The 139793-nt window shown below is 47.2% G+C and overlaps 6 protein-coding genes and 11 non-coding genes across 30 annotated transcripts in view; 4 read left to right on the forward strand and 13 right to left on the reverse strand.

Moving 5' to 3' along the window:
- Positions 1-12135: 12135 nt before the first annotated feature.
- Positions 12136-12217, forward strand: TRNAL-AAG. The gene has a single exon. It is a non-coding gene; the product is annotated as a tRNA-Leu (tRNA).
- A 428-nt stretch (positions 12218-12645) lies between these two features.
- TRNAV-AAC lies at positions 12646-12718 on the reverse strand. Its single transcript has one exon. It is a non-coding gene; the product is annotated as a tRNA-Val (tRNA).
- Positions 12719-13015: 297 nt separating this feature from the next.
- Positions 13016-13087, reverse strand: TRNAP-UGG. The gene has a single exon. It is a non-coding gene; the product is annotated as a tRNA-Pro (tRNA).
- Positions 13088-15453: 2366 nt separating this feature from the next.
- TRNAT-UGU lies at positions 15454-15526 on the reverse strand. The gene has a single exon. It is a non-coding gene; the product is annotated as a tRNA-Thr (tRNA).
- A 3106-nt stretch (positions 15527-18632) lies between these two features.
- TRIM7 (tripartite motif containing 7) lies at positions 18633-26090 on the reverse strand. Of its 2 annotated transcripts, none has more exons than XM_032848024.1 (8): positions 25539-26090; positions 24521-24616; positions 23184-23414; positions 22379-22401; positions 21967-22082; positions 21417-21452; positions 19439-19977; positions 18633-18982 (listed from the first exon to the last, which is right to left on the reverse strand). In XM_032848024.1, exons 1-7 carry the CDS (start codon positions 26031-26033, stop codon positions 19466-19468), a joined length of 1509 nt encoding a protein of 502 aa, XP_032703915.1. In that variant the 5' UTR covers positions 26034-26090; the 3' UTR covers positions 18633-18982; positions 19439-19465. The 2 variants fall into 2 exon arrangements, with proteins under 2 accessions (XP_032703915.1, XP_032703916.1); XM_032848025.1 differs by lacking the exon at positions 25539-26090 and adding an exon at positions 24902-24922.
- A 2476-nt stretch (positions 26091-28566) lies between these two features.
- Positions 28567-28638, forward strand: TRNAA-UGC. The gene has a single exon. It is a non-coding gene; the product is annotated as a tRNA-Ala (tRNA).
- A 461-nt stretch (positions 28639-29099) lies between these two features.
- On the forward strand, positions 29100-29172 carry TRNAK-CUU. The gene has a single exon. It is a non-coding gene; the product is annotated as a tRNA-Lys (tRNA).
- Positions 29173-35050: 5878 nt separating this feature from the next.
- Positions 35051-35123, reverse strand: TRNAV-AAC. Its single transcript has one exon. It is a non-coding gene; the product is annotated as a tRNA-Val (tRNA).
- A 4245-nt stretch (positions 35124-39368) lies between these two features.
- TRNAK-CUU lies at positions 39369-39441 on the reverse strand. Its single transcript has one exon. It is a non-coding gene; the product is annotated as a tRNA-Lys (tRNA).
- A 371-nt stretch (positions 39442-39812) lies between these two features.
- On the reverse strand, positions 39813-39885 carry TRNAV-CAC. The gene has a single exon. It is a non-coding gene; the product is annotated as a tRNA-Val (tRNA).
- A 291-nt stretch (positions 39886-40176) lies between these two features.
- TRIM41 (tripartite motif containing 41) lies at positions 40177-51279 on the forward strand. Of its 9 annotated transcripts, XM_032848022.1 has the most exons (8): positions 40181-42590; positions 46173-46268; positions 48048-48278; positions 48844-48866; positions 49065-49192; positions 49677-49852; positions 50428-50491; positions 50946-51279. In XM_032848022.1, the coding sequence occupies exons 1-8, from the start codon at positions 41781-41783 to the stop codon at positions 51065-51067; spliced, it is 1650 nt and encodes a 549-aa protein (XP_032703913.1). In that variant the 5' UTR covers positions 40181-41780; the 3' UTR covers positions 51068-51279. The 9 variants fall into 9 exon arrangements, 8 of the variants coding, with proteins under 8 accessions (XP_032703911.1, XP_032703912.1, XP_032703906.1 ...); XM_032848020.1 differs by having other exon boundaries at positions 40177-42590; positions 48015-48278; positions 48844-49192; positions 49677-49858; XM_032848021.1 differs by having other exon boundaries at positions 40177-42590; positions 48015-48278; positions 48844-49192.
- An 875-nt stretch (positions 51280-52154) lies between these two features.
- On the reverse strand, positions 52155-56578 carry RACK1 (receptor for activated C kinase 1). The gene is made up of 8 exons (XM_032848030.1): positions 56363-56578; positions 55238-55409; positions 54569-54716; positions 54239-54334; positions 53717-53827; positions 53164-53304; positions 52659-52769; positions 52155-52267 (listed from the first exon to the last, which is right to left on the reverse strand). The coding sequence occupies exons 1-8, from the start codon at positions 56469-56471 to the stop codon at positions 52202-52204; spliced, it is 954 nt and encodes a 317-aa protein (XP_032703921.1). The 5' UTR covers positions 56472-56578; the 3' UTR covers positions 52155-52201.
- Positions 54854-54930, reverse strand: LOC116861489. Its single transcript, XR_004381500.1, has one exon. It is a non-coding gene; the product is annotated as a small nucleolar RNA SNORD96 family (small nucleolar RNA).
- Positions 56000-56067, reverse strand: LOC116861490. The gene has a single exon (XR_004381501.1). It is a non-coding gene; the product is annotated as a small nucleolar RNA SNORD95 (small nucleolar RNA).
- A 7655-nt stretch (positions 56579-64233) lies between the features above and the next one.
- Positions 64234-70182, reverse strand: TRIM52 (tripartite motif containing 52). 3 transcript variants are annotated; one of them, XM_032848026.1, is made up of 2 exons: positions 69261-70182; positions 64234-64599 (listed from the first exon to the last, which is right to left on the reverse strand). In XM_032848026.1, the coding sequence occupies exons 1-2, from the start codon at positions 70050-70052 to the stop codon at positions 64318-64320; spliced, it is 1074 nt and encodes a 357-aa protein (XP_032703917.1). In that variant the 5' UTR covers positions 70053-70182; the 3' UTR covers positions 64234-64317. The 3 variants fall into 3 exon arrangements, with proteins under 3 accessions (XP_032703917.1, XP_032703919.1, XP_032703920.1); XM_032848028.1 differs by lacking the exon at positions 64234-64599 and adding an exon at positions 64933-66499; XM_032848029.1 differs by lacking the exon at positions 64234-64599 and adding an exon at positions 66514-66534.
- A 17998-nt stretch (positions 70183-88180) lies between these two features.
- On the reverse strand, positions 88181-102505 carry LOC116861442 (H-2 class I histocompatibility antigen, Q7 alpha chain-like). Its single transcript, XM_032848014.1, is given in 10 exon segments — positions 88181-88250; positions 88872-88976; positions 89090-89365; positions 90114-90305; positions 91273-91548; positions 92529-92789; positions 99216-99323; positions 101616-101655; positions 101657-101736; positions 102330-102505. Coding segments are annotated over 10 exon segments (1461 nt in total). The 5' UTR covers positions 102394-102505; the 3' UTR covers positions 88181-88191.
- A 26997-nt stretch (positions 102506-129502) lies between these two features.
- Positions 129503-139793, reverse strand: part of LOC116861448 (immunity-related GTPase family M protein-like) — a 10309-nt gene continuing 18 nt past the window's right edge. Inside the window, exons 1-2 of one of the 3 annotated variants that reach the window (XM_032848035.1) lie at positions 139637-139793; positions 129503-130945 (exon numbers count right to left, since the gene is read on the reverse strand). The exon at positions 139637-139793 is cut by the window's right edge and continues 18 nt beyond it. In XM_032848035.1, coding sequence (XP_032703926.1) covers positions 129730-130920 — 1191 coding nt within the window. In that variant the 5' untranslated portion in view covers positions 130921-130945; positions 139637-139793 and the 3' untranslated portion in view covers positions 129503-129729. The other 2 variants (XM_032848034.1, XM_032848032.1) reach the window with 2 other exon arrangements.

A 139793-nucleotide genomic window follows, 5' to 3' on the forward strand; every position in this document is an offset into this window, starting at 1 on the left:
TACTGGGGTCTGTAGTCTGCATTCATAATAAAAGGAAAGACTCGATTTCAGTTAGTGATTAAGAAAAATATGAGTGCTGATGTGAGAAACAAAGGTAGAAGAAAAACTATTAAACGTCCTTACTACCTACAGTCAGCCCACAAACAAGCCCTTGAAACAGGCAGAGTGACATCCCTCTAGGGACCCAACAGCCTCAATGCTAATATTTTGCTAAGGGAAAAAGGCAAACTTAACCCAATCCCCAGGATCCTGTAAGCCTACTTTAACATATAAAAATTCTTTTGGAAACTCCCTTTATCTCTACCCCTCAAGATACACGTCGGCAATCATCCCCCAAGCATTGGGCCCACCGATGTATAATCTGAAGGGTCTCATGACTCGGGTTTTACGAGACAGTAATAAATGGCCTTTTCCAGGACCCCTCAAGGTACTGGAAACCTTGCTTCCAAATTCCTTAGAGACCTATACTACCCCTAACCCCCTCCCAGCTTGACCGTGTATAATGGACCACTCCTCGGGACTGGGGGGCAGCTCTTTCTGTCCACGGGTTCTGTCCCTATTTAAAACCACACTTTTCACTGAAGACGTCTCAAGAATTCTCTCTTCGCTGTCAGCCTTGAGCCCTAACGTCTTTCCTACATCAGATGTTGTTCCCATCCAGGTTCACAGGCCCTTACTGTTAGTGGCTACCCCCAGAGTCAGCAAACCTCTTTTCTGTGATTTAGGTTGAGTCCCTCACTTCCAAAGTTCCAACTACCGCCTGTCCACAGTAGAGGGCGCCGACAGCAAGGCACTCTGGCCCCGTGTGGGGCTAGAGTCCAGAAGACCTGCAAAATGAGAGGCTGCAAACTGTGTTTGAGCAGCTTGTGTGATTGGGAATGTCATTTATGAGCATGACAAAGAAGGTTTTCTCTGGAAGACTGGTCGTGTTTCACAAAATATGTGCCTTGAGGTAGGAAATGATTCACAAGGTTGGGAGGAATTAAGTCTGTCCATACACCTGCCCCCTGCTCTGTCCAGGCAAGAGGGTGAGCAGTGCCTGGTCTTTGCTCACTTATTACTAGAGGTAATAAGTCTGGTCTCCCCCTCATCGCGAGTGTCTCTTCTGTTTTGTTTCTGGCTGCAAATTCTGGGCTTTGTTCACGTATCCCTTTGAGCTTGGTTAATGCATTGAGCACAGAAGAAATGACTCTTTTCTGATGCTCCGGTGGTAAAGGGGTGTGAAAATCCTAACTCGAGGGTGTACCCATGATCCTGGAGAGAGAGGATGGCAGCAATGGAGTTGTCTGGAGCTGCTTGGTGGGCATATGAGTTGGGCAGCGGGAAGCATTTCCAGAGGGGATGGGGGTGGGGAGGAGGAGCTGATTGGACCATAGAGAGGGCATGCATTTGTTCTGGTGTGGAGCTAGAGCTTATAGGCCTGCAGAGACTTGGAGTAGAAATGAAAGAGGAAGCCAGGTGACAGAGCCGGGCTGGAGGTACAAAATCAGGAGGCCTTGATCCTGCTGGCAACCGTGGCAGTGGGCATGAGAAGAGCAGAGGCCCAGGCCCGTGTCCTGCAGAATCCCAACACTGAGGGCAGATGGAGGAGGAGAGTCAGACCCTGAGTCCCAGGAGGTGGGATGAAACCAGATGTGGTATCATATTACAAGCTCAGTGTGTTGATGCTCCAGAAAACTAAAAACGATGGTGACTGTAGAGTGCTGGTGACTTTTACATGCTTGGAGGTCACCGACCACCATTGTGAAACCTGCATTGGGTCATTCGCTCACCATCCAGCATGGATACTACTGCTTCCACCCTGCCTGAACTTGGGTTTACAAGATGATCCGCAATCCCACTCCTAGATATATATCCAAAGGAAATATAATCAGTATTTTGGTAGATGTCTGCACACCCAAGTTCATTGTAGCATTATTCACAATACCTAATGTGTAAACGACCTAAGTGTCCACTGATAGACGAATGAATAAAGAAAATGTGATCTATTTATAATGGAATATTATTTAGCCTTAAAATGTAAGGAAATCCTGCCATTTGTGACAACATGGGTGAACCAGGAGGACATTGTACTAAGGGAAATAAGCCGGACACCAAAACACAAGGACCACATGAGCTCACATATATGTGGAATCTAAAAATGTCAAACTCAAAGAAACAGTAGAATGGTGATCACCAGGGACTGAGAAGTAGGGAAATGGGAAATATTGTTGAAGGGTACAAACTTTCAGTTATAAGATGAATAAGTTCTTGAGACCTAATGTACAGCATAATGACTATAATTAATAATAATATTTTGTATACCTAAAACTTGTTGAAAGTAGATCTTATGTTTTCTTACCACACACATAAAAAATTAATTATGTGAGATGGTGGAGGTGTTAATTAGCTTGATTATGATGATTATTTCACAATGTATATGTATATCAAACAACACATTGTACACCTTAAATATGTACAATTTTTAGTTGTTAATCCTACCTTGATAAAACTGGGTGAAAATCTAGATTATGGAACAGCAATCTAGTCTAGGGATTCAGGAGCTTACACACAGGGGAGAGCCAGACAATAAAAAAGAAAACCAACAGGGCACCTGGGTGGCTCAGTGGGTTAAAGCCTCTGCCTTCGGCTCAGGTCATGATCCCAGGGTCCTGGGATTGAGCCCCGCATCGGGCTCTCTGCAGCGTCCTGGGATTGAGCCCCGCATCGGGCTCTCTGCTCAGTGGGGAGCCTGCTTCCTCCTCTCTCTCTCTGCCTGCCTCTCTGCCTACTTGTGATCTCTGTCAAATAAATGAATAAAGTCTTTAAAAAAAAAAAAGAAAGAAAAAAAGAAAACCAACAAGTGACCCACATGATTTTAGCTCTTGATCAAGGCTTGGGTCAACGTTTGAAAACTCAATCAATGTAATTCACCATATTAAAAACTAAAAAAAAAAAATCTGATTACCCCAGTAAATGTAGAAGAAGCACTTGATAAAATCCAATATCCTTTTTTTAGGAACATTTAATAACAGGCTTTACTTACTCTCCAATAGAAACTTACATAATGTTTATAGTTATAAAGCGAGATATAAAGATAACGCAAAACATTTTCTGGATTCGTAACTTTTTTATTGAGGCATAATTGACATATAATGTTATATTTCAGGTGCATGACATAGTGATTTGTTATTTGTATATTTGATAATTAGTACCTGTTTACACTAACCGAAAGAAATTCAAAGATTTTGCTTTTAAGGAAAAAGCCATGACCATGCAAATGCAGGTCTTTGCTTATGTTTTGTTTCTTAAATTCTACATATGAGAGATGCCTGGGTGGCTCAGTCACCTGGGCACCTGTCTTCGGCTCAGGGTCCTGGGTTAGGGTCCCACTTTGGGCTACTTTTGTGCACTCGCTCTCTCTTTCTCTCTGACAAATAAATATATAAATAAAATCTTTAAAGAAAGAATTCCACGTATGAGTGAAATCATATGTTATCCATCTCTCTGACTTACCAAAAAAACATATTTAAATGGGCTTCTTTGGTTTAGTTCGTTTTAAGAACTTATTTATTTGTTTGAGAAAGAGAGAGAGCACATGCAGTAGGGAATGGGCGGAGGGAGAGGGAGAGGGAAAAACAGTCTGGAGCAGACTCGGTGCTAAGTATGGAGCCCAGCAGCGGGCTCGATACCACCACCCGGAGAGATCAGGACCTGAGCTGAAACCACGAGTCCATTAAGGTCTGCTCCTGCCCCACCCCCTTGGCCTAGTGCTCTTTGTTTAAATTTCATAAAAGTAGGGGAAAATGATGTAGAAGGCATTTATGGCATGAAAGTACAATAATTATACTTCGCAAGTATCTTTGCAAAGCAAGTTATAAAACAATGAGAAGCATTTTTGTTTAAAAAAAGTGCGTATGTTAAAATATGCATGAAAAGAATCCAAAAAGCTCTAAGGCAAAATATGAAGAATTGGATGGCATGGGTGATTTTCATTTTCTTCATGCTTCTTTATGCTAATTACTCTTCTTATACCTGTCTATTTTTTCTACAGTGTGCATATATTAATGGAATAATTTTTAAGTGTCTAAAAATACAAATGGGAAGTCCTAAGGAACTAGAGGAAGTTGACCACCCACATAACACATGCAGCAGGGAAAGCCCCAAGATGCACCCCAGCACCCAAGGGTGCCTCTGTTTCTGCCCACTCTGGTGTAATGTAACAGCGAGCCCACTTAGTCTCATGTGGCCAAGGGAAAACAGAAAGTTAGAGTCGACACATGGGAAGGAGGGAAAGCCAGAACTCCCTCTCACTTGCTCATGTTTTCAACAAATACTAAAACGAAAAGACTGAAGGAACTTGGAAAGGCTCTTCTGCTGGGTTATGCTCCCATATCTGGTTCTTGTGTCTGTAACTGTGGCAGGCAGAATTCAAAGATTGGCCCCAAGTGTCCCATCCTGTTGTCCACGCCAGTATAATCCTCTTCCCTTGAGTGAGTATGAAGAGATATCATGCCCGTGGTCATGATACATTTTATGGAAGAAGCGATTTTGCAGATGTAATTAAGGCCGCTGGTCAGTTGGCTTTGAATGAATCGAAAGTCATATTATGCTGAGTAGACCTGACTTAATAAGGTGAATTCTCAGACAAAGGTGAAGTGCTGGAGAGAGGCTGCCTTGTTGGTCTCAAGGGAGAAGTAAAATGCCTGTTGTGCAAGGGCCAGTGAACCAGCAAGGGGGCTCTGAGAGCAGCATCCAGCCAACAAACAGCAAACCAATGGGGATTTCAGTCCTACAACTACAAGGAACTTGATTCTGCCAACAGCTAATAAGGTTGGGAGAGAATCCTAAGCCTCAGAGAATATGGCAGCAATGGTTAACACCATGATTTTACCTGGTGAAACATGAGAGAGTACCTTGCTAACCTGTCCCCAGACTCCTGACCCACAAATCTGTATGATAATAAATTTGTGCTGTTAGTACATTAAAAGGATTATTCGCCTCGACCAAGTGGGATTTATTCCTGGGATGCAAGAGTGGTTCAACATTTGCAAATCAATCAACATGATACATTACATTAGTAAAAGAAAAGACAAGAACCACATGATCCTCTCAATTAATGCAGAAAAAGCATTTGCAAAATACAGCATCCCTTCTTGATTAACTCTTCAAAGTATAGGGTAGCGGGAACATACCTCAGTATCATAAAAGCCATCTATGAAAAGTCCACAGCGAATATCAAATGCAATTGGGAAAAACTGAGAGCTTTTCCCCTAAGGTCAGGAACAAGACAAGGTTGTCCACTCTCACCACTGTTGTTCAACATAGTACTAGAAGTCCTAGCAACAGCAATCAGACAACAAAAAGAAATGAAAAGTATTGGAATCAGCAAAGAAGAAGTCAAACCCTCACTCTTTGCAGATAACATGATACTTCATGTGGAGAACCCAAAATATCCCACCCTCAAATTGCTAGACCTCATGCAGCAATTCAGCAACGTGGCAGGATACAAAATCAATGCACAGAAACAGTTGTATTTCTATACACTGTGAAGAAAGAGAAACTAAGGACTCAATTCCACTTACAATTGCACCAAAAACAATAAGATAAATAGGAATAAACCTAACCACATAGGTAAAGGATCTGTATTCTAAAAGCTACGGAACAATTATGAAAGAAATGGAGGAAGACACAAAGAGATGGAAAAATATTCCATGCTCATGGATTGGAAGAACAAACATTTTAAGATTTCTGTGCTTCCCAGGGCAATCTACACTTTCAGTGCAATCCCTATTATTTACATTTTCACAGAGCTGGAACAAACAGTCCTAAAATTTGTATGGAACCAGAAAAGACCCCAAATAGTGAGAGAAATGTTAAAAAAGGAAACCAAAGCTGGGGGCATCATCATTCCAGACTTCAAGCTCCATTACAAAGCTGTCATCATCAAGACAGTATGGTACTGGCACAAAAACAGACACATAGATCAATGGAACAGAATAGAAAAGAAAAAATAAAAAATAGAAAAGAAATAAAAACAGAAAACAAAATAGAAAAGAAAAAAATGGTCAACCAATCTTTGACAGAGCAGGAAAGAATATACATTGGAAATAGGACAGTCTCTTCCATAAATGGTGCTGAGAAAGCTGGACAGCCACATGCAGATGAATGAAGCTGGACCATTCTCTTACACTATACACAAAGATAAACTCAAAAAAGATAAAAGACTTCAGTGTGAGACAGGAACCCATCAAAATCCTAGAGCAAAACACAAGAAGCAACTTCTGTGACCTCAGCTGCAGCAACCTCTTTCAAGACACATCTGAAAAGGCAAAGGAAACAAAAACAAAAATGAACTTTTGGGACTTTATAGAGATAAAAAGCTTCTGCATAGCAAAAGAAATGTGAACAAAACTAAAAGACATGGGAGAAGATATTTGCAAAGGACATATCAATAAAGGACTGATATCGAAGATCTATAAAGAAGTCCTTGAACTCAACACCCAAAAAACAAAGAGTCAAGTCAAAAAATGGGCAGAAGACACAAACAGACATTTCTCCTAAGGAGAAGATACATGGAATGGGAGAAGATATTTGCAAAGGACCTATCAATAAAGGACTGATATCGAAGATCTATAAAGAAGTCCTTGAACTCAACACCCAAAAAACAAAGAGTCAAGTCAAAAAATGGGCAGAAGACACAAACAGACATTTCTCCTAAGGAGAACATACAAATGATCATGAAAAAATGTTCAACATCACTAGTCATTAGGGAAATACAAGTCAAAACCACAATGAGATACCACCTTACACCAGCTAGAATGGCTAAAATTAACAAGACAGAAGACAACAAATGTTGGCGAGGATGTGGAGAAAGGGGAACCCTCTTACACTGTAGGTGGGAATGCAAGCTTGTACAGCCATCTGGAAAACAGAATGGAGGTCCCTAAAAACAGAATGGAGGTCCCTAAAGACATTAAAGACATAGAGCTACCCTATGACTCAGCATTGCACTACCAGGTATTTAACACAAAGATACAGATGTAGTGAAAAGAAGAAGAACCAGTGTTCATAGCAGCAGTGGCCACAAGAGCCAAACTGTAGATGGAGCCAAGGTGTCCTTCAACAGATGAATGGACAAAGAAGATATGGTTCCTATATTCAATGGAATATTACTCAGCCATCAGAAAGGATGAATACCTACCATTTACATTGATGTGGATGGAACTGGAGGGTATTATGCTAAGTGAAAGAAGTCAATCAGAGAAAGACAATTATCATAAGGTTTCACTCATGTGTGAAATATAAGAAATACTGCAGAGAATCGTGGTGAAGGAGGGAAACCTGAATGGAAGAAATCAGAGAGGGAGACAAACCATGAGAGACTATGGACTCTGGGAAACAAACTGAGGGTTACAAAAGGGAGGAAGTAGGGGGATGGGGTAACTGGGTGATGGGTATTAAGGAGGGCACATTATGCGATGAGCACTCGGTATTATATGCAACTGATGAATCATTGAACACAACATCTGAAACTATTGATGTACTATAAGTTGGCTAACTGAATTTAAATTAAAAAACACTAAAACAATTTGTGTTGTTTTAAGCCACTAAATTTGTGTTAATTTGTTATTCGGCAATAAACATCGAATACAATGGCCTTTCCAATTAAGGAATTCATATTTTTTTTAAAAATTGTTGCACAAAGATATCTTTGTTATATAAATAGTTTTATATGTGCAAAGATCTTAAGTCCACAACCAAGTGAATACACACACACACAAACACACACACACACACACACACACACGTGCCCACCACCCAGATCAAGACAGTACATTTCCAGCACCAATATGTTTCCTCCTGTGCTTGTGCAGTCAGTATGTGCACTTTCTTCCCCCAGGTAACAGGGTGTCTAACTTCTATCAGTTTCGCTCATGCTTGAATGTCTTACGTATGCAAATAACAGAATATAGGATGTTTTATCCCTGACTTCTTTTGCTCAGTATTAATGTAAGTGAAATCCATCCATGTTGTTGATTCTTTTTTTTTTTAAGACTTTTTTTTGAGGGGTGCCTGAGTGGTTCAGTGGGTTAAAGCCTCTGCCTTTTGGCTCATGTCCTGAGCCCTGCACCCGGCCCTCTGCTCAGCAGGGAGCCTGCTTCCTCCTCTCCCTCTCACTGCCTGCCTCTCTGCCTACTTGTGATCTCTGGCTGTCAAATAAATAAATAAAATATATATTTTTTTAAGATTATTTATTTATTTATTTATTTAAGAAAGAGAGAGAGAGAGAGAGAGCGCGCGCGCGCGCGCGCGCGCGCATGAATGGGGGAGGGGCAGAAGCAGGCTCCCTGATGAGCAGGGAGCCCGATGTTGGGCTCAATCCCATGACCTGACAGGAAGGGAGACACAACCAACCTAGCCACCCGGGAACCTCCCATGTTGTTGTTTCTAACAGTAAGCTAGTTTGAGTCTGCATGAGCTGCTGTAACAAAATTCCACAGACTGAGAGGCTTATAAACAGCAGAAATTTATTTCTCACAGTTCTGGAGGCTGGAAGTTCGAGATCAACATGATGGAGTTCTGATGAGGGCTCTCTTTCAAGCTGCAGACTGTCGGCTTCTCACTGTGTCTTCATACGGCAGAAGGGACAGGGAGCTGGGCATTAGGATTGCAACACCTGAATCTGGGGGAACACAAACATTCAGACCATTTTGTTATTGTTGTTGTAATTATTCCACATATGACTCTGTAAGATTTTATTGATTCAGTGTAAATATGGTGGACCTTTGGACTTTCTCCAGGTTTGAGTTATAAGTAAAACTGCCGGGAGCATTTTTGCACACAATTCTCATTATTTCTGCACTCATGTCTGTAGAATTGCTCTGTCATCATGCAAGATATACTTGCAGTAATTCTAAGATTTGTCACACACAACCTTTGTCTTGACCTGATATAAACACAAGTGTGCGGGGCACCTGGGTGGCTCAGTTGGTTACATGTTGGACTTTTTTTTTTTTTTTAAGATTTTATTTATTTATTTGACAGAGATTACAAGTAGGCAGAGAGGCAGGCAGAGAGACAGGAGGAAACAGGCTGCCTGTGGAACAGAGAGCCCGATGTGGGGCTCGATTCCAGGACTCTGGAATCATGACCCAAGCCGAAGGCAGAGGCTTTAACCAACCGAGCCACCCAGGTGCCGCCACGTTGGACTCTTGATTCAGGCTCAGGTCATGATCTCAAGATCCTGAGACTGAGCCCTACACTCAGCAAGTAGTCTGCGTGAGATTCTCTCTCTTCCTCTCCCGTTGCCCTTCCGTGGAAGATGGAAATTAGCTGGGGGGAGAGAGGTATTTTGAGGTATTTAGTAGATTCTAACTTCTGACTCATAAATAGAGAGGTGGTTCTGGAAGAAATCTGGACAGGTTGAAGATTGCTGTTTTTGCAAAACGACCCATGATTATGTAGGCCTTTCGTTTTCACTTTAAAATCTTTTTATCGGGGGCGCCTGGGTGGCTCAGTGGGTTAAGCCGCTGCCTTCGGCTCAGGTCATGATCTCGGAGTCCTGGGATCGAGCCCCGCATCGGGCTCTCTGCTCAGCAGGGATCCTGCTTCCTCCTCTCTCTCTCTGCCTGCCTCTCTGCCTGCTTGTGATCTCTCTGTCAAATAAATAAATAAAATCTTTAAAAAAAAAATAAAAATAAGATCTTTTTATCCTCTTAACACAGTTTTTCATAGAGGAAATGTTTTTAATTGTTATGAGGTCCAAATTATACATTTTTCCTCTTTGGTATCAAATTTACGAACTCTTCACCCAGCTCTAAGTCCTAAAGATTTCTATTTTTATTCTAAAAATTTTATAGTTTTACATTTTACATTTAAGACTGTGATCTCTTTTGAATTAATTTTTGTGTAAACTGGGAGGTTTGGGTTGAGATTCATTCTTTTGCTTAGGGACATATATTCTCTTGCCTATGGATCTGAATTGCTTTTACACCTTTGTCAAAAACTGATTGGCGATAAAATATTTGCAAACCACATAAATATGAGAAAGGACTTTTAGCTGAAGTATATAAAGAACTATCAAAACTCAACATTGATAAAGTCTTCAATATTAACAGAATAAAGGGATAAAAAACCCACATGAGTACCTCAATTGATGCAGAAAAGGTGTTTGACAAAACTCAATACCCTTTCATGATAAAAACACCTGACAAACTAGGAATAAAGGGAAACAGTTGAATGGTTAAACAAGGTTTGGTACATTTATACCAGGGAGCATTACTGAACAATAAAAAGAAATGAACTGTTGACACCTGGAATGAATCCCAAAGGAATGATGCTGAGTAAAGAATCCAATCTCTAGAGACTACGTACTCATTCCATTCACATGGAATTCTTGGCATAACAAAATTACAGAGATGGAGAACAGATTAGTGCTTGCCAGATGCTAGGGATGGGGAGCAAGGTAGATTAGAAGGGGTTGTGTGTGGTTATGAAGTGGGTAGCCCAAAGGAGCCTTTTAGTGATGGAAATGTTCCATATTTTGATTGTGGTGACAGGCAGAAGAAGCTACACATGTGATAAAACTACTACATAGAGAAATCTGAATAAACCCTGTGGCCTGTACCAAAGTCAATGTCCAGTTTTGTGACCATACCGTAGTAATGCAAGATGTCAACTTTGGGAAGGGCAGGTGAAGAGGGCATGAGACCTCCCTGCATTTCTTTGCAATTCTATGTGAAATCTATATTTCAAAATTTTGGCCAGGAGGAGGGTTGCTTTTTGTTTGAAGATCTCAGATTCCAAACTGGTTGGCACTCTCTTGTAAGAACTTGATACTCTAACTTGGGGAGATGTTTAGACCATGAGAGCCCTGCTAATGACAGAGGCTGTGGTCAATTCACAGTTCCCTACAGCTGCGTGGACACGTTTTCTAATCTACGCTGAGGATCTCAGTGTGGGATAGAGATGGTTCTCACTGAGTAGAAGGTCCTGTTATTAAAACAGGAGATACTCAGCTGAGACCACCTCTGAATGCCCATAAGCCCTGAAAGATACACACTTTGGCTTGAAAACACACAGCTGTATACAGTTCTAAGAATCTCGTGACAATCTTTACATTAAGAAACTAAGCAAGAGAAAAATAAATCTACTAGGATGGTACAGTAACCCTAGTGTACTCCACTCCAGCACTGGCTACCCACCCCTCCTCAATCTCTCATTAAAAGTCAAAACCCCAGGGACAGAATTCAAACTTCTCTCATCAGCAAGAATTTAGACCCAGCTATTCAAATGAGGTTTGGAAAGATTTAGCGACATAATCTAAAAAGCATATTTCAAATCTGTATCTACAGCAGATAGACATAGTGCAGGGGGTAATTAACGGAAAAAGAAACTGGAGGTTAATTCATCAAATACTGATAGTTATCTCTAATTTGTGGGTTTTCCGGTGAATATTTTTCTATTTTTTTTCCCTGAATGTGCTGTTTCTTATCTTTTTTTTCTTTTCTTCCCTTTCCTTTCTTTTTCTTCTTTTCTTTTTTAATGGATTTTTATAACGGGGAGGGGAGGGAGTATTCCTCATAGGGTATCCATCCAGCGTGTTTTGTGAAGGTTTGATATCTCCAACTGGAACACTTGTTTAAAAGGGTGGACACCTCAGGCAGCAGAACTGTGACCTCTGAGATCACGGCCACTTCTAAAAGCGCTGGTTCTATTGCCAGGGGGAAAAAAAAAAAAGGTTATGGGTTAAAAAAAAAAAAAAAAACTAAGGGGGGGGTGCATGCAGGGTTCCCCTCTCCTTTATTTAATTTCTAAAAATAATGGACACTCACGGAACAAATTGGAAAAACAAAACAAAAAACAAAAAACCCTGCAGGTGCTATAGGCTTCCCTTCCGCGGGGTTCACGCCCATTCTCCAAAGTGAACGGTGGGCGTTAGAGTCCTTCCCCAAACCAGGGCCGAGGGCGTGCGCTCCGCGAGTCCCTCTCCTCTGCGCGCGGGTGGAGCCCGGGGGCTCTGGTCAGACTAACCCCGCCGGTCGGGATAGGGGTCTGCCCTAACCCTAAATTCTTCCCAGCGCTTTCTTTCCTTGAAGACCCTTGCAAAGTTAACAGCGGGGAAAGGCGACACCCCAAGCACGAGTCCCGTGGGGTAGTGTGGCCGAGCGGTCTAAGGCGCTGGATTAAGGCTCCAGTCTCTTCGGGGTCGTGGGTTCGAATCCCACCGCTGCCAGCTGAGGCGCGCAGTGTGCCGTTTTGCTATCGATCCCAAAGAGTGGGACGAAGCGGAATCGGGCACTGTCCGCTTTCAGTGTCACCCAGCGGGCGGCCGGCCGCCGCGCTCTGCGCCTTCTGTGCGCTCAGGTGGGGCTGGGGTCATGTGGTTACAGGCGTGCGGGGCGGCCATCCTTGTCTCCGTCCTGGAAGAGCGCACAGAAGGCGCCCACGTCTCCAAATAGGCGGAGAGGAAGGATGGTGGACGTCCTGAACCGAAGCCAGGTTTGTCCGGTACAGTCTCCGAAATTCACCCCAGGGTAATAAATCCCGAATAGTAGTTGACGGTGGATGTTCTAAGCCGGGGCCGAGTTTGGCTCATGGTCTCCCCAAATTTTACCTAGCAGGAAGAAAAAGAAGGGGGGAAAAAAAAAAGGCCTCACAAGTTGTTTCCGCCCGGTTTCGAACCGGGGACCTTTCGCGTGTTAGGCGAACGTGATAACCACTACACTACGGAAACCCGCCAGTGGCTTTTTCCCTTTTAATATTCTTAATCGTCGCGAAAGCCTTCCGTGGCAGCGGCCGCAGCGCTTTATGGCTGAGGAGAGAAGACGCCACTTCCCGAATTGGCGGAAAACAACCTCGAGCCGCTGTGCGAGCGACCGTCGGTTTCGGGGCGACGCACTCGCTCTTCCACCTGCCCTTCTGCCCGACCCCCCAGCCCCTCGGAACTCTCGGGTCCGCCATCTGCCCGCCCAAGACCCCAACCTTCCGCCCGAGAAAAAATGGTGTTTAAAACCACGTAAAATGAAAAAGCGGGCTCGTCCGGGATTTGAACCCGGGACCTCTCGCACCCAAAGCGAGAATCATACCCCTAGACCAACGAGCCATCCCATGTTTTTGTTTTTGGTTCAGTCCGTAATCTGGGTCTGATTGGAATAGGTTTTGGTCACCAATGGGAACTTTTATTTTTAACGTTTTGGAATTATCCCCTGGACCTTGGGGTCGCAATCCCCGCTTGCACTTGCGGGCAGCTCGCCCGGCGAAAGCTCCCGGATCCCTCGGCCCCTCTCTGTGCGCTGGGAGAGCCTCCCCGCGAGCGCGCCTCGGACAGCAGGCAGGGGCACCCTTCCGCTTTGGAGACGGGGAGCCCCCGCCCAAGGGAGCCCAAGCAAGGCCCAAGTCTGGAGGCCCCGGGCCTAGGCGCCGAGTCCGGGAGCAGCCGGAGGGCTCCGGGAGAGGAAAAGGAGCGAGGTTTGGAGAGGAGGCGGGACAGACGGGGTCTCGCGCCGCGACGGGCGAAATGAAGTCCGAGTGGTCCCTTCAGGTGGGGCGCCTGGTAAAAGGGCTTTCGTTTGTTTTTAATGCAAATGTGAAAAGCAACGCAAAGCTTTGCAAAGCTATTTGCAAATGTAGGGAAGTGTAGGGTAGAAACGAGATGACCCGCGGCAGTGCCTGGGTGCCCAGCTCGGGAGGCTCGCACCAGAGCGCGTGCGCACTCGTCGCGCAGGCTGGGCGTCCCGGCTCTCCGCGTGGAAGCGTTTGCCGGGGAGTAGCGGTCGCTCGCGGCGAACCAGAGTCCAAGGCTGTGAGGGAGCGCTCCTCCTTCGTCTTGGACCTGCTTTCCCCAAAAGGCTTTAACTGCACTGGGTTATCCGGAAGTAAAAAAATTTAAAAAACAAAAAACAAACAAATTAAAAAAAAAAAAAACATTTAAAAAAAACCCAAAAACTGATTTTGGTTCCCTGATGTAAAATTCACGAAACTCCACTCAGAGGTGGCCCAAAAGTTCCCAGAAAAATTCCCTACGAAGATTGTTGCAAAACAGAGTGGGAGACGAATGGGGCTAACCCTCTTCCAGGAAACACAGTGCTCATTCCAGGATTTTGCTCAGGCTTCTGCGCTGACCGCTCCATTCGCTGCTTCTCTCGGCCTCTTCCTCGGAGCACAAGATGCTAACCGGCCTCTTCCTTAACTGGCACCGTCCTCGCCTCCTTTCGTGCGCGCGAAGTGTTGGATGGGCTCTGTCCTGGGCCACCGTAAGTCCTCGCGCTCCTGGTCACGACCGCCTCCGAGTTGCAAGCATTGGCTTCCCTTCTCTATGAGATTATATCAGAAAAGTGCGAGCAGACGTCCAAAACTGGGAACACCTGCCCTAAAGTTTTTCATTGCGACATTTGCTTTTTTTTTTAACCATTTCGGTTTTCTTTTAAACACAGAATTAATATATACTAAACTGACTTTCATTCATTTATGCTGTTCAAGGAAGTCAAGCGTACGAAATGCAAGTATATCCCCAGAGAGCGATGGGGGCGCTGCCGGATAGGGAGGGAGCCAGGCTCACGGGAGGGCTGGGGACCCGCCCGTCACGGCCTTTGCCTGCACACGACCAGGCGGCCTCTGCCCAGCCGCGCCATCCCAGCCCGCAGGAGCCCTCTGTCCGGTCAAAGGGGACCTTCAAAAACTCCAAGCCGCACTCCAGCGCCGTGTGGGTTTCGGGAAACAACCCGGCCCGGTGCCCCAAAGTGGAGAAAACCACTCGCGGAACCCTGGGGAGACGCGGGAGAAGGGATGAGTGGACTGTTGAATGGGCGCGCAGGCCTTCCCATCAGCCCGCTCTCATCCAAAGAGCCAAGACTGCATCGAGGTCCGGACAGATGCGCCCGGGATGAGCCGGGCCGCATCTGCACCTGCCGGCACCTCCGCGTCCGGGACTCCCAGGATTCATCCACCCCTATGCGCCCACCCTCAGGAGCAGGGCACCTCAGGAGCGACCTGGCCTCGGGAGCGACTACCTCACTACAGAGCCTAGATTGTGGGGACCCACGGCAAGCCAAGCGGGGGCTTAAACCTAGCCCCCCTCCCGACTGAAACAGGTTCCCAGGGTGTGTTGCGGGAAGGTGGGCGTAGACAGCTCGCCCCCACTAAACGAAGAAGATAGAGGAGATGAGGACTTGGCCCTGGGCTGAGTGGGGTGAGAGGAGAACGGAAGGATCCGCCGCAGACTTCCCGAGAGCGCGCGAAACGCGCGAGGGACCGCTTTGGAGAGGTTGCGCGGAGCCCGCGGAGCCTGTGACCGCAACGCCACGGGTGCAGCGGGTCTGGATCCTCGAGAAATGCGCCCACTTCTCGTCACGCCGCATCCGAGGAGCCAAGACAAGTCAGTTCACCTAGGGCCTGGCTCCCAGAAGGGCGGAAATTTGTGTTGGTTCACGCATCTTCCGCTTTTGCAAAGGAGTGGAAAAAACGGAATGAAGGCCCCAGCGAGATTTGAACTCGCGACCCCTGGTTTACAAGACCAGTGCTCTAACCCCTGAGCTATGGAGCCAACTGCGATCTACCGTCCTGCGCAAGAGCAGTTGACACGGCCACCGTCCACCGCGCAGCCGCAAAATGCCGCAGGGAGGAGCCAAGTGCTGAGAGGCGGGCCGCCGCCTTTCAGCCAAAGAGAGCCTAATGTCGCCGCCGCAGTCTCAGCAGCGATGTCTGCCAGTATCAAGGGCGGCAGGCCAAGCCGCAGACCCTGAGAGAAATAACCGCAGAGAGAGGGCAGACGCAGCGCCCCGCCGGGCTGTGAGGGATGGGGGAGGGCAAGACGCTACGCGGTCAGGGGCGGGACCTCCAGTGGGCGGGGCTTAGGAGGGCCCGAGGCCTTCCGGGGGCTTAGGGGTCAGGGGCGAAGACTCGTTGACAGGAGAGGGCCAAGGCTGGCTGTGTACGAGCTTGAGGGCCCGAAATCAGGGCTGCGCGGGAGGTGTTACGGGGAGGGTGTCAACAGGCCTGTCCTGAAGGAATCCAGGTGCGGGCTTGGAGGGTGGGATTCAGTGGGCAGCGAGAGATCTGGGGGGAGAGCCCGAGAGAGGGAGTCGGAGAAATCAGAAGGTCGGGGCGTGAAGGATTAGGAAAATTAGACAAATTAGGAAAAGGCAACCCATTGGGCCCGCCTTAACTCTTGCGGAACCAGTTTCCTAAGAGCCCCTAAAGGCCCAAGGGATACGGGGCATGAAGAGTATGAGAGCCCAGGTGAGGGACAGGAGATGAGAAAGTGGCCGGTGTCCAAGATATGGAAGCAGCCCAGTGTCCATCACTGATAAATGGGTAAAGAAGGGGTATATTTACACAATGCAATGCTATTCAGCCAAAAAAAAAAAAAAAAAAAAAGAAAGAAAGAACCCACGAAATCTTGCCATTTGCAAGGACATGGATGGAGCTAGAGAGCCTAATGCTAAAGGACCTAAGTGAGAAAGATAAATACTCTATGATTTCACTCATGTGTGTAATTTAGGAAACAAATGAGCAAAGGGGGGAAAATGAAAGAGAGACAAATCAAGAAATAGACTATTAACTGTAGAGAACAAACTGATGGTTATTCGAGGGGATGGGGTGGGAAGAGGGGTTAAATAGGGGATGGGGATTAAGGAGTACACCTGTCATGAGGAGCACAGGGTGATGTAGGGATGTGTTGAGTCACTATATTGTACACCTGAAGCTAATAAAACACTGTACGCTAACTCACTGGAATTAAAGACTTGAGATAAAACTTAAAAGAACAAAGTGATGGCTACAAGTGATGGACCTTGACCTGGTGGCCCAACCTGCCCCATGGTCCCTGCAAGGCCAGGTGACTTGGGTCTGTGGGTGCCCTCCAGTCTGCAGGTTGAGCCATGTAATGGTCTGCTGTTGTTGTTTGTTTGTTTTCAGGGAAATGGCTCATGCAACTCAAGGATCTGGGATTCATGGGTGGGATCTGAACGAACCAAGTTAAGCCAGTCATTGCTTTCAGAGACCCAAACATCTCCCAGATCTTGGGATGCCCAAAGGATGGGAGAGAAAAATGCACACAATCACACAAACCCTCACACCCGCAGAGTGATATCCGAAGTCACTACACTGCCCTGGTGACCGAAAGAGAGCGTCTCTTATCCCCAATCTGTGATTGTTACTGTAACTGTTGTTATATTTCTTCAGATATATAGATGACCTGTGTAGTTATTCTGCAAACACACATACTCCAGTAGGCACACAATCCCATTCGCAAACACAAAAGCTGGAAATATACACACAGCCAGCCAGCCCTGCAGTCCCCAGACCTGGCCCTACAGGCACCTTCTCCAGACACCCCCCTTCCGTGACCTGTAATATATTCTGCAGCACAGTTGTTATGTGACTTTACTTGTGCTACTCAATCCAAAACCCATACAAGCCCAGATACCATTAGGGCTTGATGATAACATCAGCCAATTTAATTAGCAAGTGAATGTTAAAAATGGGTTTTCCTTGTGGAAACTAGTGGGATTCAAATACAAGTATTGGCTATAGTGTTCTAAAGCTACTCTCCACAGAGGACTCACCCTCTGGAATGAGACAATAATACTATAGCCTGGACTCTTTTTTTTCTTAAGATTTATTTATTTATTGGAGAGAGAGAGCATGAGCTGGTGTGGGGGTGGGGGGAGTTGTGCAGATGGAGTGGGAAAGAGAGTAATCTTAAGCAGGCTCCATGCCCAGCACAGAGCCCCAGAAGGGGCTCGATCTCACCACTGGAGATCATGACCTGAACTGAAGTCAGGAGCCAGGCACTTAACTGACTCAGCCACCGCTGTAGGCTGAACTCTTATATGAACCTGTCCCCAGCCCATAAGTCACTGGATTCTGAATACCTGGTGCTTTGGCCACTGGGTCTACCTCTAGAACAGTATCATGCCTGCCCTGCAAGACTGTTGTATGCAAAGTGTGCTTGAAACCTCTCAGGGACAGAGCACAGGAACTCCATGACACTTGCAGACCAGAATATCCAGTTGTCACTGTCCCTACATGCCCACACACCTGTCTAAACCTGTGCGGGACAGAACAGGCCTGAGACTTTCATCTAGCCAGGTAACCAGGTAGTGGGGGAGGAAACCTAGGCCCCTGACCTAAATATGGGGTGGCTAATATTTAACAACAAATGAAAAATAGGGTCTTACCAAACTGACATATGTCTGTTTGCAACACCTAAACCTTACTCACATGCTGATAAATGCCCTCTTTGTAATCCACACACATACACCCCTGCCCCCTCCATCCAAGATATTAACACATGTGCACACATTCCTCACACACTTAAACACACCTGCTCACCCAGTCTAGCAGAAACCTTTGCTCCTGCCATGCTCTTGCATTCAGACTGGGGGAGTCAAGAATGAGCTCAGCCACCCTAGAAATGAGCTCAATCTGTATTTCCATCTCCTCATCCCTTTTCCCTGGGGAGCATTAAATGGGGAACAGCCCAACACCCCCTCCCCAAAGTCCACCCAAACAGAAGCTAGGGACCAATCAGCCAAGGGATTAATACCCCATCAGGGCACAGGCTGAACAGACCTTGGCACTAGGCTGCTGCTGGCGTACATTTGCCTAGTTCCAGAAAGGGTATGTTAGAGGCATGTCTGTGCTGATGGCAGTTGTGTCTGTAAAATCGTAAGTGCTGTTCTGTGTTTCAAAATTCCATAACCTGTGGTCTCCTTACTCAAGGGAGATTATACCTTGGCATCTGAAAGGGGTTCAGGCATCTGTGAGAACACAGGGCTGTCACTGTGGCTGAGAATATACATATCACTCTTTCTGTATCATCAGCTTGAGGGGTACTGGAAGGTAGCCAGGTCCTGGGCTTTCCTCTCGTGTACAGGTCAAGAATCTCCTTCCAGTTCTGGCCCAGGCTGTTCTCTGAGCTGGGAGGGAGTACAGTACTCCTTTCTGAGTAGAGACCCCAGGCCGGCTGGATCCAGGTGTCTGGAGGCAGAGCTGACTGCAGTCAAGAAGGGAAACCAGAAGGGATGGTGAACTGGGCTATCTGGGCCTGACCCTGCACACTGAGGACAGCACCGGGTTTGGTGCTGCTGGACAGAGGCCATGCCAAGCCCAGGCAGGAAGCACCAGAGATGGGAGGTACCTGTCAGCACGTGGGCTCCCTCCTCACCCGCCTCCACTTCCCCATAGCTCAGGCCAGATCCACCTGCCGCCAGCAGCAGAGGGCAGGCCCCAGGGGCCAAGGACTCTCTTCCCCAGCTCAGGTGCCCCAACCCTTTTCCACATCGCCTGTTCTGCTGGCTCCAGTGTTGTGGGTCTGCAGGAGCCCCTCCAAGGCCGCCCAGGCCGAGTTCGGGGAGCGGCGAGGGGGGCAGGCCCGAAGTCACCAGGAGGCTCCGACACTGCTTCCCCTGGGCAGCCGGGACAAGAAGGAAGGCACCCTTGCCTGACTCACACTCTGGGGCAGGCGGAGGAAGTCCTCTCAAGGCCAGATTCGCAGGTAGGTGCCGGTGGAGCAGACGGAGAAAAGGGGGAACACGCGCTCGTGGAAATTGACGCGGAACGTGTACAGGTGGCGCATGTCCTCCGCGGCGTAGAAGGACACAGCCCCCACCTCCAGATCCAGGGCCACCCGCACGCGGGACAGCTGGCCACAGCTGAGGGGCGTCCGCTCGGGGCTAGTCACCGCCCAGTACTTGCCGCTGTTGAGCTGCAGCGCCCAGACGCCCTCCTCGGGGGTGAAGGGTGTGAGGCCCTTGCGGCGCACGCTCTCCCGCGCCACGCCGAAGGCCCAGCCGTCCTTGGAGCCCACTTCCACCTCCCAGTGGTGCCGCCCGGAGGAGAAGCCGCAGGACGCCAGCACTCGCGTGTTGGTGTCAAAGCGGCGTGGGTGGCAGGGCACGTCCTGGGCCCGCTGTCCGAGGCGCACGCTCTTCAGATCCAGAGAGAGGATGAGGCGGGGGTTGGCCGTGTCCGGGTCCAGGGTCAGCTCCACTGAAGGCAGACACAGGCAGGGACGTCCCGTGCAAGCCCCTCGCTCAGCCCTCCCCGGCTACCTCTCCACCGCCAGACGCCCACAAGCACGCGGGGAAGTCAGACAGGTGAAGGGTAGGAACCTGATTGGGATCCCAGTTCGAAGAGATCCACAAATCCCATTTAAAAGACAATGGGGGGGCGGGGATTTTGAACACTAGATACTGGAAGAACTGTTACCTTTTCTAATGGTGACTATGGTTTTGTGGTTTTCTAATTTTTTTAAGTATATCTTTAGAGATAACATTTATGGAAATATTTATGGAAAGAACTTATTTGTGATTTGCTTCCAGTGGGAAGAAGTGGGTAAGGGTGTTTAAGAAAAATATTAATTGAAGGTGTGTGATGAGAAAGTAATATTCATTGAGATCTCCTACTTTTGTGTATGTTTAAAATTTTCATAATAAAAACTTAAAATGTGCACACTTGTCCTAATTACTATCTTCCAGGACTGCTGTGGCCCCCCGGAATCCCACAATTCAGTATCCCTGCCCTCCTGCAGCTTCCTTTCTGGGGGAAGGGGAGAAGAGACAATAAAACATAAATATGGATGATAAGAAGAATCAGGAGAGAAAGCTGTAATTTCAACCAGAGTGGCGAGGGAAAGCGAAAAAGCCTCACTGTGCAATTCAGCAATGACAGTAAGGAAGTGAGGAAGCCACATATACTGAGGTCTAGAGGAAGCATATACCAGGCTGAGCCCCAGCCAATGCAGTGCAAATGCCCTGAGGTGGGTGTGTGCTTGGTGCACTTCAAGAGCAGCTAGGAGGGCTTGTCATGTCTGCACAGAGGAAACCAGGGGAAGAGTGTGCACTGAGGCCTGATCCCTCAGCCTGGAAGACCACAGTGAGGACTGTGGTGAGGGAGAGGGTCTGTCCCAGGGTTCTGCACAAAGGAGGGGCATGGTCTGACTCAGCTGGTTTAGATTCTTCCAAAGTAAATTCTGACTTAGCTTGTTCAGTCATCAGCATCAGGAGTACGTGCCCTCCCCTCGCCTGCCCTCCTGTGGGTTTGGCTCCCATTCACCCCAGAGCTCTGCAGTAATCAGAACTGCCTCCCTTCCTCTCTTCAGTCTCCTCCTGCTTTCCCTGACCACCCCCACCCACACACACACACATACAACCTGTGTCCCCAGGAGAGGTCTCTATCTGTCTGGGAGTGGGGAGAGGGGAGAGCGCCTGGTCCAGGGGAATGACCCACAATTTATAGGCCTACAGGTCCCACTGCAGCCTGAGGGAGGCAGAATTGGGAGGCAAGGATGAGGAAGCAGACAGCAGAAAGCAGAGGCAGGCAGGCAGAAGGAACAAGCAAGCACAAAGCCCAGAGAAACCTCATGGTCAAGGACTAGATTCTCTGCACGGCCAGATAATGGGAACTCCCTTTCACAACAACCACCATACCTTTCTCCTCTTTCTCCAGCTCTCCCCGAAGATCCTCTGAGGAGGAGAGACAAAGCAGTGTATGTGTAACTGACTGGGGAGATTGTCTATTTGGCAATGATAGCAATACCACCTCCTCTGACATTTATAGCCCTACCTGCTCACCCACTGCCCAGATACCCCAAAGGCTGAGAGTTGATGTGCAGGCACTGGGTCAAGTGTGGGGGATGGTGAAGGGCAGTATCCTAGCTCTACCTCTCCAGCTTCCCCCTCTTTTGCCTGAGCTGGTCTGAGCTGAGCTCTTCTTCCTCATCCCTCTTTTTGCTCCTACTACTCCCCTCTACCCTGACTGTCCCTGGGGGAATCTTTGTGCTAGGAAGATGGGGGGTGGGAACTTCTGCTGAATGGATTTGTTACCACCATTTCCCTGCACCAATCTGGCCTTGACACACCCTAGCTCCTATTTTCTCACATAACTTTTGGAAAGGCACATCCTTGGGACCCTAAACTACCAGAAACACCACATGGCCACCAGCACTGCATGGCCCAGCCCCAAACACAGGCCTCTTACCTTTGAACTTCTTGAGCAACCCCTTTAAGACAAAGGTCTTGAGGGAAACATTCCAGACTTTATTCTTCATCTCAGAAGAGACTGTGGTTGGCTTGGGGCCAGGCACATTGTTGCATCTGCAGGACAAAGACCCTGAGGAAGGCCCCCAAACACTGTCCTATTCCCAATGGGCTAAGACAATTAGGATGGCGAGGTCCTCCTGGTGGGGAGAGGTGAGGAAAGGAGAGGCTGATCTTACACCAAAATATGCACAGTCAGGCAGGTGGACGTTTGCCTTAGGGAGGTACACAGGTAAGACAGTGTAGGAGTTGGGAGGTGAGAGGTCAGGGGTGAGGGAGTGAAGAGAGACAGCTCAGTGGAAAAGGAGAAGAGCCAGCTTGGAGAGGCCTAAGTAACTCATAGGTCCACTCACCTGCTTAGTGTGTTTCGGAATTCCTGGAAAGAAAGATAAAAGAAAACCAACTCGGCATCAGGTAACCTCTAGTCACCCTTGATAAAATAAACTGGCCTCTTGTCCTGCTTCTAGAGGAATAAGCAGTACGGTGTACCAGCCCCCACCATCTGCATGGGTCCAGATGGCAATGGCTTTCTGCTGGTGGCTGATGAGTGGGTGTCTCATCATCTCCCTTCCCACAGCTTTGCAAAGGCTCCCTTCATTACAGATTCATCACTGGAGCCATGTGCTGGGATCCAGTGTTTCCTGCGCTCTCGACACTGCCCCAGATAAGACACAGTCCTTTGGCAATGACTGGTCACTCAGATCAGCATCTTTTAAATGACCATGCTTGACCCATTTGTGACCTGTGATGTTTATTTGTGGATCATGACTATTTACTTTCAAAGAAAGTAGAGTAGAAAATGTCAAAATGTCAAATGCATGTACTAAAGAGAAATATTATTTTCTGAGACTTTTGTCACAAGGCTTCTCTACGCCTTGTATATAGCTCTTTGGATCTCCTTTCTGTCTGTTAGATTGGATACTGCCCAATTCACGAATCGCTGAGTAAAAGCAGAAAGATCTTTATTGTGGCTCAAGGTCAAGAAAGTTTTGTATCTTTTTATACCTTTAACCCCGGGAGAATCAGGGCAGTCTTCTCCAGTCCTCTTCTGCTCAAGTATGTGATTCTACTAAACTCACAGAATCTGACTCTGTTCTCACTTGCCATTTGTGATGCCTTAGGATAAATGATTCATACCTCTGGCCAATCCAGACTCACCTGGAGAAAGTCAAGGTCAGGCTTTCGAGATGTCTCCTGGATCTGGCTGCTGAGTTTGGAGAGCTGGGTGATCTCACCCCCAAGCTGAGCTATGTTCTCATTCTGCTTCTGTGTCACCTCCCGGGACAGCTCCTCCAGACGGCCCAAGAGCCTGCCCTCCTGCTCCACCAGGAAGGCCCGCAGTGCCTGGAACTCTGCACTCACCTTCTCTCTCTCAGCTGCCATCTGCTTCTGTCTCAGGAAAGTAGAAGTTGGAGAGGCAATGGCACATCAAGATCTAGCATTTGGACAGTAGCCTCAGCCATCCCACAGGACAGAATTCCACCCACCTCACTGTTCAAGAGTCAGAGGCTCACCTATACATACCCACCACCCACATCCTCTAGTTTAAATATCCCAACTCTGAGCACACAGCAGCTTCAACACATGCTCTCACGTCCCCGGTCACAAATGTGCTCTCTCACCAACCTAGAGCAACAGCAAACTTGCCACAGAACCACCCCATAGCTGTCTCATTTGGAAAGGAGGAAGAATAAATTAGGGTCTCCCAGAGCCACTGTATGGATTAAACTGAGGTCACCTCCTCCTCATGCCCAAACACATGTATTTTGAGTTAAAAACAAAACAGCGGGCCCAAAATGGAGTCACCCATGCTAAGTCCCATACCAGGAAATAGAAACGTAATTACAGATTCAATTTTCCCAGAAATAGAATTTTTAAAAAGACAAGCAAGAATCCCCTGATCAGCATTAGTTAAGTAACTACCTGATAAACCCCTACCCTCCCCAAGAGGGAAAGTAACTTTGCCATAACCAATCTGCTTTTTGGCGTAGTATAAATTCCTTCTTCCTGCTCCCTTCTGCCTATATATAAAATCTTTTGCCTTGTATAGCTTTTCAGAGTTTTTGGGTTTTTGTTTCATTTTGTTTTTGTTGTTCTTGTTGTTGTTGTTTTTTCTCTGAGAGAGAGAGAAAGAGAGAGCACAAAAAGGGGGAGCAGCAGGCAGAGAGGCAGGCTGCTCGACATGGGCTCAATCACAGGACCTGGGATCACGACCTGAGCCGAAGGCAGACGCTTACCAACCAAGCCACCAGGTGCCCCTTCAGAGTTCTTTCCTATCTGCTAGATGGGCTGCTGCCCCATTCATGTATTGCTGAATAAAGCCAATAATATCTGCAAATTTTACTCAGCTAAATGTTCTCCTTTAACATTTGTCATCCCTCCAATTTTCATTCTTGACTTTACTTCTTTTTAAAGAATGCCCCCACAGGGCCAGGATGGTGGGCAGCCCTCTGTTGTCACTGACAGAGGGCCCACCTGGGGGATGCTCAGCTCACCAGAAGCTCCTTGCTCTCCTTCTCTTCCATGGAACGAAACACATCATAGTCCTCCAGATCCTTCTTCAAGACCTTCAGCCTGGACTCTAGGAGCTCCTGCAGGGGGGTGAGAAGGGAGACATTATCGGGGGGGGGGGAGGACTCTGAAAACCCCAACTTGTGCCTTTCTGGAGCTATCCAGGAGAAAGAGAACCTCTTCATTGAAGAGAGGAGGCAGGGTTGAAGCCATATCTGGACATAGGGATGGCTACCACCTGCATAGGCTCACATAAGGGAAGAGAGCAACTGAAGGGTAACTCCTAAGCTCCAAAGTCTTATTTCCTAAAGACCATCTGTACAAAATCCAAGCTGAAATGCAGGCTATGTACAAGCCCAGCCTACCTAGTCTTCCCCTCTGCTTTCCTCCTCACCATCAGAAAGCCTCCTGTGTGGGAGGGCTGGAGTGGAGTAAGGAGTAAAGAAAGACTGGGGGCTGTGTGTCCGAAGCCTCTGTGGACACCCCAGAAAGGAGGCAGGGAAGAGACTGCCCCAGATCCGTATCTTTGACACAGCCCAAGACAGTCTTTGGTTCTCTACTCAGCCCAGGAGTCCCCCACTGCCTGGCCCCAACCCCTCGGAAGGCGGTCCCACTCGACCCCAGGACGCGAGGGCGCAGCACAGCGCCACGCCCAGGGAAAGGGCTGAGAGAGCAGGCAGGGAAGTGTGGGTGTGGCCGAGATACTGCTGGAAGCCGTGGAGAGAATCGCCAAGTCCGTGGAGGTATCGCGAAGGCGGGCCAGTAGGGAGCCCAGAGGGAAACTCGAGGTGGGTGGGAGGGTGGTGTTGGCGGAGCGGCAGCGACACAAAGAGAGCCGCACTCAGCACCCAGCGCTGGGTAGCTCGGCAGAGGAGGAAAGAGGCAGGGTCTCCCCCAGGCCCCCCGCCTGCCCGCCGGCTGTATGCGCCGCGCGCGCGGGAACGCCACGCGAGCTGGGTCTTGGCGGTCTGCGCGGGGGTGGGGGCGGGGCGCGGCGCTCACCTTAGCTTCCTGCACAGCCTCGTCCAGCGGCAGCACTGCGTGCGCGCGGTGTTCGCGGGCGCGGTCGCACACCACGCATATGGCGCGCCCGTCGTCCTGGCAGTAGAGCTTGAGCGGTTCGCCGTGCTGGACGCACCCGGCCGCCGCCGCCTGCGCGGGCCGGCGCTCCCCCATCGCGGCCGCCGGCAGACTGAAGCGCCGCAGCAGCGTGGCCACCGAGGCCAGCTGCCGGTTGGGCCGCAGCTGACTGGGACGCACGGGCTCTCGGCACTGCGGGCAGGGCAGCGCGCGGGACGCCGAGGGAGCTCCCACGCCGGGGCGCTCCCAGCAGCGCGCGATGCAGGAGCGGCAGAAACTGTGACCGCACTCGACGGACACCGGCTCGCGGAACAGCTCCAGGCATATGGAGCAGGTGGTCTCGCCCTGCAGCTCCGCGGCCAGTGCCAGCGCCTCGGCCCCGGCGCCGGGGTCCGTCCGCGGCCCCACCGCCGCCATGCGCTCCCTCGGCGGTCCTGAGCCGGGCGGTGCTGGGGAAGTCGAGGGGCCCGACAGTACGCGGCTCCGAGTGGGTTAGCCAGGTCCGGCCTCTGATCACCCACTGGGAGAGAAAGGGCGGGGCTGGAGCCGGGCTGTCGGAGACCGGAGCTGAGCGCTTGCCCGGCCGGGAAGCGAGACCGGCGCAAGCGCGCGGTGGGCGGGCCAGACCTCACTTATCGATCGGATCCAAGTGCGGGCCGGCGCCGTGCGCCCCACTCGGGGCCCCTCAAACACTGGCTTTGGTCTGTAGCCTCCTCTGTCCCCTGGCGTCCCCTCTCCGTCGCCCACCCCCCACCTCGCTCAGACCCTCCGCAAGCCTCTCTAGGCCACCCCCAGCCTGATCCAGTCAGCCGTGGGAAACGGGCCTGGACAGGTGGGCGCACACACCCAGCTGGGCGCCACTCCCGATCCCGACCTAGCACGCCCGGGCCAAGGGCCTAGCGCTCGGGCCGCAGTGTCAGGTTCCCGGAGTGCAGGTTTGTCCTGGCCCGGGGCTGAGCTAAATTTAGGGTCTGGAACGTGGCTCTTGCCCCCACCCCCAAGCGTGGCTTGTATCCACTTCTGTGGCTTCTTCTCCCACCGTTGTTCTCCTTCTTGTTTATCCTTTCTTTAATTCTTGGCTTTGAACAAATAATACATTTACAATACATTTTCCCACTTTAATCTCCACCAAACGAACCCAGTCCTCTACTGTCCCTCCAGAACTGCCAGGAATATTTGGTTCCACCACCATTCCTCATTCCCAAAGGGCACTCGGGGCGGGCTTTAGACACCACCCTCCTCAGAAACCACTCATGTCAAAGTCACCAGTGACCTCAGTAACCTAAAGGCAAAGGCTCCTCCTCGGGCCTACCTCACCTGCCCTTTCCTCTGATGCTTCCTCCTTGCTGACACTCTTTCCAGACATCTTTGTGGATGCTGTAGTCCCTGGCTCTCCTACTTTTTTCTTGGCCTCCCTCGTGGGTTCCTCCTCCTCTTCCTGCACTTGCTCAGTTCTTGGACTTCTGTCTATACTCACTCCTGATCTCTTCCACTTCCTTGGCTTGAAAGACCCTCTTCTTGTGGATGCCACAGTACACATCCCCACCCAGCATCCCCTGCTATTCTGGGCTCTCACATCCCACTCCCAGTAGCATGTTCTAAGGGATATCACACAATCACCATATCCACAACTGTACTTCTAATCTGCCTCTCCACCTGTTCCTTCCAGAGCCTTCCCCACCCCACCCCATGTAACAGCAACTCCATCCCTCCAGGTGCTCAGGCCAAACTGGGAGTTCTCCCTGCGACTCCCTAGAGGAAAAAATGCACATGCTCCACCCTCAATCCCCTGTGTGTCCTCACTCACGCCCTCCACTGCACCATCTCCAATGACCTCATGATCACAACAGTTCTCTCCCCTTCGGTCACACTGCCCTACCCCAGCTTCTCCACCCAGCTATGAGAACAGTCCTGTTGAAATGTTAAGTCAGATCAATTTTAAGTTCTCCTCTGCTCAGACCCTCCATTGGCTCCCACTGCTCAAAGTAAAAGTTGAAGTCTTTTATAATCCTCCAAAGGCCCTACCTGTTCTTTGACCCCACCCCCTGCACCCAGCCTCTCTACCTGCATCTCCTATCACTCTTCCCTATTGACTCCTCTGTTCCCACAGGGACTGCCTTGCTATTCCTGCAAAATGCCAGCAAGATCCTATTTCAGCACCTTTGAACTGGCTTTTACCTTTACTGGGACCTCTCTTTTCCCATACTTGCATGGCTTTCCCAAACTTCCCACCTCCTTCCAGTCTTGTTTCAAATGTCATCTCTCAGCGAAGCCGGCCGGGACAACACTGTTTAAAATCACCTCTTATCACACTCTTGTCCTTCAACCTAGCTCTGTTTTCTTTCTAACACTCTGGAATCTGAGCTGTTAGAGGAGATGACTGTGTCAGTTTTGTTCGTGGCTGGACCCCCAGGTTTCTAGAGCAATTCTTGTTGCACAGTAAGAAAAGTAAACTTTTCTTGGGTTGAACTGATTTAAACGTGGTTCCAAATTCAGATTTACAGAAGTGGTTCACAGCGAAAAATGTGCCCAGGGTCTATGCTCCAGTCTCTTTCCATCCCAAACGATCAACTTTGCGATTCTGAATTATTTTTACACAAATATTATGTCGTTTACTACACTCCCGTTCTTCCTGGTTAACAAACGTAGCAGCCTGTACAGTCTTCCTTACTTTCCCCTTTTGGCTCACAGTTCATTTGGGGCATCGTGCCTGATGGTTTCCCCTACGTTTTCCACGGCTGCCTTCGGGTGTTTATTCCGGCTCTGTTCTCCCTGCCGGTGTCCCTCAGTGGACACCCGCTGTCTGGAGTCAGTGAAGGGCTCGAACACACCTCCGGCCCTGCCCGACCGGCTTTGCAAGCATCTGGGCTGTCTTACTAGGCTCGTAGCACACCCACTGCCCATACTAATAAGCAGCCAAGGGAATGTACAGAGAAGATTCCAGCAAAGTGGGGATGTAGCTCAGTGGTAGAGCGCATGCTTTGCATGTATGAGGCCCCGGGTTCGATCCCCGGCATCTCCAACGCGGGTTTGCAGCTTTCTTTTTTTCCTTCCATGCCAAGTTTTCAAACGGCGAATGCTCGCAGAGCCCTGCGGGCAAATCCCGCATCTGGAGTTTGCCCAGACTGGAAAGAGCGGCGGCGGCAGGACCCACCCACTCCAATCCCAAGACCCTACCTCTAAACTCCTGATTAAAATATCACAAGGTGAGCGTGCTAGTGGCATTATGAGGACCACGTTTCCCCTCCTTTGCGCCCTGCGCTTTCCGGGAGTGGGGAAAGGCTGGTTGGCTGGCAGAGCAGAGCAAGCAAAAAAAAAAACAGACCCAGGTGGGAGGGGCGGTCAGGCAGGATCTGCCGAGGTTGAGTTTCCAGGTCTTCCTAGCGGCTGGAGTTTGCAAAAAAACCTCCTTTTGCGTCTGAAGCGGCCGTTAACCTGAATCCTACCTTGAAGTAAGAGTTGTTAAAGCCTCGTTTACTAGGTGCCCGGCTAGCTCAGTCGGTAGAGCATGAGACTCTTAATCTCAGGGTCGTGGGTTCGAGCCCCACGTTGGGCGCAGCGTGTCTTTTCTTGTCCTAGGTCTTCAGTTTGGTTCACTTCTTGCTTCCGTCGGAGACGGATAGAGAAATTCTATTCTGGCAATTTCTTGTGTGCGGTATTGTGGATATAGCTTTGTTCATTAATTTATGATTTACTGCTAACAAAATGAATTTTACAGAAGTGTATGTGAATTAGTTTCTAAAATTGTTCAAATATGCGTAATAAAACTTACTGTTTCACTAATTGTTACATGTACAGTACTGTAGCTTTACACACATTCACACAGTTGTGCAGCTATTACCACCATCCATTTCCACAACTTTTTCATCAGGAAATACTAACTCCCCATTCTGTCCTTCCTCCAGCCTCTGGCAACCACCATTCTACTATCACTATGACTACCTTCCATTATATATATATCCACACGTTACACTTTTTTTAATCCTTCATCTGTCTATAAACATTTGGTTGGGTTCCTTCTGCCTTTTTGGCTTTTGTGAATAATGTGGCTGTTAGCATGGTGTGCAAATATCTGTTCAAGTTCCTGTTTTCACTTCTGTTGAGGATATACCTAGAAGTGGAATTGCAGAACATACGATATTTCTTTTTTTTCTTATTTTTCTTTCTAATTTTAATTCCAGTGTAACATATGGTATTTCTATGTTTAATTTTTTGAAGAACCGACCATAGCATTTTCCACAGAGTTCCACAAAATGAGTTTTTAAAACATTTTTTTGAGTAGGTTGTACACTGTACTGTTCAAAAATTGAACCATACATAAAAATATTCAGCAAAAAGGGTCTGTCATCTCCCCTCCTTAGGTAACAATTTTTGTACCTGTTGTATATAGTCTTGCAAGTCATATATCTTTTGATGCAAATATATTTCTATTTTCCTCTATTTTATACAAAAAGATAATTATAACTCATATTTGAAGATCTTTGTATCTCAAGATGTAGAAAATTTTCTAAATCTTTTTTTTTTTTTTGAAGCTGCATAATGTTCACCTGTAGATGACTCATAGGTTATTTAACAGATCATCTACCGATGGACATTTGTATTGTTTCCAATCTCTTGTTATTATAATAAATTCTGCAGTAAATAAGTATGTAGTGTTATTATTTTGCACTTTTGCACTCTTATCTGTGGGCCAAATTCCTGGGAGTGAGATTGCTGGGTCAAGGTTTATATGTGATTGTAACTTTATGGAAATAAATCACTGGACTGTAGATCCTATGGGGTGATTGATAATCCTTCCTGCCAGCCATGAACCAGGTTGCCTATTTCTCCACTGCTTTGGTGACAACGGGCAGCTTTAACAAATCTGACATGACTCCATCCCCCCAAATTCCCTCACTGCTTGTCCTACAAGATAAGATGATATCCATTGCAGGGCACTGTCTGACGGGAAGAGGCGCCTTCCTTTTGCAGCTCACAGGAACATACTCAGGCAAAAGATTCTGAAGATCAGCGTCACTCTTATTTATGGCTTCTATAGGACAACATCATTTTTTCTTTTTTCAGGCTTGTTTCTGTGAAGCCTATCATGTTTTCTTCAAAACCATGATATCACTGCAAAGCCACGACACCACTGGAAAGGCCTACTCAATTATTTCTTATTCTGAGAATTTTCTCCCTTGAACAGAAAGAATACAAGTAAATATAAGAAATTAAATTTGTATGTGATTTTCCACTTGGTCTTGGTGTCATATGGGGCATATTTAAATTATTAGGTCATGCATGTGACTTGTGGTTTATGATAATTATATATAATTTATAATTTACTTATATAATTATATAAATATATAATCTACATATAAATAAATAAACCATCCTCTTGAATATTTTCATTTAAAACCTCATTTGAGACAGAAAATTATCTCCTTGTTTAAGCTATTTACAGCTATTTTCTAGCTAGTCTAAAAATACTCCAATATCAGCTCTTTCTTTAACAGTCAGTGGTTTCCTTTTACTAGAGTTGGCAAAGCCTTTCTCTTAGGGTCTGTGTAGCATCAGGAGAAATGGTTCAACTACCATCAAATGCTACCCTGTTTATAGTATATCACATTTGTTTGTGGGTGCAAAATCTCCTAAATAAAAGGCAGGTCTCGGTCACATGGTGTTGTCCTGGGGAATGTAAATTTGGGGCAAACAGGAAGACAAATGTCAACCAGAGCAACCTAATTCTGGAGGACTGCATGCTAAAGGAACAGTGGCCAAATAGATGGCCCAGAATGACCTGCTCTTCCATTTTGTGTCAGGACCAACTGGATTAAAATCACTGGATATTTTGGGAAACTCTCTCTGCTGTTATTTGAGATGTTTAATGTCCAAGGACTAAGGAACGTTTTTTAATATGGAAAAGAACACGAACTTGCTGTGTGATTAATATTCAATTTATCCAGTTGTAAATGTTAAAGCCTAGTTTTTCTCAAGGTTTGAAGTTCAATTTACAAATACTGGGGGTTTTTTTGTTGTTGTTGTTTTGTTTGTTTGTTTTTAATCAAACCAGCAGTTTCTGGAACAGGAAAAGTTACTAGTTCCTTTAACTAGTTCCTTCCCTAGTTCCTTCATGAATTGTGATTATCAAAAGGCATCATTCTGAACAACTGAGCCACTGGTGATATTTTCTCTTAGACATTCCAGGTGACAATTACGGACTGAACCCCCACCGAGTATGGAGGAGAAGGCGGCACTGATTAGGTCACAGCTGGAGTGGAGAGCCAGGACCTGAACCTCAGTTGCTGCTGTTGTCTCCCTAACCACCAACTCATAGCAGTTGGAAACACCACGTGTATTGTCTACTTGCAATCTTCTGAATGAGCCTATGTGTTCATTCATCTGTCCTTAAAAACTCCATATCGAAGTCCTACTGTAGCCTGGAAGTCCTCTTAAGAGTATAGATCTGGTGTCCTCCACACATTTTTCTAACCGCTTGTAAACAAAATCAGCAGCTGGTGTGGAAGGAATCATCAGAATGCAGAGCCAGGGAGGTATGGCTGTGAATCCTTATCCTCCCAAGTTCCTGGTCTTCCTTTTCGCCTTGAATCCACCAAGCACACTCCTACTTCGGAGCCTCCCAACCCTCAGCTCCCTCTCCCAAAGGCCTCTTCCCAAGATCTTTGAAAGGCTGGCTCCTTTTTTCCTGACTAAGCTCACTGTCACCTCTTCTGATACATCTTTCTTAGCCCTTCTCTAATGCTGTCCTCTGTTTGCTTCCCACTCTATCAGATCTCCCTCGTTAATTTTCTCACAGTCCTTTTCACCCTCTGAGATAGAGCCAGTGGGGTGGGAAGAGATAAAATTGGAATTATAGAAGAGAGAATACTGAAGCTGGATGATGGGTACTTGGCATTTCATAATACCATTGTCTCTACTTTAAATTTCCTAATAAAAATATTTTTTAAATAAAGCAAAAGGTTATATACTTATGAGTGAGAGATTTAAAAAATTAAGTAATTTTGTACAGTAATGATATTGAGGCTTATTTGAAAAAATGTAAAGATCTAGCAAAAGCTACAGTTAAATAGAATGCTCAGTGTTCACTCATGGCCTTTAAACTATTTCCCTAGGGTACTTGGAAGTGGGGGAATCAGAGACCTTGGGCTCCATGCATTGTCCTGGCACTTAGATTTGGCCTTTTCTTTTACTCATCACTGAAAAAAAAAAAAAAAATTGAAGCTCCCTGTACAATCTCCTGCATCCTAAGGCAGGAAATATTACAGAAGGATCCAAAGCATGAGTTGCTTCCAGGAAACAAAGATACTTTCAAATTGTGAGGGCAATGCTGAAAAGATAAAGTAGCCAATGTGAAGGAGCTCCCTACTGATAAGCAGCTATAATTTAAGCATCAACAAGAGAATAATAGCATTAATTGAAACAAGATAAGTCTAGGAAAGCTTTAAATGACAATGTTAATGTCAATGTTAAATGACAAGTTAGCATTAAGTGTAAGCCAAAAGAAATATGACTCAAACTAGAGAGCTGCCTGGGGAGCTTGTCGTCCCAGTCCAGCTTGTTTTTTGGTGTTAACTTTGTGGCTTTGGATTTGTTTACTGTCTCCACAAGGAGCAGGGATGAAAACTCTTAGGTCAGCTGAGGCACAAACCAAAATCCTTCTGGCAAGAGTGGCTGAGTGATAGTACTGACCTCCCAGAGTTCTGGGGCCACCAAGGAAGTCAGTTTGGAGGGTGTGCGGGAGACACTCCAGCAGTATAGAACCTGGGATGAGGGGCATGTACTGACTCACCTCAACTCATTAAAACATGAAAAACAAAACAAAACAAAAACAGAAAAAATTGCATCAGCAGCAGAGGGAGAAGAATTCTCCAGGTGAGGTCCAGAATCCTTCCTTCTTCATTCCTCTGGGTCTCTTAAGTTCCATGGCTAGTCCCTAGCCTTCAAGGTGGGTGAGTAACATCTGTAAATTCTGGAACGTGTACAAATAAGTATGAAAGAGAAATGACAAAGAGATGGGCATTGTTTTTTTTTTTTTTTAAGAACCTTATGCTCTTTTTGGTTATGTTTTGTCTGCATTTAAGATGTGTGAAACTTCAAAGGCAATGTGATTTACAACACTGGTGTTTTATTTGGCCTCCCAGTTTGATAGAAGTGCTGGGTAAGAAGCTGCTTGTCAGATGTGTTAAGCGTGCCCCATCAGGTGTGATAGCATGAGCCCTATTTTCCAGGCGGGAAAGCAAGCTGCACTACAGAGGTGCACAGGGGTGCGTCTCTACGGACATCTCTCAAGCCAGGAGCACTGGGCTTGGGGGGCTCCCCCAAAAGTCGCTGGGCTGCTTCCCTGAAGCCTTCACTTTCTTAGCCCCCTTGAACTCTAGAGCCTGCTTCTACACACCTGCAGCATCCCACAGGCTCCAGACCAACGAGCTGTAGGTGAGGCTGGGTGAAGAGGGCGGCTGGGTGAGACACCTCTGGAGGGACTGATGGTCCTTTTGACGGTTCGCCACCGCTGAGGAGAACACAGTGGGAGGAATGCAGAGTAGACGTCAGGTGGGTCTGCCTTAGGGGGCACACGGGGAGCGGCAGTAGGGCGTCACTTGGAGGAGCAGGGGTGGGCCCCCTGAAGACAGGTTGATGGAGGCCCTGAGCTGGAAGTGAAACCAGGGGGGTAGAAGAATTTAAACTTGCACGTGGGAGTGTCGGTGGTGTGGACTGGCCGCCGTTGCCGTTGGCCTCACCCAGCCAATCACTGACAGTCCGCGGGCAGAACCAAAGCTGCTTACCCGGCTGGGCTTGATTGAATTTCTCTCGGTGCCCTGCGGCTTTTCCTCTCATCCATCCTTTAGCTCCCACTTCTGTTTCCTGTACCCCCAGGTTCCCTCACCCTCTGTGAAGGGTCTGTGCGTCAACGGCGTCACCTGGAAACCGGGGACAACAATGTTACGTACCTCCCGGGGTGGTTAGGCTCCTTTGAGGCGGACCCCTAAAATAGGACCCGACACCATCAGCACAGAGCGTGCACCTGGCGCGGTAATTACCACCGCTACGGTCTTCCTTGAGAGTACTTTTCCCAGGCCTGACTTCCACCATATATTTCCAGCTCATGCCTGCTTGCACTTTTTAATATTTCATGTGTGGTTGCGTGGGCTTCTTGCCTTTTGTTGCCTTTTAACGGGTCACGCTCGTAAGTTCTTTGAAGGAATGCTCCAAAGACATCCACCACCTTCTAATACCACAGACCTCGAGGCCTGGACTGCATTGGTTGAAGTGAACGGGTCAAGAATGAGAAAAGACAAGAGTACGTGTAAAACTATAAAAAGTATTCAAACATATATGCACATATGTTCCAAAGACAGATGACTTAAGTAAACAAATTCACTGAAACTGTTCCAGATAAAGAGGGAAAAAAAAAAAAAAGCCCAGTGCCTTGCTAGTGTTTCCGCCCGGTTTCGAACCGGGGACCTTTCGCGTGTTAGGCGAACGTGATAACCACTACACTACGGAAACAAGCAGCTATAAAGTTGTTTCGTGAGTCCAATAAGACTCATAGTCATGGGCACTGCCAGAGTCTCTACCTAACCCGGGAGGCAGAGCTCTTGGAACTATTCCACGTGGGCCCCAGTAATATTGTCTAACTGCCCAGCTCCACCGATTAGTAGATCCGGAAACCAGTCACATTTAGCAACTCAAAACAAAACAGGGAATGAAAGAAAGCAGGCGTCGCAGCAAGGAAGGTAAATGCGGCTTTGGAGGTTTGAGACTAGATAATTCTCTCCATTTTGTCTCTTTCCTCTAGCAAGACAGCTCGAGGGTAAGTTTTCACCCATTTTGAGCTGGATTGACACTAACTATCTAAAGGATTAAGGAAATGGTAAACACATTCAAAGAATATGAGCTTTGAATATATTTCATCAAAATGTAGATATAAATTAGCCAAAAATAAAATTAGTTTTACATATGCTTCAGAAATGATTGTTTCTTCTAAATTAGGTGTTATTATCTATTAAAAACAAAAAGCATATTGAAATATCAAATTCTAAGTCAATGTTATTTAAATAAAGCTGAAAATTTAAAATTTGAAATGTAATTAAATCTTTTAAGTATTTTCTAAAAATAAAACTAATCAATTCTAGCATTGAATGTCCATAATTGGGATGAGGCTTAACGCATGGTATATGTAGATCTCTATATCTGCAAATGTAAGATTATTATTGATGATTTAATATTGCAAAATGGTTTTTTTTTTTTTTTTTTTTTTTTGGTCACCTATGCTGATTCTGGAAGACCTGTGGAGACAGGAATTGGAATGGAGGCGGAGTTCTGCTGAGTCGGGATCCTTGAGCATCTTCAGTTTGTAAGCCCCTATCCACCAAACCACTGGGCAGGAGGTCCTCTTGTATGAGTCTAGTTCTCTCATCAAGATCACCAGGGGCCTGCAGGTGGCTCAATCCATAGAGGCCTTACCACATTCCTTTACTAGACCATGTATGGAATTTGACTCTACAGATCTGTTCCTCTTTTTTTTGTACATCTTGACTCCCTTGGCCTCAGTGGAAGCTTCATTGCTACCTTTACTCCTATTCTGACTCCTCCATCTGTCTACTCAATACTATCTCCCTGGAGAGTCACACTGCGATTGACAGCTTGACCCAACCTCTACCCCACCCATCTGTGGCTCCAGCAAAGACAGCTCTCCCCAAGCTTCCGATCCATGTGTCTTGGACGTGTTTCGACATGTCCAACCTGTTCAAGACTGAACTCCTTACTTCTCTCTCAACCCCCACCCCACTCCTTAGTGTTAGAAGGTGGAGAGCCAATAATGTATCCTCTAGAGTGAGAAGGCACATTAAGAGGGAAAAAATAAAGCAAGCCATTCCGTATCACTTATGGAGAGTTTCATTCAGGGTAACTTACTGATAGGGACTATGGGTGGGAACAGACCATCCAGGTGGTGCTGTGCCATTCTCCACAGCTATTCTCTGTGCAGTCCAGACCTTAATCCTTAGATTTTATGGAATGAGGAGTATGGTGGTGAGGTCACAGGGTAGTTATCTAAAGTGGTGCCATCTGTACATCAAAGGATCTCTACTAGTTACCTAGGGTGGTGCCTTCTGTGTGCCACTTTAGGGAAGATCAGAACAAGCCTTCCCAAATTCTGTGTCATGGCATTAATTAACGTCCACGGGCCTGGAACATGTAGTGGGAGGGAGGTCATTGCCCTGGCTTGAAGAGGATGGAGGGCCAAAAGTAGAGTCAGTGTTGGCTGTACTCCTGCCCTCAGACTTTGATTTCTGTTACTAAACCATCTAAAGCAGAACCCAAGGAGCCCCCTCTCCTGCCCAGGTATAAACCATGCACCTAGCTCCTTCACCCACTTCTCCCATCTGAATGCTGACTCCCCACTGCTGTGCTAACTGCTTCCTGTCTAGACCATGACTGTGTACCTCCAGTTCCTCTCTCTGACTCAGTCTCACTCCCGTCACACCTTCTGGTCACCGTTCCTGAAGGATTTACCTTCTGAAAGGTAAATCAGAGAGAGTTCTTCTGCCTCCATGGCCACCTTTGCCAAGGAGGAGAAGGACCAAAACTCCTACTTTCCTTGTGTTTGCTGAATGTCTGAACTGATCAGCGCTTGCCTCTTTTGTGCTAAGAGCAGCAGATCACTTACCATGTGGAGGCCAAGAAAAACAAGGCTGCATCCACCTCGAGTCTAGCCCTGACATAAGTACAGCCATCTTGACAAAGCAAAAGCTGGCACCTTGCACCTCCTCTCCACCCGCTCCCCTCCCCTGGGTAGTATGTGTGACATTCCCCAGGCACCCCTGGCTGCCCTAAAAGAAAAACAAATAGTTAACTTGCAGAGATCACAATCCTGCAAGACAGGAGTCTCCCTTGGTTTACAAATGTCCTAGAGATTTACAACAAAGAAGCTATCTTAACAATGTCGCCCTCCCCACCATAAAACTAAAGGAGGCTGAGGCAGAAGGAAATGTAAATAAAGTTAAATTTCTTCTAAACCTAAATCTCACTAACAAGGACACTTGATAGGAGAAATGTGAAACTTTATCTCTAAACCTCCAAGATAGTGTCAGCAATCATTCCCAAGCATATCACCCACTGATATACATCTAAAGGGTCTCACAAGAAGATTTTTATTACTGGTAATGAATAACCTTACCAGTTTTCCCCAGACAATAGCTGGCCCCTCAAGGTCCTGGAGACCTCGCTTCCAAAATTCCTTAGAGACTTACATCATCCATAACCCCCTTTGTCCTCACCCACCGCTGAGTCCACCCCTACTCTGCCTTTTAAAAACTCTAACTGTAATCTGGCTCGGGGTCCAAGTCCCTACTCTGCTGTGTTGGGTATACTTGGGCCCAAGCTTAAGCTTGTCAAATAAACCCTCGTGTGATTGCATCGGTGCTTGGCTCCTTGGTGGTCTCTCGGAGGCAAAAACTCGGGCATAACAACCAGAGGGATTCCCATTTGGGCCTGGCTGGAGGGGCAACCGTGGAAGCAGTGGAGGGGAAAGAGAAGCAGGAATTGTAGCAAAAAGCTCTAGCGGGGATGCCCCTAGCTTGCTGGGAGATGGCAACGTGATGCCTGTCCGCTTTGGCTTCCCCTTAATGAAAGCCAGGATTCCATTTCCAGGGAAGAAGGAAAAAAAAAAAAATTAAAACCCTGAAACTACAATTTGCAAATGAATCCACAAATATTTGTCCAAGAAAAAATGTCAAAGTTGAAACTCCTGGGACACAAGCTTATTTAGGACCATTAATTCCAAGCTAAGACCATACAGTAAAAGTAAGTCCCATGAGCCAGGTAGGACTGTACCAGCAAATCTGCCTATTTTACAAACTTTGGCCAATTCCTGTCCAGACAGCCCTTATACGGTGTCAGGCTAAACTTCCCCTAATTCCCGTCTTCGACACAGGACTCTCAAGACTGACGGCGATTCAGCCCTCTGCTTAGCAAGTCCAGCAAACCAGCTTTGCGTGCCTGATAGACTTCTCCGGCGGTCTGACGGGTATCCAGGGAGACTCGTACATACAGAAACCTTGAAAACGGACTGAATTTGCAGGACTGGAAAAGCAGTTCAATTGAAGTTAAGGAAGAATTTTCTGAAGAGACCAGTAAACTGACGATGTTCGTGCTAGGGTTTTCCAAAATAAAGGATATTTTTACATGCCTCTCTGCGTAGGGGCAACATTTCCCAACAGATGGACCCTTAAAAAGAGGAATGCACTGAAGAGGGCCTCCCATCGGGAAGGGCACTCTTGTCTCCCCGGAAAAAGACCCCGCGGCGCGGCGAGAGCGCGAGAATGCTCAGCCTCTCAGTCACCCAGTAAAGTGGTCGCGAATCGGGCAGCCGTTGGGTCCCCCTCAGCTTCCGGGAGCCCCGCCTCACCCTGCGCTCCTGCGCGCCGCGGACACCGGACTGCCAGTCCAGTCCAGAGAAGGGGCCCCATCCGCGTTGATCGTAGGCGGGCGGACTTCAGCGAGCAAAATGGTGGCCCAAGGAGCAGGCACTGGGGGGAACTTAACCCCGGGCAGCACCGACCGCGTCCTTGCTGCCTAAGCCAGCGGGGCCCGGGCGCTGGGAGCAGTCTCTTGTTGGGCTACCGGAAGCCACCTGCCTAGTTCCCGCGCCCCGGGCCACGGGGACCGAGTTCCACTCGCTGCGGGTCTGGAGAGAACCTCATTTCAGAACCTTGCTTTAAAAGTTGTTTTTTCCCTTCTTAAAAGGGCGTGCGCCCAACGTGGGGCTCGAACCCACGACCCTGAGATTAAGAGTCTCATGCTCTACCGACTGAGCTAGCCGGGCACATACGTTAGCTTCCTGTTCTATCCCAGAAGACTGAAATGCCCACGCAGGGACGAGGCAAATGTGGAGCACCTACTGTGTGTCCGACCATCCTCGTGACTAGGGCTGGAGGAGCCGACGATAAGGCTGCCTCAAACCGGGAGAGGAGGCTCTGCTCACGCTTGCGGGGGAAGAGCAAGAGATCAGCTGAGGAGCGAGCCTCAGTTTACATTGGAGCATTTATGGAGGGCGCGCTCCGCGCTGTCCGGTTTTACTGCCTGTCTCCTACAAGAAAAAGAGGGAGACGTGCACACGTTTTTTCCTCTGCGTGACCCCAGCCCCTCCCCTCCTTGGGGTGCAGGAGGGGCGCGAAGTGACCACAGACCAAAAGCTGTTTCCGCCCGGTTTCGAACCGGGGACCTTTCGCGTGTGAGGCGAACGTGATAACCACTACACTACGGAAACTCACGCCAGTAGGTCTTGGCAAACACCACCCTGAAGCTACATAGGTTCGGGAGTGACCAGGTTGGACGAAGCCAGGGCTCCGAGCGGCGCGCGTTCCCTGAGCCGGCGGCCGAGCTGTGTTCGGGGCTCGCGGCCACACTTCTCCGGGCACGGCCTCGTCTGGTTGCTCACCCACGAGCATTGCTGGTTCGGGCGTGTTCAGCCACCCTTCTGAGGAAGCGGGCGTCCTACGGGCGCGTCCCCACGGGCAAAGCGCCTCCAGGACCGGGTGAGTACCGCGCGCCCAGTCCGGGCATTCCGGGGCGGCGGCCGGCGCTCCCCGGGAAGTCGGCCCGCGAAGAACGCTCCTGTCACTGCCCCTGCAGGCTTCCCTGTCTTGTTTCATTAAAGGAGAAATTCTTCAGAAGCCTCGGGTATTGTTTCGGTCACCCCAAAGGTGTATTTGACGGAGACGCCCTGCGTCCCAAAGCGGCACTTTTAGTCACACAGTCCCGCAGCCTGGACGGGAGCCTCTCGGATAAACTGAGCACCGCAAACAAGGTTTGACGCCCTGCTCTCGGGTTGGGCCGCGTGCACGCACACCTCGAGGCGGTGTGGGCACGGGGCGTGCGTGGCGCCCAGCGCCAAGCTTCATCGAATGAACCGACGGCCCCAAACTCACCCACCGTGTGCTCAGCAACCTGCTAACCGCTTTGAAATGACGGTGACTCTAATTTCACAAAACCCTCTGACAGGGACGCTTGCCCTTACTTTACATGAGCAAACGCAGGACGACAAAGTTACCAGATACACCCGACATCCCGTCCCGTGTTGCAGACGGTAGCATGGTTCTACACTTCTCAGCACCTCGCTTTCCTCACCTCATGACACATCCTGAAGAGGATTCCCTTTCTACAGCTAAAGAGTGTTTCACTGTGTGAACGTTCAAGTCATGATTTCGCTCCTCCTTTACGGAGGAGCAGTTGGACGACTCGTCTGAACGATACGGCAGCTAGCGCAAGGCAGTTCCTCAAACGCGTGTGGAAACGCCCACTGTGTTGGGGGAGGATGGGCAAGGACTCCGATCCCCGCCCCGAGCCCTCTCCGAGGAACTCTGAGTTCCCAAACAACAAAGTCCGCGGCCTAGAAGGGCCGGAAGTACTTGAGGATGCTCAACGGGACCCGCCCCTCCGCTTCCGGAATCGGCTGTGGGGAGTCCCTGGTGCAGTCCTCCGTGTTCGGTTAGTAGGATGGCGCCCGGCCGACGCGGTCACGGCACCGAGAGCGGACAGCCGCTAACCGCTTCCGCCGTTCTCCGAAGTTTACCCCCAGTGGCGGGGGATGGGGGAGGCCGGTTCTTCCAGGTCGTCCGCGTTCCCTGCTCCTTCATATTACAGAGACGAGGGCCTCCATCGTTCTAGCCCTCCCGCCCTGTTCCCGTGTGCCTGCTAGAGCGTCTCCTCGCCGTTTCCTGTCGCCCAGGGGCCCGGGAGGAAAGAAGGGGGCGTAGCGCTACCGCGGAGGGAACTCGCGAGCTTAGGGGACTCGCAGACACCGGAAGTGTTGGAAGGAAGACCGGAAGTGAGGGGGCGGAGCCAGGAAGTGAGGAGGGGCGGGGGTTTATGAGGAGGCCAAGGGAGCGTTGGGACAGATTTGCACTCAGGGCCACCTGAGGGACTTGGCTGTATCGCTGAGCTGTGTCCCCTCCACTCGCAGAGACACGGTTGTCGTCTAGGAGTAGGGAACTCTGTGTGGAGGGGTGGGTTGTCGGGAGGACCTTCCTCTGTCTGCGCTTGAGGCAAGGTGTGGAGAGGCGGGGTGGGGGTGGGGCCGGGTCGTCAGGGCGTCTGAGAGGGAAGACCCCCGCCCCCCGCCCCCCCCCACCGCCCTTCTACACTGGCTGACTGGACACTAAGATGGCTGCCGTTGCCATGGCACCCAACCCTGTGCAGACCCTTCAGGAGGAGGCGGTGTGCGCCATCTGCCTCGATTACTTCACGGACCCCGTGTCCATCGGCTGCGGGCACAACTTCTGCCGAGTGTGTGTAACCCAGTTGTGGGGAGGGGAGGATGAGGAGGACAGAGACGAGTTGGACCGGGAGGAGGAAGAGGAGGACGGAGAGGAGGAGGAAGTAGAGGCTGTGGGGGCCGGTGGGGGGTGGGACACCCCCATGCGGGATGAAGACTATGAGGGCGACATGGAGGAGGAGGTCGAGGAGGAAGAGGAGGGTGTGTTCTGGACCAGTGGCATGGGAGGGTCCAACTGGGACAACATGGACTACGTGTGGGAGGAGGAGGACGAGGAGGAAGATTTGGACTACTACTTGGGGGACATGGAGGAGGACCTGAGAGGGGAGGATGAGGAGGACGAGGAGGAAGTGCTGGAGGAGGACGAGGAAGAGGAGCTAGACCCCGTCACCCCACTGCCCCCGCCTCCAGCCCCTCGGAGGTGCTTCACCTGCCCCCAGTGCCGAAAGAGCTTTCCCAGGCGGAGTTTCCGCCCCAACCTGCAGCTGGCCAACATGGTCCAGGTGATTCGGCAGATGCACCCAACTCCTGGTCGAGGGAGCCGTGGGAGCGAGCAGGGCATTTGTCCCAAACACCAGGAAGCCCTGAAGCTCTTCTGCGAGGTGGATGAAGAGGCCATCTGTGTGGTGTGCCGAGAATCCAGGAGCCACAAACAGCACAGCGTGGTGCCGTTGGAGGAGGTGGTGCAGGAGTATAAGGTGAGAGAAGTAGAGGTTGGGAGTTTAGTGGGGGTGGAGAGGAAGTAAGAGGAGTTGGGAAAAGGAAACATGTCCCCTCCTAACCCCAGAACTTCATGCCCTGGTGCGCTGATTCTCCTTTTAGCACTTAACTGGCCTCAAGGTGGGTTAGACTGAGAAGGATCCTGCACACAGACAAAGCAGAACAGTGAAGAAGACCAGGAAGATTGGCTTCCTCAAAAGAAATTGGGCAAAGCCCGGGTGATAGCATATCATTGGGTTGCATCTCTTAGGAAAAGCACTCCTGTTTCCCACTTCCAGTGTCTCTTAAGTGTAGGAGTGCAGGTGACAGGCTCCTTAGGCTTTACCACCAGTCTCATTTTCCTCTGGATGAGTCTTCACTCTGTCCTTGACTCAGACCCCTAGAGTTGGGAATTAATTGGGGCCTCAAAGAAAAAGAAAGTGCCTTAAGGAGCAGGAATGTAGAAATGATTACTAGTGTCATATGCAGATACTCTTCACTTGCCGTTTGATGGGCTTCTCACCTACCCCCGATAGGGCTTGTTTCTCCTCACGGACTTTTGCTGGATCTGCAACAGTCTAATGTACTGACTAGAACTTACCTTTCCTGAGAACGCAGGGGAAAGGGAGATGCTTCTTAAGTCAGAAGACCGGGCTCTGCACTTGCGAATATTCACTCAGGCATCTCTGAAAGTTTTGGAACTCTAATTTCTCCAGGATTAAAAGTTAATTTTTACTGAACAGTTAACTTATGATGTACACCAGGAACTGTACTAAGCACTTTTCATGGACTGTCTCATTTAAAACTCAAAACAATCGTGTAAGTTTGATATAGTTTCTATCCCTGTTTTACAGGTTAGGAAACAAATTTAAGTAATATACACAGGGCCACACAGTTACTAGTAAGTGATGGACTTGGTTATGATCCCCCTCTCCTGTGCCAGCGCCCCTGCATACTGTTAACAGTGTCACCACCATTTAGATGTCTTGTTTGACTTTCCTGACATGTGACTTCTTGGAGTCTGATTCTAGTTTGGTTAATACTTTGCACTGTACTTCTGGCCTTCAGTCTTTGGGGATATAAGTGAAGATCTGTCTATGAGACAGCCAGCACAAATAGGACCACTTAGTGAAAGCTGGGATCAGTTTGAAATAGTGGGTCCAGGAGGAAGAGAGGGTAGCTCCCATGTGCGGAACTTTTTTGTATTATGACCCATGTTTTCATATCTTCTCACACAGTAACCTCATTTAGGTAATCGTATCATTACCCTAATTTTAGAGTAACCAGTCTAGAACTTCTCAGCTATGAGTAACAGCTAAGACAAACCTAACATCCTTTCATGACAAGTAACTGTTTCTTCCACGCAGTGATTGTCCCAGTTACTGGGGGAGTTTTCAAAAGTACAGTGGGCCCTACCACTCGAGATTCTGAGTCAGAGACAGGGAGATTATCAGAATATCTTTAAGAAAACCCAGTGTAGCATGGGAATCACTGCATTGGTAACATCACCTGTTTTTTAAACCCTGCATTATTGGGGAAAGTTGTGATCTCCTTTTGTCTTTTTTTACCTCTCTCTCTCTTTTTTTTTGACTCCTAGTTTACCATACACATCAATGGACAGTTTGTTAACTGAATCTTGGGGTGGACTCTTCATGGGCGTTCCACCCCTTCTCCACCCTCCTCCTACAGGACTCTTCTGAAGAGCTTCTGAAACTGGATTTTAATTTGTGTTAGCCACATCTGTTGTATGCCAGCCCAGTAGGGCTTTGCAGTTTGAGGAGGCCATATAGATGCTAATAATCTGCCATTAACTGATCAGCAGATGTAAATACATATGTTTTACTATATAGAACTAAATTGAGTGATTCCTTTTCTAACTTACAGGCTATGTTATGGGCAGATAGTTAATCCTTTTCAAATATGTACATTAACTAGTACTAGCTTGAAACAGTGTTGCTTTGTAGAAGTATTTCTTTATTGAATAGGTAATAATACAAATGATGTTTAAATAAAGCTCCTAAAAAGTTGAAAGCCCTTGATAATTTTTCTTAAATAGTACTCTGTTTGGATTTGTGCTTATGAATTTTTTGTCAATTTTCCAGTATTTAGGAAAAATATTAAATGAGAAATTTAAGCATCATAAATTCTGAATAGAGTTGGAGAAAAGTAGAAAGTAGTATGAAAAGAGAATTTTTTGTAGTTCATGCTACTTTCATGTTAGTGATTACTTGTAATATTTTTAATGTTTTTTCTACAACCACTTATCCTGTGCAACAACTGCCTTTTGTACTCTGGGTCAGTAACCTCTTTAGTTCAAGGGTCATTATCAGGTTGTCATTGGCAGCTTAGACACAGGTAGAGAATATTAGATAACAGTTACTGATCTTTGGTACATGCCAGACTGTGTGAAGCATACTGTCCATTAGGTAGATTCCGTTATTACCACTTCCTGTGTAAGGTGAGGAAACTTGAAGTGTAGCTTGCATCAGGTCACTTGGATACATTCAGGTTTAGATTGGAGTCTAGACTTAAGATCTTCTGCCCTGTACTGCCTCTCAAGGAAAGGAGAGAGAAAGGCAGAAGTAGTAGGAAACGTTGAAAAGGGAAGAAAACAGGTTGGGCTCATCTCTGGTCTCTAACAGTCTTTTAAAGAAAAATATTCTTTTACAAGTGATTGGAACATAGAGCTCAATGCATATTGGCTGTGAAGGTTAAAACCATAGGAAGAGAGGATTTTTGTTCTCTTAGTAAGTGAGTGGGAGAGAAATGGACAGGGAGGCATAGAAATAATGTGGGGCCCCTGCCCCCCTATCTTGGGGGAAGCATACTTAAAAATCATGACAGTGCCTCAGAAGTATTATAAAGGTTGTACTCATGTTCCTTGGGGTGACAGGAAGTGGGTGCAGGGAGGATCTGGACCATGGTCGGGTAGCTGGGTTTTAAAGGAAAAATGCCTTGGGCCAAATGGCGAAAGGCAATCCCAGGTAGAGGGAGCAACATGGATAAAGATATGCAATTACATTCAGGAAAAGACAGGTAGTTTTATGTGGCTAAAACTAAGAGTCTGTATTAGAAAGGGTTAAGTAGAGGAGAGGAGGCTAGAAACGTAGAGGCAATGAGGGCCTCATATTTTGCAGATGGTGGAGAACCACGGAAGGATCTTTAGGACGGGAACAAAATCGTCAGAGAACTTTTTAGAGATGAAAGTTACAAGGAAGATTGCTAATGAGGGGGAAGGGACCATAGGTAGGAACATCATACAGGAGGACTTCATGTGATGAGGGCTTCAAGCCAGGTCCACCCCAACTCTGACTATGGAGCCTGTAGTCCTCAGGATCCTACTTTTAGAGGATCTGGGGTTCTGTACATGGCTTCTGTACATGGGTACAGGCAGAGTATTGGAGGCATTTGTCCTTTGAAGAGAAGAAAGGGGAGGAAGGGATTATGATGCTTATTTGATATCTGTGGTGGGGATCAGGCTTTGGGCCCCAGTGCACTGCAGGGAGGATGGGGCAGATGGGCACTGAAAGCAGGTGCCTCTCCCATCCCAGACCTCTAACCTTCCTTTCCCATTCCCTCAGGCCAAATTGCAGGGACACGTGGAACCACTGAGGAAGCACCTAGAGGCTGTGCAGAAGATGAAGGCCAAGGAGGAGAGGCGGGTGACAGAGCTGAAGGTGGGTGAATGTCCTTGATAGGGCTGACTGGCTCTGTAATCAGGGCAGGGAAGATAGGCTGCGTACGCTCAAAAGTGGTGACTAGATTCCCTGAAGAGAGGCAGCCGAGGCCTGGGAGAGAAGTAGGCATATTCTCAGGATCTGGAAGAGACAGGGGCTTTGGATGGTAGAGAGTTTGTTTCTAGGTTCCAAAATAGAGTGGTAGCAGGCCTGGCGAGGAGAGGTTGGGTCCCTGGCCCAGGGCTGCAAAAAAGCAGGCTTACCACCCAGATACCTCGCTTCAGGCCCAGTCCCCACCACACCAGATAGCACAGAGGGCAGAAGTGAGCAAGGAAAATCCATGTAACAGCCATCAGAGAAGTTCCAGTTCCTGGGAACTTTATAGTTCCCAGGATAGATGGCAGAGCAGCCCTGAGCAGGAGAGGGGGTACCAGGGTGTTTAATGGAGGATAGGAATTTGTGACTGTTAGCATGGCAGAGACTGAGTCTTTTCAGTCCAGTGTTTCTCAGCTGTTTCTCATGATTGATCACCCCTCCCTAAAGAGTATTTTTAGATATTATTTCCCCTAATATCAACCCTTCACTCCCAACTCTGTACCTGTTTTTGTAAGGTCAGCAAGCACTGAGAATGGCTTGGCACTGAGCTTTGGAGACCAAGCCTCTTCCCTCATCTCTCCCGTGCCTACTGCCCTGGTCAGTGAGGGGTCTTGCCACTTCCCAGGCCTTGTGCTTATTTTTTGCACCAACATATTAGGAACTGTGCTGCTGGCAACTGCCAGGGACCAAGTGGTGGAATCTGAGTCTGGGAGTCATGGAGTCCTCTTGCCCCTAGTCAGATACTCAGATTGTGACTTCTAGGGTCCTGGGTTATAGAGAGATGATGTCAGGATCTGAGCGTCTCTGGGACAGAGGGTGAAACTGACTTCCTTCACTCACTTGGTCAGTCAGAACTTCCTTTCCCCTCTCTGGCCTGCTATACTATGTATACTATGTCCCAAGAATGTCTCTAGCTGATGGGTGGAAAGCATGCCCTTATCTAAGAGTCCCCAGCCCAGGCAAATGGGATGAGAGTGAGCAGAAGTTTTCTGTCATTACATTTAGAAGTACTTACACCATGATGCCCATGATTTTGCCTCTTGGCTGTTAAAATGTAAAATATTATTTGGCTCTTTATAGGAAAAGTTCGCTAGACTCCTGATCTAGAAGGATTAGGTGACTTTTCTCAGGTCATTAGTGGTATAGTCAAGATCTTAACTTGACATCTTGATTCCTGAATTTTTTGTTCATTCATTTCAAAAAGTTCTTACTAAGGTACCTACTTTGTGGTTGGTGCTCTTCCAGGGTCTGAGGACCTTGTGGTAAACAGAGATTATGCAGTGGTGGAAAAGGATGTTAAAAGATACTTCAATGTAAACATACTTTTAAGATTAATGCCATGATATACAATGATACTTATGGGGGTGGTCCTGATTTAGATCTGGAGGGGAGAGAAGACTTCTCTCTAGGAATATCTTTAAACTTAGACCAGAAGGATGAATGAAGTTAGTTAGCCAGGGTGGAGGTAAGTTGCAGACAGAAATTGTTGAGTTTGAGACCAGTATGCTGGGGGTGTGGGAGTGGTGCCCGGTAAGGCTGGGAGGTGGGGAAGGGGACAGGGGCCTCTTTCCATTTGGGATGTAGGGCTCCGTTACCTTGGTTGAGGGGCAGCAGTTGCAAAATTGGAAGTTTATGTTTCTGTGTGTTGAGGTGGTATCCACCATCCCCTTTGCATCATCCCAGAGCCAGATGAAGTCAGAGCTGGCAGCTGTGGCCTCGGAGTTCGGGCGGCTGACACGGTTTCTGGCTGAAGAGCAGGCAGGGTTGGAGCGGCGCCTCCGAGAGATGCATGAAGCCCAGCTAGGGCGTGCAGGAGCAGCAGCCAGCCGCCTGGCAGAGCAGGCTGCCCAGCTGAGCCGCCTGCTGGCTGAGGCCCAGGAGCGGAGCCAGCAGGGGGGCCTGCGGCTGCTCCAGGTGAGCAGTGTCCCCTTCCTTATCACCCCTTCTCCCCAAAACCCCTATTTGCTCTGTCAGGCAGTGCTTACCAAACGTCTGTTAAGAGCTGCCTCTCTCCTCATTGAGAGGACCCCACAATGATTTAACCTAAGACCAAAGGTTTTTTGAGGCTGGGGACGGAGTTAATGCCAAATGTGGTGTGCGTGTGAATATACCCAGTGAAAAGAAAGAAGATTCAATTGTAGAATGAGGGTTTTAAAGGAGAGTTGAGGAAAGAAGTTTTGACAGAGATATCCTGAAAAAAGATTCACAAGTCATGTTGTGAAAATTCTTTTACTGGGGTTGAAAATTCTGTTACTGGTCCCGTAACAGATTGAGATGAATTAGGTGTGCTGAGGCATAGGGATGACTGAGATAGACATACGCTTTTTGAGGGCCTTGAGGATGCTTTTTCTTACTCCCTGTTCAAGTTCAGTCCTTTCTCTGGCTGGAATCAGATTGGGAGAAAGGAGCTGTCTCTGTGCAGCTGACTCTCTCTTTGTCTCTTTTTCCCTCTCCCTCTTTTTGTTTCTGTTATTCCCAGGACATCAAGGAGACTTTCAATAGGTGTGTTGCCACCCTTTTCCTCTGTGACCCAGTGGCATCTGGTTCCCCATCCCTACCTCTCTTGGATATCCCGCTCCTTTCCTTCCTTCCCCAGGACCCGAGTTTCTGCCTCTGGACCCTCCTCTCCTTCCCCTCAGCTTTTGTTCTTCCCTCTGGGAATATCATGGTCCCACCCCCTGCCCGGTCCCCTTCCTCCAGGTGTGAAGAGGTACAGCTGCAGCCCCCAGAGGTCTGGTCCCCTGACCCGTGTCAACCCCATAGCCATGACTTCTTGACAGATGCCATCGTGAGGAAAATGAGCCGGATGTTCTGTCAGGCTGCCCGAGGTAGGGAGGTCACTTTTACGACCTTCCTTTGCCTTTCCCTTTATAAACCTGAGATTGGGTTCTGATTGGGTTCTGAGCGGGGGGAAGATGGGGGCCCCAGGCGGGGGGGGAGATTGGGGCTGAAGTGGAGCAGGATACAGGTAGGCTGCTTGGGGCCTCAAGCCAAGAGTAGCTTTTATCCTAGACCAGATAGGTGGTGGGAGGGGAGGAGGGGTGGGTAGCAAGAAGAGCCAGGGCCAGAGGTTAGACCCGTCCAGTGTCCTGGAAACAAGAATGGAAGCAAGAAGTGGAGGCCATAGAAACTCAAGTCTGGCTTTTAGGATGGGGTGGGGTGAGGACACCTGGAAGCCTGGGAGGGAGGGAGGCAAGGGGTGGACAGCAGGAAAGGCTGAATCTTAGAGTTGGCTACTGATGGGGAAAAAGTTGTTCTTTTGTTCAGTTGTTCTGGCGTATTTGTCCTCCCCCACCCCACCCCTGCCCCAAGTGGACCTGACGCTGGACCCTGACACAGCTCACCCAGCTCTGATGCTGTCCCCTGACCGCCGGGGGGTCCGCCTGGCAGAGCGGCGGCAGGAGGTTGCTGACCATTCCAAGCGCTTCTCAGCCGACTGCTGCGTATTGGGGGCCCAAGGCTTCCGCTCTGGCCGGCACTACTGGGAGGTAGAGGTGGGCGGGCGGCGGGGCTGGGCGGTGGGCGCTGCCCGTGAATCGACCCATCATAAGGAGAAGGTGGGCTCTGGGGGGTCCTCTGTGGGCAGCGGGGATGCCAGCTCCTCACGCCATCACCATCGCCGCCGCCGGCTCCACCTACCCCAACAGCCCCTGCTCCAGAGGGAAGTGTGGTGTGTGGGCACCAACGGGAAACGCTACCAGGCACAGAGCTCAACGGAGCAGACACTGCTGAGCCCAAGTGAGAAACCACGGCGCTTTGGCGTGTACCTGGACTATGAGGCTGGGCGCCTGGGCTTCTACAATGCGGAGACTCTAGCCCACGTGCATACCTTCTCAGCTGCTTTCCTGGGCGAGCGTGTCTTCCCTTTCTTTCGGGTGCTCTCCAAGGGCACCCGTATCAAGCTCTGCCCTTGATTAGCCTGCCACCCGCAGGGGCCCCTCTGGTTAGCACTTGGGGGGCGGGTGGTGGTGGAGGGTGGCCCATAAGTTTGGGGGCTCAAAGGCTCCTTCCACTGTTTGTTGCTTCCTGCTCCCCTTTGACCCAGGCCCACTTCTCCCTCTAGGAGCCTAAAGAATCCTCCTGGCCTGCAGCTCAGCCTTCTCTCACCTGCAATGTCTGTCCAACAGGTCTGCATGGGTCCCTGATGAGAACAGCTGCCTGGTTTCCCTTCCCTCTATCCACCCAGGGGTCTGAGTTTGAGTAGGGGATGAGGGGAGATTTAACTCCATTACTTAACTTCCCTTTCCCTGCCCCTGCTCTTCTACCTTGTCAGTTCCCAGGCTGGGGGTACTTGGGCAAGACACAGGTCTGCTCCCATTCCATTTTCTGATGCAAATTTTAGCTAAGGGATTTGGAAGCTTTTTTTGGGGAGGCAGGTTGGGTGAAAGGGTAGAGCTGGGTAATAAATGTCTATACTCTCCAGGGGAAGTAGGAGGGATTCTGAACTCCTTCCATCCCCAATTTCTACCTCCATAGACTGGCCAGAATTTAGCTTGAGAGCTCTGGAATGGTTGACATGATTGAAACTATATACCATTGTATCACCCAGTAAATTATTTTCTCCCCCTTCCTTTTTTCCAGCACTCAAACTAGGAGTAAAGCTCACCCCACCCAACCCCTCCAGGTCTTTTCACTGCCAGGCTCCTTTCCCCTTTGCTCAATGGAGTTCCTTGTGTCAGTTTCCAGCCTCTTCATGTCTTTAGTTTTCTCCATTTGGTGAGCCCTGACCAGGAGCCTGGGGACAGGGGTTTGGATCCCCAGAAGAGCCTTGGGTATAATCTATTTTTCTAGTAACCCCTTGCCTTCTGTCACTTGTCAGCTTTTGTCCTCTACTTTGATGGCAGAGGTCAATTTATGTTCCTGGGGAAAAGGGAAGATGGGTTGTGTTGTGGAAATAAAAAGTTTATTTGCTTCTTTTGTGGAGTCCTTTCCTTTAGCTGAACAAAACCAGGATGAGACAATCTCCGTAATAAGCCAGTTCTTCTGTGATGCCTGACAACTGAGGACTGATTATACTTTCCCGTGATAACCTACCTTTTGCACTGATCACCCCTTTCCCAGGTGTGATCTTATTCCCAGATGGTGGTACTCATCCCCAGCCCCATCTGAATGACCTACAGGGTTTTTTTAATTGAAACTTTTTAGGATGTACTTGAGATTGTTTCCTGCTTTATGTAGATCACTGCTTTGAGGCTTTTAAGACTATGGTTTTTCCAAGAATCTTCACATTTTCATAATCTCTCTGTGTCATTTTATCTAGTTGAAATACCGTAAAAGCTGGAGAGGTCTCATTACCATTAGGAGTTGATAGAAAAGGAAATGGAAAATCTGTACAGGCTACATCAACATGTTCGATGTTACTCCTCCGCCATTTGAGAAAAAAGCCTGCTGTGACTCTTATTTACAAATACCTGCAGACCACGCTACAATTTTTAATGTCCAACAATGGAAGGAGTAAAAAGTAATGATTAAGCAGCAGTTCTCATGAGAGTTGTTTCATCATAGATGAAGGATTCAAAAATCTCCAACAAAAAGATCCAACCTGACTGCCTACCCTAACTTGAGGCGTTTCAGAATATCTTCTAATACCGCTTTGAGCAATGACAAAATGCCTATTTGTTCAATTATTTCTTACGTGTTAGAAGCTAGAACTGAGGTTTTACTAATCCTGAAGAACATTTTCTCCAGACTTAAGGGAGGCCTAGAAGATATATAGCTAAGACACAGGATATTGTGATACAGCGCAGCATTACAAAGTAGCTTTTTTGCTTATCAGAGAAAGACACTTTCTAAAAGTCAGAAAACCAATGTTTTATTCCTAAAGCTCTGCCATATTTCTAACGGGTGCCAATGGTCACCTGCCACACACGCACCAGGTTGTCCGTGTAGCCAGCAAACAGAGTCTGCAGGGAGAAAGGATAGCAACAGATCATGTCAGAGCCACAGAACGCTACATTTCTAATAAGGATGGCCTTTAAGATTCCTAGTCTTCTAACCACCAGGTTGTAAGTGGTATGTATTCTAGAGAAGGCAACGGCTGGTATATTAAGTCATACTTTTATAAAATGGTTAAGTCATCTAAGGTGTTAACTGAAGGCAGGTAATCACTGACCGCTATATCAATTTACCTTCTGATGTGGGAAGATGTACTCTATTCACGGACACAGCTAATCTGGTCCTCCCAAATCACCCTGGCAAATTTTGTCATTTTAACTTTATGTCAAAGATACACCAAGGACATAAAGGGAGAGAGAAATGGTAGAAGCCAGGTCACTTAGGGAGAGACCTACTTACCTGGCCATCAGCAGACCAGGCCAGAGAGGTACACTGAGGTGGCTCTGCCTTGCTGCTTGTACTGATAACTTCTTGCTTTAGTTCGTCTACAATGATCTTGCCTTCCAAGTCCTGAGGAAGAGGAAAAAAATCCGGATAAGGATAGACTCTACTACCGGCATCTCTGGGTGCAGGGCAGGGGGAAAGAGGCTGAGGATGTTGCTGAACAGCCTAAAAATGCACAGAACTGCCTCTCTTCCTCCCCTCCAGAACAACCTAGACCAACATGTCATTTATGCTGAGATTGAGTAAGCTGTAATTTGCCATCCCCTTTAGCAGGCAAGTATCTACCACCACTGTAATTCCAAACATGGGAAGCTGTTAACTTGCTCTTCCTGGAGTTCCACTGATAGCCCCATGGTTCAAGAAGCTTGAATCCCATCCGTGACAAATCAGGAACTCACAACACTGCTAGGGCTCAGAGAATACAGCCAGGTGCTCTGCCTTAACTGTAGCCCACACTCACCCAGATCTTGATGCTGGGGCCTGTGGCAGCACAGAGCCAGTATCGGTTAGGACTGAAGCACAGGGCATTGATGATGTCCCCACCATCGAGTGTATAGAGGTGTTTGCCTTCATTGAGATCCCACAGCATGGCCTGGCCATCCTGGGAAGAGAAGGGAGTGACCAAAGCAGTATGCAACCTATTCCAGATGTTAATGGTTTCAAAATTCCGTCACTCCCCCCAACAAATGTCCCCAAAGCTAATGATTCAAATACCAGTATTTACCTGAGTGCCTTTCCTTTAATCCAGGAAACCTCACCAACCCTGCAACATCCTGACAACTTCTAAGTAAACCACTACAATTAGTTCTGAAAACTGAAACCTCCTAATCAATAGCTTCAATAATCAGCTTTACTGAAAACAATCTTTTTGTTTCAAAGAGTATGCCTTATTTATGTAATTTCTAGAAAGCAATCTCAAGAAATACTTATTCGTGGATTACTATCTCATTATTTTAAGTATTCTTTCTAAAACACTGTCCCCCACTGAGTAGTAACTCCCAGTTCCTGAATACCTTCCCACCAGAAGCGCAGAGGGATCCATCTGGAGAGACAGTTACAGTGTTCAGGTAGCCCGTGTGGCCGATGTGATTGGTTTTCAGCTTGCAGTTCGCCAAGTTCCATACCTAGGTTTGGGACATTGGGGGGTAACAGGTGAAGACACTGGTTCTGAATCCACTGGGGTCAGGAGGGCTCAAGACAGACAAAAAGGCACGGCACCTTATTTAAAAGCACTCAAGGACAGGGTGGACATTTTTCATTCTATCAGTAACAAAAAGGTTCAAAGAATCTGGGTCACCCAAGGACAATTATGATTAAAAGATTAACAAATGTTCTGTGTTGCTTTATGAGGGACATGGGCTTAATTAGCTACCTCAGAGCAAGTTATCAAAAACTAATGACCTGTATTTAGAAGACAACAATAGGAAAAGCCAACTGAAGGACAAAGCTTTCAAAGTTAGAGCCTATGACCACCTGGGAGGCAGGGGGAGCACACTGTGGCTGGTAAAGGCCCTACACCCTGGTTCCACGCTCACCTTGACCAGCTTGTCCCAGCCACAGGAGACAATAATGGGATTGCTGCTATTGGGTGAGAATCGGACACAAGATACCCACTCCGAATGGCTTTCATCCTGCAAAGGACAGAAAAGAAATCAGGAGAAACTGTCTTGTCCCTATGAAACCAGAACCCCACCACGCCCCCTTCCGTCACTTACATGAAGTATTCATACCCCCAGAACCCAAACCTTAATATTAACAAAACTCCTTTAGAGTCCAGGCCAGGCTTGAAATTACCACATACTGCAAAAGTTAAGAAGAGAAGAGAATCTTCAACATGTGCTCTCTGCATGTGCCTTCACGGTTACCTGGACAGTATATTTGCATACACCCAGAGTATTCCACAGCTTGATAGTTTTATCTCGGGAGCCAGAAACAATTTGCCGGTTGTCAGAGGAGAAGGCCACACTCAGCACATCCTTGGTATGTCCTACAAATCTGCGTGTGGTGGTACCCCTGAGGAGGAGGACTTGGTCAGTCTCTAAATGCCACAAACATCCTTTCACGTCACACTGTTTCCCTGGCCTTGTTCCTGTCTCACTGGGGCTGCCATTAATCACATGATCCTGGAAATGGGTCTGATCACAACAGGCATCCCTTCAGAATTGCAGGACATGTCCTCACTCCCACGTGGGGATTGGCTGACAATGTCATCTGTCATCACTGGGATCCTCCATTATGCCTGATGATCCAAAGACAGAGCTCCCAAGCTAACCAGCTTCAAACACTCGCCTACTCCCAACCACAGTGTGTAGAAAAACTGCTCAACCAGCCCACTCCTAACAATTCTGCCTAACTAATTAAAACTAGCAAGGATGGAAACCTAACAACCCCAACCAGCTTCTCTACGTACTCTCTTGCCTCACAGTTCCCACAGTGAACCTCACTGTCCCTTGGAAACCACCTCCCAACAGCATCTACCTCATTTCTGCTCAGCTTTTTCCCACTGCCCCGGAGTTAAATGAGCAGCTACTTGCGTTGTGAGATCCCAGAGACGAAGGGTTCCATCCCAGGAGCCGGAGAGGGCAAACTGGCCATCTGAGGAGATGACCACATCACTGACAAAGTGGGAATGACCCCGAAGAGCACGCTGAGGGATGCCATAGTTTGTCTCATCCCTGGTCAGCTTCCACATGATGATGGTCTTATCTAGGGGAGATTAAGAGAGAAACCCAGTGAGGAATCCCATAGCCACTTGCTGATAATCCAGGATCCCTCAAGGTCATTGCTGGACTCAAAAGATAACAAATTAAAAACACCAGGTGGTGGAGGAGAACCACAGGCTGAGAGCTGTTAGTAGTCAAGGGCAAGCGAATGGCTATTTAGAAAGGAGTCAAGCAGAACTAAGTAATGCCACAAAAATTAAACTCAGGGCTGCAGAACTTGATTAGACTATGGATGCCTTCTTCTAATATTCGGATCAACTCACCATCTCTTTTGAGTCTGCTCTGAGGTCTAAACCATGAACACTGCCGCTTGGGTATGGGAACACGAGTTACGGGATTCCTACAACTGCTGCTGGAAAGCTGCCTTACACGCCATGGGACTGGTTGCTTTCACTGAAACGTATTAGGCTCAGCAAGATTTCCAATTAAGCGCCAAACATTATCCTGGCCCCAGACTACTTTTAATAGTGGGTGGGGTGGGGGTGGGGTGGAAAGCACGGGCCAGCAAGGAGATTGGAGTCACGACGTTCCCGTGGAGTCCATCCACTACCCACTACGCACAGGGCCGGGCGGAAGCTCAGAAACAGCCTCTGGATCTCAGCACAGGCACTCAGATGGCATGTTGGGATCATCACCGCCCCGCCCGACCCCGTAGGCTCCTGTGCACGCTCAGCCACACCTGCGAGAAGGTGGGCAAGAAAGAAAACCCAACCCTGCGATCCTCCTGCCAGCCACGAGCTGATAGATCTCCATCTCGGCCAAGTGGGATGTCTCACGGGCTTGTCCGGGCTGAGACCTAGGGCCGGGGCCGCATACCGCAAGGCACACCCGAACCGAGTTTTCCAAGCAGCCAACTCGCGCGCCACTGACAACGCCAGGCGACGCGCGCAACCCCCCGACCCCTCAATCCTCTGCCCCGCACACCTTAGCTCGTACCTCGAGAGGCGGACAGTATCATGTCCGGGAACTGGGGAGTCGTGGCGATCTGAGTCACCCAGCCGTTGTGGCCCTTGAGGGTGCCACGAAGTGTCATCTGCTCAGTCATGTTGGCGGCGAGTGCGGGTGTCGCCGAGGCGACAAGGATGGAGCTGGATAGTTCAGAGAGACTAGCAGCACAGCCGCTCCCGCCGCGACCCTGCAGAGGAAAAGGGAGAGAAGGCCCCCGCCGGAACCGGAAATACCCGCCCGTTCGAACAAAAATGGCGGCCCCCGTCGTTCACTTCTGCTTAAGATGGCGGTGCCACGTAGGTTAAAGGGCGAGTTGAAATGACAAAACCTCATGGTCCTCTCTGCGACGCAACATAGTTTGGCAGTGTTATACAAAAACATGCTGAAACCAACTCCACCAAGTGTTTAAAAAGGCCTTCAAACGTCCACTGGGAATGGTGTGTAAGAAGCGGAAGAGCAGAAGTGCACGGCACGTTCCCGGAAGGATCGCCCGGCGCCTTCACTGCCCCCACGTGGCGCAGCGCGAGCGCCGCCCTTTCCGCTTGCTGCTCGGCTTCATTTCGAGGTGAGAACTGCGAGGAAGGGTAAGCAATATGAAAAATGTAGTGCTCGGTTTTTAAAGTGCACTGCTCAGGTGAACTGTTAAACCCTGACGGGTTGCCATCGCAGAGAGCGGCTGCTCCCTCAGGAGGTTTTTGTTCCGAGGAAATTGGGTAAGCCACTCCCTGTCCGGAAGGAGTTAGTGCAGGCGGAGATTCAGGCACGAATGGGTTACGGAGCGGAAAACCAGCGAGGAACGAAAAACTGGCTTGTGGGCTACTTGTCGGCTACCCAGCTCTCGCCGGGGCAGGAGTGCGGAGAGCCATCGCAGAAACAAAAAGGAGAGGGAAGGCCTCCGGGCTCTGACTTCTGGGGACTCGGGTGGAAAGCCGGCTTTGAGCCTCACCACCTCACAGAAAGGTCGGCGGGTCTGGGGGTCCAGGCGTATCCCCTCAGACGGGGAAGCAGTGGAACATGGCTCCCAGGCTGCTTACCGGCCTCCCGTATAACCGCATGGTACGTGAATATGTGGTGCCTCCCACTACCGCACATCCTTGCTGTTAAGAGACGATGCTGGCAGACGGCGCCCTTGTCACAAATTTTTTTTAAGGGGAAGATGCATAGACCAGAGTGATAGCAGTCGCTGTCATCTATGCAAAATAAGGGGGGGATTATACGTAAGTATTTATTTTTTGTTTGTAACACGTGTTACGTTTCACATTTGTGAAAGGAGGTTGGAAATAATATTACCCACCAAAAATGGTGTTGAGGAGAGTAAATGAGTTAAGATAGGTAAAGTACCCAGAACAATGTCTGGCAGAATGAATGCAGGCAAACTTAAACTCTCTAGCACCTTTTGGGTACCAGGTTCTGTTTTAAGTCTTGTGGGATACAGCTGTGATAAAAATGGTGAGGAGCTGGTTTTCTTGGAGTTCACATTTGCTGGGGTGAGCGGATAGGAGACTGAGAGGGAAATTGGAGCAACGAGAGAAAGGAGAAGTAGGAGACAGCCCTGTGGATATATGGGAAGATAAGATTTCATAAGAGAACTCGTATGGCAGGGGCGGGGGAGGGGAGAAGGAGTCAGTGCCAAAAGTCCTGAGCTGGAGTGTGGGGGCTTGGGAAAGCCAAACAGTGAGATGGAGGTGAGGAGCAGTTGACAGAGGGCCAGCAGGCTTGGCGAAGGGCCATGGCTTCTCAGGGTGGGGTCCTGTGTTTCAGGGGTCCCTGTTACCTGTCTCCATAACACCCCCAGTTAGCTGCCTTTTCTCTTTTCCAACACTGAACTTGAACTGGACCCCAACTCAACACCCATGATTTGTTTGTCCTGTGGTCATGGGAGACCCACACCGATATCCAGCTGCTGTTCATAGCTCAGGTCATGCCAAGTACTCTGGGCGGTTGGGACAAATGGAGGGGTGAGAGATTTCACGCATTTTCCAGTGCAGATGCACAGCGCAAACACTCCCCTGGCTGTTGGCCTATATATGCAGAGGATTTGCTCTCAGTTCAAGAACACATGCATGTTCTTCATCTCCTACTCACACTCTAAAGAGATCATTGCTTAGTCATATCATGTGCGCGCCCCCCCCCCCCCCCGCCCTGGAGAAATCTTATTTGGCTCTCTGTTTTCTTGAATTTTGCGAGGGAGCCCCTGTGGAATCAACATCCCTGAAGTAGGGTCAGTAGTACAGGTTTATTTTGTTTTGTTTGTCTGTCTGTCTGTCTACCTATCACAGAGCACAAGCAGGGGGAATGGCAGGCAGAGAGAGAAGCAGGCTCTGTGCTGAGAAAGAGCTCATGTGGAATCATGACCTGAGCCGAAGGCCGATGCTTAACCAACTGAGCCACCCAGGCATCCGCGGGAGTACAGGTTTCTCATGAGCCTCCAGGTTTCTCAGGCTTGCTTAAACCGGTCGGTTCCCAGGCTAGCCCTGCCCTCCCTAGGCCCCTTCTGCGGGGGTGGGGGGTCGGGGAGGCCCTTCCCCGAGTCCTCCCCTCAGGCTGCCAATACCAGAGCAAACTTTCTGTAGCTGTTTTTGGCCTCCAGCAATTCTGCGGGCCCCTCCCTACACCGGCCTCTTACTCTTTGAGACAGTTCTGGCAGCTCCCCCGTCCTGCTGGGCCAAGGGAGGAATTCGGGTTTTGCCTTGGAGCCCACCAGCACCGATCTGGCAATGCCAACAGAGGAGAGGGAGAAATGGAATGTAGTAGTTCCTGAACAACCAGATCACAGGATTGGGCTTTCTACCTTGAAGTTTCCTTCCAGTCACTGCCTGGCTTCTTTTCTCTTGGAGAGGATGCCGGCAAGCCATAAAACCACTGAGGGGCCTTTCTGAATGGAGGGAGGCCTGGCCCTGACTCTCAGGACACTTTGGTGTAGCTAGGTGTAGAGATGGAGTGAGTGCAGCGGCAGCCTTCCCCTCAGCCCAAGTTGGAGTTGAGCCCCACACATGCCTGTTTCCCTCTTGGCCCCCTGGCTCCCTGCTAGGCATATGGGCCCACCTGGACTACTCTCTCCTCAAGCCTGGCCCCTTCCAGAGGGAGGACTAATCTCAGCTGCTGGATGCATCTTAGTTATAAGCTTCACACTTCCCACAACAGTCTGCTGCCTCTGTAGGCATTGGTGGGGGCCTCAGGGCCTTTTCCTTCCAGGTGTCTTTGATCTGGCATCTTGAAGGTGGAAACCTGCTGGAGGGCCCCACCCGACCTTGGAAGAAATTGGGGAAAGTTACTCTGCCTAGTTGTTCTGCTCCTCAGGCCACCCCTCTGGTAAGTTCCCCACCCACTTCTGGTCCCGTCTCCTGGGCTGCCTGTTTTCTCCCAAGCCCCTATTGGCACCACCTTCATTTGCCAGACAAGGTAAACAAAGGAGAAATTTCTAAGGATGCCTGTCTCACCATTCCTTTTCTGGTGGCAATCCCTAAGATTGACACAGCTGGAAGAAGTCCCTCTGGTTTCCCTGCTAGAGGCCTATGACCTCTCTTGTAAGAACAGAGGCCTCTATTCCCTCCTGCCAGCATTCAGGAGGTGAAAAAGGTCTTCCCTTCAATGAGGTGGTGAGGACTACTGTGGGAGATAGGTGAGGGGCTTGGGAAAGAGGTGTGGCCAAGACCAGAGGGCTTCTGTCAGCTAAAGCAAGTGGCTTCCCTTCATTTTGCTGTTCCTCCACAAATTGTGTGGTTGGCATTGGCATGCACCGTATTCCTTTTGTGGGTACACTGGCCCTCCGCTTCTCCATCTGTCAGTTCTCTCAGAATGCACACATTGTTCTGCCTGGAAGCCCACCATATCCCACCCTCACTTTTCTTCGTTAATCTAAGCTTCCTTGAGGTCTCAACTCAGGTTGCCGCCTCAAGGAAACCCTCTGTGACCTTCGAGTCTAGGTTAGGCTCTTTGTTTCCTGTCCTCATAGTGATGGTGTTGGGGCCTTCACAGCTCTTAGCTCAGTTTGCCCTTATTTGAATCCCTCAGGGCTTTTTCTCGGTGCCCTGAGGTCAGGGACTGATGGTCTGTTTGGGCTGATGCATCCTCTGGTAGAGGGTTTGGTTGTGGAAGATTCTAATCTTGGTGACTAGCCTCATAGGCTAAGTAGTTAAGGGCAGGTAGTTAAAGGGTGTTCCAGGCAGAGGGATCATCATGGGGAAGAGGTGTTAGAGTGGTTTGCATGCAGAGGTTTGGGAGATGGTTTCAAATGGAAAGGTAGGGGAGAGTGAAACCCAAGTTGGTCGGGGAGCCCCTATCAGGAAGGAGTTGATTAGAAAGGAATTTTGTCCTGAAGCCTATTATTGTCTCTTTAGGATTGTCTAATCCCTCTCCTGCTTAGACTTGATTTTGCTGACAATCATTTGTTGTCAGAATGGAGGGTAGGTTGGAAGAGTGAGACTAGAAACAAGAATTTAGAAGCTGGACAGGAGGGTCTCTGTAAGGAGGGTCATGAGAGTCCTATAAAAGGAGGCACTGAGGACTTTCCATTGGCCATATGAGTGATCAAGTCAACATCTCTAATCCATCTCTCTCCTCCCTATCCCACCTTCTTCACTCCAGTATCTAGAATTGGGCTCTGATTATAGAAACTGTTTCATGATTGAGGCCTAAAGAATTAAGCTCAAAAAGGTTGGAAGGCAACATGGGAAGTTCTGTTCTTATTGTAGGTTCTATTCCATTCCTGGTGAGAGGTAGGGATGTGGTAAATCACTGCCAGGAACAGATGTTATAAAAAATCACCTATCATTTCTTTATGTGTCTTGATAAATATTTAGTGTCCACTTTAGGCAGAAATCTGAGGTCTAACAGTCCCCTAGAAAGCATCTAAGACATTCTATTGGGTTTTCCCCGGGAGATGGGACTGTGGGATTCCCCAGGCCCTAGGTGTTTCAGCAGATATGCAGTCAGAGGTTGTGGAAGTGGGCATGATCCAAGCAGGTCTGGGCTGTAGTCCAGGCAGAATTATAAACATGCTAGGAGAAGGCAAGCCTCTGGCTTGTTAAAGGATTTAAAACACCATTAGGTGGTAGGGAGAAACAGAAACAGAAGGTGACCCAAGGTGTCTTTTTTCAGCTTTTTACCTGGAAGAGAATTTGGTAAGTAGGGTTGGGAGAATATGTTGAAATGGAACTTTGAGGCTGGCTGGCTGAAGAGAAAAGAGTCCTTTATGCTTATACTTGGGTTAAAGTGCCAGAGCTTGCTGAGAAATTCCATCCTTTGCTGGTGGGGGGAGAGAGAGAAATCTATGTGCTTAGGGAATGGCAGACAAAAAGGGATGTGACCTCCAGGGATCCTCTTGCAGGTGGCCTTGGTCTTTCATTTTTGTGGAACCCTGATTTGGTACCAAGTGGAATTGTCAGTCAAGTCTCTGATGAACTCTGCATGAGTCCTTTAGTATGGGGTAAAATATTAGGAAGGCCTAAGCTATGGAAGAATAAGAATAAGCCCCTCCCTGTTGTTTTAAGGCTGTTTTTAACTCAAATCTACTTAAGGCCATTTTCCTCCTTCTTTTGGAGGCATAGAGGTGGGGAAAAGAGTAGTAACTTAGAGGGCCATTTCCTTCCTTCTTTGCTGGTCTTCTGTCACATCTTCAACTTCTAACGTGCCAAGATAAGCTATTTCCCCCTGCCCAGAGTACTCATACTGCTCTAAGGACTCTGGTTTGTAGGCAAAGACTATGATTAAAAGTTAAATTTGTCACCACTTTTAGCTCTCACAGTCTCTTCCTTTTTAGCCCTGTAATTCCTAAAACCTCTAACTTCCTTTTTTTCTCATTATCACTGCCAGTACACTACTTTTCCTTCTAGGACTCCTTGATCTCTTTACCACTCTCTGTCAGGATCTGGGTGTGAGAGGAGAAAGGGGAAGAACCCACTTACCTCCTTTAATGCTAGGTTTTGCCCCACATCCCATTGTCAAAAAGTCAGGGACCAAATAAAACCTTATTTATTCTTATATTCCTCCTATTTTGAGGTCCCAGTCCTGGCTTTTTTTTTGGGAAGAGGGTAGCGCAGTTTGTATTTTACCTACTTCCTATTAGAGTTCTCCCCTGTCACATTTCTCACATGTGATCCACATGAATCACAAGTGGAACTGTTCAAGACCGTTTTAGTTAGGGGCGCCTGGGTGGCTCAGTGGGTTAAATGTCTGCTTTTGGCTCAGGTAATGATCCCAGGGGCCTGGGATCGAGCCCCCCTCATCAAGCTCTCTGCTCAGCTGGAAGCCTGTTTCTCCCTCCCTCTCTCCCGGTCTCTCTGCCTGCTTGTGATCTCTCTCTGTCAGAGATCTTACTTGACAGAGATTAAATAAAATCTTAAAAAAAAAAAAAGACTGTTTTAGTCAGATTTTTAGAAAATACAAGAAGGCCTTCTTTTAAATATTTTCTTCCATGCTCCAAAATACCTTTGAGCCTACATCTCTTGATTGGGAAAAGAGTTGTCTCACTTCTTTTTCATCATCCCTTTGGACTGCTTCTACTCCTGAGAGTCCTAGAAAGGATCAGAATTCAACCTGCCTTCTTTCTGTGGAACTATACAATTCATTGTGATTTGACAGCCGCTAGCCATGTATGGCTATTTCAAGTTAATTAACATTAAATAGAATTAAAAATTTAATTCCTGAGTTGGACTAGACACATTTCAAGAGTTCAAGCTCAAGGTAGCTATCAATACCTACTAAGTCAAACAGCACAGATTCAGAACACTTCCACTGTTGCAAAGTCCTTTTAGACTTTGTACAGTAGGCGGTCTTATGTCCCCCTTTTTGTTATCCTGTTTTATCAGTTGATAAATATTTGTAATGACTTCACTGTTACAGGATAACTTTCTGGGGTGGGGGGTCAGGGATTGGGGGTGGGGAATAGCATAGAATCTCTAGGTCCTATAAAGATTTCTGGAGGCATGGCATAGGGACCAGAGGTTGATGGCCAGTGGCAGAAGAGACTAGGTTTTAAGGAAGTGCTTTAGGAGTTGATATTATATTGTATTAATCCAGGGCCATACACAGCCAACAGGAGCAGACAGGTTCTGGTTTTATAAGTTCTGCATAATACTTAAAAACCAAAGCAAAAATGGGTCTCCTGGGTGGCTCAGTGGGTTAAGCCTCTGCCTTCTGCTCAGATTATGATCTCAGGGTCCTGGGATCGGGCCCCACATTGGGCTTTCTGCTCAGTGGGGAGCCTGCTTTCCCCTTTCTTTATCTACCTGCCTCTCTGCCTCCTTGTGATCTCTATCAAATAAATTAAAAAAAAAAAAAACAAAACCAACAATCTGTCCTATGGCCCTGCTGAAACTGATGTTTGCTGAAGTGATTGCCTTATTAATCATTTCTAGATCTTCATTTCATATACTGCTTTATCTGTCATAGCCCTTGTTCTCCCAAATGGCAGTGACAGAGGCAGCTCTGGTTTAAAAAAAGGTTTGCTGACTCTGCCATCTGCTTGCCAAGAGCTGGAAGAAGTAGGAGTTATATCAGTTAATCTGCTAAGACTATGTTTAATAATGTTCTAACTAGGTGGAGCTATTCTTCCACTGAACACTTAAACACCTAGGTCAGTCACAGGCTATAGGGCATAAGTAAAGCTGGTAATGGAACATCTGTGATTTGACCACTTTCCCTGAGTAGAGACCATTAGTTCTCAACCACGGATGATTCTGCTTCTCTCTCCCCTCTCCATAAGACATTTGGAAATGTTAGGAGACATTTGTGGTTTTCACAACTGGTGGAGGGGTGCTACTTATATCTGATGGATAGAGTGCAGAGATGCTGCCAGGCATCCTACAGTGCACAGGACAGCCTCTCTCCCCCCAGAATAATTATCTTACTCAAAATGTCAATAGTGCTGAAGTTGAGAAACACTGGTCTAGATTATAGTGTGGATCAGTTCTTAAAGTCATGACTATTTATGAGGTCCAGACTCAGTGGGTAATAATTAAGGCTGGCAAGTGTCTATTAAATTGGGAAGGAAAAAAATAAGGAGTCAGTGGAACTGTGGTCTCCATAAAACTGAAGGACAGGTGTAACTGGAGTGTGTTTGACTGCACTAGAAGGCTAAGAGCTAAGATCATAGTGCAACTGGAGATGAGGACTTCAGATGTGTAGCAAGTCTGTATAAAGATGAGGTCCCAGGTACAGTCACAGGAGTAGCGAGGAGCAAGTTTAAACAGTCTGACTTGTGATACAGCAGTCAACAGCTGAACCTAGTAGGGAAAACAGTCAATAAACAGATGAGTATCTGGTGAATATGGATATACTAGTTTTTCTCAACGTTTTTGTAACCCATAGCTCTACTTTTCATATACCTAAAAATCTCATACTCCCCCTCCTTCAGTGTTATTTAAAATTTCACAATTAAGAATCGTGACTAAAAATCAAAGCAACGGTAATTTTGGAAGCCAAAATTTATTCAGATGATGTGATAACCATGTCACTGTTAAGCCTTAACTTTTCTTTCCTGGGTGGTGTAGAAAATGTAACAAAACACAGGCTGCTTTAATAATACTTTGGTACTGTTTTCAATCCAGAGCTAGATATACCCCCTCCCCCCCAGAAAGCTTTTAAGATGTAAAGAGAAAATGGAATAAATTCTTTTAATCTGTTTAGACATTTTACATCTCCGTTTCTCTAGAGTATTTATCTGGAAGTTTCTAGTCAAAACAATCAGTCTTTGATTTCCACATACTCCTCCTGAAGTGCTGTCAGTGAGGACCAAATATCAGTGAAAACATTCTTTCCAAAAGTTACCACAGGTAGGTTTTAAGAAAAACGTCAAGAACAATCACCCAAAATAGTTCTGGACATTTCATGCTTTTTTCTTGAAATAACATGAATCTAGTCCTTCAAATGGCAAAGCAAATTAGACATTTTTAGTACGAGTTTGCTATGTGTAGCTGGGTTTTTGGTAAGTTTTGCTTCAGGTATTTCAAAACAAGTGGGGATTGTTGGTGCTCGCCTTCTGACATTTCACTGTCAGTGTATTTTAGGCTTCAGTGCATTAAATTCTGCTGAAAGTTTTAATTTTTGAAATTTTAAAAGTACAGATTCTCTTTAGGTGGTATTCCAAAATCAGACATGTTGTTTTGCATTGGTGTTCCAAAATCATTCTGTCCACAAATTCAGCTGAATACAGTTCTTTGACAACCAAGGAACCTCAGTATGTAACAGAAAATACTCTTCAACAGGATTCTCAACAGATCTTCAAAAATCAAGGCAAACTGGGATCAAATCTACTGTTTTTCACAAAGGTTACACTGACAGCAAGGTGAAGATTTCCAGTAGATTATGGGCCAGCTGATGGAAGTTGATGCTTGGTGTTGATTGTTATAGTACATCTTAAACACAGTTTTCTTCAGTTTTGCCAAAAACCCAGATCTAAAACACTACTGTAATGTATACCCTTGTAATATTAAAACTTTCTTCCATCTCAGTTCATTTTGTACAGCTTCAAAAATACTGTCTTTAGTGGTCAAGTATTAGGCTTGTGAAACCAGCATACTCACAGTTTTTAAAGCCTATTTTAAACATAAGCAAAGCACATTTTTATCAGTAGATTCTTCTCAACTAAGCAAAGAAAGATGAGCTGAAGTTTTTAAAACTTGAAGTTTGATATACTCAGTCATCAATCCAGAGTTAAGACTGCAGGAAGTAGATGAAAGTCTGGAATTCCTCAATTTCCTCTTAAAGTTGCGGCAGCACTTGGAATGCAGGGCTTCAAAAGTTTCTCCATTTTTTTTCTCCTTTGCAATTAAAAGGGCTATTTAATATTGTGCTTTCATAGCCTTTGAAGATTGCTGTTAATAATCCAATACTGTCCAATCTTAAAGCTTCAGAGAATTGTGCTTTGCAGAATACTCCAATATTTTTATAGCATAAATTTAACAGTGTTTGGCATGGTGTCACTGGCCAACATTTTCAGGTAACTCAACTGAAGAAGTTGACCCTATCTTCTGCATCATAATGTGAATATATACTTCATAAAAGCCTCAAAAAAATTTTTGGCTGCCATCTTTAGCTACCTCAAAGGAGAAAACAAAAAGGAGTACTGATGATGGAAGCATCTGGTCCCTCGTGGAGAACGAGAAGTGATTTTATTGGCGGCAGCTGGGTGGCAGAGCAATATAGGCATCCAGTTATGCCTGAACCCCAAAAAGTGAAATCTTTGTTCATTTCCTTTTTATACACCCATCTGCCGCCTAAAACCTGACACCATTTAATGGTGCCCTTGGTCAAATCTAAATGATCTTACTTTTCATAATCCTCTGATTCTAGCTTGAAGAGTCAAGATGAACTCTAACTTATGGGATGGACAAAATGGAAGATGTAAATAAGTAAGCTTTCAGAGCTAAAAAGCCTCTTTTTATACAAAATTAAACTTTAAAAAAACATTGACCTCAAAACAATATAACTGTCTTGGATATGTTATAAAAATAGCAGTATAAATAGCACCATACCCACAGTGAACATATGTAGTTACCCAACCTGTCCAACTTCATTAATTATAGGCCTTACTCTGAACGCTTCTTGTTCTGTCTTTGTACTTCCACCAGCAAAGGAGTTCTTTCCAACTTTATTTCTTAAGAAATATTTTTTCTTTTTAACATTACAACACTAATTTTATAAACTATACAATTTTATAAACTATAACTCTCCCCATATCTGCAGCGCTAATAAAATTTGTGGAGGGAGAGAATGCCTTTCTCTCCTATTCCTAAAAATCAGACTAGTCCTTGAGTCTATGAGTGACAACACCCTACTCAGTTCCTAAAACTAAAAAGCTTGCTTACCTCCAAAGTAGATAAAAAATGTGTTGAATTGGTAGCTGTCAAGAATACACTCTAACCAGAACTGTGAGAAGGGTAATGCATAATATTAAATAAACCATATACAAAAAGTTTATTGTTAACTATTGTTATGAGAGTTTATTAGGTAAAATTCTAAGTTATGCTTCTGTAATGTATATGTTGACCAATGAAAGGCAGTAACAAAACAGTGTCATCAATTACTAAAAGTTTATACATACATAAAAAATTTTTACCTCTTCCGTGTAATTCTATGTGTGGCAATAGCACCTACCTAAATTGTGGTATGGGTTTGAAAATAAAAGTTAAATTTCCTTTTAAATACTCTATATATTTTGAAAGGGATTATCTCCAATTTGTTTTACTTGGTTTTGGTGTTTATATTTACTGGTATGCTTTATAAGTAACCCCTCAAGTTTCAAATGAGTATTCTCTGGCTTCCTAGGTTGAAAAGACCATCTCTCCTGTTTAAATTGGCTTTCAGTTAAAATTTTGGTTTCAGAATCCTTACAGAAAATTCTAACAGAGGACTGAAAGTTTACCTCCTTACATAAGTGGCAGTGTGCTAAAACCCAGAAGTATAGGACAGTTTCTCCTGGCAGCAACTTCTGTTACCCTGGGGAAAGCATGGTGCTAGGATTTGTCCGTAAAGTCAAGTTCGTATGATGAAATTAGCAGTGATTTGTAGTTAAGATTTGTGTCTTATATGTCCATTTACCAGTAACTGTAAGTTGAAGGGTAATGAAATAGCAAATATATGATGTCTTAGGACAGTGTTCTGGTTATGTTTTGACTGCACTCCAGAGTAAGCAATACATTTTACTCTCAAGACTAAGTATATACACCTGTACATAGAAAAGTTTCAAAAGACAGTGTTTTCTTTAGTGTGTTCCATGCACTCTGATATTTTCTGTTTAATATTAAAGTAATGCTGGTCATGACCCATTTATTTTAAGACCCACTAATTGGTCAATCCCCATATTTTGGAAACCGCTACTCTAGGAGAACATGAGATATTTTATAAACTATAAGGCACACCAAGATGTGAGCAGCTGCTAATATTCAGGACAAAACTTTAATGGGCCTGAGACATCCTTTCCTTCTTGGGTACTGCTACGAGTCCCATTCACCTAGGCTTTTGGTAAGAAAGACAATATTCCAGCTGTCATTGAGACAACCCTGTAATACTCCGATCAGGAAAGCAATGTATTAATCAAATCAGAACCCAAAGAAAAGACTACAAGCTAGAGGAAAATCAAAACAGACATTTTTTCAGTGCTTTATGGTTTATAAAATACTTTCACATACATGATCTCTTAATCTTAAGCCTAGGGAAAAATAAACTAAGAGGTAGAGACCTGCCCAAGATTAGACAGTAAGTGGCAGAGCCAGGTCATCTGATCCTAAATCCCTCACTCCTTTTACTGTGATAAAATACCAGGAAAGGAGAGTGATCACGGCATGAAGCTTCTTCTGATCCATTAAAAAGATGTAAAAACATTTTTATATCCTCTACCTCCCTCTGTAGGGAAACTGTTTTCCCTATATCCATTGTTACCGAGGATGAGGAAGTAACCTCAGACTTTGGGAAGGGGTGTGGCCAGTTCCACTTAATTAGACCAGGCATTTCAGTCTACCAATACCAGTTATGTTTTTTCTGTGTGTTTCTTCTCCAGTCATCTGTTTTGACATTGTGCTCTGAGGTCCCGAATGTCTATTATCTACAAGTTTTCTGTTCCTGTGTGTTAAGGGTCCTGGAGTCTTAGGTACAGACTCAAGACTCAACAGATGGAAATCAAGAACTAGGGATATGTCACCTATACTGAGATTGAAAGGGAATAACAGTAGTATGTTTCTGGTGACTGTTGTGTCTTTGCTCAGCTTCCCCAGGGGAAGCCAATCAGCCTCAACCAATTTGCCTACCTATGCCCATCTTCACTACTGTGCCCTCATCTCTCACAGAAAAGAGGTTCAACTAGCAAGTACCCATCTCTCCCAGTTCCCCTTGTTTTCTCTCCACTCCCTTCAAGCCCTCACCCCCTTTCCCTCTTTGTGCCTCTCACCTTATACTGCACCACCTCCTCCAGCGGCACCACGCTGTGCTGTTTGTGGCTCCTGGATTCTCGGCACACCACACAGATGGCCTCTTTGTCCACCTCGCAGAAGAGCTTCAGGGCTTCCTGGTGTTTGGAGCAGATACCTTGATCATTCCCCCAGCTTCCTCGATAAGGAGTGGGGCACATCTGGCGAATTATCTGGACCATGTTGGCTAGCTGCAGGTTGGGACGAAAGTTGCGACGGGTAAAGCTCTTTCGGCACTGGGGGCAGGTGAACTGACGTGGAGGGGCCGGAGGATGCAGTTTGGTGTCAGGATGCAGCTCTTGGTCGTCCTCGTCGTATTCTTCCAGTATCTCCTCTTCTGGGTAGACGTCAATTCTCAGGTCATGCCTCAAGCCTCCCAGGTAATAGTCCCGGTCCTCCTCCTCCTCTTCCTCCTGGGCCCACACATAGTCCATGTTGTCCCTGACGCCGCCGTCACCAACCCAGAGTTCATAATCTTGGTCCTGGAACACCTCCTCATCGGCATTGCCCTGGTACAAAACCTCTCGAATGGAGGTGTCCCATCCACCGATGGCCCCCTCCACGTCGTCGTCCTCGTCCTCCTCCCATTCATCTATCTCCACTTCCCTGTTTTCCTCATCATCCTTGCCCCACAGCTGGGTCACACACCCTCGGCAGAAGTTGTGCCCGCAGCCTATGGATACGGGATCCTTGAAGTATTCCAGGCAGATGGCACATACCGCTTCCTCCTGAAGGGTCTGCACGGGGTTAGGAGTAGTGGCATAGCCGGCCATTTTTAGTGTGCAGCCTGTGGGTGTGGATGCCTCCGCTCGGAGCTGAGGAGCTGGGGGACTGCTTGCGGGCCTGCCCCCAAGCTACGCTTGTGACCCCAGGCTGTTCTCAACTCTGCTTTTCCTCCTCAGGCCCGAAAAGATGCCTGGCTCCCCTCCCGCAGGGTTTTCCCAGCTCAAGGAACGAAAGCCCTCGGTCCAGGATGCAGCCTCCACTTCCCTTTGAGGCTCAGAATGTACACCCAGATCCTGACACGTTTCTCGCTTCCCTCCGTGTTTGCCCGACCCAGCGGCGGCATCCTCAGGTGTAGACACTCCTCACCCAGCCCGAGGCGACAAAGAATGACGTAGGCGCTCTAACCCCCACTCGGGAAGGGGTAGACTGAGCCGACGGAGGACCACATTCTCTATGGTGCCGCAGGGGACACCACAGCTGGGAGCGTGGCCAGCCATGTAGCCGGCCCGAAGAAAAAAAGACTGGTGAGAATAGGCGAGGTGGGAAGAGAATCTATTTACTCCCCCGAGTCGCGTTAGCGCCGCTTCAATTAGTAGGATAGAGAAGGCCCGGCGATCTCTCAGCGGAGCCAATACCCAGGAACCGACCGGAAGGAGGCGGAGTGCGGCGGCCAAGCTCGCGCTCTCGTGCACTTCCGGCCCTTCTAGCCAGAGATCTTGGTGGTAGTAAGAACGCCCTCCTCTCGGAGGTCGCGCTCGGGGGCGTGGCCTGCGGAATCGCGGCGGGGTGGGGCTTGCGGCGGCGTGCAATTACTGTGAGGTTAGGGGGACTCGCGTGGGGGCTCGCGTGCCTCCCTTTTCTCAAAACTAGTTAACCCTTTCACTGTTGCCTGAGGAGCCTCGGCCTCCTAGCCAGTTTTCTCCCGGTACTTTTACTCTGTGACCACTCAGTTACCCTCAGACTCCGCATGCCCTGCACTGACTCTGTAGGCGGTTTCGCCTTCATCGATAATGCTTCTCTTCACCGTCCACTCGCCATCTACCTACGCTTGCGTGAGTCCGTTCATCCATCCACTTGGCTGCCCATTTATTTCATTTCATTTTTAAAAAAGATTCTATTTATTTATTTGACAGATCACAAGAAGGCAGAGAGGCAGGCAGAGGGAGAGGGGTAAGCAGGGTCCCTGCTGAGAAGAGCCCGATGCGGGGATCGATTCGAGGACCCTGAGATCAAGACCGGAGACGAGGCTTAACCCACTGAGCCACCCAGGCGCCCCTGCCCATTCATTTTAATTCCGTTCATCATACACATGCATAACCCATCCATTTACCATATACTTTATAGGAACAAAAACGTGAGCAGGGCATGATCAATCCCTTCAAGGAGTTCAGGTATAAGCATGTGGTTATCTGTAACCCAAGGTTTCACAAGGTCTGTTTTTACTTGACCCTCCCTAAGAAATGCACTGCACACGTTAATCCAATACAGACTTGCACATGTATAACAGAAACAATTTCTGGAAATTGTCCTTTCCCTTATGGCATTCAATGCACCCTGATATGTTCTATTTTGCTTAAATAAAATGTTCAAGATCCACTGGTATGATTGGACCCCTCATTAATACGGCACTGTTTGGTTTGAGGAACACCACCTGTACTACTGGAATCCCTCGTCTCCCTCTGGGCCCAGACTTGAACAGTAGGTTCTAGAGAGGAAGGATGGTAAGGGCTGTTAACATTGTACATGCAGCTCCTCTATCATAGTGCCAAACATACAGCAAGTACTTCTTACATAGCTGCTGGGTAAATAATGAACCAACCCAACAAATTGCAACCATCAAGCCCTGCTGATTTTTATCTCCTCAAACCTAGGCAGCCTTCTCTGTCTTTGTTCCTGCCATCCTAGACCTGACCCCATCAGCTTCCGGCTGGATGGACAGAGTTTCTTAACATTTCAGTCCATCCTGCGGCCAGCAGAACCATCTGCCTGAAATGGTGGTCTGACACACTCATCCCAGGCTGTTGCCTCGGTTTTTGGGCATATTCTCCCACCTAGAAGGCTTTTGTCTCACTGCTACCCCAGATATAGCTCCCTAATTATCTTTCAGGTCTCTGTTCAGGCACAATGTGAAGATTCTTCCATGAGGCTGGTCCCAGGCTGTGTTAGCACCCCACCTGTCACTTTCTGTGTGACCTTGGGTTTTCTTAACAACTGTGCTGCCATATCCCCATATGGAAAGTAAAGAGGGTTGTTGTGAAGTTGGTATTCCAATTATTATTGACATCTGTAATTAGATCAGCGCCCACTGGTGTTATCTTTGTATCCCCATTACCTACAGTTATATTCCTTTCCTGTAGCAGATGAGCCATAGAAGAAACTCACCCCATTTCCTGTCCTCTTCCTCTTTGAATAGGATCAAGAGATTGGGACCCTATGGTGAAAAGTAGCCCACCACCTCTCATTTAGTGGTTCTCAGAGCTGTATGTTTGGAGAGGGAGTTGAAACCTAGGCCTGACCTGCCTGCAGTGGGGCATCTCTTGGGAGTGTTTGTTATGAAACTAACAAATTCCCAGTATGCAGTCTGGGAGACTTCCCAGAGGTCTTGGCTGAGCCTGAGGAGCCATGAGGGAGAATCTTGAGCAACAAGAACTGGAACTGTATTTCAGGGCTGGAATACTTACCCATCTCTGAATGCAGGTTTTACCTTACACATGGAATGGCAGAAACAGCTGGGGAGATCAAGGGAAGAGGGGCCTGCTGGAAAGCAAATTCTTGCCTGCCCTGGAGGGGGGTGGGGTACACTGAACCCAGGTAGGAAGGCAGGCTGAAGGAAAAGAGCAAGGGGTAACATGTACAGGGAAAAGATGGTGGGAGAAGGCTAGAGGGAGCATCTTGGAGGAACTGGTAAAACTTAAAAGGCATATAGCAGATACCCATTCTAAAGAATACCTAGGTGTATAAGAATCTTTAATACCGGGGGAGGGGGGTAAGGAGAGGGTGGTTGGGTTATGGACATTGGGGAAGGTATGTGTGTCAGTGCTGTGAAGTGTAAACCTGGTGATTCACAGACCTGTACCCCTGGGGCTAATAATACATTTTATGTTAATAAAAAATTTAAAAAAAATTGTATATGCAGTTATCACCTGTCCCCCCATCTTTAATACCTATTTCTTTTATCTTCTCTAAATTATCCTTCCCGAAGTTCAAGTGCCAGCTGGAAGGGGCTTCCTTCATATTCCCTCAGATTGTTGTAAAGTTTATCTGATCTTTACCAGAAGAGAGGTGAGGCTTGGTTTTAATCCCCTTTGCAACCCTGGCATCCCTGCAACAAGGCATGTTTCTATCTGCAGGACTGCTTGCTGTCTCCTGAACCCAACCTGGAGCTGTGGGTTATCAGAGTAGGTGACCTGGCACACCCATGGCATCAGGCCATTTTCTCAGGGCATTGGCAAAATGGCAGCAGTGGGAGTACTCAGGGGCTGGAGCTTAGCAATGGTGGTAGCTGCCAATGTATTTTTCACAGGACGTTCAGAAAATGTATCCATGGAAACTCACATTAGCTTCTTTGGTTTCCTAAGATTTTATTTTTAAGCAATCTCTATACTCAAGGTGGGGCTTGAATTCATAACCCCAAGATCAAGAGTTGTATGTTCTTCCCACCAAGCCAGCCAGGCGCCACTCACATCAGCTTTATTAGGCTGGAGAAGCCCACTTAAGAGTTTAGCGGCAGATAATTTTTTTTCACTTTTTTAAAAATTATATTCAGTTAGCCACTGTATATATTATATATATTATAATATATATTATAATGTATATAATGTACATCATTAGTTTTTGATATAGTGTCCAATGATTCACCAGTTGCGTGTAACACCCAGTGTTCATCACAAAATGTGCCCTCCTTAGTGCCTGTCACCCAGTGACCTTATCCCCCCACCCACCTCCCCTCTGAAACCTTCACTTTGTTTCCCAGAGTCCATAGTCTCTCATGGTTCATCTCCCTCCCCAATTTCTCCCCCTTCAGTTTTCCATCCCTTCCCCTATGGTTCTTTGCACTATTCCTTATAGTCCACATATGAGTGAAACCATGTAATTGTTTCTCTGCTTGACTTATTTGACTTAGCATAATCTCCTCCAGTTCTAACCATGTTGATTTAAATGGTAGGTATTCATTCTTTCTGATGGCTGAGTAATATTCCATTGTATGCATGAATCACATCTTTTTTTATCCATTCATCTGTTGAAGGGCCTCTCAGCTCCTTCCGCAGTTTGGCTATTGTGGACATTGCTGCTATGGACACTGGAGTGCATGTGCCCCTTCTTCTCACTACACCTGTATCTTTGGGGTAAATACCTAGTGCTGCAATTGCTGGGTCCTAAGGTAACTCTCTTTTTAATGTCTTTAACTCTCTTTTTAATGTCTTAAGGAACCTCCATCCTGTTTTCCAGAGTGGCTGTACCAGCTTGCATTCCCACCAACAGTGTAAGAGGGCTCCCCTTTCTCCACATCCTTGCCAACACTTATTTCCTGTCTTGTTAATTTTTGCCATTTTAACTGGTATAAGGTGATATCTCATTATGGTTTTGATTTGTATCCTGCCACATTTTTGAAAGGATAGCCTCTGCGGTATTCCATAGGTTCTGGACTGATGTTTTCATTCTCATTAGTTTCCATGACTTAAGTTCTTCCTTAATTTCCTGGTTGACCAGTCATTCTTTAGTAGGATGTTCTTTAACTTCCACATGTTTCAATTCCTTCCAAATTTTTTCTTGAGTTCCAGTTTCAAGGCACTGTGGTCTGGTAACATGCAGGGAATAATCTCAATCTTTTGGTATTGGTTGACACCTGATTTGTGACCAATATGTTATCTATTCTGGAGGAAGTTCCATGTGCATTCAAGAATGAATATTATGTTATTTTAGGGTGGAATGTTCTGTATGTATCTACAAAGTCCATCTAGTCCACTGTGCCATTCAAAGCTCTTGTTTCTTTGTTAATCTCCTGCTTAGATGAGCTGTTCATTGCTGAGAGTCTACTACTATTAATGTATTATTATCGGTATGATTCTTTATTTTGGTTAACAGTTGGCTGCTCTCATCTTGGGGGCAGAGATACTTACAATTGTTGGATTTTTCTGTGGGATAGACCCTTTAGGTATATTAATAGTGTTCCTTTACATCTCTTACTACAGTCTTTGGTTTAAAACTCGAATTTGTCTTGTATGAGAGTTGCTACCCAGCTTTCTTTTGAGGTCCATATGCATGATAAATGGTTCTCCATCCCCTTAACTTTCAACCTGGAGGTGTTTTTAGGTTCAGAACGAGTCTCTTGTAGGCAGCATATAGATGAGTCCCATCTTTTTATCCAATCTGAAACCCTGTGCCATTTCATTTTTCAGGCTGTTTATGTTGAGAGTAACTGTTGAAAGATATGAATTTAGTACCATCATATGGCACTGAAGTCCCTGTTTCTGTAGGTTAGAGATAACCTGTTACTTTCTGGTCTATATTACTCTCGGGGTCTTTTTTCTTTTATAGAGAGCATCCCTCTGCCCCGGCTGACTTGGTGGTCACATATCCTTTCACTTTCTGCCTGTCCTGAAAGCTCTTTGTCTCTCCATCCGTTCTGAATGACAGCCTTGCTCGATGAAGTATTCTTGGTTGCATGTTCATCTCATTTAGTACCCTGATTATGTCTTGCCAGGTCTCTGTGAACAGGCCTGTTATTCTGATGTTCCTCCCTCCACAGGTAAGATATCTCTTCCCCCTAGCTGCCTTGGCTCTAAGATTAGCAAGTTTTACTATTATATAGCGGGGCGTTGGTCTATTTTTATTGTTCGTGGGAGGGGTCCTCTCTGCCTCTCGGACACGGATCCTTCTTTTCTTCCCCAGATTAGGTAAGTTTTCAGCTATGGTTTGCTCAAGTATACATCCTTGTCCTCTCTCTCTCTCCACCCCCTCAGGGATCCCAGTAATTCTGACTTTGGAATGTTTCATGGTGTCACTGGTCTCTCTACTTCAGATCTCGTGAGCTCGTAGTTATTTATCTCTATCATTCTTGACTTCCTTCCTTTCTAATAGCGATCTTTTAGATCAGTAATTCGTTCTTTCTCATTTACCCTGGCATTCAGAGCATCCAGTTGAGATGGCATCTCCTTCATAGCATTTTTAATGTCAGCAACAAGAGCTCTATATTCTGCCATTATAGATTCTAAACCGTTGCTAACAATTTTCTCAAGACTAAATAGCGACTTTATAAACGTTACTCTGAAGTCTTTTTCTGTCATCTTCCTTAGATCCGTATTTATTAAGTCTGTGGCAGAGGCCATTGCCTCTGGTTCTTTCCTTCGTTGGGAGTTCCTCCTCCTAGTCATTCTCTTGAGGGATGGTTGAGGGAATGTAGAGAGTCCAAAATATCAACTACAACTCAGGCAAGATGAATCTGAGGAAAATCTGTAGTGTCAGAAGCTGCCACTGAAAAAAAAAATTTAAAAAATTTTAAAAAGGGGGTGGTAAAGGAAGAACTCATGGAAACCAGTGAGAATGAAAACACACCGGTCGAAAACCTATGGGATACTGCACACGCAGTCCTAAGGGGGAAATAAACAGCCATCCAAGCCTCAGTCAAAAATATAGAAAAATCACGAATTCACTAACTAACTTCACACCTTAAAGAACTGGGGAAAAAAAAAAAACAAAACCAACAAATGAAGCCTAAGCCATGTACAAGAAGAGAAATAAGATCAGAGCAGAAATAAATGAGTTAGAAACCAAAGATACAGTAGAGCAGGTCAATGAGATTAGAAGCTGGTTCTTTGAAAGAAAGATTAATAAACCACTCGCCAGACTTACCCAAAAGAAAAGAGAAAGGACCCAAATTAATAAAATTATGAATAAAAGTGGAGAGATCATTACTAACACCAAGAAAATAGACACAATTATCAGAAATTATTACCAAACAACTATATGCCAATAAATTAAGCAACCTGGAAGAAATGGATGCCTTCCTAGAAACTTATAAACTACCAAGACTGAAACAGGAAGAAACTGTCAACCTGAATAGACCAATAACCAGTAACAAAATTGAAGCAGTCAATCAAAATCTCCCAAAAACAAGAGTCCAGGACCTGATGGATTCCTGGGGAATTCTACCAAACATTCAAAGAAGAAATAATACCTATCCTACTGAAGATGTTTTTAAAAAAATAGAAACAGAAGGAAAACTTCCAGATTCATTCTGAGGCCAGCATTACCCAGATCCCCAAACCAGGCAAAGACCCCATCAAAAAGAATTTCAAACCAATATCCCTGATGAATATGAATACCAAAATTTTCAACAAGATCCTAGTTAATAGGATCCAACAGGACATTAAAAGGATATTCATCACAACCAGATGGGATTTTACCCTTGGATACAAGGGTGGTTCAACATTCTCAATTCAATCAGTGTGATAGAACACATTAAAAGAGGGGAGAGAAGAACTACATGGTCCTCTCAATTGATGCAGAAAAAGCATTCAATGAAATATAGCATCCTCTCCTGATTAAAACTCTTCAGAATATAGGGATAGAGGGAACAGTCCTCAATTTCATAAAAACCATCTATGAAAAGCCCACAACGAATGTCATCCTCAATGGGGAAGAGTTGAGAGCATTTCCTTAAGATCAGGAACATGACAAGGATGCCTACTCTTGCCATTATTGGTCAACGTAGTATAGAAGTACTAGCAACATCAGACAACAAAAAGAAATAAAAGGTATTCAAATTGGCAAAGAGGAAGTCAAACTCACTCTCTTCGCAGATGACATGATGCTTTATGTGGAAAACCCAAAGACTCCACCCCCAAACTACTGGAACTCACACAACAATTCAGTGATGTGGCAGGATACAAAATCAATGCACAGAAATCAGTTGCTTTCCTATACACTAACAATGTTACTACAGAAAGAGAAATTAGGGAATCAATTCCATTTACAATAGCACCAAAACCAGACGATATCTCGGAATAAACCCACACAACAGGTGAAGGATCTATAGTCTAGAAACTACAGAACACTTATGAAAGAAATGTAAGCCCCAAAAAGATGGAAAAACATTACATGCTCATGGATCAGGAAAATAAACATTGTTAAAATGTCTATACTGCCCAGAGCAGTCTATAGTTTCATGCCATCCCGATCCAAATTCCATGGGCATTTTTCAAAGTGATGGAACAAACAATCCTAAAATTTGTATGGAACCAGGAAAGACCCTGAATTGCCAAAGGAAATGTTGGAAAAGAAAAACAAAGCTGGGGGTATCATGTTGCCTGACTTCGAGCTACATTACAAAGCTGTGATCACCAAGACAGCATGGTATCAGCACAAAAACAGACACACAAATCAATGGAACAGAACTGAAAGCCCACATATGGGCCCTCAACTCTACGGTCAAATAATCTTTGACAAAGCAGGAAAAAAATATCCAATGGAAAAAAGACAGTCTCTTCAATAAATAGCGCTGGGAAAATTGGACAGTTATATACAGAAGAATGAAACTCAACCGTTCACTTACACCATACACAAAGATAAACTCAAAATGGATGAAAGACCTCAGTGTGATAGTATAGGATAGGAATCCACCAAAGTCCTAGAGGAGAACGTAGGCAGTAACATGGGCCACAGCAAATTCTTTCAAGACCAGTCTCCAAAGGGAAGGGAAACAAAAGTGAAAATGAACTTTTGGGACTTCATCAAGATAAAAATCTTCTGCACAGCAAAGGAAACAGTCAACAAAACAAAGAGGCAACTCATGGAATGAGAGAAGATATTTGCAAATGACACTACAGATAAAAGGCTGATATTCAAGATCTATAAAGAACTTCTCAAACTCAACACCCAAAAAATAATCAAGTCAAAAACTGGGCAGAAGACATGAATAGACACTTCTCCAAAGAAGATGTACAAATGGCTAGCAGACACGAAAAACTGATCTACATCATCAGTCATCAGGGAAATTAAAATCAAAACCACACTGAGATACTACCTTACACCAGTTAGAATGGCAAATATTGACAAGGCAAGACACAAGTGTTGGAGAGGATGTGGAGAAAGGGGAACCCTTTTACACTGTTAGTGGGAATGCAAGCTGGTGCAGCCACTTTGGAAAACAGTGTGGAGATTCCTTAAGAAATTAAAAATAGAGCTACCCCATGACCTAGCAGTTGCACTACTGGCTATTTACCCCAAAGATACAGATGTAGTGAAAAGGGCCATATGCACCCCAATGTTAATAGCAGCAATGTCCACAATAGGCAAACTGTGGAAGGAGCTGAGAGGCCCTTCAACAGATGAATGAATAAAGAAGATGTGGTCCATATATAACATGGAGTATTACTCAGCCATCATAAAGGATGAATACCCAACTTTTGCAATGACATAGATGGAAGTGGAGGCGATTATGCTAAGTGAAGTAAGTCAAGCACAGAAAGTCAACTATCATGCATTTCACTTATTTTTGAAATATAAGGAACAGCATGGAGGGCATTAGGAGAAGGAAGGGAAAAATGAAGGGGGAGAATCAGAAGGGTAGATGAACCATGAGAGACTTTGGACTCGGAGAGACAAACTGAGGGTTTTAGAGGGGATGGGGGTGAGGGGATGGGAGAGCCCAGTGATTGGTATTAAAGAGAGCACGGACTGCAAGGAGCACTGGGTGTTATACAGAAACAATAAATCATGAAAGACTACAGCAAAAACTAATGATGTCCTGTATGGTGACTAACATAATAAAAAGTTTAAAAAAAATTTAAAAATTTAAAATAAAAAAAAGGGGGGTGAGGGGAAGGGGGCTATAATCTCTCAGTGTGGGCAAAGTGTAGGGTGTTTCGGTTCTTCCTGGGGGTATTTTGTTGTGTTTGTTAGAGGATACTACTTCCCAGAAATACTGGGAAAGTAAAACTGGTGTATATGCAAAGGTAATATTGAATGGGTAAAGAAGGATTACGCTAAAGCATATATTTGCAAAAAAAAAAAAAAAAAGTAAGTAGGTGTGCAAAAGTCCAAGTTAAAAAGCTACTATGAAATATAAGTTGATATATCAAACATCTAGCTGAAATGAGAAAAAGGTTAAAAAAAGAGAGAGAAGAAGCATAAGAGAAAGACTAAAAAGAGAACTGTATCTGAAAAAGACACAAGCCGTGAGGCAACTCCTGGAGTTCAATACAGTATTTCCCCCTGGTGTGGGGTGTAAGGACCTATTTAGAAACTGTCCCTGCTCCCCTTCCCCCAGGGAATTTACTTGGAGACAAGTCCCAGAAACCAGCTTCAGGTAACAAAAGCCCAGACATAAGGATGGGTCAGGCCAGGTGGAGACATCTGATCAGTAGGGGGTTGCATACTGTCTCTCTAGCTACCGAGGAGTAGGGGGCCCCCACCCTTTGGAATCCTTTTGGCGCCAATCCTAATCAAGGTGTAATAGACTGGGTCAAATGTCTACTAGGGTAAATTGTAATATTGGTCACCTGTGCGTGGCCAGGTCCCACCGCATGGTTTTTGCCCTTAAAAGCTAGACTGTGAAACAGAGAAGGGTCGCCCTCTCTTGTAAGAGGTGCGACCCCAACGTTTGGTTAGATTCTTGATGCTTGGCGCAAAATAAAGCTTTGCTTGACCTTCGCTTTGTATCAGTCTCGCTCCTTTAATAACGGACCCATTATTAGGGCATAACATGGGGGACCCTAGGGTTGCCCCCTCTGGTTCTTCCAGCCCGTCTTTGGGGGCAGGGGCCTGCCTCCCCGCTGCTCAGGCCACCCTGCTGAGGTGGGCAGATGGGCTCCTTCAAAACCCGCCTTTGGAGTTTTGGCGCTTTTGATCTCCGGCGGCTCTCAGGGCGTCTTCCCGCCTCTCCCGAGGGGGCAAAGCAAACATGGCCGGCCCCAAACCCCCGTCCCAGAGCGGAGAGACCACAGTCCGCTCCTCTCTGAACCCTCCAGAACAGTCTCCGTTTCCGCAGGCGCCGCTGAACACCGCAGCCACGGGGCACGCGCGCCCCTGGCGACCTCCACGGAGGTCGGTCCAGGGGCCCCGGGTCTGTCTCTGCCCCTCGCGCCTCAGAAGGGGCAGGGGGCCCCGGCTCTGTCTCTAACCCCTGTGCCTCAGAAGGCGCGGGGGCTCCGGGTCTGTGTCTGCCCCTCGCGCCTCAGAAGCGGCAGGGGGCCCCGGCTCTGTCTCTGCCCTCGTGGCTCAGAAGAGGCAGGGGCCCCGGGTCTGCGCAAGCCCGCGCTCCCTCCCTGCTGCAACTCCCTGACCCCGGTGGGGCCCCCGGCCCTGCAGTGCTTCCCGCGGCTACGGTACTGGGAGCTTATACGTCGTCCCCGCAGGACGCTTCCGCGCCCCGGAATCTTCTACCTCCCTTTCCCGGGGCGCGGTCACCGCGGCTCCCCGGCGTGGGCTTACCTCCAGACTCTGCCTGCAGATCCGCGACGCCGCCCCTCCTACCGCACCCGCGTGGTTTCTTCTGAGTGTAGAGATCCAGACACGTATCTCTACATCTCACGCTGACTTCGGGGGTGTTCCAGACGGCCTGGAGAGCTCCAGCTCAACTCGGCGTGCCGCGGCGGCCGCGAGGGTCCCTGGTCCGCCGCCATCTTGACTCTCTCCTCCCGGTCGCCGATATCTCCGCTCCAGTTCTCGGTGAGGAGGCGAGCCCTCCTCACACACACCCCGGGGACCGTCTGTGGGAGGCGCTCGAGGGGGGCTCGGGCATCTGTGGGAGGCGCTTAGAGAGGGGCTCGGGCATCTGTGGGAGGCTCTACAGAGGGGCTCATGCTTTGGCCGGGTTGCACCCGGCTTGACAAACTGGCCCCCGGTTTCTTTTTTGTGAGTCCCAATTGTAAATGTTAAAGGAGTTGTATGCATGTATAAACCAATCAATCAATCACTCTATGTATGTAAATAAATAAATAAATAATAATACTATGTATGTGGTTGGAGACTGTGGCCAGAAAAATCTAAAATATTTACTATATAATGCTTTGGAGAGAAAGCTGATGCCTGGGCTAGGGTGCATGGAAGAGGGGACCTCCACAGTGCCTTTTGATGTCGGAATTCTGGCGTGTGTCTCTCCTCTGGGTTCAAGAGTCAGGCCCTTGCCCTACTCCTAGCACTCCAGAGTCAGATTCCAGAAGTCCTCACCCGACAGGGCGAGTGTAGCCAGCGGGTCTGCCTTGAGGCTGGTCGTGGGTTTTGTGGGTGGTTTCACCATTATCGACTCCAGAAACGCTGGTGGTTCTCTCTCAGCTCCACTTGAAATGTGACGACCATACAGAAATGCACAAATCATAAAGGCATAGCTCCAAAAGAAATTTCAAATTGTACACCCAGGACAAGAAATGGAGCACCCCCAGAAATCGCAGATTCACTTCCGCGCAGGCAAGCGCTGTCCTCACTCCGTTAGCCATGGATTAGTTTTGTCTTTTTGTGAATGTCACAGAAAAGGAACAATATGCCGTGAGCTTTCATGCTCGGCTTCTTTCATTTTATTCAACGTCCAGGAGATTCATCCATGCCATTATTTATAGTAATACATTCTTCATTCCAGTTTGGTATAAACATTCCAGTGTGTGAGTAGGGCAGATGTGTTTATCTGTTCTTCTCTTGATGGGCATTTGGGTTGTTTCCGCTGTGGGTCTATTAATGAACAGTGCTTTGAACATCTGAATCTGTCCGTCACTGGGTGAACGAAAGTATGCATTTTCTTCTCCTGGGCATAAGATTTCAGAGTGCAGTTGCTGAACCAGAGGGATACATATCTTCACTTTTTGGTACATCTTACTTAAATATTCTTTTAATAAGAACCCCCTTTTAATAAGAGCCCCCTGTACTTTGGTCATTTCACGGGGGTGGGTTGGGCTGGACCAGAGTGGGACACTGACGCTGATTGAGAGGCTGTAACCAGGCCCCTGGAGGGCTACCCCAGGCCTCTCCTTGCTGGGCATCTCCCCAGAGTAGGCCAGGCCAGCTGGCATGAGATACCAGTCCTCAGGCAGCACATGAACTTAGGGATTTCAAGAACAGCATGTTCGGGGCTCCTGGGTGGCTCAGTGGGTTAAGCCTCTGCCTTTGGCTCAGGTCATGATCTCAGGGTCCTGGGATCGAGCCTCACATCGGGCTCTCTGCTCAGCAGGGAGCCTGCTTCCTCCTCTCTCTCTCTCTGCCTGCCTCTCTGCCTACTTGTGCTCTGTCAAATAAATAAATAAAATCTTAAAAAAAAAAAAAAAGAACAGCATGTTCTCATCATCAGAGATTTTAGGGGAGACCTTAAGCTCAGCCTGTCCCCAAGCTCATTTCTCTCAAGGGGACTTCTCCTCCTTCCCTTCTGCCCAGCTAGCCTTTAGAACTGAAGGTGATGAGTGCCAGGCCCCTCATCTGGTGGGGACAGAGGCTGGATGCTGGACAGGGGACCCACGATGGTTCCCCCGTGTCTTATCCCCTGGTACTCAGGCAGAGAAGAGCAGAGGGGCTGTGTGCTTCAGAATCCACTAGAGAGCTCCTGAGAAGGACCTGCCACTCCCGCCAGCCAGGCCCATCTGATTCCTGGTCAGGCAAGGGCCTAACCTGGATGAAAGGCCCACCCTGGAACTGGCAGGGTTCTTCTCCCTCCCAACCTTCCCAGACACGCCCCAGCTCCCTCCCACTGGCTGCTGTGTTACTTCCCAGGCAAATGCCTGGAAGGAGGTGGTTGCAAAGACCTACCCTGCCTTCCCTCTGAGTTGGTGCCCTGAGTGGGAAGTGGATTACCGTACAGCCTTCCTTTTCCTTAACTCAGGCGCAACTTCTCTCCATCCCCGCTGCAATGCTTTGGCTTTCTGTGTCTCTCCCTGTCCCGGACTTGCTCTAGCAGGTGGTTCCATCAGCACAGCCAGCAAGCAGGCCTGGAGAAGCCTGGGCTGAGGGTCAGCCCCTTGACGTGGGGAGCTGGCAGGCTGACTCCCTTCTCTCCTGCTGTTTGCCTTGAGGTGTTGCTGTGTGACTCCATACTGGAACTTACTCTTCAGTTATGTGGCAGTGGTATAGGGATGAGGCTAAAAAGACACCAATGAGACAGCCTGTGTCTTCAGTCCTCTCCTGTGTCTACTGGTCTGTGAGCTTCTTCAGGAAGTTAGAGGAGGGGGGAAAAACAAAAACAAAAACAAAAAACTAGTCAGGGCCTGGGCCTTCCTGCTGGGCTCTGTTGCCAGCCAGACACTGACTGCCTGGACATGCCCTGGGGATAGCCCAGAGACATGTGCTGTGGGCATCGTGGAACCTCAAAGCAGGGGTGGCTAGGAGGGCTTCCAGGAGGTGGCTTGAGCATGTCTCAGCTCCTGGAGGCTGTGGGGAGCACAGGAGCACATTCTAGGATTGGAGCAGTGCAGTTACTTGGAGGGACTGAGGCTGCATTGGAGATAGCTTGTAAGGAAGCCTTGTATTTGGGGATACCTGGGTGGCACAGTTCTGACTCTTGGTTTTGGCAGAAGTTGTGATCTTGGGGTTGAGTTGGGCTCCATGCTCAGTGTGGTCTGCTTTGAATACTTTCTCCCTCTGGCCCTCCTGCTCATTCTCTCAATAAAATAATCTTTGGGAAAAAAAAGCCTTGTATTTGGGGAGCATAGAATCTAAGATCCTTCACTGAATGTTAATTACTTATCAATGCTTTCCTTCATTTGATACATCATCACAGGTAAGCTCCTGCCAGGCCACACTGAACTCTACCCTAGATCTGGTGACCTAAAAAGGTTGTGGTCTGGGACTGGACTCTGGAGGGTTAGCAGGTAAGGTTTGTGTAGAGTGTAGGGGTACATTGGGGTGGCCTGAGGACTAGAAGGCTAGTAGCATTCCTCCACCGGGGAGATGTCCTGGCCTCTGTGAGCAAGGGCATGGTCTGTAGGTGGAGATCCCATGTCATGAGCCAAGACCAGCACAGTGTGGGCTGAGAGAGGGAAGCAGTTCCCAGGAGCAGCAAGTGGAGGTAATGTTCTGATGGTTGGAAAGGCTGCTTTTCCTGCAGATCTGCATTTATTTATGTATTTATGTATTTATTGATTGGTTGATTGATTGATTGCAAAGCTGTTGTCCTGCCCCTGCCAGGTTTATAGGCCCCTTTAGTGCTTCCAAGGGTACTCAGAGCCCTTCTCCCTTGCTCTTCTGCCTCTGTCCACTGCTAAGACCGTGGTCACTATTGAGGGGGCACCTAGGGAGACACTCAAGGCTAAGATGAAGTTCCTCTGTGCCTGCCTTCTGCCCTCTCACAAGCTTCTCTCCTTGGAGTGTTGAGGAAAGAACCACGGAGGCAGGCAGGTACCTGGGATGGTCCAGGTGGGTCCAGGGCCCCTGTCTTTGGTTGAGATCACTGACCAGCCATTGCTAAGCAGAGAAGCAAAAATGGGGGTGGGAGCAAGGCCTGGGTTAGGGCAGACTGCCATACTTCCTGGGCCTGTTAATCCCTCTGTGAAATTAGACTCAGGACACCCAGGTTCACCTCCTACCTGGCCAGGGGGTGCTGGCTGAATCGTGTTCCTTTGCCTCAAATTTTGCAGGTGCACCAAACTGAAACCAGTATATATGCTTGGGGTATGGGGTGGAAGGTAGGAGAGAGAGGGGGAGAGATGCGCGCTGGAGAGAGCAGACATCCTGGACCGAAGGAACTCTAACGTGAGAGGCCGAGGGAGGGGGCGTGATGGTGTGCGGCATGTGGGAGTGAGAGTCAAATTGTCAGGGGCTTGTAGAGATGTGTAAGGGCCCCTTTAGGTCTAGAACGTATTTTATGGTTCCATGGGCAAAACACTGAACTAGGCTATAACGGAATTAGGGAACAAAGTAAAGCCAAAGTGAAGCTCAGTTTCCAAGATCTCATAATCCAGTTTCAGAGCAGTTACTGCCTGAAGGTCAGGATAGCGGTGCCCTTGGCAGCAGGAAGACCAGATTCTATCCGGGGCGTGAACTGTTCTAGCAGAGGAAGGGTTAGTTGGACTCAGGAAAAGGTGGGGGGGGACAGCCTCTCCACCATCTGCTTCTCCACTAATACCCTGGGCCCTTATCCTGCTTCAGGAAAGACCATGTGTGCCCTTCCACAGGTGGGGGCCAGACCCACTTTGTACCCCCAGTTTTTTTTTTTTACCATACTGTCAGACACCTGTAAAAATAAAACCTTTATTACCACAAAACCTTATTAATACAGGTCCACAAGCCCTTATCTGAAACCCCTCAGGCCAGATATATTTAAGAATTCAGAATTCCTTGGGTTTTAGAAAGTGCCAAGGCACAGATGCTGAGCCTCACATAACATCTCCAGAGGTTGTCTGGCACGACACGCAGTAATCAGACATCAGTACATCAGTGGAAAACTGTGAAAAGGCCACACTGGCCCACAGATTGCCTCATTTCACTGCACGTTGGGTCTGGATGCCGAGGAGGAAACTTCTTTGGGTTTTGGATTTCAGAACTGCAGATAAGGGATTGCAGAGCTGGACTTAAACACGCCCATTTCAGCCATAGGACCCTGAGCTTCCCTTTCCTCTCCTATAGCATGGATTTATTAATTTTCCCTCACAGGCGTGCCATGAGGATTGAACAGCTTAGCACCTGTGAAGTGCTCAGAACCCTGCTTTGTACGCATGGATGGCATCACGAGACAGGCAGACAGACAGACATGTAAGACAACAATTTCTGTACATTCGGATGGTTCAGAGCTCCCTGCTGAGGCCCTTCATGCCACCAGGGCAGATGGATCTTTCCTAAGTATCACAGATCTTCAATATCCTTGGGCCTGGGGCCTCCCAGGGCAGCAGACATGAAGGTTTCAGAAGTCCCAGAAGAGGGTCTGTTATACCTTGGGGTCCTCCAGAGAGGTGGAGGGGGCCCAACCTTGTGTCCTTTATGACAGTGCAGCGGTCCCGGTGCTGTGGCTCTCGAGTCCCCTCCCCCTGCACATCAGGTGGAAGAGACCGGAACTGCTTCCTGAATAAACAAGAATGTGTGCTCCCCTGGAGATTCTTGTTCACAAAGGAGACACGGGGTTTCTGCTCCACTGAACATTGGAGGCGGAGCTGAACCTTCCCCAGACACACCCTTAACAAGAATCTCAACAAGCATTTCCATGGGACAAGGTGGAACTCCTCTGTCCCTTATTGTAAAACTTCAAACCATTCAAAAGGACAGGATGGAAAATATTGACCATATTGTTTCCGATCCTCCAGCTGCCCTCGGCTAACAGGCCCCTGGGCAGCTGTCTGTCCCTCTGCACTTGTCCTCAGCTACACAAAGACACCCCCCCAACACACACCCTCACACCACACCCCTCCTCATACACCCTCACCACCTACACACCTGCATGTACATCATGGATCCCCTCCCACTCATGCCCCCACAACCACACACCCTCACAGTTTAATCATCTTTAATCATCTTTACAAAAGAAAATAATCATCTTTACAAAAGAAAATACACATTCACACAAGAACACACTTCACAGAGGCAGGCATTTGGCCATTGCATCCAGATGCCCGCAGGTGGGGTCAGGATGCTGCTCCCTTAACTCCTGGACCAGCGTTCTGCTTCTTCCCTAACTACCCAGAGCCTCAGTTTTCATGCTGGGGAAGTGGCGGTGAGAATCACATTGCCCAACTCAGAGACAGCCCGAGAAACTCAAGCGGGATTTACACTTAACAGGAAAGCATTCTGGGGCACCTGGGTGGCTCAGTGGGTTGAGCCTCTGCCTTGGGCTCGGGTCGTGATCTCGGGGTCCTGGGATCGAGCCCCGCATCAGGCTCTCTGCTCAGCGGGGAGCCTGCTTCCCCCGTCTCCCTGCCTGCCTCTCTGCCTGCTTATGATGTCTCTCTGTCAAATAAATAAAATCTTTAAAACAAAATCTTTAAAAACAAAACGAAAAAACAGGAAAGCATTCTGCTTACTAACCGTCCAGTGAGAGCCCATCCAAGGAATTACTCCTGCCCTCCTCGGACAGGAGACAGACTTGGAAAAGGACTTCAAGAAGATGAAGAAAGTGATCTTAGTGGCACAGATTGCTTGGAGTGAGGCTGACGGTTCCACAGAGGGCTCCGTTTTGGGGTGGGGTGGGCCCTTCACAGTGGGGTCACTGCGGCCAGCCAGCTAGAGCCCTGGAGGCCCCCACACACTCCACAAAACACCTCCTTGACCTGTGAATGTGTGTCAGCAGAGCAGCTGAGCAGCCTCCACTCTCACTGGGCTCACTGGAGGGTCCTCTCCACCTGCAGGGAGGAAGTGGGGAGGTGACCTGGCTTGCTCCCCAGCCCTCCCCCAAAGCCAGTGGTGGCTCCCTGTCCCCTCCACCTGGCTCCTGGACAGCGGGAGGGAGCGAGGGATGAGGCCATGCTGGAGACAGAAAGCTCTCACCCACCACCCTTCCTCCATCTTTGGTTCTCAGGCATTGTAGCCATGCTTGGGAGCACCTGGGACTTCCTCTCTCCCCCTCCCCATCCCACAATCACCTGGGGCTCCTTTGCAAGATTCCTGATTCCTGGCTGTGGGGAGAAAAAGAACACAAAACCAGTGATCAGGTGGGTGGTAGGCAGAGGCGGTCCTCGTTCCCTACCTTCCATTCCTTCTCCCCCTCTGGGGCCCTTCCAAGGTCAGGCCTAGTGGTTTTCCCTGGCTGCGGGATCCGCAGGGTCCTCAAGGATGATGGATGGCTATAGGGTGGGAGTACTTGGGCTCTTCCACAGATGGGGGACAATGGCTCAATTGTAGTTGCTGCTCCCCAAGAGGGAATCGTTCTGCTGGAAGGATGGGCGCAGAGCCTTTCTCCTTACGGGGCTTGGTCGGCTGTGAGGGTACCTTTTTTTATTCCACCCTTTTTTCTTCCTACCTACCTTGAGAGTACTGCTTGATGAAGATCAGCACTCCAGCCGTCAGCAAGAGAAAGATCAACATGGGGATAACCACAGCACTGGTTATCCACTGACGAGGGGGTGCTTCTGAGGAAGGCAGAGAAGAGGGGTCAACAGCCTCAGGCCATGGGACTATCTCTAGGGACCCTGGCACCCTCTCCCGCTCCTCCACATCCCCTCCACCAGGTCCAGCTCCTCACCCCAGGTCACAGTGAGTGTGTGGTTCAGGCCAGAGTGCTGCACATGGCAAGTGTACTGGTACTCCGTCCTGGCTGGCACCTGCACAGCCGCCCACGTCTGGTAGGTGCCATCTCCACTGGGGCGTGTCTCCACATACTCAGTCTCTAGCACCAGCTCCTCCTCACCCAGCCACCAGCTCAATGAGATGTCCTGTGGGTAGAAGCCCCGGGCCCAGCATTTCAGCGTGATGCCGCCATCCGGGGCTGTGTGTCTTGTCACCTGCACCGTGGGCGGCTCTGCAGAGAGAGGTCCAGGGAGAAAGGCCGGTGAGAGGCTGCTCTCTGCCCCCTCCTCATGCTTGATTCTGGGGTCCTCTGGCATCGTCCAGGGTGGAGGACAGGGAGGAGTTGGAGACCAAGTCTCTCTCCAGGGGAGGCATTCAACCAGTGTTGGAGGAAGGGATGACCTACTGCCAGCCATCCCAAAGGGGCACAATCCTGGGAATTCCTTAGTGGGGATGTGACTTCCTGTCCCCAACCTCCGGGAAGGTTCTGGGTGGGGCTGTTGGGTCCTATGTTGATAACCCCCTTCGTCTCACAGAAACCCTATGGTTTTCTCAGAGACTACATGCATCCCCGTGACTCCTTCACATGGTAAGTGCCTAACAAGAGGCTGAGTTAAGGCAAGGATGGTCCTTCCCTCACTTTGGAAGGAAGTGGTCGTGAGTGTAGCTCCAGAGTCAGCCTGGAATTAAGCCCAGCCTGACTCCTGTCCACACTCCCCCGTGCTCTCAGGGCCTGAAGGGGATTCCTGATTCTTTGTTCTTTTCTCTCAGGGTTGTTCCAAATGACATCGTGCAGGTGTGATGGTTCATTTTATGTGTCAAATTTACTGGGCCACACAGTGCCTCGGCATTTGGTCAATCCTTATTCTGGATGAGATGCCCATTTGAATCAGTAGATGCAGTAAAGCAGACTGTTCTCTCCAGTATGAGTGAGGCCCCTTCCAATCACTTGAGGATCCAAACAGGACAGAAAGTCTAATCTCCTGCCCGATCTCCTGCAGCTGGGACATCAGTCTTTTCCTGTCTATGGACTGAAACTGAAACACTGGCTCTCCTGGGTCTCTGGCTTGCCAGCTGCAGATCTTGGAACTCCCGGTCCTCCATGGTCACGTGAGCCAATTCCTTAATTCTCTCTCTCCACATCCTGTTTGGTTCTGTGTCTGTGGAGATTCCTGCCTGGTCCCCCTGGTGACAGGTAGATGATATCCCCTGAGCACTGGAAGAGCGCTCAACAGTCATGTAAGACACCAGTATGGTGCTTCTGGGAGGCAAGGCTATTGTCACCATCCCTGTAATACTGACGAGGACACTGAGGCACAGAAAGGGCAAGTGACTCGCCCAGGGTCACACAGCCAGCCACGATGTGGCTCTGGACGCTAGGTTCCAGTGCCTGAGCTGGGACCCACCACACTCTGCTCTCATAATCACATCTTCTCTTGATGTTATTTGCCCTGCCTTCCCTTCAAGGAACATCCTCCCTGTTGCCTCAGCTGATTCACATGGTGCTGCTCAGTCACCAGACATCCATGGTGTGCTGGATGCTCTGACCAGCCCCACCCACCAGCAGCCGACGAGGCTTCTGCCACAGCACCCCCAAGCACCCGCCTTCCCTAGTGTTCATCCCAGTCCATCCCTCCAGCCCTGCTGGATGGAGTCAGGAGAAGTATAGGACACACCTAGGATCTGAGGAGCATGTTTAGCATGAAGGGTGTGTGTGAGCAGAGGGGCAAAGGGCCTCAGCTTCCCTGGCAGTCCCCGGTAGTCCAGGGACTGGCCTAGTGAGGAATGCTATCCCCTAGGGCCTGAGGTCCATTTCTGAAGGAGAACCACAGGACATTAAGCCCCTGGAGGGCTTTATGAGTCGCCTGGTTTAACGTACTCACTCTATGGGTGAATAACATGAGGCCTAGAGTCAGGGCCTCACTTACCAAGACCACAGTGTGGTCCACCTCGCCTGGAATGAGGGCCCGAGATCGAGTTCTGCTCTACATGAGGAAGCCCTCGACTAGTCAGCCCTCTTTCTGGGGCTCAGTGGGCTTAGCTGAGACAGGGGAACACAGTCTGCCTCCTCGCCTCCACCTCCAGACTCTCAAGCACGGCAGTGTGGGCCCCGCGGTGTGGCCACAGGCTGCACCTCACCTTTCCGGGTGAGGCTCTGGCTGCCCAGCTCCAGGTACCTGCGCAGGGAAACGAGGCAGAGGCCTTCCAGGTAAGCCTTGTCGTACTCAGCATAGCAGCGCTCTGTCTCCCACCAGCTCTTGGTCCGCATGGCTGCAGGTTTGGCCGACACCCAGTTCAGAGTCTCCAGGTCCAGTGACAGGTGGTCCTGCCCATCGAAGCCAAACTGCCAGAAGCTGTGGGTGTGGCCGTCCTCCCGGATCTCACAGCCGAACATCCGCTGGGTGCTGTGCATGCCTGCACATATGGGTGAGAAGGCTGCCGTTTGTATGCGCTACGGGGTTGGATCCCTGAGAGCCGGAGAGAAGCCCAGCACCCGAGGGTGCCTCTAAAGGGTGAGGGGCAGGGTGGCAGCATTTAAAAAAGAAGGCTCCCCTGGGAACGGTCATGAGCAGCCAGTGCTGAGCAGCCTCTTGCGCCTCTTACAGGAGAACCCTTGGGTTCATAGCTAGAGCCATCAGAAGAACTCAGCTCCTTATGGTTGGAAGAGGTCCTCAAGAAATACTCATGGTAAGACTGGGTCACACCCAATTGAGAGATGTGAAAGACAGGTTCGGATGTGAGGCTAGCTGCTAGCAAAGTGGCTGGGGTGCTTATCCTTGGGCCCCTGGGCTACTGTGTAGTTCTTCCCAGTCTCTGGCTTTTATACCTAAGACTGGGTTTCCAGGCACCTGGGGCAGGGGGCAGCACTGGCAGCAGCCAGCAGGGGATGGGAGCTTGTCCCTGCCGAGGGGGTGGCCCGAGGGAACCGCTCCTAAATTCCTCCCGGGCACTGGTTTAGAGCAGGGGTCCTCAGCTAGGTTCTCTCTCCCACCCTGTGCTGTCTGCCTGCTTCAAGTTCATGTGGCTTCCCACCCTGCATGGTAGAGGTGGTGTCTGAGAGCCTGGCCATGGGTGTGAGGGAGGGAAACCTCTGTCAGTCTGCAGGAGTCTGGAACCCCAGGTAGCCGAAGGGGAGGCATTGTGGGGCACAAGCTACTGTGGATGCTTGCTCTGCTGACCACATGGGCTGGCTGCAGAAGCCACAACAGATTCTGAAGCCCCGGGAGGCCCCGCTTGCCTGTGGGGATAGAGTTATGCATCAGGGCCATGCCTTGAACCCTCTTATGGGCTCAGGGGGGCGGCCTCTCTCCACTAATGGAAAGGCACAGCTGCCCAGAGGGTCAGCTTGAAGAGTGTGCAGGAAAGGGGTGGGGCAGCGGGAGCCTCTGACGCACCAGTGCTCTGGTTGTGGTAGCCCATCACGGTCCACGTCTCCACCTGCTGCACCTTTGCCCAGGCCCTCTGCTTCTGAGTCTCTGTCTCCCAGTACTGGGCGTCCACAGTTGCCATCCACGGGGCCTGGGGCTTGGCCCTGTCCACACGACTGTCATAATGGATGAAAGGCTGGTCATCCACGTAGCCTACAGCCAGAAACTGGGGAAGGTCTGGGCCCGGCTCTGACAGGGCCAGGTAATGGTAGTGGAGAGAGTGAGTCCCTGTGAAGACATAAGATAGTCAGACTCATGTGCCCTGCCACAAGTGTGCCACGCCACACTGCAGGACTATGTGACTGGTGGGGATGGCCATGCAAACCTAACCAGGGTATTTGCCATCAGTAAGAGCAAGAACTGGGGATTTCGGTTAAAAAGTAAGGGTAGTCAAATAGTTTAAATAAAGAATCAATCATTCAGTCAAACATTGAGGCCAGAGTTCATGTGGTAAGGCTTGTGGACTTTAGGCTTGTGGAAGTTTTCTGCCCCTCTGCCTTCACTCAGGGCTTACTTACTCTTTACTTACTTACTGATTTCACACTCTTCTCTGTAAGTGTGATTGTCTGGTTTCCCATCTCACAGTTTCAAAGGTATGATAAAAAAATTGGTTGTTTGGCAGCTTAATTTCTGTGGATTTATTCATTCTCCAGAGCTTCCTGATAAAGTGAGGCCACAATTCCTAGCTTGAACCACTGCTGCCAAGTTGGTGGCATCTTGACTGCATTCCCCACTCCCTCCTATTCCCACAGGAGACACTGCCACTCATCTCTTTAAGTCCAAATGCTGCCTCAAGGTTTGTTCTCCACCATCTCTAGAAGCACCAGCTTATCCATTCACCTTGGTGCTGGAGATGAGATTTAGCAGCTCACCCTGACTCAAGCTATAAAAACAAGTGCTGTATATTTAAAAAACTTACCCCACCTTTCTCAGGGGCTCACTCCCAGAGACTCACCCATAACTCACATCTTTTTCTTTTTTCCTTCCTTTTTTTTTTTTTAAAAAAAAAAACTGTGCACCGCAATATTGAGTTTGAACTCATGACCCTGAGATCAAGACCTGGGCTGAGATCAAGAGTCTGATGCTTACCGACTGAGCCACCCAGGGGCCCCTCCCTTACTTCATTTTTTTTTTTAAAGACTTTATTTACTTATTTATTTGACAGAGAGATAGCACAAGTAGAGCAGCAGGCAGAGAAAGAGGGAGAAGCAGGTCCTCCCTCTGCTGAGCAGGGAGCTTGCCATGGGGCTCGATCCCAGGATCATGACCCAAGCTGAAGGCAGATGCTTAACCAACTGAGCCACCCAGGCGCCCTCCCCCTTACTTCATTAAGGAAGGTTTTGCTCAGGACCCTTTGGTGGCTCAGTTGGTTAATTGTCTTAGCTTCAGTTCAGGTATTGATCCCAGAGTCCAGGAGTCTCAGGATTGAGCCCCATGTCCGGTTCCCTGCTCATCGAGGAGTGTGCTTCTGCCCCTCACCCTGCTTGTGCTCACTCACTCTCAAATAAATAAATAAAATTAAAAGGTTTTGCTCAAATGCTACTTTTCTCAGTGAAGCCTTCCTTGCCCATTCTATTAAATATTTACATTCCCAGCACTCCCCCCTAGTGTTTTCTCTGGAGCATTACCACCACATAGAGGATGTACACTTGACTTGTTTTTTCTCTCTCTTTTTGCCAATTTTATTTATTTATTTGACAGAGAGAGAAACAGAGCACAAGCAGGGGGAGCAGCAAACAGAGGGAGAAGCAGACTCCTCAGTGAGCATAGAGCCTGATACAGGATTCGATCCCAGGACCCTGGGATCATGACCTGAGCCAAAGACAGACCCTGAACCACCACAGCATCCCTACCTGTTTCTCTTATTAATAGGCTCTCCCCTGTAATGTCAGTTCCCCAGGGGCAGAGATTCCTCTAGGGATCCTTCTTTCCCAGCCTAGAACAGCTTCTGGCACATAAAAGATGCTCAATATTTGAATATTCAAATGTGAAAGGAAGAGTCAAGCACACCTCCTCCCTCATAGCTCTCTCTTTTTTTTTTTGAGTAATTTTTTTTTTAATTTTTAAAATTTATTTTCAGCGTAACAGTATTCATTGTTTTTGCACCACACCCAGTGCTCCATGCAATCCGTGCCCTCTCAAATACCCACCACCTGTTTCCTCCCACCTCCCACCCCCCCGCCCCTTCAACCCCTCAGATTGTTTTTCAGAGTCCATAGTCTCTCATGGTTCACCTCCCCTTCCAATTTCCCTCAACTCCCTTCTCCTCTCTAACTCCCCTTGTCCTCCATGTTATTTGTTATGCTCCACAAATAAGTGAAACCATATGATAATTGACTCTCTCTGCTTGACTTATTTCACTCAGCATAATCTCTTCCAGTCCCGTCCATGTTGCTAAAAAAGTTGGGTATTCATCCTTTCTGATGGAGGCATAATACTCCATAGTGTATATGGACCACATCTTCCTTATCCCTTCGTCTGCTGAAGGGCATCTTGGTTCTTTCCACAATTTGGCGACCGTGGCCATTGCTGCTATAAACATTGGGGTACAGATGGCCCTTCTTTTCACTACATCTGTATCTTTGGGGTAAATGCCCAGTAGTGCAATTGCAGGGTCATAGGGGAGCTCTATTTTTTATTCCTTGAGGAATCTCCACACTGTTTAAGCTCCGTTGCAGCCACAGCAAACTCTGCCCTGGCCCTTTGTACCTGCTGTTCCTTCTGTCCCAGCCATGCTCCCTCTCTTCTCTTGGCCAATGCCCCTCATCCCTCAGCTTGCAATTCAGGTGTCCCTTCCTCCAGGAAGCCCTCCTGCTTCCACCTGCCAACCCTCAGTGCAGCCTCTGCATTCCCTGTGAAACTGTGGGCTCCATGGGGGCAGGCAATACATCTAACTGTGTCACCACTGTTTCCATGGGTCTTGGGGAGAACATCATGCTTGGCACACAGTGGGTACTGCCTGCCTTTATTGAGAGGGAAAAAAAACAAGAGCATGAATGGCAACGATGATGATCACAGCTGTCACTTTTGGAGAGTGACTGCTCTATGTCCTGCACCAGTCTGACTGCTTTTCTTTCATTCACTATCACAGTTGATCCTTATTATGAACCTAAGACGTTGGTGTGATTGGCCCCATTTCACAGAGGAAGGAACTGAGACCCAGGGGAGGGTGAGTACAGTACCCAAAGCCATGCACTAGATAGAGAGAAGCCTGGATTCTCTCCCCAGAGCCCGTTTTTTCTAAGCTTAGGAAGAGGATGAGGAGCTCTGTTCTTGTACTGGTGAAACTTTATGTGAGGCAAGAGGGATCAACGTTGAAAGGGAGTGAAGGGCTGACATCAGGCCTGGGCTGGTGTGGGCCTCCTGGGAAATGACGGACTCTCAGGGTGCTGTTTCCTTATGAACCACTGAGTTAAGATTAGTGGGGTGTTCCTGGGCTGGGAGCTTTGAGCAGGGACACAGGCTTTGCTAGGAACAGAGACTGTGGCTTCTCTATGCTAAGGTGACCCACCTGGTCCTTGGCTCCAATCTGCAGTAGCTGCCTGTCCTGGGTGTGAGGGAGGGCAAAGAGATTGTGTCTTTGGGTAGCTGCCTCCTGGGTGATGGGGAAGCATGCACGTTGTACTTTCTGTCCTCTCTCCTCCTCAACTAAGGCCACACAGTGTGGTAGGCTGAATTCTGGACCCCTAAGACATCCCTGGAACGTATGAATGTTACCTTATAGGGTAACAGGGATTCTATAGATGTGATTAAATTAAGGATCCCAGGATGGGGAGATTATCCTGGATTGTCTAGGCTGGCCCTGAATGTTTCCTTACGAAAGGGGACAGAAGGACACTCTATGACTACCACAGAAGGGGATGTGAGGATGGAACAGAGAAAGAGGCAGGAAGGTGCAATGAGCCAAGGAATGCAGCTCTAGAAGCTGGAAAAGGCAAAGAAATGGGTTCTTTCCGAGAGCCTCTGTAGGGAGCTGTCCCACGGCACCTTAGTCTCAGCCCAGCGAAGCCCATTTTGGACTTTTGACTTCCATAACTCTATGAAAATAAATATATGTCGTCCTTAAGCTACAAAGTTGTGGTCCCCTTGTTATAGCAGCTATAGAAAACAAATACACATAATATGAGGCCGCAGTCTGTTGTATCTTGTAAGTTTGGTGGACAGTTCAAACCTAGGCACCCTGGAGGTCCTGCTACCCTGGAACAGAGAGAAGGATGCACAGTCTGGGAAGAAGGACGTCCTCTGAGAGCTGTGCCAGTTTTCAAGCTGCCTCCAAGATGGGGATGCCAAGTGAGGGCGCAGGGACCCTGGGGTTCCCACTACTGAAGCAAAGAGGCCACAGAGGTGCTGATATGCTCCTCCCTCAGTGTGAGGAGGTGGGAAAGGACAAGTGAGCCAAGTTCAGGCCTGCAGGGAAGGGAGCAACATGCATCTGGTTGTTCTTCTGGGACAGATAGACAATTTCCTTGCTAGATCATGTGACTATTTATGACGGTTAACTTGCTTTAACAGCCAGTGACTTCTGGTTAAAAATGAGAGGACGCCTACCCATGTATTATTTTGTAAAGTTACAAAATAGTTCTAAAGCACTTCACAAAATTTTGGCTCCGTTAACCCTCATAACGATTTTATCGGACAAGTACTGCTGTGACAATCTATGACTAATGGGGAAACTGAGCCCCAAAGATGCAAAGTCGCCTGCCAAGTAGCAAAAAGCAGGGCCAGACAGCACACCCGGGTTCTCACGATGCCCCCTGGGCTGCACCTGCCCTTTAGTGAACCCACGAAGGGCTGACACTATGTGGGGGCACATATAAGCAGCCCTTTCCCCACGGCATCTCCCCACTCTTTGCCCTCCACAGACACCTCCCTGGACATGGTTCCAATGGGCTCAGCTCTGTCCAGCCTTGCCCATATGGCCAGGCAGGGCCCTCCCTGTTGCCCCACTCAGCAAGTACCTTCTGAGCACCTGCTGTTTATTTGGCCCTCTCAGAAGCCCTGGGGATGTTGGGAAAGCACAATGGCCCCAAGTGCATGCTCTTAGGAAGCTCCCATGAATTCAGGATAAGCAAGATAAATGAATAAAATGTATGATAGACTGGCCAGGAGTAAGTTCTGAGGAGACCAAAAAAAATAAAAAGTAAAGCAGAGACATACAACGTGTTAGGGATGGGTTTAAAATTTTAGATAGAATGGACAGGGAAGCCTCCCTCCACCCCCAAGGAGACTCCTGAATAAAGACCTGAAGGAGCCATGTAAAGGTCTAGGAGAGAGCATTCTGGGTCTGCAGAAGGGAAAGCTAGTGGAAAGGTCTTGGGGGCAGCAGTATTCTTCTGGTGTTCTGAGGCTTTTGCAATAACATGGGAGAAAAATAAAATGGTGGTGTGACTCAGGAGCTGTAAGTGTTAGCAGCGAGGGGGAAAGAATGGGTTGACTCCCAAATCCTTCCTAGGCTTGTCCAGATAGTTCCTGGAATGGCCTGGATACAGTCTCTGGCCTACCCCTCCCTGCCAGAGGGGTTCTGGTTTCTGGCATCTGCTCTGCTTTGGACTACTTCACCCATGGTCCACACCCTGGCTTCTGGGGCCCATACCAGGAGTCAGGGGACAATTCAAGGACAAGTTCATGATTGTGGCCCCCTCATTCAGCTGGCTTGCAGCTACTGCCTCCCACAGACCCTGTCAGGGTGCTACCATTCCTTCTTCCCTGAAAATCCCACTGCTGTCTACTCTGCCTACTAGATGGTCCTGGGAGCCTGGCCTGCTCTCTGGGCTGGGGGCACTCCCAGGCTGCCCACACCTGTCTTTTTGCTCCAGGAGGACAGTCTGAGCTGGGACTAGGTAAAACCTCCTAGCTAACTGGATCCAAGACGGATCCTCATGCCTGGGGCTCCAGCCCTGAGTGCGGCAAAAGCAGTTGAGGAATCATCAGGCTACCTCTGTAGTTTTGAGGGGGAGCACCCCTACTAGCCTGGGGTCAGTGCCGGCCACAGTAAGACCACAGCAGGAGGAAGTGGGGGCCACATGGCAGGTGTCCAGAGGAAACTGCTCATGCTGTGACATGCTGTGACATGCCCGTCGCTGCCTCAGGCCGCATGTCATCAGCACCCCCTTTCTTCCGTCACTGCTGTGTCCTGGTCACTGGGTCAGTTCGCCAGCCCCACAAGAAAGGGGCAGTCCTGCCCTCTTCCACACAGCTTCCCTCTTTCTCTGACTGGTGGGGGGGGGGGAGGTGCCCCACCCCTTTCCTACAACCCACGTGGCATTGCCACTCTCTAGCTGTGTGGCTCTGTTCCACAGTTCCAGGCTTTGATTTCCTCATTGGTAGGCGAGGGCAATTACTTGACCTGTTCCACAGTGCTGGAGCGTTCAGCGAGCTAATAAAGAAGTACAGGCAGGGAGAAAGGGCTCTGCAGACATTATGTGCTTAGCCTTCGTCCTTTCCTATCTGGAATGGAGAGGTGGGGATGGGAAAAAGAGAGCTGGAGTGAAGAAGCCCCCTGGGGCACCCTCCAGAGGGTCTGGCCTCTGTGTCCACCAGCAGGGCAAAGACAGCCTACCAGATTCCCAGACTGTGGAGGTGCCCTCCTGCATTGCTGGGGGCTCCTGGCCTCTGCCATCTTGCCCCCTTGTCAGCAGGTGGGCAGTCCCTTACCTCCAGGCCATGGCTTGTTTTCTAACTTCAGGTTGGCTAGTTCTGCCATCACCATCTTCGCTAAGGAAGCTGGGCCATCGGCCACCACGGGCAACCCCCAGGGGCTCTCTGCAAGGGGAAAATGGAAAAGGGAAGTATGATTCTCAAGGCATAAATATCCTACACATTCTTGTCTCTGCTTAGAGAGATGGTATGAAATGATGAAGAGAGGCACGCTGGAAGGGAAGAGGGACAGGGGAGCCTTGTCTCAGGATTGACTAGAAACTTCTTCAGCATGGAGGTGTAAAACCAACAGGGCTGAGTTCTGGGTTTGGTGCCAGAGCTTTAGAAATATTGATTCATGGCATTTTTTACTGCAGTCCTGTGAGGTAGGGCCTGATGGTGCCTACCTGGAAGCCAGGGCTGAGTTGCCCCTACCTCTGCCAAAGGTTCCCCACCCAGCTGTTCCAGCCCCTCCTGGACATTCTGCTTGGTCCTGCCCAGCTTTGTCCACTTGCTCAGCTGTGTTCTTGCATTACCCATGTGGCAAACAGCTGGTGAGCACCTATTACAAGCCAGGCACTGAACTAGGTGGGGGGTGGATGTGAGGACAGAGATAAACCAAGACCGTCACAGGCCTGAAAAAGCTCAGGTCTGACAAGGAGGACACAACTGAACAAAGAAGTAGGACCAATAAGCTGAGCAGGGCTGATGAGTGCCATGCCGCAGGAAGTCCCAGGCACCAGGAATACCTTGGGTTGGGAAGGTGTTGGGGTCAGGGGCCTTCTAAGCTGAAACCTGGAGGGGACCACACCAGCTGTGAGTTACGAGGCAGTGGGCTCGGTAAGGAGGGAAGAACATTCTAGGCTAATCAATCTAGTGTGGTTACAGGACCACCTGCCTCAGTGCCACCTGGGAACTTGCTAGAAATGCAAATCTGCAGGACCCAACCTAGCCCTACTGAATCTGAAACTCTGGCTGGGGGTGAGGGGGGTCCAGCTTTCTGTAGTTCAACAAGCCCTCTGGGTGATTCTAAAGGTTGAGCCACTTCAAACTTCCCTGCTGTAGCACTCATGATACCTGTTCCATGAAAGCCACTTCCCCATCCCTAACTTCGGAAGTGAAAGCTGGGTACCCAGGAATGTTGTGAGGGGGGCTTCTCCTGGCTACGTCCCCTCCATGTGCCATCTCTCTCCTATGGTTTAGTATATCCTGGGGTTATCTCTCCCCTCCTTCTCTCCTCCTCCTTGGCTTGGGGTCCCGACTCCTTAGGTCAGCCCCGGTCAATCCCTCCATAAGACAGGGTCTATGTGCAAACACCCGTGACCACCTCTGCCACACAGAATTGGAATCACCTATATGCCCCTATATTACACCCAGGGAGAGTTGGGGGTACTGTGTGAACCTGGAAACCAACACAGTCTTGACCCAGAGACACAGTGGCCCATGCCCCTGGGGTCCTGTTCCAAGGACCGAACTCTCCCTCAATCTTTCCAGACATCCAAGGTGATTCTCTTTCAAATGTTTTCCATGGGTCGCTGAGGGCTGAATCCTCCTGTGTGTCCGTCCTGTTGAGTTCAGGAGCCTCGGCTTGGAGGGAATAAAGAACCTCTTTACTTTCAAAACTCTGGCTGAAACTTAGCCTTTCTCCTATGGTGAAGGCAACAAAGCTGTGCGGGATTAGCAGGACCCGTGCTTTGGATTTGGACAGAAGCCACAGGTGCTTCTGAATCACATGACAGTCATTGCAGACACCTGGACATAAGCTCTGCCCTCACTGGTTCCCAGTTCTGGAATTGTTGCTATTTGGGGCTATTACTTAAGGTGTTAACTTAGTAGCACACATACTACACCTCACACATTTATATTTCTAGTTAAATTCTATTAACTACTACATTAAAAATTTTTAATAGCTTTATAGAAACATAATTAGATTCCTTTGTAAGCCTATGTATTTCTATTTACTTATTCATGTTTGTTTATTTAGACAGGACGCTAGAAGGGAAGGGGCAGAGAGAGCTGGAGAGTGAGAATCTGAAGCAGGCTCCACCTCACACTCCTGGGGAGTCTTATGGGGGCTCCATCTCAGGACCCTGAGATCATGACCTGAGCCGAAATCAAGAGTGGACATCAAGACTCCCAAGCTTAACTAACTTAACAACTCAGGCGCCCCCCCCCCGCCATGTATTTCATTTTATGCATTAAAAACATTCTGAGACCTGGTCCAAGGCATAAAAAAGGTTCAGAACTCCGACTTTAGATCCTGCCAGAAGCGTCCTCCCGGGGCCCTAGTTTAAACTTGTAAATATTAAAACGAGGACTGCTTTGTGAGTTGAAATGGCTTCTTGTATGTGAAGCACTTCAAAGAGTTGGGCCTGAGGGTGACCCCCTCTTGGTATTACTGTGATAGTGGACACTTCCCCGTCTGTGCTGATAAGCCTTCCAGCATCTGTGTGGCAGAGGAGGGGGCGAGGCCCCAGGGCAGCGGTGGGGAAATCCAGGATGAGGTCAGGCTCGGGTAGCAATGTCAGAAGAATTAAAACTGGGAAAGAATGGAAATTCCGAGCCAGGTCAGAGAAACCCTCGTTGCACCGGTTCCCCCCTCCCACCCCAACACACACCCACCGCAGGGGACGCCCTGGTAACCTGAGACCGCCTCGTCAAGCCTCCAGGGACACCCATCGTGAAGGGCGGGAGCCTGCCCGAGCTAGCTGGCAGGGGACGTGCCTGCTGCTCTGATTCCTGCCCCCACGGAGTTCCCCAGGGCCTCCCGGGAGGACCCAGCCCCAGGAACCGAGCGGCGTCCAACGGGGGTTCCCACGGGGACCCCCAAGAAGCTACGGCACCGGCCGCTTCCTGGCCGGCGTCACCGCCAGCCCTCCGCGTCCCGCCGGCTTCCCGCAGGGCTCTAAGCCAGACGCGGGTGCCACAGTGGGAAGCCCCAAACGGGGGCTCTAACCCAGGGCTCCACGCCACCTGCGGGCCTGGGTCGAATCTCACCCGCCCCGCTCCCCAAACCGGGAAGTGGCCTCCGATCGCCCCAACCGCGCCCTGCCGGGCGTCCCCTGGGGTTCCGCCGCAGGGGTTCCGCCGCAGGAGTTCCGCCGCAGGGCCCCCGCCTCTCCGCCCCATCACCTGCCGCGCTCTCCGGCACTAGACGCCACAGCTGCAGGAAGAGCAGCATCGTCCGCGGCGGCATCCAGGCGCGCGCGCCCCCGAGGACCCGCGAGCCCGGGTCAGCCAGCCTGGCGAGCAGCCCCCGGGCGTCGATTCCCCCAGAGTCGGTCCTCAGCTGTGAGGGGAGGGGGGTGCTGGCGCTAAGCCCAGAGAGCTAGCGCGCGGGTCCGTAACCGGGTGCCCGCGGACCTCAGCGGACCCCGCTGGGTCCGGGCTGCACTCTGCCCCGCACCGCTCTGCTAGGCCCAGGCTCAGCTCCGACCGCAATTGGGCTGCTCCGCCCCGCCCCTCTCCGCTCCGCGGGGATCCGACTCCGCCCCGTCCCGCCCCGCTCCTCGGCGCTCGGCTCTGGCTCCGCTCTGCCCCGCCCCGCTTGGCTCGGCTCGGTTCGGCTCGGTTCGGCTCCGGCTCCGCTCTGCCCCGCCTCGCCCGGCTCGGCTCCGACTCCGCTTGGGATGCCCCGCCCCGCCCCTCTCCGCCCTGCTCGGCTCTGGCTCCGCTCTGCCACGCCCCGCTCGGCCTGGCTCGGCTCAGCTAGGCTCCGGCTCCACTCGGCTACGCCTCTCCCGGCTCGGCTCCGACTCTGCTCGGGCTATCCCACCCCTCTCCGCTCCACGGGGCTCCGGTTCCGCTCTGCCCCGCCCCGCTTGGCTTGGCTCTGGCTCCCGCTCGGCTCCGCTCGGCTCGGCTCGGCTCCGGCCCGCTCTGCCCTGCAGGCGTCTGCAACAACCATCATGTGATTCGGAAACACCTGTGGTTTCCACTGGGGACGGAAGCGCAGGTCTTGCTAATACTGCCGAGCTTTGCTACCCCCGTTCACGGGGGGAAGAACGGCTCAATCTCTGCTAGAGGTTGGAGAAAATAAAGGTTATTTTTCCATCCAGGTTCACAGACCCCTGAATTCTCACCAGGAAACCTCATGTTTTGGATAGTAGTTTTCACCTGGGGGTTTTCTGATACTTGAAAATTCATGGGGAGGACTTGGGCAGCCCTTAGTGGGGTGGGTTGGGGAGCCCTTCGCCTGTCAGAGGGCGGGGCCGAGAATGCCGCGAGTCTAGCGCTCCCCGGTCCTGGGGCCAAGCTGACCATGGAGTCTTGTCAGGCCTTCGCCACGGAAGAAGCCAGATTGTGTGATCGGGTCTAGAGCCCACGCCTCGCGTTTTTAATGTCAAAGATCAGAGTTGCAGGGAAGGTGGGCATCAAAAAGTCTGGTTCATCAAATAAAAATATTTAAAGGAAAAAACGTGTGAAATTAGTGTTTGCATTGTGATATGATTGTTATAGTCACAAAGGTTGTAACATATCTGCAGATAAGCATTGCAAACATCAAGGAGAAAGTTATTTTTCTAGGCAATCCAGGTTTATTTTGGGGGGCCAAACCAAACTGAACAATCCAGTTAGTTTTGGTTTGTTTCGAGGTATAAAGCAGGGTGACCTACTTGTCCCGGTTTTTGCACTGAATGTGGCATTTGTAGTTGTATTTATAGACGTTTTGCATATTCAGGTGTCTGACTAATCATTACGTTTTCTATATAGTCAAGCCAAACATTTACATATTGAGACATATGTTATTGTAAGGACCTATTTAGCCAGAGTTCTTCCATCCGGTTAAACAATAACTTTGTTGTTTAAAACTTAAACTGTCCCTGCCCCCCTTCCCCCAGGGGACTTACTTAAAAACGTGTCCCAGAAACCAGTCTTGGTGCCCCGATCAGAGGGGGGCACATACTGTCTCCCTGGTTACCAAGGAGTATGGGCCCCACCCTTTGGGCACCTTTTGGGCGCCAATTCTGACCAAGGTGATAGGCTGGTTCAAATGTCTACTAGGGTAAATTGTAATTCAATTGGTCACTTACATGCGACCTAACATGACTGTGCAGTTTTCTCTGTGTGTTACAATTTCATTGGCCACCTGTGCATGGTCAGGCCCAACCACATGGCCTTTGCCCTTAAAAGCTAGTCTGTGAAGCAGAGAGGGATCACCCTCTCTGTAAGAGGCTCTGAACGTTCGGTTTGATTCTTGATGCTTGGCGCAAAATAAAGCTTTGCTTGACCTTCACTTTGTATCAGTCTCGCTCCTTTAATCACGGACCCATTATTGGGGGACCTTACATTATGATTATATTATAATTTAATTGTGAATATTTTTTGTTACAATTAGGGCATTATGTTGATTTTAATTGTTAATTCTATGGAATTAAAATAGGTTAAATTATCTTTGGATTCCCCCCCTTTATTAAAGATTTTATTTATTTGACAGAGAGAGACACAGCAGGAGAAGGAACACAAGCAGGGGGAGTGGGAGAGGGAGAAGCAGACTTCCTGCTGAGCAGGGAGCCCAATGCAGGGCTCAATCCGAGGACACTGGGATCATGACCTGAGCTGAAGGCAGCCACTTACTGACCAAGCCACTCAGACACCCTTAAGGACAGAAAGGTTGTTACAAAACGTTTGTGATAAGGAGAGCTTTTCTGGTGGGGCTCGGACACACACCCACACCACAGGTAAAACTTGGACCCTGAGCAGGGGGAGGGGACAGGTAGTGGAAAGTCTCTCAGAGGTGGTAACAGTTGACCCCAGTCTCGACAGAAAGGGTAAAGAAGATGAAGGTAGGATGAAAAGCAGTCTTTTTTTTTTTTTTTTAAGATTTTATTTATTTGACAGAGAGAGATCACAAGTAGGCAGAGAGGCAGACAGAGAGAGAGAGGGTAGGAAGCAGGCTCCCTGCGGAGCAGAGAGCCTGATGTGGAGCTTGATCCCAGGACCGAAGGCAGAGGCTTTAACCCACTGAGCCACCCAGGTGCCCCGAAAAGCAGTCTTGTGGGGGCACCTGGGTGGCTCAGTTGGTTAAGCTACCTGCTCTTGATTTCAGCTCAGATCATGACATCAGGGTGCTGGGATAGAGCCCTGCATTGGGCTCTGCTCAGCACAGAGTCTGCTTGAGGATTTCTCTCTCCCTTTCCCTCCGCCTCTCCCTCCTGACCCCCACCCACCCACTCATGTATTCTCTCTCTAAAATAAATCTTAGAAAAGAAAAGTGGGGTGTCTGCATGGCTCAGTCTGCCTTCAGCTCAGGTCATGGTCTCAGGGTCCTGGGATGGAGTCCCGCATCAGGCTCCCTGCTCAGCGGGGCGTTTGCTCCTCCCTCTGCCCCTCCCCCCTGCTCAGGCTCTCTCTCTCTCTCAAATAAATAAATAAAATCTTAGAGAGAGAGAGAAGACAAGAAAAGTGACTTGTGGGAGGGAGGTAAATACAGGTATACCAAGGCCGGCAGAGAGGTGTGAGTGGTGAGCTGGGGTAGCTGCTGGGGAAAGAGAAGGTCATGCATCTGGGCAGGTTGTCAAAGCCCAACCACAGAAGGCCTTACGTGTCAGGCTAAGGAATCTGGATGCCAGCTTCAGGGCTCTGTAGGGTCCCTGAACACTGTAAGTTGCCAGGCCTACCCATCCATTCAGCTGGCAGGGTCTATGCTCTGCACCAGACACCCCACCAGGCACTTGGGACAGGTGGAAATCAGGTGGGGTCCCTGACAGTGCAAAGTCCACAGTCTGGACAGAGGTAGATTGGCATAAATTACCCTAATCTCAACAGCTAACACCAACACAGAGATAACCGAGGATGCGCTGCACAGGCCCTGTTCTCAAAACCCTTTCCTTATAGCTGTCGTTCAGTCTGTTCCATAACTCCCTGTGACAGGACCATCATTAGCTCCATTTTACAGATGGGGAAACTGAGGCAGGCTGCGGTTAAGTAAGCTGCCGAAAGTCAGGCAGCTGGTAAGAAGATGGGCTGGTATTTGAACCCAGGCCATCTGGCTCCCCACGCCATGCTCTGAACCATTCCATTTGTGGACTGGGAAAGGATATATAGCACCCTGGGTGCTATGATGGAGGTTTAGAGGGGACACTGGGAGGGAGTGGCCAGCATCTAATGGGGGCTTACAAGGGGTGTCTTGGTTGCTCTCTTTCTCTCAGGGGACAATGGGAGACCAGCTTTCTGAAAGGGGAGGAGAAACACCCTAGGAGGCCAGCCTCATGAAGCATCTTTATGGATAGGGCTTTCTGAGGTCTGGGGACCCAGCCAGGCATCCTGGAAGCACTCACTGCTTCCTCTGGGGTAGGCAGTGTCTCTGGGCTCCTCCTGCTTGCCTGCTTATGGCCTTGGCCCAGAGACACCATGGCCCACTTTCCTGGGGTCTCTTTCCCAGGGACATCGTCCAAACTCTCCCCTATCCCTGCCTCCCCTCTCTCCACTGACCTCTTGCCCAGAGCTTCAGGATGATTCTCCTTCTAGTTTTTCCCACAAGGAGTTGAGGGCTGAGTCCTCCTGTAGCTGTGCCTGAGACTCTCAGATCCCAGATCCCTCCCTATGGCATAGCTCACCTTTCAGAACCAAGGGCCCAAGCCCTGGAGCAGCATCCTAGGCCCACTCCTAGCAGGGTGGGGAGGCTTGTCATAAAAGTCAAGTTGTTAACATCTTACCTTACAGCTCAAATAGTTAGCTAGAAACAAGTCAGTTAATAAGATAACCAGCAATTCTAAAGTTATCAGTAAAGGCAGGGACAACATTATGTTTACAAGTGCACTGGGGCAGGATTTCTGTGGGCAGACTTTCCAGGCTTCTGCAGCATCTGCCAGGCTCTACTGAGAGACACGGATTCTGAGACCTCTTTTGATTGCCCAAATCCCTTGTTGAAGGAGGACAGCACTGCTCAGAGGCTGAGATGGAAAGCTGAACCTATTTTGTGCTTAAGCCCTGGGGAGCTTGTAAGACACAATCTCCTTGAGCAAAATAGAAGTGACCTGTTGTAGGTTTTTGAGAAACACAGTGTCAGGGAATGGGGGGTTTTCAGAGTCGAGCGTGTTTATATTCTGTTTGAGAGTGGTGGCTGATTGTGTGTCAGTTGCTGGTGAGCTGATTTTCAGAAGTGTGGTCATTGGGGCAAGTCGTCACTGATGGATGATCCCACAGCTTGAAAACAGGTTCTGGGGTCACACATTCTCATCCTTCACAATCTTTGTCTGAGGTGTCATCTACCAATAACAGACTCCTTGGATGATGTCTTCACTTCTCTGGCCTGAGACCCTCGAGAGGAGGTAGAAACATGGAAGACTGCAAACAGGACACATTTCTCTTAGGTCATGTCTGTTGGCTCAGGGATGGAGGTGTCCTCTGGTGGGGACTGCTGTCTATGTTTGCCCAAGAGCAGGAGGAAACCACAAAGTGCTTTGACCTCTCTCATGCTTCCTTCACCTCAGGGTCTGCTTAGATCACCTCTGGAAAGGATGAGGTGAGAGAAGAAATACTAAAGGTTGGCCAGGTTCACAGTCAGGAGGGATGCTGGAGGATGGGTGGGGTGGAAGGAAAGGAAGGAATGGAAACAGATGAAGGCTTCTGGTGGGTGAGAATGGAAAGCTAAAGTGACCTTGTGCTTTAGGTCAGGAAGCCATTCCAGTTTAGCAAGGGAACATGGCTGGGACCTTGCAACCCTGATGGGACCCACAGCCTTATAAAGCTCACACACCTCTCAGAAGGGCACTTCCACACTGAAGGGCAAGTTCCGAGTTAGCCCTCCTGTCTCCAGGATGGCCTGACTGGAGAGGGGCCACCCTTTCCCCACCTCTACTACAGGGCTGCCCCTCAACACCTCTGTTTGGAGGAGGGCATTTCTCTCTGACCCTCAAGAGAGGATGGGGTTTGGGACGAAAGGAGGGACAGGAGGACTCAGAAACTGTGGGCAGCCCTGCCTAAATCATCCTGTGATCCTATGGTCCCAAACAGCGACTTTACCTGGCTGCTCCACGATGTAGCCCACACTGGTTTCCCACAATCTTGGGAGAGGATGGGCCAGCTGAGAGGGAGATGAGAATAAAGAGATAGGAATGTTTCTAGCTCATATGGGGAGGCTCACAGGGCACTGGGAAAGAGGACTGTGGTCATTGACCATCTGTGGTAGGAGGTCACTCCTCGGCAAGAAGGACCCTGACCCTCCTCTTCTTTGGTAGAGCCCTCCTTCTCATACATTTCAGAGCACCCCAGCATAACAGGTAGAAAAGGAGGACAAATGGGACAGAAGGATAGGAGGACAGGGAGGATTAAGGGAACAGGAAGACAGGAGGGTGAAGTGGACAGAATGACAAGAGGACAGAAAGACAGGTGGATGAGATGGACAGGAGGACAAGAATGACAGGTGGACAAAGAAGACAGAAGAATGAAGAGGATGGGAAGATGAGGAGGATGAGGTGGACAGAATGACGGGAGGACAGAAGGACAGACGGCTGAGGACAGGAGGATGAGAAAGGAGAACTAAGAAGGCAGGAGGACAGAAGGACAGGTGGATGATGAGGACAGGCAGATGAGGAGGATGAGGATAGGAGGACAGGTGATAGAGGAGGACAGGAGGAAGGGAAGTCAGAGGCTGAGGAGGAAAGGAGAATAAGTGACCTGTTGCTGACCAGCAGCTAAAAGGAAGTGGTCCCACAGAGACTCCTATAAGGGCAGGAGGGCAGGGAGATTTCTTCTTCAGAACCTAGTCCTACCACAGAAGGTATTATCAGGCAGATGATTGGCCATGTGGTCAGGCTCTGGGACAACCTAGAGTCCTTCTGAAGGGAAGTAGACCCGGCCTCATGGAGATCTGTCCATCCAGTCCAGGAAGGGTGCTTTCTGACCACCCTGGGTCCCCCCAAGAAGCCCCTGCATGTGAGAAAGCAGACAGGACCAGTGGTCCTGGGGAGTGCATTGTTCTCGGATTTGGCTGTTTTTCTGAGGGATCATTAAACTTGCTTTTCCACCTCTGGTCTTTCCTTCATGTGAAAATTAGCTCTGGAGTCCACTTTGCTTTTGGTTTTCTAATAATTATTGTCACTGAAGGAGACTGCTTTTTGTTATTGTTGTCGTTATTTTACTCAGATGCTATTTGTAACATTCTTGTCCCTGGAAGAGCTGAGTGAGGCCAGAACCTGGGATGTTTCCCAAGAGAAAGAGAAAATTGATTCTAACCAGATCTCCTGGGTTCTGTGGCTCCAGGGGATTTAGGAACCCCCTGAAACTGTCAAACATCCCATGTGTGTTTTTTGGAAGGGCGCGGGGGGATGTTGTTGGTTAAAGATTTAACAATATTCTCAAAATATATTTGACCAAAAAAAAGTGACAACTGGCTCAGAAAGATGCTTCCCCAAATCCTCTCAAATGAAACAATTCTGGGATCCCACGGATTAAAGAGAGAAAACAGAGAGTGGAAGTGAGAGGCGGCAGGGAGAGACTGGAAGACATAGACTGGGAGGAGAGAGACAGTTGGGGGAAGGTAGGCACTGTGAGTCAGCATCCCTCAGCGAAGGCCGAGGTAAAACCCTGATTTTAATCTCAGGCTCCTTGGACCCTGCCAGCTTCTTAGGTCCAAATCCCGCCTCCCGGAGGGACGGCGGTGAGTAAAAAAAAACCAGCCCTGGGACCAAGGATTGGCCCAGTGGGAACCACATTGTCCAATGAAAGGCAAAAAACCAAACTGATCGTCCATCATCAGTTACCAGGCAGATTAATCCTAATAACTACATTCGTGAACTGTAAACACATCACCAGTTCTCAGGTTGGATTGGCCCAAAGAGTTTAGGAAAAAAAGAGAGTGTAATTCAAGTTTGTTAATTTACTCATTTGTGCGAATATTTATTTGGTCAGCTGCACTTAGTCTACCAAGTACGTGAGCAATAAATGAACTTCTGCCTTTTCTGGTTATACAGTCGTCTGACAATGCCACGGTCCTAGAACTCCACTTCTCTCCCCCAACATCCGCCTGGGGCTGGAGTATTTGTTTTTGTCCCTTCTGTGAGAAAACAGTATCTGTAGATGCTGGAAAGGGAATGGCAATGCAGAAATGGGGTTTTAGGGGCACCATCGAAGCATTAATGGGGACCATTGGTTTCTGGGAAGAGGCCAAAAAAAGGGCTAGATTGTCCCAAGAGGGAGCTTTCGGAGTGGCAGGGGGGTGGTGGTGGGGGTGGGGTGTGTGTGTGTGTGTGTGTGTGTGTGTGTGTACTTGTAGGAAATTCAGAGACGGATCAACTTCCTTCAGGTGGAGGAGTAGTCTCACAGGGGACCTCAGTGGGGCCTCCCCATTCAAGGGGAAAATTAGGCTCAGGTCAATGAGAATCATGCGGTTTCAAGGCAGTTTAAAGGTCAGGGGAAGTTTGCCACGCCTGCTACACCCTGTGGCCATGCTAACCTGAAAGTGGAACTGGGGGTACAGCACCCCCAGCGTCAGGAGCCTGTGTGTCCATGCGCGCAGTGAAGGACAGCTTTGATCGCTTCCAGCGGGAGGACTGCGGTACAGCACCAGCAACCGCCTGGACGGAGAGGGCCCTGGCGGTTCAGGATGAGGGTGGGGGTGGGGGTGGCAGGAGCCTCTCAGCGTCATCCAAGCATGATATATATATTTTTAATTTTTTAAATTTATTTTCAGCGTAACAGTATTCATTGTTTTTGCACCACACCCAGTTCTGCATGCAATCCGTGCCCTCTCCAATACCCACCACCCGGTTCCCCTAACCTCCCACCCCCCGCCCCTTCAAACCCCTGATTGTTGTCAGAGTCTCTCATGGTTCACCTCCCCTTCCAATTTCCCTCAACTCCCTTCTCCTCTCTAATTCCCCTTGTCCTCCATGCTATTTGTCAAGCATATTTTGAGAGAAAGAGCCAAGAGCTCAGGCTTTAAAATGGTTTCTTCTGCATCTTGGTGAGTGTGTGCACGTGTGTGTGGTTACCAGGGCTGAGGGGGTTAAGGTGCGCACAGACTGGAGGGGGTATACCCTGGAGCTCTACCCCTACTCTCATAAGCTGGAAAATAGGGAGCTCAATGAGGAGAAACCTCTTCCAGAACCAGACTATTTTCTAGTCCCTGACCCCTATTCAAGCCGTGGCCCCGCTCCAGATTAAAGGAGGAGTGGGGAGTCAGAACAGGCCTCTGGAATAACCAACATCATTCATTGTAGCTTCAGTATAGTGGGAAACAAACCCAAAGTACACCTGTGGGGGCTGGCTGCATATGTGATGATACATTATGGATACAGGTAGAATATTATTTGTCATGAAAAAAAATGAAAGTGCTCTGTGTGTAGGAACATGGAAAGATCTCCATCTATTGGAAGAATGAGTGTCTGTTATGCTGCTACTTCTGGGGAAAAATAAGAATTCATATTTATTTTTCTAGTATATACATTAAGGACAATATAGAAAACACTGGGACCACAAATTAAAGCCATCCTATAAAGAAGACTTACACCATATTCACAGGTCAGAAGCTTCACTGTTGCAGCTGTCAGTTCTCCTCAATTATTCCTTAAATTTTAAAGATTTTAAAGATTTTAAATTTTAAAATTTAAAATTCTTTTAATTTTTTTTCACTCTTTATTTTTTAATAAATTTTTAAATTAAATTAAATTAACAATTTTTTTCAGTGTTCCAAGATTCATTGTTTGTGCATTGTTTGTCCACACCCAGTGCTCCATGTAATACATGCCCTCCTTAATACCCAACACCAGGCTCACTCATCCCCCCACTCCCCTCCACTCTGAAACTCTCAGTTGGTTTCTCAGAGTCCACAGTCTCTCATGGCTCCTCTCCCAGTCTGATTTCCCCCAACTCACTTCTCCTCTCCATCTCCCCATGTCCTCCGTGTTGTTATTCCTTATGCTCCACAAGTAATTTTCACTGTTTTTAATTTGAGTGTAGTAGACAACGCTTTTTGGTTTTAGATGTACAACTTAGTGATTTGACAAGTTTGTATATTATGCTGTTTCCCACAAGCTACCATCTGCTCCTACACATTACTATTATGATATTACTGAGTATCTTCCTTATGCTGTGTCTTTTATTCCTGTGACTTTGTCATTTCACAAGTAGAAGCCTGTATCTCTTACTCCCCTTCACCCATTTTGTTCGACCTGCTACCCCCTTCCCCTCTGGTACCATCAGTTTGTTTTATGTATTTATCGGTTTGATTCTGCTTTTTATTTGTTTATTCTTTTTATTTTAAGATTCCAATTATGAGTGAAATCCTACCCTGTGTGTCTTTCTCAGTCTGACTTATTTCACTGAGCACAATACCATCTAGGACCATCCATGTTGTCTCAAATAGTTAATTCCCCTCCATTACTCTATGGATTCAATTCAATGCCAATGGAAACCCCAACACGACTAATTAATTAATTAATTGTGTTTATTTATTTTTAATTTCAAGTATTTATTTAAATCCCAGTTAATTAACATACAGTGTAGTATGTAGTATCAGTTTCAGGAGTAGAATTTAGTGATTCATCACTTACATACAACACTCAGTGCTCATCATAACAAGTGCTCTCCTTAATGCCCATCAACCTACATCCCCTCGCAACCCTGTTTGTTCTTTTTAGTAAGAACCCACTTAATGGTTTGCCTCTCTCTCTTTTTTGCTCCTTCTCTTCATCAGTTTCATTTCTTAAGTTCCATACATGAGGGGCATCTGGCGGCTCAGTGGTTCAGTATCTGCCTTTGGCTTGGGTCATGATCCCAAGGTCCCTGCACTGGGCTCCCTGCTCAGCAGGAAGACTGCTTCTCCCTTTCCCACTCCTCCTGCTTGTGTTCCCTCTCTCACTGTGTTTCTCTTTGTCAAGTAAGTAAAATCTTTAAAATAAAATAAAATAAAAATAAAATTCCAGGGTGCCTGGGTGGCTCAGCTGGTTAAGTGACTGCCTTTGACTCAGGTCATGATCATGGAGTCCCACATTGGGCTCCCCACTCAGTAGGGGGGAGTCTGCTTCTCCTGCTTACCTCTCTGCTCTCTTTTGCTCATTCTCACTCTGTCAAATAAATAAAATCTTAAAAAAAAAATTCCTCACATGAGTGAGATCATATGGTATTTATTTATTATTATAAAATTGAGGTGAAATTCACATAGCACAAAATTTACCTTTTTAAAATGACCAGTTTGGTGGCATTTAGTACATTCGCAACCTCTATCAGTTCCAAACATTTTCACTGGAAGCTGACGTTTGGAAAATATTCTAAAATTATTTCAATCACCTGAAAAGGAAGCCCTGTAGCCATTAAGCAGTTGTTCCTTGGATTGCAAAAGCCTCACCCCAACCCCTGCCTCCACATGGCTGCCTTCCTCTGTGTCTCTCCTCTTCATCAGTTATGGAATTAAGGCCCAACTGAATTCAGTGCAACAGCAAAGACCCAATCTCCAAATAAGGTTATATTCACGGACACTGGGGGTTAATTAAGACTTCAGCATGTCTTTTCGGGGACACTGTTAACCCTTTCTGCCACCAATATGCATTCTGTCTCTGGATTTCCCTATTCTGGGTATGAGATTTTGCATCATAAATACTAATTATAAAGTTACCACTCATTCTAGAATGAAAAGCTACTGTACTTTGAACTCCTAGTTTGCTCCAATGGACTTTTCTTTTATAACAGGTCCTCCCAACTTCCCCCTTTTCTCTATAAAACAGCATTCTTCTCCTTTGCTTTCCAGACTTGCCTACGGTTTTGCCATAGCTTGCTTGTCTTGAATTGTAATTCTTTGCTATTCCCCAAAACCCCATTTTTGCTGATAAAATAACTGACAGTTTTATTTTTAACATTAACAGCTCTTTAGTAAGTCAAGTCTTAATCCTATTCCATCCTTTCATTCTATTCCTCTCTTGCCCAATGACATTTATCCTGCTTTGACATATATCATTAAATTCATTTGCATCTTTGAGAAGTCTGTGTTGTGGTTTGTGTTTTTATCTTAAATTTACGACTAGTACAATTCTCTGGAACAGGTTCTTTTTTATTTTTTCTCACAGAATTGTGATCTATGTCCATTTTGCCGTGAGGACAGTGGAAACAGAGTTACAAAATAGAGTTATAATTGCTAGGGGTTCCCAAAATGGAGCCAGGAGGCCATTAGAAAAACAGTTTATGCACTTCCACACCCAGATGGAAACAACTCTCACACCTGAGCCTTAACCACATAACCACATCCTGCAACATTTCCATGTATTAGATAGTCAGCTTAAACTTTCTCAGAATCAGTCACAACTTTTTCAACAACAGTTATATAACCTTGCAATTTTGGTCTTTATAACCCCTAATTTCTCCCCCAAATTGGGACACTCATTCAGTTCCTCTTGAGTCTTTTGTCTCCTGAATTGCAACTCCTAAGGCCCCAAATAAATGCATTGTTGGTTTATACAGCCTCAGTCTGAAATTTTGTTAACTCTATTTCCATGGTGTATGTGTGGTATACATGATGTATGTGTGGTATACATGGCATATGTGTGGTATACATGTATACATGATATACTGTGGCTCTTTCTGCAACATCTCCCCCCACACGTGGCCTCACCTTCCTCGTCTTTGATACTCATGGAGGAGTGCCCCATGTTTGTTTTAATTTCCATTTTCCTCAGGACATTTGACCTTGAGCAATCTTTCCTGTATGCATTGGCCTTTTATGTTTCTCCTTGTGTGGATTGCCTTTTCATAATCTTTATTTTTCCATAGTGCTGCCTGTTCATTTCTTCTCAAATTGTAGAATATATTCTGGCCATTGACAGTTGTTTTAAATATCTTTTTCTGGGAAGTGATAAAAGAAAGAGATTTGGAACACGAAGAAGGAAGAAAGAACAACAGAAAAAGTGAACTATGGGGAGATATAAAAACTATCTTCCTCTTTCTAAAATGGTTAGATGCTTGAAGCAAAATTATTGCCTGATGTGGTTCTCAGTGCATGTAGAGAAAAAATTTAAGACCATTATAGTCTAAAGTGGGGGAGGATAAAGGGGCCTAAATGGAAATAAAGCCTCTACACTTAAAAATTTTTTTATATCTTTTTCTTATCTGGCTTCTTCTGTTGTATATATGGTGACTGTCATTGAAGAGAAACCTTCAGTTTTGATGTTATCAAAGCCAACAATTTTCTTTTAGGTTTTTGCTTTAGGGATTAAAAAATATCATCTATATTAATTTTTTTAATGAAAGTTTGAGATAACTGTAGGTTCACATAAAGTTTTTAAGAATGTTTAATTCAAGTATAATTAGCAATGCTGTGTTATATTAGTTTCTGGTGTATGAGCTAATGACTCAGCTATTCTATACACTTCTCAGTGCTCATTAAAGTAAGTGTACTCTTAATCCCCTTCATCTGTTTCACCCCTCCCCCCATTCAGCTCCTCTCTCGCAATCACCACTGTGTTCTCTATATTTAAGAGTCTGTTTTCTCGTTTGTCTCTTTTATTCTATGTTCTTTTGTTTCTTAAGTTCCACATGTGAGTGAAATCATATGAAAACAGATGAATATTTGGGTAGATGTGTATATGTATGTACATATTGGGTATATGTATATATGTATATACACACAATGACATATTACTCAGTCATCAAAAAGAATGAAATCTTGCCATTTGCAACAACATGGAGGGAGCTAGAGTGTATTATGCGAAGTGAAATAAGAGAAATATAAATACCATACGATTTCACTCATATGTGGAATTTAAGAAAGAAAACAGATGAATATTTGGGGGGGAATGGAGGGGCAGAAGAGGGAAGCAAACCATAAAAGAATCAGTGATAGAGAAAAAACTGAGGTTGATGGAGGGAGGTAGGTGGGGGTTGGGCTAGTGGGTGTTATGTGTAAGTAAAGAATCACTAAATTCTACTCCTGAAACCAGTATTACACTATGTGTTAACTAACTAGAATTTAAATAAAGATTTGAAAAGAAAAAAATAAAGCTAAGTGTATTAGACATCAGAATGTTATTCTTCCTTTCTTTCTCACTTTTGGCTGAGGCTTGGCAACAATTGCTGCTCCATTTCAAGGGAAACTGCCACACAGAGATTTCAGATGAGGTGGTCAGGAATTGATTAGATACTGTCACAGCTCTCATGTGTATAGAAGGTACAAGGTGGTAGGTGTGAAGGGATTCCTAGAAGGAACTCAACACCCTTGGAATTTTCTGAGCAATAGGAATGTCTTTTGTATGCCAATGAGATGACTGCGGTAGAGAGCCTTCAGGAGGGGGTGCTAATGGACAAAAAGACCAAGCCAAGGTTAGAGGGTTAGAACTTTCAAGCCTCCTTCCCTCCTTCCCCCAACTCCAGGGAGGGGAGGGGAACTAGAGACTGAGTTCAACCACTAATGCCCAGTGATTGCATCAATTGTGTCTATGTAATAAAACTTCTATGAAAACCCCTAACAGGGTCAGTTCCTCACTTGCTCAGTATTGTTTGGGGCATCTCTCTACGTTGATGTGCCTAGATCTACTTCATTCCTTCTGACACAGTGGTCAAACATATATTCTACTATTTATTAACTATAAAATTATAATTTTATTAAGTAAAGTTATAATACAAATATATTAATTATAAAAGATGTGGCATCACCCAGTGTACAGGGAAAACAACTGTAAAACAAGGACCCAAGCACAGAGAATGAGAACCAGGACAACTTCTCTTTCCCTCTTAGGACAGTGCAGAGGCTATGTGCTGAGCACCTCTCCAGTCAGGCAGAATTCAGGCCCTGCCTATCTTCACACTCCAACATCTCCATGCTCTTGTCCCCATCTGAATATTTGTCCCAGTGGAGCAAATACTAGTGGCCAGTACTACTACTAGTGGGCAGTAGAGGATGGCCCTGCTTTGCTTATCACATTAAGTTTGGCTAACGTTTCACTTAGTTATCTCACACCTCCTCTATATCTCCAGTGGAAAGCCAGCCCTACGAAATCAGGATTTCCATTCCTAGAGCTCCAGTGTTACTACAGTATTTAGCACACAGTAGAAACTCAATAAGAATTTGCTTAGAGTATAAAGAAAGAACTTGCTTCTAGAATAAAGGAACGAAAGAAGGAATTGTCAACCTGAAAATAAAGAACCACAACAAGACAAAAATGAGCATGTATTTGGTATTAAAGAATTGCAATTGTGGGGGCACAGATTCAGGTATATACCCAAGCAGTGTTCCCACTCATAGAGTGAAAGCAAAAGTTTTTAGTTTTTATTTAAATTCATTTTAGTTAATATATACTGTATTCTTAGTTTCAGGAGTAGAATTTAGTGATTGGTCACTTGCATACAACATCCAGGGTTGATTACATCAAGTCCTCTCCTTAACGCCCATCACCCAACCCCTAACCCCTTTAACCACCTTCCAACAACCCTCAGTTTATTTCCTAGAGTTAAGAGTCTTATGATTTCGTCCTTCTCTGTGTTCATCTTATTTTATTTGTCCTCCCCTGCTTTCATCTATTCCATTTATTAAATTTCTCATATGAGTGAAATCATATGGTATTTATCTTTCTCTGACTGACTTATTTCACTTTGTGTAATACACTCTATCTCCCTCCATGTTGTTGCAAATAGCAAAATTTCATTCTTTTTGATGACTGAGGATTATATCATTGTGTGTATATACCGTATATACACACCTATACACATATACACACCTTCTTTTTCATTCATCAGTCCATGAATATTTAGGCCATTGTTAATAATGCTGCTATAAACATTGGGGTGCATATACGCTTTCAAATCTGTATTTTTTTTTAAGATTTTATTTATTTATTTGACAGAGATCATAAGTAGGCAGAGAGGCAGGCAGAGAGAGAGGAGGAAGCAGGCTCCCTGCTGAGCAGAGAGCCTGATGTGGAGCTTGATCCCAGGACCCCGAGATCATGACCTGAGCCGAAGGCAGAGGCTTAACCCTCTGAGCCACCAAGGTGCCCTGTATCTTTTCTTTCTTTTCTTCCTTTCTTTCTTTTCTTCTTTCTTTCTTTCTTTCTTTCTTTCTTTCTTTCTTTCTTTCTTTCTTTCTTCTTTCTTTCTTTCTTTCTTTCTTTCTTTCTTTCTTTCTTTTTCTTTCTTTCTTTCTTTCAATTTTGTTTATTTATTTGACACACAGAGATCACAAGTAGGCAAACAGGCAGGCAGAGAGAGAAGGAGGAAGGGAAGCAGGCTCCCTGCTGAGCAGAGAGCCTGATGCGGGGCTTGATCCCAGGATTCTGGGATCATGACCTGAGCTGAAGGCAGAGGCTTTAACCCACTGAGCCACCCAGGCGCCCCTGCCCCGTATATTTTCTACCTTAATCTACTATTTGTCTGTATCTTCTCTGGTCCCATGTACCCACCCCCCCCACCACCCACCCATAAGGGCAGGCATTTTTGTTTTGTTTCCTACTTTTTCTCTTGTGACTAGAAAAATATATAATGATATGATCAGTAAACACTTGTGAAATGGATACATGAAGAGGAGGTGTTTGAATGGAAGTGAACAGGGAATGCATTCAAATTTCCACATTTAAGACTCCCCATGTATGGAAAAGATGAACCAAGGTCCTGATGAGCCTTAGATGAGCCTTCTCCTTCATGTGTGTATGTGTGGGGGGTGGCTTTGTTATAGTTGTCACAGCAGAGAAATTCACTTACTTCTACTTACATACTTACTCTTCAGAGACTGACTCATTGCAGACACATTTGATGTTCTCTCTGCACATCCCCTGCGATCCCTTTAGTCATGTTCCTGAAGGGTGTGCCCACCCAAGCTGTTCAGGTTCTTCAGTGGGCTGCTCTCTCTGCAATTCCCTGGAGGATGAGCAATTCCATGTTGAGCTAGTGAGTCACTCACCAGGAGGAGGGGAGCATCACAGAAGTCCAAGAAACGAGGGAGCAAAGGAAAAACCTCAGGACAGAGCCTGGATGATGAGTGATGTGTACATCGAAACTCCATGCCTGAATGAATTCCTACCACATGAATTCCCGCCCTACTACCCAGATCTATACTGAACTTGAGGTTGTGTGTGTGGTTCTGTTAAACATCGTTCTCTTCAGTAAGAATCAGGATAGGGTAACAAGGGCAGGGGTCTTGGTAGGATCCTCAGGACTTGTCATCCGGCCTGGGAAAGTGTGTTCACTGATGGGAACAGAGGAAGAAGTAGGAGGAAATGTGGGAAATTTATATTAATAAAACTTCATATGTTGTGTAGACATACATTTCTCATTTCGTCTTTTTTTTTTTTAAGATTTTATTTATTTATTTGACAGAGAGAGATCACAAGTAGACAGGCAGGCAGAGAGAGAGAGAGAGAGAGAGAGAGAGGGAAGCAGGCTCCCCGCTGAGCAGAGAGGCCGACGTGCGGCTCGATCCCAGGACCCCGAGATCATGACCTGAGCCGAAGGCAGCGGCTTAACCCACTGAGCTACCCAGGCGCCCCCTCATTTCATCTTCTTAATAGCTCTCCAAAGGCGTTATATAACCATTTCTCTCTTCAGATGAAGGATCTGAGTCTGGGACACTGAGAGATGTGTACCTGGAAGTCTTTCTAGGGGACCTCCCAAGCATCACTAGGGGCCTGTTCCCTAGAGCTTGAGCAGGTTCTCTGCCCTCTCACACTCTGTGAGCCACCCAGGAGGTGATATGGTTCACTGCACAAACACCACAGCTTTTCCACAGCCAGCGATGCCTCTCAGCCCTCCATGTACAAGCCAGCATCCCATCACAGCAGGTGCAGTTTGCTCACTCACTAACTCCGGAGAGAAAAGAGGTTTCTGATGTCAGCAATCACAGATGTTTCCACTAAAACAACAGAAAATGCTGAGTCTGATGAAGTGTCCCCTGGAGCCCCTGACCCGGGAATACTCCACAGAACTATCCTCCCTGGGAAATGCAAGCACTGTGTGCTCCTGAGGTCACTGCACTGAGCAAGAGGCTGGAGAGCCTCTGTCCTGCCTGGGTAAAGTGTGAAAGACAGTAGGAAGGATGACAGCCTCTGACTTGAGCCCCTCCCTCAGGAAGACTTGGGTGATAGTTGCAAACCCAGACTGACATGATGTGAAAGTGAAACCATCATTTATCCAAAGAACAAAGAATTCCAGGAAAATAAACAAAAAAGTGTTTTGACTTCAGGAGGCTCAGGGACTGAGGGGAGGGCAGAGAGACACTAGGGCCATGCAAGGCACGTCTCTGATAATGCCTGTGAGGGCATCTAGCCAAGACTCCCATGGGAGCCCTGAAAACAGGGAGGAAGGCTGTGAGCAAGTTTCCAAGGCTTTCAGTGAATGAGAGAAGCATTTTCTATTAGAAACCCTAAATTTTTGTGTCTTTCTGTTTCTTTCACTTTTAGGAGCCCTGTTGCTGGCTGCCATGTTGTCACACTTGGCCATGGTTGACCCTGGCAGATCATGGGGTCACATCTCATGAACAACTTAAACAACTAAGAGGGATTTTGGGGAAATTTGACAAAAGAGTAGGGGGGGGGATTCTAAAATTATATGGATTCTAAAATTTATACAGACCATTGTAAGGTAAGGAGAAAGAGGCTGGATTCTAAAATTTATATTGACCATCAAGAGGAAAACACCAGAATTTCTTTAGAAGAAGAAAATAAGAGGGTCTGCTATATCAGATAACATTTATTTTAATGCGATAGTATCTAAGACAGTTGATGTGGGCCTAAGTATTGACCAACTGACTCACAGAAAGAGGACACAAGGCCCTGTGTAGGATTCAGGCATGTGTGGAATTCTATGGCGTGGGAGAAGTGTATTGGATGTCAGTGGTTATAGAAAGCAGAATCTAGTAAACAGAGTGGACAAATTGGTTCTCCACATGGACAGAGGTTACTGAATCTCTACTTACATCACTTATGATAATCAACTCCAGATGGATTTAAGACCTAAATTTCAAGTGGAAACTGTAGAAAGAAATATAGCGACGCTTAGAGAAAGTTTCCTTATATGAGATGGTACATGTATAAAGATACCAAGATGATAGCTGTATAGAACAAACTGGCCAATATGATACTTTTGACTTTTTAAGATTTACTTATTTATTTGAGAGGCAGTGAAGAAGGGACAGAGGGAGAGGGAAAGAGAGTGTCAAACAGATTCTGTACTGAGCGTGGAACCTGTTGGAGGGCTCCATCTCATGACCTCAAGATCATGACCCAAGATGAAACCAAGTCTGTCACTCAACCGACAGCATCACCCAGGTGCTCTGAGAAATTAATCTTTTTACGTAATGTTGAGATTAAATATTAAGAACCAGTAGAACACCTATTAAATGAAGCTTCAAGAGAACTAAAAAAATATATTGTATAGACATGCATATTTTGTGATAAGGCCACAAAAAAGAGAAAAGAATCATAAACATATACTTCATAAAGTTGTTACCCAGGCCATTGTCAGAGATGTTCTATTTCGTGGGATGATTGTTCAGCATGTAGGTGACCATTGTATTACCTGAGTAAGTAAAAGATATAAAATAGACAAATATCTTAGTTCATTTCAGATTGTTGCTTTATCTATTCTTCTGTGTGTACTCGGTCCTGAATCTCTCCCTCCTGCCGTATTTTGGGGACATCAGAGAAATGTCCTCCATCTGACATACAGAGACAATCACTGCAATGATGGGACAAAGACTGAGAAATCATTCAGGAAGGAAGCATTGGGCAAGAGAGACTGAAATTCCAGGTGGAAGCAATGGCAAGGCAAAGATGCAGGCTCACACATAACTTGACAACTGGCTGGATGCAGAGGAGCACACACAGACAGCCAATTACAGCTGTCAGTAGTAAGGTAGGAAAATCCTCTGAGGCCCAGGTACTCTGGCAGTGATGGGGCTCTTTGTAGAGGGTGAGAGAAAGCTCCTCTCAGGGGCTTCCCAGGGCTCATCTGCTCCCCAGCAGTGTGTGAGAATCACTCTGGACATGGTGCTCTCTGTTGCGTTGGCTGAGGTCTGCAGTGTCCTCTGCACCCAAGGGGCTGGGGGCTGATGCCCCAGAATGCGTAGCTCAAGGTCCAGACTCAGACTTGCTGCTCCTAAGTCACCATTCAGAAATCAGGATACGTCCTGATTTATGAGGATATTGTACCATTCTCTCTGCTCAGAGGAAAGGGAAATCGATTACTTTTTATGCCCAGAGCAGAGCTCCTGCCTATGGAGACAAAAGAATGTCTGGATCCTGAGATTAACATGTATTTGGGTACACATGTATACACACTAAAACCGGCACATATTAAACAATGCCTCATGCCTGAATCCTTTGTTTGTCCATGAGCACAAATATTGTACAACTACTATAAAGGACCGAGGACATGGACAGCACATATGTGCTTGGCAGATTGCTCTGCTGGCCATTTGCAGAGGGCTTTGTAGCTTAGACCAAGTGCACAGCTCCTTCTCCTCTGGTCAGTAGTGGCTACAGTGCTCAGTGGGCTGAGGCCTGATATCCCAAATGCACAATTCACAAGTCACGGTCCGACCCTCCGGTCTGAGCCCTCTGTGATCACATGACTCTTCCTCAAGACAAGTGGATGAGAACAGATGTGGGATGGTCACTCTAGTGCCCATACCAAGTGGAATTGTCCTCTGGACACCAGCACAGCTGGTGCCTCTGCAGGTGAAATCCCTACTGGGCCACATTGGAGGTCTGCCGGCCTCTGCTAGACTCCTCCCACATAGAGCAGGAATCCATGGAAGAACATGGAGCCCAGGAGAGACATATAAAATTGCAGACTGTACTTGGGGCCAAAATGAGCAGTGCTAGGATTTGGGCCCTCATTTGGTGGGGGACAGGTGCATGGACACCAGGTGAGGTCACAGCTGAGGTGAGGAAGAGAATTCCGTGGTGGCTGGAGCATCTTCACTGTGATCTCAGTTGGTGGAAGTGAGTGATTCCCCTGAGCTGTGCAGGTTGGGTAATGTCAGGGAAGAGTTTTAGTATTTATTATTTATTTATTTATTTAAGAGAAAGTGTGCAAAGTCTAAGACCAAGTCTAAGATCAAGATACCAGTAGGTTTTGCTTCTCCTGAAGCCCCTCTCGTTGGCTTGTAGATGGTCACCTTCCTGCTGTGTCCTCACATGGCCTTTCTGTGTGTGTGTGCATCCCTGGTGCTCTTCTAAGGATGCCAGTCCTACTGGATAGGCTCCCACCCATCTGAGGGAGTTAACCTTCACTATCTCCTTATACAACCTCCTACAAATACAGGCACAACAGGGGCTAGAGCTTCAACATAGGACTTTGGGGGGGATATACTTCAGTCAGAACAAATCCTAGTTGAAAATAGTTTTTAGTAGCAGTACTCCTTGTGTAATGTTAGAGATGGACTAGAAAATGGTGTGGGTATGTCTGAGAACCCAGTACCCCTGGGGAAATCCATTCAGAGGAAGACCCAGGAGGATGACCCAGCAGCTCCTGCAGAGCTTAAAGGACATGATTCAGGAAGCTGCTTCAGAGGTAGATGTGATCCATCACCATGTAACCTCCTCAAGACAGAAGTGGGTGGTCACAGGCATCAAGTTATAAGTGTACTCTGTATTTGAGATATAAGGGTAGGAAATCCTTCTCAACTGTTTTATAGTAATAGAAATATAGAAAATATCTGAGTGATGGGAGATTTGAGGCTCTTTGATTAAGTAATGCATTCTCTTTCTTTGGTGCAATGTGTTAAGAATCCATATGTTGGGGCACCTGGGTGGCTCAATTGTTAAGTGTCTGCCTTTGGGTCAGGTCATGATCCCAGGGTCCTGGGATAGAGCCCCACATTAGGCTCTCTGCTCAGCGGGAAGTCTGCTTCTCTTTTTCCCACTCCCACTCACCCTGCTTGTGTTCCATCTCTTGCTGTCTCTCTCTCTCTGTGTCAAATAAATTTAAAAAAATCTTAAAAAATAAAAAAAAAAGAGGGGTGGCTGGGTGGCTCAGTGGGTTGAGCCTCTGCCTTTGGCTCAGGTCATGATCTCAGGGTCCTGGGATTGAGCCCCACGTCCGGCTTTCTGCTCAGCGGGGAGCCTGCTTCCCCCCTCTCTCTGCCTGCTTCTCTGCCTATTTGTGATCTCTCTCTCTGTCAAATAAATAAATAAAATCTTAAAAAATAAAAAAAAAACAACAAAAAAAGAATTCATATGTTATGAATTACACTCCTATTTCTGGAGACGTTTCTACACAGGTGTACCAGAAACATGTATAAGATGTTTACAGGAGAAGTTCTTTGAAGAGAAAGAAACAACTGTAAAGAACCCCAATCCAAAATGTCCACTGACAGGAAATAGATAATATGTTCTACCTTTGCAAAATGGAAAACACATGCAATAGAAACAATTGTAAATGAAAAGCAGCTTACAGAAGATTCTATTTTTCTAAAGCACCCAAACACACAAAATTATATAATGTATTATTGTCTGAAGAAACACACATAAATGGTAAAAACCAATGAAAGCAAAAAAAAAAGTTAAACAAAATTTGAAGTATTTGTACTTCTGAGATGAGATGTAGAGAGACAGAATATGGGGTGAAGCTTGTGGGAATATTCAGTGATATAAGAAACACCTAGTTCCTCATTCGGGAGTTGAGTACACAGGTATTTATATTTTTATCTTGCTTTATTATGCATGTATGTATGCATGAAATATCATATATATCCTACTGTAGCTAGCTGCTGAACACATATTACATTTAGAAAATGTAACAAAGGACAATGCCAAAGCTGAAGAACATTGTAAGCAGACATTATTGTTTTCAATAGACTACTTTAGAGCAGTTTTGGGTAAATAGCAAAATTGAGCAGAAGGTACAGAGGGTTCCCATGTACCCCATGCCCTCACACAAGTACAGCCTCCCCACTGTCAACAACTCACACCATCCTACAGTTCATGAACGCAAACTGACCCATCTTTCTCTGTCCACGTCCATAGTTTACATTGGGTTCTCTCTTGGGGTTGTGTATTTTATGGGATTTGACAAAAGTATAATTTGTCTGCCATTAACCCACCATTACCACATCACACAGAGTGGTTTCACTGCTCTAAATGGCCTCTGTGCTCCACCAGCTTGTCCCTCCCTCCCCTGAACCCTTGGGAACCACTGATCTTTTTATTGAATTTGTAGTTTAGCCTTTTTTGGAATGTTACACCGTTGGAATCGTGCAGTATATAGCCTTTCCAGATTGGTTTCTCCCAGTTGGTACTATGCATCTCCATGCCTTTTCACATCAGCTGTCATTTAAGGAGCCTTCTGAATGGAGTGTTGATGGAAGTGCTCTAGGTCATCAGTCCCTGGTGATATTTCTGACATAGTCCCTAGGGATGAAGAGTTCCTACAATTTTCCATGGAGATAACCAGGCGACCATCCAAGGAATGTGAATGGAATTGGTTTTGGGCTTTTTACTGGCAAAATGGCATTCTGGAAGGAGATAGATCTTCAGAGTTCTAAGATGAAATGATGTTGTATCCAGAATCCTACACTCAGTTAGGCTATTTATTGAAAGTGAGCACTAAATAAAAGTATTAATTGGAAATGCAAAGACTAGAAACTTTACCTCCCAGGGAACTTCCCCCCTTCTCACTTCATTTGAGAATGGATGCAATGTAAATGAACAGGGAACAGGAAATCCAAGACCAGCACAAGCTAATGGACAGATGTGAGCAAGGCCTGTGCTCCAGGCTGGGAGAGCAAGTAGTCCAAGTGAGAGCAGGAATTAGAGGTGTTGTACAGGACATCTTCAGGGAGAACCCTAGCCTGCTGTTCCTCAGGGGAGTGCTCACATTCTACTGTCATTTACTCTCCCTCCAACTACTGAGCATCACTCTTTTTTACCCCCTCCTTTTCTTAAATATAGAGTCTCAAACTGGATAACTCCGTGTGGCCTAAGGCTGGGTGAAAAGACCTTTGAATGTTGGCATGGGTTGGTCCTTCAACAGAAAGCAGGGAAGGACATGTCCAGGGGGGAAGGAGGGAAGGGCTGTGATTGAAGAAGGTGCAGATTCTTCGTGCTGGGTCCATGCAGGAGTGACTGTCACAGACAGAGGAGGTCACTGACAGCTACCTTTCTGTCAGGAGCTTCTTGATGTTATTATCTGTTACCTGTTGTTGTGGAACAAATACCCGGAAACATAGTAGCTTAAAAAACAAGTGTTTATTTGCTTATAGACACTCTCTATATAGAGTGTCTTGTAAAGACAGAAGCTGCAGACTTTCCATAAAAAAATTTTTGTATTCTTGGTCATTCCATTCTTGCTGGCACATTCCATTAGTCATTCCAGAGAAGGATTAAACAAAGCCACAAAAATAGGAGATAATGTTGGAGGCCATCTTAAAGGTGCCCACCACTGACCTAGGGGCAGGTCAAGATTGTGTTTTCACTTCGTATTTGACCCCACCCCTGCTGGGACTCCCTGTGGTACTGAAGAAGAAACTCTCATCAGAGCTTTTGATCACTTAGCCTTCTTGAAGATCTCTCCTCTTTTGTCTTTGATTGGTTTTCTATGTTAGCTTCCTATGTGGTACAATACATGGTCTCAAACTCCCTAGTAGAACTCGGGCTTAACTGGTGTGACCTGGTTTTCTTCGTGGCTGTGCTATGGGAGGCTCCAGTGGGTAGGGGCTCTTCTTTACCCTCCCTCATCACGATCACCCAGAAGAGGCAGGTTAGGGTTGGGTTTCACTAAGAACTCTGCACCTACAGTCATTCTGACCTCTGAGACCTTTTGACTAATCTCAATTCTCTCATCCCTCATTCTCGGGAGATCTCAGGATGCAGGATAGTGGTCTGTATGGGACTGTCTTCTGCTTCTTGAGCCTTCCAAAAGGGAAACTTAAGCTGAGTTGGAGAAAGAATGAGAAGTAACTGTGCCTTCAAGGCTTCCATGTGAATGCAGGTCTCTTCCAGCAGACTTTTTCTTTCCATTGGATGGACAATCTGAGGACACTCATCTTTTGGTGGAACTGTCTTTCAGTGTTATCTCTTCTTAGCCATGAAAAGAAGGAATTATAATACCAAACATTTATAGAATTACATGCCTGGCACTATTCTATGTGCTTTATTTGCCTTAACTCATTAAATCCTCACATTACCTAGATGTGGATGGGTATCTTAGGATGTAATATTATTAAGAAATTAAGAGAGAGGAATGTCAGTTGATTTGCTCAAGATCACAAGGCAAGGGCAGGCTGGAACCAGGATTTAACCTTAGGATTCCTAACCACTCCACTATGCCTCTTTTGGTTCACTTCCATTCAATATTAACTTCACTCTCTATCCCAATGAATTGTCATGATAACCTCTGATAAACCCTCTTTTTTGAGCAGAAGCCTAAAAATGGGCCAAAATTTTATATATTAAGCCAGTTCAGACATCTACCAAATTCAGATTGGACTCCACACTAGGTGAAATCTTCCCAGGTAAATAGAGTAAGGTGATGGTGGTGACAGAAATGATGCAGGGATGGAGGGTGCTCTTGTGAGGACTGAATGATTCCCAAAGTGGTGATAACCAGGTCGTGACACTTCTAGTGGTGGACAGTGAGGTTTCAAATTTTATTTGAAAAAAATTTTTTTTTAAATTTCTTTTCAGCGTAACAGTATTCATTGTTTTTGCACCACACCCAGTGCTCCATGCAATACGTGCCCTCCCCAATACCCGCCACCTGGTTCCCCCAACCTCCTCCCACCCTCCGCCCCTTCAAAACCCTCAGGTTGTTTTTCAGTGTTCATAGTTTCTCATGGTTCACCTCCCTTTCCAATTTTCCTCAACTCCCTTCTCCTCTCCATCTTCCCCATGTCCTCCATGTTATTTGTTATGCTCCACAAATAATTGAAACCATATGATAATTGGCTCTCTCTGCTTGACTTATTTCTCTCAGCATAATCTCTTCCAGTCCTGTCCATGTTGCTACAAAAGTTGGATATTCATTCTTTCTGATGGAGGCATAATACTCCATAGTGTATATATGGACCACATCTTCCTTATCCATTCGTCCGTTGAAGGGCATCTTGGTTCTTCCCAGTTTGGCGACTATGGCCATTGCTGCTATAAACATTGGGGTACAGATGGCCCTTCTTTTCACTACATCTGTATCTTTGGGGTAAATACCCAGTAGTGCAATTGCAGGGTCATAGGGAAGCTCTATTTTTAATTTCTTGAGGAATCTCCACACTGTTCTCCAAAGTGGCTGCACCAACTTGCATTCCCACCAACAGTGTAAGAGGGCTGCCCTTTCTCCACATCCTCTCCAACACACGTTGTTTCCTGTCTTGCTAATTTTGGCCATTCTAACTGGTGTAAGGTGGTATCTCAATGTGGTTTTAATTTGAATCTCCCTAATGGCTAGGGATGATGAACATTTTGAAAAAAAATTTTTGATAAAAAACCATTTTTATTACATACATGCCCAGCAAGGAGAAAAATCTAGGACTATGGTCTGGAGTGGTTTCCAATTAGGAGAACTTCCATAAAGTCTATATAGTTTGGGTTAACTGTACAAACAATGAGATCATAGACAGTGGGTTGGTTTCCTTAATACTGATGCTCAAATTTAGTTGCCTTGACCAACATGGGAAATAACTTTGGCGAAGAACAGAACATAACAGGTACTTTATTTTTATTTTTAATTATTTTTTAAAAGATTCTGTTTATTTATTTGACAGAGATCATGAGTAGGGAGAGAGGCACGCAGAGGGAGAGGGAGAAGCAGGCCCCCTGTTGAGCAGAGAGCCCGATGCAGGGCTCAATCCCAGGACCCCGAGATCATGACTTGAGCCAAAGACAGAGGCCCAACCCACTGAGCCACCCAGGTGCCTCAGCAGGTACTTTATATGAGCAAAAATTTCTGCATAGCAAACATAATCTGACAGGCACTACTTCCCATGACAGGCCCACCATAAGTGTGTACATATGAAGAGCATGGAACCTCTTGGTGTTTGGTACTTAAAATAGTCAGGTTTGCCTTTTCCATTCAACAATTTCTCAATCCCAGTAAAATGGACTTGGAGTCCACCTCCTGTATCCTTTTTTGGATATAAATGATTTGGGCAATTGCTGAGGATAGATATAAGGACAGAGCTTTACAGGACACAAGACTGGCCTTGGATCCTGGTACCACTACACAATACTTTTTGGAGAACAACTAAACACACACTCTCCAATTATACTTCCTCAAAGGGAACATCCCAAAGGATGTTCTATTCTCTGACTCCAGGTGTGCCTCTGAGTCCATGTACTGAGAAGTGAGAACTGAAGGAACAGGGGAAAACCAAGAGGCCTTGGAAAAATGATGCCAACGTTAAGTGATAAGGGGATGTCAGAATGAGACTATATGTCACACTGTGCAATCTTTTCTTCCATCTTTGGATCCCAGCTCATTTAATAAATGAGAAGTAGGACATATATGGAAATTTGCTGAGATGTGGGTTCAAAATGATCTAGTCAGCTCATTTACCTCATGGAACTTAGAACTAACAAAAGTGGAAATACTGAACTGACTGAGAATTCTAAAGGATAGTGTGAGGAGAGGACCCCAGATATCCTGACTTTCCCCAAGAAGGAGCCTGCTGAGACCTCACCCTTCAGATGGCGGCATCTGTCAGAACTTTCTTCAGGATGGTGTTGGTGTCCTTGGCGACTTTGTCAAGGAGGCGCCACTGATTCCACCCTCTAAGGTAGGAGAAACTGGCATAACCTACAAATGGGATTCTGTTCAGAACCGAATATAAGCAAGTGTCTGTATTACAATTTGTCCATGATAATACCCAGTCCCCACTGAGGACAGTGTGTAGATCCTGAGACTTCATAATGGCCTTGTACTCCTCCATAGGTTTTCCCATACTCTGGGCCACCTCCTGGAGAGACTCATCATCCAAACCAAAGAATGAGTGGCAGGCATTCAAAAACTCCTCAAGATCATCTGCATTCTGGATGCCGAAGCTGTCCTGGAAAGACTCTGAGCCTGTTTGCCTCCAAAAAGTGATTGCTTTGTCATTAATGATCTTCCCATAGGTGTCAGATAGGTTCTGTTGGGGCTCATGGTACCTGATGTCAGACACTTCTCTGCACAAGCTCTTCCTAAGCTCTGGGAAGCCATGCAAGAAGGGGTCAAAGTTGGAGACCAGAAATATGATGGGTTCATACACTCCCTCATTCTGGAGAGCTACCCGGATATTCTCTTGGATATCCTGCAGGAGCTGTTCCTTTGAGACTACTTGTGTACTGAGGTCTCTGTCCAGCTTGGTCCAGACAACATAGAACCTCTTTCCCTGTCCCTGGATGATTTTGGCAAGCTTCACGAGATTCATGCTGAACTGTTCAGATGCAATGATGATGAAGAGGTCATACTTGCTAAACTGGATTTCCTCCAGATAGGTCTCCAGGCTTTGGGTGGCAGCCCCTGTGCCAGGCAGGTCCCATAGCTCCACATTGGGCATGTCGGAGGAATGGTAGAGAGTAGGTTTCTGGGTGGTTCTTACCACACCTGTGGGAGCTGAGTCCTCCTCCTCCTGCCCAATTCTCCGCAGTGCATTGATGAAAGAGGACATGCCATTGCCAGAGTCCCCAGTCACTGCAATTCTCACTGAGGCACTGGATGCTGTCTTCATGGTCTCCTTGACCGCAGAGACTATCTCCGGCAACTTCCATTCTTCGGAAGCTTTTTCTGTGTTCCTGACATCCGACATAGATAAGATGTTCCAATCTTCATGGTGTGGCCCAGCAGAGGTGAAGGATGTAGGTGATGGGGTGTGAAGGGACGGGGAGGGCTGCATGATGTTGCTGATCAGTGGACTAACCTGCAGAAATAGGAAAAGCAGGGGGGTTGGGAAGACCAGGCACATAGGGTGGCAGAGGAATCATCACAGTTGATATCCCAGACTGAGGGAGTCAGATCCACACCTAACTCGCTGTAGGCCTTTTGGATGAGAAACAACAAGCCCCTGCAAAACTGTCTGATAGTGTCTCAAAAATCTAAACATATTATTCAGTTACAGAAAACAAGGAAATCCTCCCATTTGTGATCATATGGATGGACTTTGAAAGCTTCATGCTAAATAAAATAAATCAGACAAATACTGCATGATCTAACTAACGTGTGGAATCTAAAAATAAAAGAAAATAAATTCATAGAAAAAGGGAGCAGACTTGGGGAGAGGTGGAGGAAGTGGGTGAAAAGTGGGGGAGAGTGGAGGAAGTGTCCAAAAGGTACAAGATTTCAGTTGTAAGATAAGTAAGTACTAGGGATGTAATGTACAACATGGTGACTATACATATCACCATGATACGATTTATAGGAACGTTGTTAAGGGAATACATCTTAATGCAGAATGTTTTCTCTTTCTTTCCTTTTTATTGTATTTTTATGAGATGATGGATGTTAGCTGAACCTACTGTGGTAATCATTTCACAATATATGTAAATCAGATCAGTGATGTATACCCTGAAACTTATATAGTGGTGTTTGTCGATAATATTTCCATAAAACTGATAAAATAATTTAAACAGAGTCACCAAATGGCCCAGCGATTCCATTGCCAGGTATATACCTGTGAGCAGTGATGACATACATCTATGTAAAACCTGTGTGCAAATGTTCATAGTAGTATTATCTGTAATAGCCCTCAGGTAGAATTAACATGGTTGTCCACCCACTGTTCAACAGATAAACAAAAGTCGTCTATCCACACCAGAGATCAGGACTGAGCATGAAAAATAAATGAAATACTGATACCACCCACAAAATAGATGAACCCCAAAACATTACTCTCAGTGAAAGCAGACAGCACCTTGGACCATATGTTCTATGATTCTATTCACATGAAATGTCCAGAAAAGGCAAATCCTTAGGCACAGAAAATATATGGGGGTATTTCCTTCTTCTGAAGGGCAAATGGTAGGAGGGAAAAGAGGGGTGGCAGTCAAGAGGTATGGGATATCTTTTGGATAATGAAAATGTTCTAAATTTGATTATGACGGCATTACAACTTTGTGAGTATATTAAAAGCTACTGAAAACTTGAAAGGGCTGCGAATTGCTGAATGTATCAATTATATCCCCGAATCAGGAGATGTGCACACGTTAGGGACTCAGAGGAGACTGCTGAGGAATGCTCTGCAGCTCTGGTGCCAGTAGACCGCTCCTAAGCAGGTCACAGATATGAATGGCCTTGAGCAGAAGAGTGTCATGAGGGTCTCTGTGTCAGGTGCACTTAAGTCCTCCTCCACCCCAACTGGGTGAGCAGGATGTCCCCCTGGGGATGTCTGCAGGGCACAAGTAAGCTTATGACAACACTGAATATCCTTCAATCCTGAGGACCCACACATCTTCACTGCATATGTCTTCAGAGTCCAGAATAATTTAAAATTTTTTTTGATAACAGTGAAAAGTACATCTTCTTTCCTCTCAAGACATTTTCCATATCGTTCACCGCTAATTGCATACCTGGGGAATCTCTGTCCTTCATCCACTTCAACATCTAAGTTACACAGACTTTCCAAATAATAACCTACTGATTTTTAAGTCAATACTTAGGTTTGTACATGACTGTTTATCTTGTTACTGTTGTGATTAGTATTTTAGGTATTTAAGTTCTCTTGTGAATATTCTCTTGTAAATTGTGCCCTGAGGTAAAATCTGCAAGCATTTTATAAGGCAGGATTGGGAAAGAGAATTGGTTGGGATTACCTAGGGGATTCTCCTCCTGGGGGATACACACAAAGTGCTGGCTGGTGGGCTTTCATAGTCCTACAGGTTATGAATCTTTGCTGTGGTAATTTCCCCTAAAGAACCTACAGTTTCATACTAATAGCATTTTTCATACAGCTAGAACAAACAATCCTAAAATTTGTATGGAGCCCCAAAAGACCGCAAATAGCGAAAGAAAACTTGAGAAAAAGAAAACAAAGCTGGAGGTATCATGATTCCAGACTTCAAGTTAGATTACAAAGCTGTAGTGATCAAAACAGAATGGCACTTATCTCATATATTTTTGTGTTTTTATGAGTATGTGTATAAAACCATTTTTTTTAAAGATTTTATTCATTTATTTGACAGACAGAGATCACAAGTAAGCAGAGAGGCAGGCAGAGAGAGAGAGTGGGAGAAGCAGGCTCCCAGCTGAGCAGAGAGCCTGACGAGGGGCTCGATCTCAGGACCCTGAGATCATGACCTGAGTTGAAGGCAGAGGCTTTAACCCACTGAGCCACCCAGGTGCCCTAAAACCATTTTTAAAGTAAACATCTTTCATTAAAATGTAAGTGTACTAAAAACAAAGTAAAACAAAACAAAAAACATCTGTATGGTACTGGTGCAAAAATAGACACATAGATCAATGGAACTGAAGAAAGCATCCAGAACTAAACTCAGAATTATATGGTCAATGAAACTTCAAGAAACAGGAAAGAATATCCAATGGAAAAAAGACAGTCTCCAACAAATGGTGTTGGGAAAACTGGACAGCAATATGCAGAAATAAATTTCTTACAGCATACACAGAAATAAATTTCTTACAGCATACACAGAAATAAGTTCAAAGTGAATTAATTATCCAAATGTGAGACCTAAAACCATAAACATCCAAGAAGAGCGCATAGGCAGTAACTTCTTTGACATCACAACTTCTTTCTCGATATCAATCCAGAAAGGAAGGGAAACGAAAGCAAAAATAAACTATGGGGACAACGTGAAAATAATACACTTTTGCAGAACGAAGGAAACAACAAAACTAAAGGTAACATACAGATTAGGAGAAAATATTTGTAAAGACATATTGATAAAGAGCTAGTATCCAAAATATATAAAAAAACTTATACAACTCAACACTCAAACGCCAAATAATCTAATTGAAAAATGGTCAGAAGACACAGATAGGCTTTTTTCCAAAGAAGACATCCGGATGGCCAAGAGACATATGAAATGATGCTCATCATCACTTATCACTAGGGAAATGCAAATTGAAACTATAATGAGATATTACTTTACAGTAATATTCAGTCAGAATGGCTGAAATCAACAACACAAGAAACAACAGACATTGGTGAGCATGTGGAGAAAGGGGAAACCTCTTACACTGTTGGTGGGAATGCAAACGGGTACAGCCACTCTGGAAAACAGTATGGAGGTTCCTCAAAAGTTAAAAATACAGCTAACCTATGACCCAGCAACTGTACTACTAGGTATCTACTTAGAATACAAAAAAAACTAATTCAAAGGGGTACATGCACCCTGAAGTATATAGCAGCATTATCAATCATAGCCAAACTACAGAAAGAGCCCACGTGTCCATGGACTGATGAATGGATAAAGAAGATGTGGTATATGAATACAATAGAATATTACTCAGCCACAAAAATGAAGTATTTTCATTTGCAATGTCATGGTTTGAGCTAGAGAGTATTATGCTAAGCAAAATAAGTCAGAGAAAGACAAATACCATATGATTTCACTCATGTGTGGAATTTAAGAAACAAAACAAACAAGCAAAGTGAAGCAAAAAGACAGAGAGAGGCAAAAGAAGAGAGAGACTCTTAAGTATGAAGAACAAACTGATGGTTAGCAGTGGGGAGGTGGGTAGGAGGATGGGTTAAACAGAGGATAGGTATTGGGAAGTGTACTTGTGATGAATACTGACTGATACACAGAAGTACTGAATCATTACACTGTACACCTGAAACTAATATTACACTGTATGCTAACTAACTTGAATTTAAGTAAAAACTTTAAAAAAACTACTCTTTTTATGTGCACAAATGCAAGTTTTAAAACATATTAAAATTCAAGACTGCCTCTTTGCTGAAGAGTTTCCCTATGAGCCCCATGAGGCCTTCTATTCCATGAGGGCTTCCCTTCCAGACCCATCTATGGGGTCTCCTGATGCTGCTGGGAGGCCAGTCCTCACACTGAATCAGAAGGCCCAAAGCCCATCTGTAGGAGAAATTTCTCATTGGCCTACAGGTCCTATGGTGTAGTTTCTTGCTCTCCTCCTCCACCAAACCCACCCCACTTGCATCTTTACTGATGGGTCTGAAGAAGACTTTCCTGTGATTCTTCTTACTCCCTCCAACTCTTACCACAGTGTAGGAATGTCCTGTTTCTGTGAGTCTGTCTGAGCTGGGTCTTTTGCATGGCATTTCTTGATTAATCTTCCCCAAGCTCTATTAGGTAAGTGATATTATTCCTAGCTACAGATGAATGTATTTCCCAGATGTGATCTGTGAGCATCTCACAGATAAGAAATAAGCTTGACAGTCTGGGAAACAGTATGGAGCTTCCTCAAAAAGTTAAAAATAGAACTACCCTATGACCCAGCAATTGCACTACTAGGTATTTACCCAAAGGATACAAACAGTGATTTGAAGGGACACATGTACCCTAATGTTTATAGCAGCAATGTCTACAATAGTCAAACTGTGGAAAGAATCCAGATGTCCATTGACAGATGAATGGATAAAGAAGATGTGGTGTGTCTATATATACAATGGGATATTACTCAGCCATCAAAAACAAAATCTTTCTATTTGCCATGATGTGGATGGAATTAGAGGGTATTGTGCTAAGCAAAGTAAGTTAATCAGAGGAAGACAATTATAATTTCACTCATATGTGGAATTTAAGAAATAAAACAGAAGAACATAAAGGGAGGGAAGGAAAAATAAACCATGATGAAATCAGAAAAGGAGACAAATCATGAGACTCTTAACCCCAGGAAACAAACTGAGGGTTGCTCAAGGGGAGGGAGAGGGATGGGGTAACTGGGTGATAGACATTAAGTAGGGCACTTGATATAATGAGCACTGGGTGTTATGTAAGACTGATGAATCACTGAACTCTACCTCTGAAACTAATAATATACTATATGTTAATTAATTGAATTTAAATAAAATGAAATAAAAAAAGAGAGGGAGGCAAACCATAAGAGACTCTTAACTATAGGGAACAAACTGAGGGTTTCTGGAGGGTGGTGAGTGGGGGGATGGGCTAAATGTGTGATGGGCATTAAGGAAGGCACCTGTTTGGATGAGCACTGGATTTTATATGCAACTGATGAATCACTAATTTCTACCCCTGTAACTAATTATATGTTATATATTAACTAAATTGAATTTAAATAAATAAAAAGAAGAAACAAGCTTGAAGATTACAAAGCAATGTTGGAGGATCCCAGATTTACTCCAATAATGTCATTTTCTGTTTCTATCTGGATAGGAGGGGAGGGTGATCCTAGTTAGTGCTGAATATCCAGCCCCAGGGGCTGAGGGATGGCTGGATGATGAGATGCTACTCCTGGAGATGTGGGTCCACTTACTGCTATCAATTGCCACTTACCTCTCCCTAGACGCACCATTCTTAATCTGGGGAGAGAATGGAAATCACAGTCCTCTCTCAGCTCCCATCCTCACAACACATTAAGGAAAACTCATTGCTTTCCAAGTATGAGGAAAAAATCCTACAATGTGTCATCACATCTTAGAAACTGTTACAGGGAACTTGACTGCCCCCCCCCACCCTTGGGAGATGGATGCATAATGATATGATCAGGAGATGCTGGGAGTTCAGAGGGAGGGAATCTCTTGAAATATGATGTAATCACCATCCCATCTGCCTGGGGACCAGAGTCCCTTGGGGACTGTGCCCCCAAATCTTCAGGGTCCTCCACCAGGAGCCCCTATGACAAATTTGAGGTGCAATAGGTCAGCAAGGATGGTGCCTCCTCCCACAGGAGGGCAGATGCCCTGAGCTCAGTGAGGGGGTGAATGACATGGTGGGGGAATATGCATGGACAAAGCTGGCTAAAAGCCAGAAAGATGGAGCTCTGGTCTGGGTCAGGCTGGAGGAACACTCTGGAGTGAGAATCCCTAAGAGTAGCCTTCCCTTACCCTTATACTCAAAGCCCTCTTTAAGACCTCTCTTGACCTTTCCTAACAATAGCCCAAGTTCTTGTTTATGGGGGAACACAGAGGTTTCCAAAGGTCTTACCAGCCGTCCTGGCTCCAGGGAGATGATCTCCTGGGTGAGTTCCAGGCTCACTGACTTGGTTTGTATGAAGGGGTTTCTTCTGCTCCTGAGCATGCTATGTATTCTGGTTACCTATAAGTTTGCCTCTAGTATGGGATGGGGAAGGCTGGATGTCCTTATCAGTGGTTCCATGGGACCCAGGCTAGCTAGGACATAGGAACTGAACTAGAACAAGGATTCAAGAGCTCTTGAATCCTTTTCTTGGTTTGTCTAAATCCCATCACAACCTCCACATGTACCCATCTCACCTTGACTTCCTGTGTGTTAGATCAATTGAAAAAAACAAAAACAAAAAAAACCAAAACACCTCTGTCTCCTCAAGAGATGAAAGTCCCAGAAAATATTGTGTCATCCCATGTTAGATGCCTGGTATAAAAATACACATATACAGGTCTTGGCACTTATAGTAAATAATTCCTTAGACTCTCTGGTGGCCTTAGTGCCCGGCAGGTATGGGACATATTTCTGTTAGATGAATGAAGCACAATGCATCATTGCATATCCTTCACTCCTTAGGTGACAGATAAATTAACTTTTCTTCCTAAATCTGTCATCTGAAATGTTGAAGCCAGCTCTGCCACAGCCCTTTGGAAAGCAAGTAGGGGCTGGTGAAGAGTATGAGCTCCCCACCCCAGGGTTGCTAAGGGAGGTAAGCACAAACTTAAAATCTTCTGGGTCATTTCTGTGACTATGTCTGACTCAACCATGTACTTTGCAAAGGTCTCTTCACCTGAGCACCTGTGCTGGGCCCTACTGGAGGGGGTGACTGAAGCCCTACAGCACAAGCCACAGCTCCCTGTTTCCCACTACCTGCTTATCTAGTCCCTGCCTTGCTCGTGGTGCTAGACAACCCTGCATGTTGGACCCTCTCAGGGTCCTTTAAGACAGCAGTATGCCCATGTGACACTGCCAGGCCAGGCTGGGACAAGGGTAAATCCACGAGAGGTAGCAGGTCTTCCAGGAACGGTCAGTGTGCAAGTGCTGGTGTGTGTGTGTGTGTGTGTGTGTGTGTGTATATGTATGAGCCTCCAGGACACCAAGGCTCAGAGCACTAACCCAGAAGTTGAGGAGATGCCAGCAGAAATAAGCCTGGAAAGCAAGTGGCCCCCAGGCTCACTTTTTTGCAGGTCATACCATGTTATACCTCTGATCTTCCCTATCTGGAGAGGGTTTGAGGGTCCTTGACTAAAGAAATCTATACTTTTATGGAGGGAGCTCAGGGAGCAGATTTCAACTGGAGAGGGCAGTTGTGCTTGCAAGGAGAACCAGACCCTGCAAGCAGACCTTTCAAAGTCTTCTGAAGGACACCATCAGTAAAAGACGCATTTCACAAAGGAACTAAGTACCCACGCAGCACACATGCACTCACACACATGCATACACCTGACGAAAGACTTTACCAACAATTTCTCTACATTCCATTTTGACCTATTGCATCTGTTCCAATGGGTAACTTTTTTGAACTCCGGTTATACTGCACCAAATAGATTTCATGATCTAAGAAGCAGAATGAAGAACACTCATTAGTGCACTTCCCATGCACTATAGAGTTCATGTCATGCCCAACGATCTGGAGCTATGAAGCCAGGATCAGCCTTGGCCCAGACAAGAAATCCGAGGCATCAAGGACTTTTGTGACTTTGAACTCACTGTGGATCAATCCCCACATTTCCCCCCATTTTATCAGCATAGGGAAAGGGTGAGGGGGAAAAATATACATACTGCTTTATTCTAGGAAAGTGTAATAAACATCTGCATCATCAGTGGGCATGAAACACAAAAGGACCGGGTCTGGGAAAAAGTATTTCAAGAGTCCACCTCATTGAGGTAAAGGATGGAGGTGGTGTCCAGCAATAGGGACAGTTTCTCCTATGCAGATACACATGTCCACTGTTATACATTGTCTAAGGTCTGCTAGACCCCTTGTCCCTGAAACCCCACCCCCATTCCCTAATCCACAAGAGGTTCAGCTGGACTTCCCAATTCCAGATTACCCCAGAAATTGCCACTGTCCCATGTTCTACTTAGACTCTAAGAGACTAAGAATGGCAAATGCTGCTGTCCTTTTCCAGGCACGGTCCCATCAGAAGGACCCCCCCCCCCTCAACTGCCAACTGCCATGAATATGGAGATGAAAGGCCCATTGTCTCCACACTAGAAGGTAGAATTGGTTTGATGCAAACAAAGTACAGGGTTCTGAGTTTATCCTCTGAAGAATGTCAGAGGGGGGCCCTGCTGTGAATACTCACTGAAAGGGATAAGCCAGTCCCCCGAGCTCCCCTGCCCTGGTGTCAGGCTCTGCTTTTCACGTCTTTCCTTCTGCAGGGTCATTAGCCACATTGGGTTTTACCCCCTCTCACCCCTCTCACTCACCTGCTCCAGGAAGCAGAGGGTGACTGTGATCAGGCAGATGGTCCTGCTGGCAAGTTAGCCCTCCCAGGGAATCGGTCGAGCTCTCAGGCAGAGATGCTTACGTCTGAGATCCCTCACAACAGGCTCCAAGCTCAGATTGCTCCCGAAGGAAGGAAGGGAGTTGTGCTGGGTTGAGGTTGTCCTAGAAATAGTCCAGACAGAAGGGGCAGTGGGGAGAGGAACCAGGAAAGAGAAGGCAATCTCGCAGAGTTTTCTGCCC

This window comes from Lontra canadensis, unplaced genomic scaffold (assembly GCF_010015895.1).
Source record: "Lontra canadensis isolate GAN:19392208 unplaced genomic scaffold, GSC_riverotter_1.0 scaffold199, whole genome shotgun sequence".
Lineage (NCBI taxonomy): Eukaryota > Metazoa > Chordata > Mammalia > Carnivora > Mustelidae > Lontra > Lontra canadensis.

Excerpts from the sequence above, each read along its gene's own strand:
- TRIM7 (XM_032848024.1), bottom strand. The coding sequence starts at position 26,033 with ATGGCGGCGGTGGGGCCGCGGACGGACCCCGGCGCCGGGGCCGAGGCG. Across the intron at positions 24,617-25,538 it reads AGGCTGTGCAGGAAGCTAAG|GAGCTCCTAGAGTCCAGGCT; the intron begins GTGAGCGCCGCG and ends ACCCCCCTGCAG. Across the intron at positions 22,402-23,183 it reads CTGACCTTGACTTTCTCCAG|GAATTCCGAAACACACTAAG; the intron begins GTGAGTCTGGAT and ends CTTTCTTTCCAG.
- TRIM41 (XM_032848015.1), top strand. The coding sequence starts at position 41,781 with ATGGCTGCCGTTGCCATGGCACCCAACCCTGTGCAGACCCTTCAGGAG. Across the intron at positions 46,269-48,014 it reads GGCGGGTGACAGAGCTGAAG|GTGGTATCCACCATCCCCTT; the intron begins GTGGGTGAATGT and ends CTGTGTGTTGAG. Across the intron at positions 48,279-48,843 it reads GGGGCCTGCGGCTGCTCCAG|GACATCAAGGAGACTTTCAA; the intron begins GTGAGCAGTGTC and ends TGTTATTCCCAG.
- RACK1 (XM_032848030.1), bottom strand. The coding sequence starts at position 56,471 with ATGACTGAGCAGATGACACTTCGTGGCACCCTCAAGGGCCACAACGGC. Across the intron at positions 54,717-55,237 it reads CGTCTCTGGGATCTCACAAC|GGGTACCACCACACGCAGAT; the intron begins GCAAGTAGCTGC and ends CCTCCTCCTCAG. Across the intron at positions 54,335-54,568 it reads TATGCAAATATACTGTCCAG|GATGAAAGCCATTCGGAGTG; the intron begins GTAACCGTGAAG and ends TGTCCTTTGCAG.
- TRIM52 (XM_032848026.1), bottom strand. The coding sequence starts at position 70,052 with ATGGCCGGCTATGCCACTACTCCTAACCCCGTGCAGACCCTTCAGGAG. Across the intron at positions 64,600-69,260 it reads AGGAGGTGGTGCAGTATAAG|GTTCAGCTGTTGACTGCTGT; the intron begins GTGAGAGGCACA and ends TTTCCCTACTAG.